General features: G+C 41.6%; 2 protein-coding genes across 6 annotated transcripts; both read right to left on the bottom strand.

Annotated features, from left to right (window-relative positions):
• Window positions 1-24655: 24655 nt before the first annotated feature.
• DCLK3 (doublecortin like kinase 3) lies at window positions 24656-55396 on the bottom strand. Of its 2 annotated transcripts, none has more exons than XM_074841703.1 (5): window positions 55258-55396; window positions 39537-41425; window positions 31997-32129; window positions 30898-31065; window positions 24656-30043 (listed from the first exon to the last, which is right to left on the bottom strand). In XM_074841703.1, the coding sequence occupies exons 1-5, from the start codon at window positions 55325-55327 to the stop codon at window positions 29847-29849; spliced, it is 2457 nt and encodes an 818-aa protein (XP_074697804.1). In that variant the 5' UTR covers window positions 55328-55396; the 3' UTR covers window positions 24656-29846. The 2 variants fall into 2 exon arrangements, with proteins under 2 accessions (XP_074697804.1, XP_074697813.1); XM_074841712.1 differs by having other exon boundaries at window positions 24656-30040.
• A 23202-nt stretch (window positions 55397-78598) lies between these two features.
• On the bottom strand, window positions 78599-139836 carry TRANK1 (tetratricopeptide repeat and ankyrin repeat containing 1). Of its 4 annotated transcripts, none has more exons than XM_074841734.1 (25): window positions 139816-139836; window positions 126443-126520; window positions 125420-125555; window positions 123733-123856; window positions 122213-122363; window positions 121090-121208; window positions 118510-118593; window positions 114951-115089; window positions 114228-114359; window positions 111546-111713; window positions 108633-108791; window positions 108007-108258; window positions 106971-107147; window positions 102314-105193; window positions 101545-101744; window positions 100940-101077; window positions 97098-97238; window positions 96254-96410; window positions 94992-95080; window positions 90841-90944; window positions 89086-89218; window positions 88047-88192; window positions 82719-85795; window positions 80725-80826; window positions 78599-79501 (listed from the first exon to the last, which is right to left on the bottom strand). In XM_074841734.1, the coding sequence occupies exons 3-25, from the start codon at window positions 125551-125553 to the stop codon at window positions 79389-79391; spliced, it is 8919 nt and encodes a 2972-aa protein (XP_074697835.1). In that variant the 5' UTR covers window positions 125554-125555; window positions 126443-126520; window positions 139816-139836; the 3' UTR covers window positions 78599-79388. The 4 variants fall into 4 exon arrangements, with proteins under 4 accessions (XP_074697835.1, XP_074697825.1, XP_074697844.1 ...); XM_074841724.1 differs by lacking the exon at window positions 139816-139836 and adding an exon at window positions 139233-139310; XM_074841743.1 differs by lacking the exon at window positions 139816-139836 and adding an exon at window positions 127231-127251.
• Between the last annotated feature and the right edge of the window lie 4343 nt (window positions 139837-144179).

Below are 144179 nucleotides of genomic sequence, written 5' to 3'. Positions count from 1 at the left end.
CCCCCCTCCCACACAGACTGCAGGGCGGTGCCAGCCCCTTCCCACTCACGGTTTTCAGGATAACATACCATCACTACCTTCCACAGGGCAAACCTTTACTCTCAGAACTGGAGAATAAGGTAGGGAAAAACTACAGAAACTAAACACAAACTCTGATGGTCAAGGGTTGGACCAGCCCTCAGACTTGTCCCAGTGGTTTTACTGTCTTTGTCCATTCAGATGTGTCTAGCAGAGCCAAGAGCCGCCAAGGAAACACAGGGCTGGACAAACACTAGCAAGGAAGCAATGACTGGAAATTTTCCCAAACATCAACAGAAATGCTTTGGCTTCTTAGGGAGAGAGACTTTGTTGCTCTGCAACCCATGAAGTAAATATGATTTTGCTGTTTAACACATGTGTAGACAGCTTGCTGAGAGCAGCACCTCTTTTGCTAGGCGTGAATTAGGTCCTTCCAGAGTTTTTCTTTGTAATGTTTTGTGTTCGTTCAAATAATGAAAAAGGTTATAGCCTTCATAATAATTACCTCAAACAGAGGCATTAATGAATCATTCATCAAATGAAAGGGAACAAGTGTTATATAAAATGCTTTAGAAAACTTGCCTTTGTTCCAGTAATTCAGCAGCTGGCAGCTGCCTCATCTTCACGCACACACACACACAGGGATTAAAACAACAAGAGAAAAATTGGGCTTAAAACTACCACGGCCAAAGGCTAGAGGGTAAAATTTTCAAAAGACTCAGTGTGGTTTATGTATTCATATCCTACCCCAGAGCACAAGTTTTAAATTTCCATGACACTTCTCCTCTTGCAAAACCATCATGCTGAAATCCAGTTCTCCTGCTGACGCTGCAGCCCCAAGGCACAAAGACAAATGCACATCGCCACCCACAACCATACCACACTGACACCTAGATGTGCTCCCCAGAAGGCTGGGCTCTTCTCAGGGACTGGTCTCTAGAGACATAAACCAGTATGACCAGAACAAAAGCACTGTTACACCCCATGCCCACTGCTGCTTCTCCAGGCTGAGGGTGGGAGCCCTCTTTTGCACACTCCAATCAAATACTGCAGCTGAATTGTTCCTTCTGCCGAAGGGTCAAACCTGCCCACTTGGGCAGTCATATCTGCTTGCTTAATACATGTGCTTTATCATATTTAGCTGCTTAAACAGAAGACAGATGGCTGCCACTGGGCAGGTTTGGGGATTTTCCATTTCCCTCCTTAGTGTGATGGGTAGCGTGTTATTGAATAAACAGACAAGACAGATCCTGGGAAAGGTCAGGATTCATTATGAGTAAGAGGAAACAACTTACCCCCACATGCATATAATTGGGCCTGATTTCCATTAACACGAGGCAAACAGGCAGCTTCCGACTGGGCATCTCAAGGGACTGTTATAAAAATAGCTGCAGGCTCAACCAAGTTTAGCCAGATGGGAGTGAAGACTAACACAGTAGCCAACAGGGAACCACAAAGGAGATTAGAAAGAGACGCAGGTGACTACTTATGCCCCCAGACAAGTATTTTGCTCCATTCATTGTGAAGCTCCCCAAGTTAGTCTGGAAGGGACAAAACACGGAGCCTTTCCAAGTATTTTCACTGCATCTTTTGTGGAGATCTGATACTAAAGCAGCCCTTCTTCTTCTGGCTAATACTCACATGTTTTTGATGTTATTCTTTCCCTGCTGTTAGCTTTCAGCCAGACAGAATCTAACTCAGTAGTCATTATCTCAGGAGGATCGGCTGGTTGGATACCTGTTGGCTTTAGGAAGACAGGAGTATCAGCACGGTTGATGCTACAGCCAACCTTCCACTCTGGTCAGATTGAATGCAATTGTAACCAATGTGTCCAAAAAGTTAACTGAAGTCCCGTGACAACCATAGAGAAGAAAGACAAGAGCACTGTTTCACCAGCATGTTTCTACTTTGAACTGAGACAACATACAGAGAAACTCAGGCACAAACTGCCACAGAGAGCCTGCACTGACGTGCCCAAATCTGGTTCAGATCAGGCTAATTGCACTGTTGTAACTCCCAGGATAAACAGCTGCCCCTGTTTAAGCTGGTTAATTTAAGTTTGCTCAGCAGATGTTTCAACACAGTGCAAGCACTCGGCGTAGGTCTTTGCACACAACCTGGCTTTGCAGCAACGCATCAGAACCGTTCTCGCACACAGAAGGTGGATTCAGTACGTCAGGCAGTACAACCTGCCAGCCTTACTCTGTTGCTTCAGGAGCCACCGCCAAGTGCTTGAAAACCAGATAAGCAACCACCTCCTGTGCACAGCCACACTGGGCAGCCAAGGTGCCTTCACCTCCCGGCAGCCACAGGGGCGGGGAAACCCAACTAAGCATCTGTCACCTCTCTGCACTTACTGGATGGAGCTATCTTTTGCCTTAAATTGTCCTGAGATGTAGCTATCTTCAGTTTGTATCACCACATTTTTAAAAAGTAGATCACACGTTTCAGTGAAGTCCCACTCCCAGATTTACTCACATCTGTGTAGTTTTTCATCCCTGTGCGAGGTAGAGGCTAGAAGCTAGAGACTGACTTCTTCAGAAAAAAATTAAAAAAACCTAAAATGTATGCAGTTTCACAAGATTCCACTTAAGAAAAAAGTGGAAGACAGACATGCTTAATGAAAAAACTCTAAACTCATTTCAGATGAGATGAATAAATAGAAATCAGTACTGAATGTAAAAAAAACAATGGCATTGCAGAGCAAGAAGTGGAAGTTCAACCCACACTTGAATGGGGCACAGTGCAATTTTCAGATACATAGAGGTTGCATCCCTCATTCAAACCTCACAAGGTATGAGACCCTCCTGTCTTGCAAAATTAATGTTGTAATCTTCAACCATAACACCGTTACTCTGAAAGAGGGTGTACGAAAATAGAGGCTCTTTGGAATATAGGTATATGATAATACACAATATTTCTCAGCCTAATTTATCCCAAATCTTAAGTGAGGCAACTGCAGGGTTAAAGCCCAGTAGACTCACTCTTTCTTTTTTTTTTCTCATGTACTCATTTTTTTCTTTTTTTTTTGCCACCCCAGGAGAGTTCAAATTTTTAGAACTTGATCTGATGAGTCTGCAGATAACTGTCCCAAGTTTCAGCAATCCACATCTAACTGGATGAATAGCAATGCAAAGCAATATAATTGCTGTAAGCTGCCTGTGTTGGACAGTGAAGAATCTGCCTGAAAAAATTAAAAACTGCAGTAGTCACTCCCTTTGCTGACAGCAAGAATTTTTCAGATGGAAAATGCTTCCTTTTTGCTATTCCATACCCCTGAAATTATCATAACCTATTAATATAAAAGCAGAAAATGACACCATTCAGGAATGCATGCTTGTTACATAAAGTGCCATAAATACACCATTAAAGTTAGGCTGTGCTTAAGTCTCATCTGTTTCAGAGTAGATTTGGGTGCTCTTTTGAATGGACACCTAAATACACTGTAAGTTTTGCAGAACACCTGTGTCCCCAGAGGAGCTCCGAGCTGGCTGGAAAAGCACAGCCTTCCTGCAGAGGAGCGGCTGCTTTCTCTCTTAGCCTGCACACACTCTCGGGATGCTGCAGAGATGACCCACGGGTCCAGCCTCAGCTGCCCGAGCCAGAATGCTCCATTAGGTACTAAACCACAGGCATCTGAGCAAGCCTGGCTTGTAGAGCCATGACACCAGGAAAGAGCACAGCAGGCCAAATATCAGTGTGGTTAATGAGGACGGCATGCAGATGCTCTCCACCGGTGGAAGGGGATGGAAATGGCAGCAACGTGTGACAAGGAAAATTAAAAGCTGCCTTTGATACATGATCATTAACTAGCACCTCCATGCAAGGTGCTAGTATTTGACTTCCCTCCCAGGCATGTTACAAAGAAATTAAGGAGAAAGTGCTACTGGTGCCTTGTGCTCCCAGGCACTGCTGTCATTTATGGGAGGACAGGGGAACTCAGCGTCAAAGGCCTGGGCTTTTGCTGGCATCCTCCAAGGTTCTACCTCTCCGTTGGCTTAATTTGGACAACGACAAATGAAGAAGGTTGGCTTTTACTCTGTGTGGGTCAGAGGCACTGCAGCCATCATGGGATATTGTGGGATATTGTGGGAATTGCAGGTACTCCGAGCCTACCTGCTTCCCTGAGCGTAGATATGGCACCAAGGGAGAGCAGAGGCACTAATTAACTGGCAAGACTGGTTTGATAAAATGAGTGTTAAAATGATGGAACTAAAGAACATCACTAGGAGTACTAGCACTTGTAACTGAGGTGAGCAAGGTCTTCCTAAATGATGATGGGTATGACTAGTCTGGTTTGGACAGGGAGGAAACATCATTTGCTCATTAAAGGGATTTCTGTATCTTTTCTCTAGTTCCTTGTGAACAGTGTTGCTAATGTTTTCAAATGGACAGGAACACCCCTGAAACACAGTAAAACTGACTGTTGGCTTAGCTACTACAGGGAAGGTTCTCAACACCGAGAAACCCAGGTAAGAGTTTCCTGCAGGTCTCTCACTGACAACAAAACTGGTAGGAAAAAAAAATATATATATATATATACATATATATCTGTCTTGCAAAACTATCATAAGAAATGCAACACAGTATTTTGCCAATGACAATTGATTAGAGACATTGCTATACCCTCCAAAACACTTTGGCAACTTTCCCAAAAGAGATGTGATTTATTTTTTTTAATCTTTAATGACTCTCAAGTCATGTAACAGGCAGTTCACGTAATTCATTAAGCTACATTGCTGTTTTCCTTGCCAGCAGCAAGCAGAAAAGCACAGACTTGCCCTTGCACCATTTCTGTGCCTATCGATTATATCATTAGGTAAGCAAATTGGTTACCTCACTTCAGACTCAGTGCTAAATTACAGTCACTAAGGTTTGTCATCACCTTAATAGCGTATCGACTGCCATGAAAAGAATATGTTGAAAATCTCTGTATCCCAAGAGAAGCAATCATGAAGGAACATTCCCAGCTCAGATATAGTCTCAAGCATGACACACATTGTAATAAATTCTAATTTATAGCAAGGTCAAAATCCAAGCCATTGTATGTGCTGCAGGCACTCATTTTAACAGATCATATAGGCTACCCATCAAACACAGATTTCCCTAATAGTTAAATTGCTTTGTCAATGGACAGCAAACTGTCCTCCCTGCAGACAGGATGTGTTAATGATGGCTGAACTTCTTAGGGAACAGAAATGGGGCAGATTTACAGGATCCTCCCATGGCAGGGATGCTCATCTGGTCCTGCGGGTCCAACTCCTGCATTTTATCTCTGGCTCTGCCACTCCCTTTACTGAGGACTTTGGGCTCTGCTCACCTCTGTCCCGGTGAGAAAAGGAGATTGTACTGCATCTACCCACCTGCAAAACAGTCCAGATGAGGGGAAAAAATGGTCAAAGAAGTGATGAAACCTCACCAGATACAGGAGTAGCCTAAGCCCTTGTCTGACTCTTCTTACTCACAGAGTGCATGCTTTGAACAGGAACTACAGCCAGCAAATAATCTCGTCTTGTCTGCTCTCAGACCCACTTTTCACCTTATAGCACAGATACAGCGAGAGCATTTTTTTTCTAGGCAGGTCAGCTTAAAATCCTCTAAGACCCTCAGAAGGATATAGCAGGATATATATCAGGGTCGACAGCACATCCTGACTTCAGCTGCAGGGAAAGCACGTTATCACCGCTCTGCAAAATGCCCCAGCCTGCATTAAAGGGGTAAAGTCAGAAGGCAAGTTTGTTTATGTCCTGAAAGCAGAAAGATGGTCAGATATGGCTCTTGTTGTGGTCAGGGAAGATACCAGACGCCCCAGTGATAAGGTCTCCATCCCGCAGCAGCCCATGAAAACACAGACCCTATTTCATCTGGGCTACTGACAAGTGAAAAAGCAGATAGAGTCTTCTGGAAGGACCCGCTCTGTTAGTCACAGAAAATGTTCATTGATTTTCATCAGCTTTTAGATTAGGCTCTTAATTACTATTAATTTAGGCTGGGGGTTGCAAAGTAACTTAGCAGCAAAAAGGCTGGCAAATACCTGAACTGCTCAGTCACTCTTCCAAACACCTCACTTCAGGTTTGGGGTGGACCTACAGGTTCTCACCTACTTAATCTAGAGAAAACAGTCTGCCTGGTTTTTGGTTTTATTCTGTAGCTCACACATATCAGTATTCCTTCTGCACATCCATGTACACTTTTCATGGGGTTTTGCTAGAAAAGAGAGTTAGCCAGCAAGTTATTTGTATCTCCTAAGAATCATCATTAACAGTATGTGACAACCCTGCCTGCAGCGGTGTGATTAAAGTGCACCCCAGAAAGCTACGTAAGCAGATCACACAACACGAACCCCACAGCGGAAGGAGAGCAAGACACAGGGGGAAAGGACGAGATAGAGAAGGATTCTGCACTGCTGCAGTGCTAGGGTCAGAGGAAAACAGCCCCTTTGCCATTCACTAGGATCTCAGCTGTCATTTTACCTAAGAAATAAGTAGAGTTCTGCATTTTCCTCTGCAATGGAAAAAAATGGTGGAGGACAAAGCACAGGAACTCCTGTCATGGGAGAGGCCACGGGTCCAAGTCAGGACAATGAATCATTGAGACCAGGGAAGTTTCTCATCCCCTGTAGCTTCCCTCTGAGCTCTGAACAGACATTATGAGAAACCATCATTAAGAAGGGCCTTATCACACCTACATAACACCCATATAGTGCCAGAACAGTTCATCGCAGGATAAATATAGCTTTGGTGTACAGCTCTCTGGACCACAGCAGCTGGATGATTTTAGATAGGTTTCTTTGTAAAGATATTAAGGAAGCTTATCATCATCTCAGGCATTGAATTCAAAGAAAGATTCACTCAAGCACACACAAAAGTCTAAGCAGTTCCGAGGAAAATAGATAACTTGGAAGGCCTGACCTGTACCACAGGAATTAAAGTTTGAGGCACATTTATTCATGAAATATATACTCCCTTAAGAACAGCCTGGTGTTTATTGAACTGGGGTCTAAACAGCTTTATCAATACTGGGTCTATTTCATGGGTATCTTTTATGATTTCTCTAGAGCAGAAACATTAGGCTTCCATGCAAGGACCCATGGATACTCTGAGAGAACAATTCTGTCTCTGGCAAGGTGACAATTCCCTGTCCTTTGAAATTGAAAGGAAATTCAGTTTTCATGCTACTCATTTTTTTTCCTTCCATATTCCCAAGAAGTTGAAAAGTTCGGTGCTTTTTCTGGCAGGGCTTCCTCACCCCAGAGCCGGAAGAGCCTCCTGCACTCTCTTTAAAAATGAAAATGCAAACAAGCACACCTGCACAGGCAATCTGTAAACACTAACTCACTAACTTCTCTCTCAAAAATACACCAGGAGAGAGAAATTGTAAGAACAGCGTGGCTGCCTGGCGACCTGATTATTTCTCAGGGTTCAGTAACACCTGCATGCCTGAGCACGTGGTTTTTTAAGGAAGCCATCTAACTCACAGGTCTTTGCTGCATTGGAGTCGATGTAAGGACAGTCGATCCACTAACTGGGCACCAGCACAAGGAATTGATCCCAGCTGGGACATGGGCCAAGGCTCCTCCCTGTGCCTCCTGAAAGGCCAGCAGTTTCCACGAGACATAGCTTGCAGCGAGACATCTCCTTCCCCAGCTCCAGCCACAGGACAATGCACATGGACACTATATAACTCTGCTAACCCAAAACCAGCAGCAGAAGGAGCAGTGATCTGGCCATGCTCAGCTGTTCATCTTCTGAGGGGAACATACCTTTTCAGACCCTATTGTAGGATGCTCTAGGATCCCATGTGTAGTACAGACGGATGGATGGTCCTCTAGCTGAGACTATAAAACCTGAAACTGCACACTCTGCACATACACTGGAGAGCTCACAGCATTTTTCACTCAAGGTGCTCTTTGCTGCAAGGGTCCTTAGAAAAATCATAATGCACAGTTTTTCAATAGTACCTTGGGAACCTCAGTCCCAGTTTCACAAAGTGACATGATTTGGTGTGTCTAAGCCATTCAGGTGCTTTAAAATACTCCATCAACAGATTTTTTTTACTTCCAATTCCAGGAAGAAGCAGAACTTACAGCAACATAGGGGTACCTGCACCTGGATAACAAGGGATGGTGTGAGAGGGATGCAGGAGTCAACAGTGCTTACAAATAAATACCTGAGACATCTGTGCTGAGAGGGTGCCTGTCCCAAAACTCACCTTGCCAAAAGGAAATTAACAATGACAAAGTTAGCCTAAGACAGCAATTAGATGGATTAAACAGAAACAGGTGGGGAATGCCCAAGAGACTTGAGAAAAGGCATCAGCTTGGAAACAAGTGTGAAAGTTGCATGAAAATTTGAAGCAGTGGGGAGAAAAGTGGTAAGAGCAGCAAGGCAAACCCCAGTCCAGCACTGCCATAAGGTTAGGAAGGTTGGTTATAAGAGGGAATTTAGGCATTTATAGGCATTAATTAACATCTTGGATCTAGTCCCATGGTTTATTGCTAATACTGATAAAACTGATATACAGTGCAACGATTGCCTGTTTATTAGATGCCCATAATGAATCAACAAAGTGCTTTGATCCTGATTTGATTTAAACCATGCTAGTCAAGAAGTTTTTCCCTGCAACACACCAGAAATTTTCCTGGCTGCAGGGGAGAACATAAGAGGAGGATCAGGCTTATGGGTCCAAATCCCAAATCCTTCACTCACCTCTGAAAACATGACTCACCCAGCAGTAATGGTCCCCGTCATCTGGAAGTTTAGAGCACCATTTCAGTGCTTCACGGAGTGCTTTGAGATACAAGATGCTATATAAAAATATTTTATGTTTAACACTTTTGCAGGTGTGACATTCCATCTCATAAAGGATAATCAGAGATATATACGGGATAACACATTACAATTTTATCTTATGAATCAACCCCAGCAGAGCTTAAGTGCTTATCCAGCAAATCAGAGAGAGAAAAACCAGAAACCACACCGAGGATTATTTTTTTAAACGTTATATTTGATTCCCTTTCAAACCCATTTTGTTTTATTATTTTAAGAGCTGAAAGAAGTCAGATTAGATATTTAAACTCAGGTGCCTTTTCAAATGGGAACAGATAAACTCAGAGCTCAACATTTAAAGTCTACATAAACCTTAGGGGTTTCTGTAGCTTCAAGCAGAACCATATTGCCATTTATGCTCCATTCAAGGCAAGACAGATGCAGTCCCTAACCTAAATATGCCTGGATAATAAAGACTGTTATAAGCCAGGCATTTTCTGAACTTGTGCGATCAACTGATTCTCCAACAGATACTACTTGGCAGCCTTTTTTTGCCCCCCACAAGAGTTTTATATATACAGATTAAAGGACCCAATCCTGAGTTTTTATTCCTGTGAATTTGTGAGTATGGCTGATTTCAACCCTCATAATTATGTGCTGAGATTTTTTTCCCTTTAGTAAGTTTCTTACACCCACTGGTTTTCTTCCAGGGGATTTATAAAGCTAACATTAAAAAAAAGCCCAGAAAGAGAGAAATTTGTACACATAGGCCAGTGTATCAACTGAGTATCAACCAAGATTTGAAATATGATAGGAATCAGTAACATTTGGTTGGTTTTCTTCTACATAGGAAATAAACTGCAGGAAAAACCTAGCTCAAAGCAGTGCCTGTGGCACAGGAACAGGGAGAGAGGAAGCAGAGTCATTTCTGGTTTATCTTATGAAACTTCTCCATGTTCTCCAGCAAAATTTGTTTATTCCCAAGATTAGGCTAAGGAAAACTGTATAAGCCCCAAAGCTCCTCAGTCTTGGAGGCACTTGTATAAAAAAAAGTGCCTCTCCAAAAGGCTTCTCTCCAAAATGTACTCCTTGTAAGCAGCTCAGTGCTGCACGTGGTCTATAAAACTGGCTGCTCGTGGCTTGGATGGGCACACGCTTCGCTGGGTAAAAAACTGGCTGGATGGCCGGGCACAAAGAGTTGTGGTGAACGGGGTTAAATCCAGTTGGTGCCGGTCATGAGTGGTGTCCCCCAGGGCTTGGTTTTGGGGCCACTCCTGTTTAACATCTTTATTGATGATCTAGATGAGGGGATCGAGTGCACCCTCAGTAAGTTTGCAGATGACACCAAGTTGGGTGGGAGTGTTGATCTGCTCGAGGGTAGGGAGGCTCTGCAGAGAGATCTGGACAGGCTGGAGCGATGGGCTAAGGCCAACTGGAGGAGTTTCAATAAGGCCAAACGCCGGGTGCTGCACTTGGGCCACAACAACCCCCAGCAGCGCTACAGGCTTGGGGAGGAGTGGCTGGAGAGCTGCCAGTCAGAGAGGGACCTGGGGGTGTTGATTGACAGACGGCTGAACAGGAGCCAGCAGTGTGCCCAGGTGGCCAAGAAGGCCAACAGTATCCTGGCTTGTATCAGCAATAGCGTGGCCAGCAGGGACAGGGAAGGGATCTTACCCCTGTACTCGGCACTGGTGAGGCCGCACCTCGATGACTGGGTTCAGTTTTGGGCCCCTCACTACAAAAAGGACATTGAATGACTCGAGCGTGTCCAGAGAAGGGCAACGAAGCTGGTGCAGGGTCTGGAGCACAGGTCTGATGGGGAGCGGCTGAGGGAACTGGGGGCGTTTAGTCTGGAGAAGAGGAGGCTGAGGGGAGACCTCATTGCCCTCTACAACTCCCTGAAAGGAGGGTGCAGAGAGCTGGGGATGAGTCTCTTGAACCAAGTAACAAGCGATAGGACAAGAGGGAATGGCCTCAAGCTGCACCAGGGAAGGTTTAGACTGGATATTAGGAAGTATTTCTTTCCAGAAGGGGTTTTTAGGCATTGGAATGGGCTGCCCAGGGCAGTGGTGGAGTTCCCATCCCTGGAGGTGTTTAAGAATAGGGTCAACAACGCTGAGGGATCTGGTGTAGTTGAGGTTAATGGTTGGACTGGATGATCTTCAAGGTCTTTTCCAACCTAGACTATTTTGTGATTCTGTGATTCTATCAAATCCACCTTTCAGTGGCCAACAAAAGGAGCAGACCACCTACTGCTCACAGATGTTGTATGCACATAGATGCTCAACAAATTCCTATTTTTTTATACAAAATCAAAACCCTGTGCCTTGTCCCTGAAACCTCAGCCCTGTCACAGGGACATGTCCAACACCTGGCAGCTACTAATGAACTTTCAGGTGCTGCAGTGACCTACTTTTAAATAAAATCTGCACAGCGGGTCTAGGAAATTCACCCTCATCATTCTCTTGGCCTGAACATCCAAGACCAGGTAGCAACTGCCTGTAGCACAGATATTTTCTTCATGGTTTCATAGCGTTCTGGCCACTTTCGCCTCAAGGTGTGCAAAGTAAATTCCATTTCATATGTAGCTTTTTTCCTTAAGCTCTGCATGTGAACAGCTCCTGTAACTCCTTCAAGAGCATCAGCAGAACATCAGTTCTTATTAAAAGTATGTTCTAGACAGGAAATTTCTTTTAAAGCAAACTACTTACTAATGACTTGAATCAGCCCCTTTAGTTTCCAGGCCATCAAATCAATGCAGTTATGATTCTCTTCAGTACCCGAATGTCCTTTTACTTACGCCAGTACTACACTGATGTTCCCCTCACCTGTGCTCATGTAGGTTCATGTCTCCAGAGACATATTTTAATGCCCACCACAGGGTTTCTCAACCAACACCCTATTTAGAAACCCCAAGACATAAATCTTGTGCCTTTTACCAAGAAACAGCCAGCAATGACAAGGAGACAGACAAGATGCTGTAGGACTCACACTAGGGAAGAGAAAGCAGTGCTAGCCCTGAGCAAACCCCCCTACCAGCTCAATGCCCACCTCCAGTGGGGGAAGCAGGGCCACCCCAAGGGCCTGGGGTGTGAGCCCTCCCCAGTGTTACATTCACAGAATGTTGTCTCCCCTTGTTTACATCTTATTTTTGTGATGAGCATTTTTACAAGAACAAGGACTACCTGTGAGGAGTTCATCAAGCCTTACGGCTCATGGTCCACCTCAGGTCACAAATCCCCACCTCTGACTTCATCATTCCCACAATAGCCCTGTGCAGAGTCTCCACCAGAAATGCTGATGGTTCAGGTTCTTGGGTCCTGCTTTTGGGCACATGCTACGACTAGTAGCAAAGTACAAGGCAGAGATGCACAGAAAGAGCAAGAAGTATATGCAGAACTGTTTACAACCCAAACTATTTTCAGCTGCCATGGAGCCAGCAACAGTGTCATTTTTGTAGTTCAAGTTTCTAGGAATAAGGCAAATATTTAAAATTAATTTTTTCAGTTGCAACTGAACAGTACATTCAGTCTCAAGAACTGGAAAGTCTTGATCTATTAGAAGAAGGAGAGGGTCTACTAGATCCCACAACATATTTCCTTTCTAAGCATGATCACTAATTTAATTTGATTTTAAAGTTTAAAAATTCTAATATACGTTGCTAAAAGAGATTGTGTATGAAAACATATTCCGTCTCACTCTGGTACCATTTTAAGTATTCAAAACATTAAAAAAAAAAAAAAAAAATCTGCTGAGGGCCTCCCTCATAGCTGGGCTATTTATTAGTAAATTCAGCTTGCTCGAGCTTTGGAAGATGACAGAGAGACCTCTTGTGAAAGAATGATGTACTGCAAGCACACATATCACACCACCTTCTTGGTACCTTCCTTCGTCTTTTCCCTCTTTCCATACTAATGGGCTCTTTAGTGAATATACCCATTTCCTCTTCCCCATCGATTTCATCTCAGCCACCAGCATCGTGGTGGGAAGAATACTCCCAGGTCCCGCAGCTGACCCGCAGGCCCTCTGCATCTTTGGGAAACCCAGAACGGTTTGGACTGTGACCAATGTTCTGTGCTCAAATAACAGAGGGCCCCTCACCCTCAGAGAACTTGCTCCTCCCTGTCCTGCCCATTCGGTAGGACAGTCCTAGAGGTGGGTCAGTCTAACCCAAGAGGGAGAATGAATTTTCATGCATCATAAAAATTCCCATTTATTTCAACAGACTTGAAATCAGACCCATATACCTTTACAAAGTGCTTTACAAGCGCCTGAAAGTTTATCTCTTCTATTTTCTGGCTCTTAAAAAAGGAAGGATGTAAGAATATAAGAAAGTCAGAGCCAGCGGAGGAAAACAAATCTGTTGTGACAAGTAATAGACACCAAAAAAACCAAAGATGACGGATGGAAACTCGTTTTCTCTAAAATGAGAAGTCTTTCTGCATCTTATGGAGATTTGTCTGCATTTGGTTGGTTGCAGAGCTGCATGTATTACACGCTAGCAGTAAAAGTGGTAGACACAGAGTGCAAGTATATGTGTAAATCTGGCTTCAGTGAGGGATCTCTACACACACATCGTTAGTAAACAGAATACTGTGATAGCATCAGGTGAGGTACCTGCCTATCAGTGCTCAAAGAGCTTGTGTAGCCTAACTCAGCTCTAAGAACAGCTTCATTGTCATCACAGCCTTCCTCATCAGAAAGCTTTTTATACAGCACAAGGGTAATTCAACAAGCCTTACAAAACAAACGCACTCCACCGAGCTCAGTGATGGCCCTTTCTTCCACAGGCTCAAACCCCAGAGTCAAGCACATACCCCTCACAGTCAGTGTGGGACAGGGACCTGCAGTCAGTACCTCAGTGCTGCCTTGCTGATGGCAGCAGCAGTGGGATGGCTTATATCCATGACTTGAGAGATCAAGTCTCAAAACATGGGCAAAAAACCACCCAGCAGAATACCTGGCATGGACCAAAGAATCAGGAACCAGAGGTGGCTGCAATTGTTTTACTGGCCATTGCAGGGGAAATAGAAATAGCTGAGGCTCCCCAAGTACAGTCTGAAAATAAAGGAAGAATAAATTGGCTGTCAGACACTGGCTGTTTGTCAGTTAAGGGCAGTGATGAACCATTAAAAGTTGACTGCACACAGGCACTCCAGTGTTTTCTTCTGGTGTCTGTTCATTTTTAACATAATCTGCTACAACAATAGCACCAGTGGTCAATGTTTTCTATATCAGGGCAGCTGCTTCCAGGCTGTAATTTGGAAATGAAAGCTAGTGACCACGTACAGGGCTGCCGATTCCTGCAGTGGGGACAGAATTACTCACCAGCACCTCAAAGGCCTTTTCTCTGCCAGGTGCCTCATCTTCTCGTGACAAGGCTGGAGGCGGGGGGCGGGGGGGGGGGGGGGGGAAGCTGAGTGCAGGAACTTCAAGGAGCAGAGTGCAATAAAATCAAGTATTTGCTTCTAGAAGAAGAAAAACATCAGGAAAAAAAGCTGGGGAAAGGGAGGTTGTTGAGATCCTAAGTCCCCCTCTGAGACCCTGCCTGGTGATAAACTCCACCCCTTTCAGCTGCCTCCTGCCTATCCCAGCAGTTTCAGCTGCTTGGAAATGGCTGGTCCAGGACCACAGTGTCTAAGCTCCAGCAGCCCAGGTCAGCCTTAGCACAGCACAGGGACAAAGCTCCTCAGCTCTGACTCAGAGGAAAGAAAACAGCCCACAGAGCGTAGTAAGATACAGAACAAAATAACACATTTTATCTCCAGCATCTCCATCCACCCTCAAACTATTTATCCCTCAGGGACAAGACTTATAAGACCATCCCCTGTTCACCTTTGTCTGGATCCTCCTTGGTATCTGATGGTGTCAGATGGCATGTCACTGACAACTTCTCTGCTCATCTCTGAAACAGGCACAAATCTTGGTGTTTACCTCCAAAACAGACAAGCTGAACGCAATGTGAGGGCAAAACAGTGGCCAAAACGGTCAAGCCTTCCAATTGTAAAAAAAAAAACCCAAACCACAAGGTGTTCTTTGCTGCTGAAGGGCATTTGCTACAGGTACCATTTGCACCAGTGAAACAACGCCAGGAAAAAACAGAGTGTAAGCTTTCCCTCTGGGGAAAGCTCAAGGGTTATCAGTGGGAGAAGGAGAGAAGACTGCCTTTGCAACCACCTTCAAGGTGTCAGCCATGTTCCCACAGGGACAGCCAAGGGGTCTAACTGGGTGCTGACACACGCTGCTGGGATGGCTGGGACATCCCTCCTGGGACCTTCTTATGGGGACAGGCACTGTGTGATCTCCACCGGGGCAGTCCCTCCGGGCCAGCAACATGAGGGAGGCTTCCCAGGGAAGCAGGAAGAGGGAAGGTGCCTCCTCAGCATGTTTCCCTGGGGAGATTCAGAATAAAAATACCAGATTTCCTCACCTGCTGCCCACGGCAGCTATGACGCATGTCCCAAAAGCTACACCAGTTCACCCAGTCATCTCTCGTGCAGAAGCAGGGACATCATCAGATCTGTCCTCTGGATCACACTCCCTGCCGAGGGGTTGTCAAGAAGATTCCCATTTTAAAAACAGTCTTTTTGTTCCTCTCTGGAGACACTGTGAGAAGATGGCTATATTTAAAATGCTTTTTCTGGACTTATTTCAAAGTCGGGGGACTTTTCTGCACCCTGGAGAGAAACAGCTGTTCGTGTCAAAGTTCATTTGCAAATTATTGCAGCAGCCAAACCAAAACCTCTATGTGGGTCCAATTCCCCTGCAGAGAGGAGCACCCTGCAGTGCCCGAGTCTCCCCGTTTCTGTGCCAAGAGCACCACCCGGTGGCCTCCTCGGCCACATCTCTCTCTCTCTCAGAAACTGTAATAAAACTAAAACATTTGAAGGGGAAGGAAAATCGGAACCCTGCGGTTATGCAAAGAATTGTATGGATAAGATGGGCAAAACCCCTGTGTGTTTATTCTATGAAACCCAGCCAGTACATGAGCAATGAACAAAGTCCTGTATTATGGACATCTTGTGGAAGAGGGAAGTCGCAAGGATGAGTCTTGCTGGGACCAGCTGAATGTGGAAAGCTGCAGAAGCTTTGAGAGAGCAAGCTCTGATCCCACTCATGGCAGGCACTTGCCTCTTCCTCCTCCGGCACCTCACCTCCCAGGAAAGCAGCTCTGCTGCTTGTGGGGGACAAGTACCACCATCCCAGAGGTGCTGCATCGCACAGCAGCGTGCCCCTGCTCCATTGCACAGCTCCCCAGGCCATCAGCGAGCCGAGGCAGGTCCAGTACCACTGGCCTGGGCACTCATTTCCCCTTTTCTACCCACCCTTTACTATCAGTCAGTTCACCTCTACACAGGGTGTTTCACAGGCTTACTGCATGTTTCTTGGAAGCTTTGAAGATCTTGGGACCTAAAACTGAGCATTTAACATGTGCTCATCAGTAGTTTTTCACATATGGCTCCCAGGCTGTGCCCGGAGTTGGGCACTCATTGGGTTCCCTGGGGCACGCTCACGAGAGAAGACCTTCCTGAGCATGATGGGGTTTCTGTGTGTATCCTCCAGCTGCCCGAAGCAGAAATACATTAAATAATTCAGTGCTGGCAAGGGAGACAGCCCTGTGGGAAATAATTTATACAAGTGTTTTTGTCTGTTAATTGAAATTGTCGGGAAGAAAAAGAAAATTCACACTTCTATTAAGATGAAAAAGGAGAGTCTCCACCTACCAAATAATTTCCAGTGGCTATGCCTCAAGACCCATGTGCAAAAGATAAGAAAGCTCCAGTACTTTTAGTATACTGCTCTGAGGAGGTTTTTATAAGAGCTGAATGGATCCAAGGGAAAATTGAAACAGGTGCAAGAAAGCCATGCTCTGCCTGGCACAGGAGACCTTATCAAGCAGGCAAGTGAACTCACCAGTTACCTGAAATACTAATAAATAAAAAGACCTCAAAACAGTATGAGCTTGAAGGAGGAAAGGGTCAGGCAGGTCTAATTTGGGAGCGAGCAGCCTACACCAAACACCCGCAAGCTCAGCCTGGCAGCAGGGCACTGGCTGACGTGCAAGCTTGGGTCGCCTGACGCACCTTTAGCGCACTAGGTCGTGGCAACCATGGCAAAAGCACTCAGTCAGCTTATGTAGTTCTTCACCTCTCTTTTCTCCTCTCATTTCTCTTTCCTTTCCTGTCCTTTCCACTTTCATTTTCCTGGTGAGTTGAGAAAGAAAGGTTTCTATCATCTGTAAACAGACCAGCTGGCAGGTCATGCAGCCCTAGCTGTGACAAATACTACCAATGTGTGATAAATATATTCAGCATGTACTTCTCATGTTTATTTTCTGGATGTCACTTTGCCTAAATACAGCCACATCATGAGAGGCGTTTTTTTGCTAAAATACCAGAAGTGCTTTAGTAAAGATAGAATTACCTAAAAGGCTCTTCACTTCAAGAGACGCTTCAAGACACCGCAGCGCTGTAAACCTTTATCATTTTAGTTAATAGAAATATTCTCTCAAGTGTTTTGTACTGTGAGCGGTATCATTTCTGGGACAAGTCAGCATCACTGGAGAAAATAAGTACGAACACATGCAATCATTAGAGTCAACACGCACATGCATGTGCACGTTGTGAAACAAAATGTAGTGTCAAGCTTTAGATTCTTAAAATAGCAAGGCCCAATTTTATAGGGAGACACTGAAAAGATAAGCCCACACTAATTCAAAACAGGTAATATTACCTGAGTATGTGCTTTTTCCAGGTGTTAGCAGCCATTTGATGAACATCATCATGGATATTTCATCAGAATACAAAAAAAAATAAGGAAGAACTCAAAATTATGTCTCACGCTTAAAGCTCTTTGAGAATTTATTCAGATTTTTGTTTTAAGCCACCATTCCTTTGTTCATAAGAAACGGGTGATCACAAAAGCGTTTGCTTTTAAACCACAGTAATATTATTGGATTTTACTTTGACATAAATATTCTCGATGTCACAATATGTAAAGCAACATTTTCAACAGGTTAATACAGTTTCCTAAGCTGTATCCTTTCTTAAACAAACTTTTTCATTTCATGCTGTAACACTTGTCAGCTTGAATCTACAGAGCCATCTATTTTTCAAAGCCAAGTTTGCAGATTCTCACAAAGGATGCAGGTGAGAAGATGGTTTCTCTGCAGCAACTGCAAAAATTTTACTTGCCGCTTACATTCACTGTGAATTTCCACAAGGATTGTTTTCAGTAGAGAAATTTTAAAGAAAGGCATTGGATTGGTTTTGTTTGTAAGCTGCTGTTTACACCCAGCTTGTACCTCCCCTAGCATTAGAAGAGTCCACCCTGGAGGGTCTCTGGATGCTGTCCCACAGAAGGTATTCTAAATAGTCTTTGTAGACCTCCTTTTTCTTAAAGCTCATAGTACTGATCTAAGTACTTAAAATCTCATATAAAGTGCCACTAAATCTCAGTTCTCAGAAGTATTTCTCCAGCAGCAATGTCCCACGTTATAGAGGTTTGTATGTGCTGCAGCCGCACATAAAGGAATGAGACTGGTGCAAAGGGGGATGTGCAGGACCCGACCTGGAAAGTGCTTGTATCTTACACACAGCACTGAAATGAGGTGTAGACAGTGAAGTAAGATGAAACATGCACTTGAGCTTAGATATTGATCCCACTGTAGGGGGATCAGCTCAAGCCATTGTTAATAACTGAGAAAATGACAGTAAGCCTGAACGCTTATGTCAAAAATTTTACCCATCTCCCAAGTATTTTCTAGTTGAAAGCATGAGCCAGCTCCGTCACATCTCTAGAGAGCTGACTGTGGAGGGAACAACCTTCAGGTGCAGAAGAAGGGAGTAACCTGTTCTCCAAACCCATTCTGGCTGTGAGCAGAAGCAATGAGCTAAGGTTTGGCAAGAGAGACTCACTTGGCAAGAGAGGAATTAGGAAACACTTTCTGACAGTAAGAAGAGCAAAATACTATTACAGATTGCCTGAAAAGCATACGGGATCATCATCTTCAAGCTTGGGATCTTTTTCTTCAAGCTTCTAAAGAACAGACTAGCCAGTGCCCATCAGGAATGCCACAGGCATCTTACCTTGGAAGTAAATGAAGTGGTGACCTTCTGAAACGCCTTCTAGTCCCCTGAGAGTCACAAAAAATGTCTAGGGGAAACCACAGCAGATAAGCAGCTCTTAGCTACCCCTTTGAGCCTGGGGTTTTGCCTTGGCCAAACTTGTCAGCTCAGGTCTCCCGTTTGTGACCTTTTTCCCCTTCTCCACATCTCCATGGCAGACAGCCTGGACCTGTGGCACAGGGGCTCACAGCTCACAGCTCTGCCTTGTGCGAGCATGCGGTGTAAAGCCCAGGCTGCGGGAAGTGCAAAGGAGGGAGCTGAGTACACGAGTCCCGCGCTTGTTGCACAAAGTCTGGTGGATGTGTTCGGTAAAGTCTTCTGATCCGAGCTCACCACTATACCTGGCTGGCTAGGAAAAGTGAGTAATTTTATCTGTTCATTGTATCCATCATAGGCATAATGCTTATAATATGCATTATTATATGTGGTTATAATTAAAAATTGCCGCTTATTGTTCAATCTCCAGCTGCCCTTAAACTCATGTGTCCCAGACAGAAAACATTACATCTTTTGAGTACCACCTACTGGCACTTTAGATACAAACTACCATTCAACACCGCAGTAAGAAATGTTTATGCTGGCGCATGTCAGCCTCATGCAGGTTACGTGCTGGCCTCCTGCAAGATGTGAAGTGAAGCTGTCATTCTCTAGCAAAACAAAAGTCCAGATGAGAGAGTCTGCACAGAGCAGCCTCCCTCAGTCCCTTGCTGCTCTCCTTGCTGCTACTACAGCTCCTTGCTATTACTAGGGATTTTCTCTTTGCATTTCTCTTGTTGAAACAAACCCAGCTGCAAAACCTGACTTTTTAACTCCAGGTTCATTTAATCCTCTTTGAAGATACTTTGCAGCGATGACAGAATAGCTTCTGTCTCCCTGGCTGCTTTTAAAACCACCACCAACAGCTGCCCTTGATGTTCCTTGACAGAGGATTTCCTCTTGCACTCTGTTTTTCTCCACTGCATAATTCCCCTCCTCAGGCTAACCTTTTTTAAACTGAACTTACTTGGGGGAACCCACCCAATTAGATGTTTAAGTCAATTAGGCTGATTGACAGCAGAATTATGTCTAGCATATTCTTAATTGTGAATGCAAACACTCAGTTGGAATAAATACCTACCTCATAAGGACTTGCTGAGGCTTAATTAGTTAATGTTTGAGAAGAGCTTTGAACACATGAAGCGCTGTACAAGCACTAAATGCTATTCTCACCGTTCCTAGTAGCAGAGGCTTCAAAGTTGGACATGGCAAAGTTGAAGTGGAAGGATTTCAAGGACAGAAAGTGACCCTGACCCAAGGTCGCTGGGGACCACAGCTGCAGGAGTGGGAAGACAGACTGAAGTCAGGCAAGGCTTTGCTCTAACTAAACGTCGCTGCTGTTCCGTGCTCATGAAGCCTCTCTTGTTCCACAGCAGGATGGCAGCAGCCCCTGAGCTCCAGATCTCCACACCAGAACCTGCCCGGGATCAGTTCAGCTGTCAGGGCAGGTGTGCATCCTGGATCCCAGCTGTCCTGCACCCTGTGTTCCAGCATTCCTCCCGGGAAGGAATTCAGGTTACTGTGCTCTTATAGAAGGCTTATTGCAAAGCCATTCACTGAGGCATCAAGACACTAATGCCTAATAAACAAACAAGAGTTAAAGTTCATTAAGGCCTTTGAGGATCCCCAGAAGCATCACTGTTATTATTACTAGGTAATACAGATGTAGGAAAACTTCATGTTAACAAAAAACATCCACACACCTCAGCAATGCAAAGGATCTCTTTCCAAAGAACCATATATAAAGTAAGCGCCACCTTGAAACCCTGAATATAGATGCTGTTTTGCAAGTTGTATTTTTCACCAAAAAAAGACCACACCTGAGAAGCAGTAAAATAAGTATAATAGCTAATATACCAATGAAAATCATGAACGCTTTTTCAGCCCACACAGAACTGTCCTACTCAAAATCACAAATGCGTATGCACATGTGAACTGAAAAGCTTCTAGTTTGGGAGTCACAAAATATAGTTTGGACTGGCATAAAAAAAATCTCCCCAGAATTCAAACCATTGTAGCCTGCCAATAAGGAGGCTTCCACTTAAAAACCAAAGCTGTCCTATCCTTACCCTTCCTCTATCAGTCCATTTGACACCGAAAACAAATCGAATGACGGCAAATCTGGGTTCCTTGCCAGAAGCTGCTGAATTCTTTGTCTATTCTCTTCCCAGAATCCCTCATACAGGATCTGTCCAAGAGCTTACCAGGAGGATACTTTGGATAAAGGTTGTTTAGTTGTTGGTAAAATTCATAGCAGTCCCATCACTGATTCATTAAAATAATGATCTGATAACATTATATTTGATAGTACATTTTGAATAACATATTTTTTTTCTGCTACATGGAAAAGTAGTAACACTAGCAGATAGCTCCAAGAACTAACGCTACAGAAGAGCCAGCACAGAATATAACATTTATATTGTTAAAACACGTGCACGGAAGCTGCTAAGTGGAAAAGCCTCAAGCAATAGGTTTGTGCAAATAAGGGGCAAGACTCTCCATCAGTGTATACCAGCTCAAAACCATTGAAACACACAGAAACATCAGCAGATCTTTTAATTTCAAGATATACATTTTGGAAACTGATCATGAAGGAATCTCCGCTGATGGCAAGTACATAGGAGCCAAGTTTAATGTCATAAAAATCTGTTTCAATTTTCCTTAAAAACTGGATTAATAACCGGAAGAAAATATTTTAAATGGAGGATGGAATTTTCAAAGCTAATTACTGCAAAAGCATAAATCACAGAATCACAGAATTGTCTAGGTTGGAAAAGACCTTGAAGGTCATCCAGTCCAACCATCAACCCAACATTAACAGTTCCCAACTACACCAGATCCCTCAGCGCTAAGTCGACCCTACTAAATCTTACCATTATTTCACAGAAAGGGACAATATAAAACCCTTCTTGGTGGTTTTTAAGATACCACCCTCAGAACTTAAATATTTCATCATAAAAGAAATACAGGATCATTTTCAGTGACCATCACATTCAGTGGTCTGCTTTGGCAATTAGAGAACCAGTTTATTTTCCTGGTTGTTAAGAGTCTTATCTGCATATCTTTGATCAAGTTTTCCTCATATTTCCTGCAACTGTTCCCCAGGTGAACTGTGTACCTAAACACAGGTTTTGAAATATTCTAATTTTACAACCTTACCAGTCATTTGCCATTAATTTATGTGAGGCTTCATCTGTCAGGCGGGGTTTATTATTGTCACATTCTAACACCCAGCTCTGACTATTTGTCCCTTGAACATTAATTGCCTGAGTTATGAAAGCATTTAAAAGTAAGCTTCCATAAAATTGTGTGGCTGAATAATTGTTCAGAGTTATTTACATGGTGGAGAAGTTCTGCTTTTATTTCTTTTAAGGGATTCTCTTCCTGCCCCATTGTTAGGGAATTACTGTCCAGCTAGGGGTTGTTATAGTGTCTGTTTGGAATCAGTTATCCCCAGACACACAGAAATAACTGGGGAACCATCACAGGAATGTTGGTCACCAGCAAGGGAAAAGACATTTTTTATTTCACTCATAAAGCTTTGTTAGACTTGTCCAAAGCATTGATTAAGAAAATAAAGCATTTTGAAAAAAATTAGATTTTTCTTCAGCTTTTTCTCCTCTTGTTTTTCCCCGCTTTTTTTTTTTTTTTCATAATCTTTTTTCTTTCAAATGGTGAGGGGCTACTTTACATTGTGTCTCTCTCTGTTTAAAGCACATAGAAATAATACCTTACCAGGACATGTGCTGGCCTTTAGCCAAACACCCAACATGCTCGCATTTTTAAGGACACAACATTACACTTCCATTCGAAATACTGGTCAGCAACACACCTTTCAACTCATCAATCATTCTGTGACTGTTATTTTGGCCAGTATGTTATCAGCCATGGTGAAATGCATAAAATGTATTTGAACCATTTAGTTCCATCCAACAATAGGCACACAGGTTTCTTCTGAGCCTGTTGAATAATAAGTTCATATGCTGAAGCATTACAATGTCATTAAAACTGTCAACATTGCAAGCTGGGTAGTTGCAGATGCTTAGGATCACAAAATTGCACTCTTTTTGAAAATCCAGCAATAAGGTTTGCTTGACAACTTACCACGGTAGTTAATGACCATACGCTTCCGTTTTTTAGAAAACCAGCCTTCACTGCTGAAATCCTTGACATTAAACATTATCTAAAATGTTTTACACTGAAATTCTTCATGAGAAATGCCTTCTTACAACACCGTGGTTGTCACTGAAACCTTGAAAGCTTTACCAACTAACACAGCAACAATGATGCAGGAATCACCTTTTGTTTATGATGCACCACATTTTTCCAGTGATTAGAAGGAACACCCCTTATTCAGTCCTGCATCCTTTATCCAATAACACAATCGCAAACACTTTCTGAAGTTGACTGTTGTAGCACCTGCTTATCCCTAGCAAGGTACTGCATGGCTCAGTGTTCTCACAAGGTCAAATATTCTAATTGCTTGAATTGCTGAAACACTTACTATAGGAATAATCCTGCATTCCTCTAAATTTTTTGATGGTCCCATCTCTGTTTCAGTTTCTGAATTCAGAAAACAAAATACATTTCCAGTGACAATTTAAGGTTATTAGCTTGACTTTTTCTGGTTTTCCAATTGCTATGATTATCAAAACAGCTCTAATTTCAAAAGATAAAATTCTGCAAGAATACATCATCTGTTTATCACTCAAGGCAACAGAATGAATCAGTAAATTGCATGATATAAGGGGTCATCTCTTCTTTCCAAAGAAATAGCATGTAGCAGTGACAACTTTAATGGCCCATTTAAAAAAAAAAAAAAAAAAAAAATATTGCTGGACTCTGACTTCAACTCCTAGTGACATGGGAAACACAATTAAATCCCACTCCTAACAGCAAATCATTAAATCAGATTTAATTAACTACCTATACATACCATTAAAACGTAGTGCAATAAATATGTGTGATTATCATAAAAGTCATTCATTCCTAACAGTCTACACTTAGAATAAGAGCAGTGAGGAGGCTGTAGTCTCTAAGTACCAATATGTAATAAATGAGAGCCTGTACTGATTCTCACTGGCAGCCACTTTATCACATATGCTCACACCCAGAGAATCTAGCTCCTTCGAAAACACCATCAATATTAGATGCATTTTTATTTCCACTGCTTCAGCTGATACTGCAGGCCTGCAGGAAAATACCATTTTTAATAACAGAACTGAAATATACACAAGCTACTAAGAAAATGTGTCCTTTGAAAAAGCCACTTTTGCAATCAACTCAACTTCAACTAGAATGCCTGTTTCCACAAACAAAGCAAGTCTTTTTCTAAACAAACTTGAATTATACAGAATAAGAATTAATGATGGGAGAATTCACTTCTGTGTGCATTAAGCTTCCATGAAGCTAGCTCTGCTTGTCATGATCACTCTAACATCATAGTAGACATGATTAATGCAGTACAGGAACAAAAATGGTGTTTGAATCTCAGCTCCAGTTTTGCAATGAATTGTGTTGGTTTTGATGGGATTACGTATAGCAGCAAAGAAAAACACATCTGTAAGCAAAGGATTGCAGCATTAGAATGGGTCCTTCTAAGTGTAAATGAAGGTGCACACAATACTTAATGAAATTGCAAACCTTTTAAAACGATCATTTTCCAAATAGAGAAACTGTCAGAAGAAAAAAAAAAAATCTCAAAATACTTGGCCACACAATTGTTTCCCAATTTATTGGAAAGAATATTGAAATATAACATCCACTATAGAGTTAACCTTTATTGCAGGGGGAGGTGGGTGGGGAGTAACAAGAAGTCTAGAATGTATTTTAATTTAGAAAATTACACCTTCAGCCTAGTTGCAAATAAACCATATTGTAAAACAAACAGTGCCAATATACACTGTCAGCCCAGTTAAAGTGTCCATATTCCTTTTAGGAGCAAGAATGTCAACAGTAGAGAATTGTACAGGTGGACTCAGAGAACACAGAAAAATGCATGCCCAGCAACATAAAAAGCATTTTCCATATGTTGCTTAAATTAAGAGAAATCTAGGTGACAGAAGAAATGGTAGGAGAAAGATTTCAAATTGATACTTGCTTGTTTTTAGGAAGATCAGTTTATAAGCAAATTTACTATATCCTCAAGCAGACTGAGTATCACCCCAAATCTGGTACTTGCAGAAAAGCAAGCAGTCAACTCCAAAAATTTCACATTCACAATAGGACCATAACCCAAAAGGCCCAAGCTCAGAAAACAACATCCCACTATCCCTCTTTTCACCCCACAGACAAAAATTGCAGTAACAGAGAGATGGCAAATCGACCTATAATACCAGTCAGAACAGAGATGGCAGATTTAATGGGGTTTGAGTTCAGCTATTCCACAGAGTAGCTAAATAATCTTAGATGAAGAAGAGGGGTCCCTGAATAAAAGAAGTTAAAGTGTCTGTGTCTCAGAGGAAACAGAGTCTCTGCTGTACTGCCAAGCTTCAATCACAAGTCTCTTGGTCACACATTTTTAAATGTTAGGTGACTAAAGATACGAGCACGGACCAAATTCCCACTGCTCACTTTAAGGCAGATATGCACTATGCAATGTGAAATGCTAGTATCTTTTGCATACTTTCAGATGCCTAAATACTTTCAAACATTTTTGCTCAGTTCTTGCACTGGCCCCATTCCTATTTCCCATTTCTAAGGCCAGAATTTCCTAAAGAGATACATATTAATATGTGAAAATTTCATCATCTTTCAGTAATGGGAGTCATCTGAGGGGAGAAGAGAAGTTAGATGACAGTAGGCAGATAATAGGTGATAGAAAATAGGGAGGTGAGGTCTAGGATCAATGAAATGTAATAGCATACATGAAAGTGAAGAAGTTGACCTTGGTGGACAAAAGGAGGGGGATATCCAGGGACCACTTCATCTTAGACAGTGGAAAGCGTACCACTGGAGAGTTCCTACTTAGTTTGTCAGCCACAGGCAGTCACTAAAAGCTTGGACTTAAGTGTTCAGAAACACCTAACAATCACAAAGCTAATAGCACTGGCTTTCAAGGATGCTCAAAATGGATGATCAAAATGCTCAGTAGGACTCCAGCTGATCTCTGGGAGAAGCACATCCTTACATAGACCCCTAACTATCCTACAGTGACCACTTCTGTCACTACTGTAGTTGAAAGTCTTGACTGTGATTTTAAGTGCTGACCCAGTAATAAAATAAAATTAAAAAAATCCAGCTCTGACTATGAGGCATGTGTGTCACTAGGAAATGAAATATTGATGACCCAATTCTATATGTTTGGTGCCTCAAAAATCTGAGAAGTCTTACAGTTAGGGCATGAAAATCTGAGAGTGTGCTTAAAAACTGTAACCAGCTAGAGAATAGCCAAGTTTATGGTTAAAGATAACAGAGAATCAGGGTCTCTGATTTCTAAAGAGAGAAAAAATCTGGAATAGTCAATACCAGATACTAATGAAATAACCCTGGGATAACTAGAACCCGGTCAGGATCTCTGGTTGTAAGATAGGAATCAACCAACACCTTTAAGAGGCATGAAAGGATTCCTACTCAGCTGATTTGCAAAAACTTGCAGGAAACAAACAAGTTCTTCCCTTCTCTTGCCTCAGACCTAGCAAATCCAATGTAAGTAGATCTTTCCTATTGAGGTCTGCAATATGAATTTCACACTTTGCACTTAGCTTTGGGGGGGTGGGGGGTGTTTTTCTTGGTGGTATATTCTGACTTTCTTCATTGTTAGTATCTAAAGAGCTAGGAACACTATAACTTGTTTTAATTTCAGTGGAATATAAGGCCATATGAGAGTCTAAATCACAAAGATTTAATGAAGGGCAGGGAGGGATATTTCTTCTTGCTAGCAAATCAGCAAGAACCTGCTCTCTGTGAGACTTTAATCATCCACAGCTTTCAGCTTCCTCAGACCTCCTGTAGACAATGGAACCAATCAAGAAATGCAAGCATAAGGGGAAGATGACTCCAGAACCCAAGGAGACAGTAATCACTAGAAAAATCTCAGGAAAGGAAGTAAGAACAGCAAAAATCCTCACCCCTAGAGTATGAATTTGGTTTATGTATTAGAAACTGCTTAGAGGATAAAGATCAGGTTTGCATTGGAATATCATACAGTGGGAGGAAAAAAGATTGAGAAAAGACAGTAGGAGATGAGGGGAGATCTTTGAGACCAATAAGGGATTTTCACCATTTTTTTTGTCCGAGTCCTCTCTAATCTTACTAACTTTCAACATCAGCATCAATGCTTGAGGCTGAGCTCTCCAGAATTGTATGTGTTCTCATTGCTTCAAGCAACTTAAACCATAAGGACTAGAGACATGGACCCCTTAGAGCAGCATGGAGGCAGAGCAAGAACACTGGAAGCAATGGGAGAAAAGAAGGAATATCTAAAATAGGAGAGAGAAAGAAAGAGGCAAAAACCCTGAGAAGCACCTGGAAGCTTTCACAGCCTCCAACCTGAAGGAGGGCATAATGCCACATGTCTATTAGCAACACCAACAAACCAGTCCCTCAGTGCTGCCACAGCAGTGTCTGTACTTACAGATGCAATGCGGTGACAGTACACAGCACAGGCCATGTTTAGTCTGTCTGGGACCCAGAGAACTTGAGAGAAAAACAAAATATTTGAAAAAAAATTACATTTATATTCATTACAAGCAAATTCTCTATCTTCTGCACTATGAATAAGGCTGTAGACAGGTTCTTAAATGTGAAAAAGGCAACTTGTAGCACAATCTCCAAACTGTCAGATTCATTGCTGATAAAATATTCTTTTTATCACTTCAAACTTTATTCCTAAACGACTATATTAAAAATAAAATAATTACAAAATATAATATTGCAAGTCAGAAGCTATTTTTCCACAGTTTCCTATCCAAAATAGACTTAAATTAACAGAGAAGTTATTACTAGTACTCAAAGACCACGTAATGCTTTTAGAATATTAGGTTACACATAGCCTTAACTCAGGAAAGCACTTAAAAAGGGAAAAGGGAAAGTCTTCCTGACTCAGGGCCTCTAAAGCAGAGGTATGACATATCATATAGCTACTACTTGGGCATACAGTAAAGATTTGACTGGTTTGTTTCACAAATTCTTGAACTCCACAGAAAGTCTTATTCCAATATGTATTAAAAATAAGCCAGTTCAATTGAGAGTGCAATTCTTCTTTAAAAGCCAAGTTGTCTCTACTTTCATACATCATTCTTGCAGCAAAACAGTCACAAGTTGAAACAGAAACATGATGACAATACTCCATACTTTTTGGTAATTCAGAAAGTTCACACAAAATACTAGCACTCACCAAAAATAATATTCTGGTTCATATAGTGATTAAAATGTTCTACTGATTCTGAAATGCTTCTGACATTTCTCATTATGAAATACACAGGCAGAGCAGTAGCTCTGCAATTTAAAATACCCTCATTCATTTCTACAAGCTATGAATTCAATGCTAATACCACTGATGTTTTAACATCAATATTATTTGCTAGTACATGGAACTCATGAACAAAGCATTATAAAACAGACAACTCAAGTGCTTTCTGGATTTGGTTAGTTAACCAAAAATTCTGAGATTCAAAAGTTGTTCTAGGTTATGGCCCTTCTCAGGACTGTATTTTTTCCCCCCCAGGATTTCTTTAAAACTGCATCCAATCAAATTATAAAAAAACACGCAATGAAGCATCTGACACTTCCCCTGGGAGACCTTTCATAGCAAACAAGTTGTTTTTCCCCAAGTTGAATTTTAATGTAATTTCATCCCATTGCCCATTCTCATGGAAACAAGGAGAAAGAGTCCCCAGGGAAGGCAACAGGGAAAAAAACCAAACAATTGTTAAACTACACTGCAAAAGTGTATAAAAGCAATTGAAGATAAGGGTTAACTGAAGTCACAAAAGCAGCCTCCCAGCTTTCTATTTTCCATCAGCATGGAAGAGTCACAGATGCATGTGGATGGCTTCTAAGAAAAAATCAGTATGAAAAAAAGCTTGAGTTATCATTCCATAAATACACCTTTGGGAAAAGAACTGATGTTCCCTTAGAATTGCTTAACTTCTACTTCCCAGAGTAGGAAGAAAAGCTCTTTGAAAGTTATTATTAGTCTTGAAAAGATATCAGCCATGATATTTTCCCACTTCTTCTCATAAACAAATGAAACTACCATACTACACAGCACCACCCTAGTTTAACAGAAACATTGTACCATCTACTACCCCCTCCCTGAAAACATCAAATGAAAGATGTTGCCAAGGGAGATATCATAAAATATCTGATTTAGTCTATAAGAATTTTTCTTCCCTCACAACTTAATAAATAGTATCTTGCTGCTTAACATATCCTACAGCTAAAGAATATATCTACTTTTTTTTATTCTTTCACCTTCTCCATTGGTAGCAGGAATTGGTGAAAAAACAGTTTAGAGAATTAGTGCAGGATGTGTATGCAGACAGCTATTTTGAAAACATTATAAATACAAAACATTATAAACAAAAAACTCCTGGAAGATATCATACAAAACAAGACAAGAGTCATCACTAGTGTCAGCCACAGAAGCAAACATTTGTCATCTAAAACAGATATATGTTTTGTAATGTAAAAATCCAAATCAGTATTTAAAGAAAAATAATAGATACCCTCCAGGAAATATCTAGTCCCCACTGCTGTCAACAGAGAGACTCCTAAGCAACATCAGAGGGAAGTGGATATGAATTTAATCTCTGTCCTTCAGAATCTCAGAATCAAAAAAAAAGGCATGGCGATAGCCAGCAACAGCTATACACTAAAGGACCAATTCATTTGGAAAAGAAAACATAAATTTTGTTAAACAAGAAAAAGAGGACTAAACGAGCTCGAAGAGATTTCATGTGCCCTCATCAGCCACTTCCTTTCGGCGCTGAGCCCGGAAATGACGCTCAATATTTATTGTCACTTCTCTCTGCAAATTTCTGCTGTTAGTTTTTCCAGCTGTTCTGATCCAAGGGTGCTGAAGTACTTGTCGTGCTGTGTAGCGCTTCTGGGGATCCACTATCAACAGCCTGGTTATGAGGTCTTTTGCTGCTATTATAAAAGAAAGAAAAGGAGAGAGGGGAAAAGAACAGTGACGTGATGCTGCTAACAGTTATACCTACACAAAATGTCCTTCTTATTTTTTTCTTATTAGTTTTACCATAATGACTTTTGTGACAATCCCCAGGAGATATTCTAACAACTGGATTTAGAACTAGTGATAGGAGATATTAAATCTCCAAGCATATCTTTTACTGATACCATTCTCCCATTCAGAAAGAGAGAAGAAAGCGAAGGGAATTTTATCTTGAAAGCAGGCTGAAGGCATCAGGCTAGGTGTGCAGATTCACAGGAATTAGCATTGAGTATCTCATGCCTCAAGGAGCATAGAAGTCATAGAATGTTGTTGAGCATGTTCTTTAAAAGACTGTATAAGGAGAGAGAGGTTTTAGGATTTCTGATTTTGAAGAGTGCACAAAAGACACTGTACTAGTCTGTGAGAAGGAAAAAACTACCCGGTGCAGACCCCATCTGCGTTCTGCAGAGCAAAGATTTCATTCTCAGCTTTTGAGATTTTTGCGTACATCTTTACCATCTAACATAACCCTGGAGATTATTTTGGTACCTTTTTCTACAGAGGTAATTCATATAAGCAAGGTAAAGAAAACCTTGCTCTTCCCTCAGAAAGGAAGCAGCCAATTAAATCAATCGGACCTAATATGCAGATTCACAGCCATCGATGCTACCAGAGGACTAAATTCACATTTAAAGAAAACACAGGATCAGACAAAAAAAAAAATATCTGTAAGTTCATTGAGCTCACTGTCCCAAACAAAATGGAGTTCCTCCCACTCCAGGGAAGAAGTCTGTCACTTCTCAGATCTGCCACACATACTGAATCTTACCTGCAGAAATATTATCCCAGTATGGGGAAAGGAATTCATAGTGACCCAGCTGTATGATCTGAAACAGTTCTTCTTGATCACGTTCCTGACTGCGAAAAGGGGGAAAACCGCAGAGCAGAATGTAAAGGATCACACCGGCTGCCCACATATCTACTTCAAGCCCATAGCCTAAGGAAGAAAAGACAAACCAAAAGTCCTGTTTTAGAAAGAAAACTCACAACTGATAAGGAACTGTTTGGGGTTTTTTCATTCTATTTTCCGAGAAACACAGAAGCTCTGCTCAGTTTCTCAAAAAGTTGAGGTCAGCAGAAGAATACGTGGCTGGTACACCACACTTCGAAGCCGAGCTGCTCTGCCTGTTAATAACTACAGCTCTCACAAAGTGCCTCTCTTCTTCAACATGTTTCACAAATACTGTCTCACAAGGCCAGCGTCAATTGGAGACTAATTGAGAAAACACAGCATATATTTCTAAAATAGTTCTCCTCAGATTCCCTTCAAAAAAGCACTAAGAGAGTGCCAAGTTTCCATTGAAATTAGATATAACTGGAGATGTGCAACCCAGCTCCACAGAACAAAAACCAGAAATAGCTTTGCTTGAGTCATCAACAGAACTGACTCCTTTCCAGGTCTGAATCTTTTTGGATATGAAATCTCTAAAATTTCTTCTGATGGAAAACTTGTTTTGGCTTGTTATATAAGTTTAACACACATGTTTACAATGTTTTTGCATTGTTAGGGGCCTTGGAAAGTTGTTTGGGTTACAGTCATGAAATGGGGCTGACTACCCTCAGGTTGTCACATGAACTTTTGCTCATTTCTCCACTTTAACAGTTACCATCTATGATATTTTATGGCTTGTCTGCTTGGAAATCAGTGTTCTATTACCATAGACATTAATAATGCAGACATGATGGATGTCATGCTTGTGTTTGTCAAAAGCTTAAAGGTTTCCTTTCCTTTCACAGATTACACTGCTAGCCAACCTCCTACCCTGCAAAGACATATCAGTAGGTTGAAACATTCTGGAATATTTCCATGATTAGAAAGTTCAGGGTAATTGTATGATTTATGACAAATTATAAATATATACACTCACCCTTCTCAGCAAGTATTTCAGGGGCAACATACGTTGGTGTTCCACACACAGTAAATATGGGTTTCGTAACCTGCTTTGCAAGGCCAAAATCTGCTAGCTTCAGTGTAGTAGATTTATCTGCATTATGCTGAACCTATACTCAATGAAAAATACATATGTTTAGTCCTGATGCATTTTAAGAGAGCAAAACATAAAGGAAGTATTTAATAATAAACAGGAAAAAGTTCTAATAATAGTGCCTTCAAGTAAAGCAACATCAAATGGAAACAGTATTTTGATAAACAGTATTCAGAAAGTGTTTTTTCCCCACATATACTAAGAGAGTGCAGATATTTAAGAGGACAAGCAATAACAGAAAAATAAAACTTTGTTGTACAAACTCTGGTACACTGTACTTTCCAAGAAATGAAAAGGAGGAAGAAAAAAATAACCAAGAGTCAATGAAATATTATTTCCTCTTGGCAAAGTAAACTCTTCTTTTCCCCTAGGAAAGCAAAGAATGCTGTGGGTGCCTTTATGCTTAAATGCAATATTCCCAGATAAACTACTGACTTTACAGCATTACTTGAAAAGCACATCTCCATCGTACTGGCCTAATAACAAAAACAAACCAACCAACCAACCGCTTTACTTCCTTTGCAAATCACTTTGCTACTCTACCTGTTGCCCTGAAAATAAATGAGTCACAGTCATAACATAGTAAGAGTTAGAGAAATGGATCCATGCAGAATGTCCTCCTAAATGGGTCTTTTCAGCAGTTCTCATCTCCTACATCCACCTGGCAACTAATTAAATCACTTCTTCCCATTCTAATTTTGTAAGCATGGGTCTGCATTTGTCGGGAAACATTATTTTAAGAAACAAAATATGTCAATGCCATAGACAGTGGGATCAAGTGCACCCTCAGCAAGTTTGCAGACAACACGACGCTGAGTGGTGCAGTTGAGACACCTGAGCTATGGGATGTCATCCCAAGGGACCTGGATAATCTCTAGAAGTGGGCCCATGTGAACCTTCTGAGGTTCAACAAGGCCAAGTGCAAGGTTGTGCACATGGGTCAGGGCAATCCCCAGTATCAATACAGACTGGGGGATGAAGGGATTGAGAGCAGCCCTGAGGAGAGGGACCTGGGGATACTGGTGGACAAAAAATTGGATATGACCTGACAATGTGTACTTCTAACCCAGAAAGCCAACCATATCCCAGGCTGCATAAAAAGAAGTGTGGTCAGAAGGTCAAAGGAGGCGATTCTGCCCCTCTGCTCTCATGAGACCCCACCTGCAGTGCTGTGTCCAGCTCTGGGATCCTCAGTTCAGGAAAGACATGGGCCTGTTGGAGCAGATCCAGAGGAGAAACACAAAAAATGATCAGAGGGATGGAACACCTCTTCTATGAGAAAAGGCTGAGAGAGTTAAGGTTGTTCAGACTGGAGAAGAGAAGGCTCTGGGGAGACCTTAACTGCAGCCTTTCAATACTTAAAGGGGCTTATAAGAAAGATGGGGACAGGCTTTTTAGTAGGGCCTGTACCGACAAGACAAGGGGTAATGGTTTTAAACTGAAGGAGGGTAGATTCAGACTAGATATAAGGAAGAAATTTTTTATGATGAGGCTTGTGAAACACTGGAACAGGTTTCCCAGAGAGGTGGTAGATGCCCCATCCCTGGAAACATTCAAGGCCAGGTTAGACAGGGCTCTGAGCAACCTGATCTAGTTGAAGATGTTCCTGCTCATTTCAAGGGGGGTTGGACTAGATGATGTTTAAAGATCCTTTTTCAACCCAAACTAGTGTATGATTCTATATTCAAAGGCTAAATCATGAAGAATGTAGTATTCTTAATACTGGTGACTCATATTCAAATATTCTTTAAGAGGTAAAAAAAGTCATGAATTTGCTTTAGATGAAAAATGGTCTGTCTCTGGAACTATGGGGAACGCATCAGTGGCTAAAATGTCTACAAGAATGCCAAGGAAATCTGGACTCCAGTTTTCAATGGACAAACTGGAGTATAATGGGACAGGTATACTCCATCTTTAACACCTCATACTTTGCCATCAGACAGTGCTTGAGAAAGCCAAATTTAAGATGGTCTCTCTTACAAGACAACTAAGGGCACAGAGGGGACAAAATTTGCTCTCACATTATAGCTGACTAATCCCTGTTTATCATCTTTATGGAAACTATAAGCACTCACACAATTTTGATTAAGCAAAAAGGTTTTGGTTATTTTATTTTTTTTAAGAAAAAAATTACATTACAAAATAATACATTATAACCTGCTAATCCATTTTTATCTTCTTTATAGAAAATATAAGCACTTGTCTAGTTTTGATTAAGTAATACATTTTGGGTTTTTTTCTGTCTTCCTAAGAAAAAAAAATTTTTAGTATGAACCTGAAAATAAAGTTTACTACAACCATGCAGTCAAAACTTCTGCAGAAGAAAGCTGAAATGCCTTAGCTATTTTCTCTATTACATTAGTCAACCTCATGATGGTTTTTTGCCATGATGCACTGTGGACACAGCTGACGAAACTGAAAAATAAATTACAAAGGCAACAGTTACATTCTAGAGCTGCATCTATCCACAGGATTTATATTCTAACAATAGGAGTAATAGTGGTAGAATGCTACAAAAACTCACAACTGAAATATTCAATTTTATACCTACTATGAAAATATGAGCAGGAGCTTCTAAAATCATATAAGAAATTTATGTCATGTGGAATTTCAACTAATATTTTTCATGCTACTGTACTAAGACAAATAATACTGAACTGTCTATATAAATTTTTAGAAACCAGCAGGGGGGTGGGGAGGGTGGAGAACACACTGGTCTTAATCCCAATCCCCAAATCAGCAGGAAACGTCTTGCTTTGTAAAATACACTGTTGTACATTTGCTTTTATCAGGACACCAGACTCCTAATCTCTCATCACAGCACAAGGTGGCAACACTGCACCATCTGTTCTTCCAGGACAAAACCACTGAGTCTTCATTTTACTTAACAACGGAACAGGTAGGAACAGCATGCACTATGTGTATATTTTGACAGCTTTGTGACAGTCATTTCAAAGACAGCATGTAACCTGTCAGCATGCCTAAAAACCTCAGCATCTTCACTAACACTATGCTCAGAACAACTCAGTCAGCTTGGGCAGAGAGCATTCCCTGCATCGCCAAATTTGTACTCTCCAGTCTACCTTCCGTCACCTGGTATCACCCTGAGCATGCAAATATGCTTCACTGTAGAAACAAAAGCTTCTCGGGTTGCTTTTATTCCTTCCTGAGGCCAGACTACTCACAGCAGTATCACAGAAATGTATAACCTGTTCAAGAGAAACCTAGCCTCTGACATCTACAGTATGTCCTCTGTGAAACGGTGAGAACAAAGCAAAAATGGTAACGTTAAATTAACATATTAACCTTACTGTGACACCTAAGAGACAGCTATTACTGTTTCTGCATTTAAGACTACAAAGAATGGTTCCAAAAGTCCATTTAAAAGTGTTGCCTTGTCTTACCTGCCTATAGAGTTGAGATAAGGAAGACCAGTATTCAGTACACTTTCTATAGACAGACATTTTAGGCCATACAACTACTTTGGTAGTTCAACTGCAAGGGAAGCCAGTATCTAGCAGTCTTCAACTAAAGATAGCCAGAATTGCTCACTACTCTCTCAAATACAGATGCCATAGCAGGATATTAGAATATTGTCTGGAGATTTCTAGGTATCCCAGCCATACATCCAGAAGATTATAATACACAAATACAAAGCCAAGTTCATCTTCAAAGAAGGGATAAATTGATCTTTTCCTTTTCTCCTGTCTGTTGATGACTCCCAGTAGTTCATGCTCTTGTTTGTTTTCGTATCTATTCATACCTACCTTGTGAAATCCATCAGTGTGTTTAAGATGATGATTTATAGCATAAGTATTTCTCTGTATGCTCTACATGGTAGCAGAGATTTTTCTTATAGACATCATGAAAGCAAGCTACCCCATGGGACATTTTGTATGTTAGAAATAGAGGTAAAGAAAAAGTACTGCTTACATGTTTGAGTTTCAGACAACCCTCGCTGCTAGCTAGAAGAATCTCTATGAAAAAATCTTACAGAAAATTCCCTATGTAGGTTTATCATACTGAAAGCTCTAGACAACTAACTGGTGAAACAGGATTTTAGCTCAAATGCACTCCAAAACCTCTGACAGTGCTTTGTGTATATGTAAATAGTGTCACAAAAGCAAAGTTAAAGGACAGAAAGGCTATACTTGAAGTTCTCATATATATGAAAACTTGAGAGAGAAAGAGGGCAGGAAAAAAGGAAAAAAGCTCAAATGCATAAGAAGCTATAACACTTCTATTATTTATGAAGCTGAATGCTAAATAATTACCCTATTAGTATGTTTGGGAAGCATACAAGGAGGTAAGTGTACAATCAGAAATACAACCCTCCCTCTTCCTTCCCCCTAAAAGAGGGCAAGGAGGTGACTTTGTGTCTTTTACAGCTATAACCTGGAAAAACACCACTACACCTTGAAATTAATTTCTCTCTCACAAGTCAAGAAATGCCAGCACCTGTAGAATTAAACAGTCCCTTAGCTAAAAACCTTGCCAGGAAATTCTGCTGGTAGCATTAAAGAAGTGACTGACTTCTTTTGTGGGACCAAACACACCATATTGCTCATCCTTGGTAGCAAAGGTTTTCTTGCTGAACACCTAGTCCTAAATGAGGTGATTCTGTTAGCAGATGGGAGGGAGTCAGAGCAGCTGTCTTCACACCAGCTGTCAAACAGATTTTGTTTCTGTAGTGCAAGTCACCACCCTTCTGCCTCACAGCTATGCTGCAAGGAGTCTGATCACTGTGGGCACACACAGTAGTGAAAGAGGGAGGGGGAAACAGAAAAGGATGATGGTGAACTGCTACAGAAGCTTATAACTAGAGGACAGTTCCATAAGAGGAACAGTTGTGCGGTGAACTAATAATTAAACCAGGTTTCCTACTCTCTCCTGTGTCAATAATTTTAAAATTCACTAGACATCAAAGTGTATTTCCACCTTTTCCTCTGTAAGGACAGAAACAGCTTTCCTTTTTTCCCCAGCTGCTTATTTTCGTGAAACATGGAAATATTTTTTTCCCCAGTTTGCTGCTTCTCTGTCAACTCTGATGGAAATTAGCCAGTACATTCAAAAGTCATTAGGAACAGGGTTAGATTCTCGCACAAAGCAGGTTTACAGTAAATAAACGCATTTCCTTTGTAAAACAGACCAAGGATCTTTTCTCTTCCATCTCCCATTTGCTGAAAAGGGTTAGAGAAAAAAAACTGTTGACAAGAAAGGACAAGATTCACCTGACCAAAAGAAGACCCCAAAGTAGGACAAACAAGTCAACATCTAAAAGTACATACCTATTTCTGTCCTCTATGTACAAAGTCTAAGGAGACTAAATCAGACTTAAACACCCACTGTGCAGGAATCTGAAGTGAAGCAAGATGTATCCCACAACCAAGGACATCCTTGCAGGATGCCAGCACTTCCAGCACTATGCATCCTCTCCAGAAGGCTTCCCCCAGCCCCTGACCCACCAAATTTGCTTCAATCCTGTTTGTTACTGTTCAGCACTGACTGATGTTAAGAGGAGTGGTAGCTCTCCTTCCTACTCGGCTGCTACTGCTCCAGTCACTCTGAGGAGGCAGACTCAGCACATTAAAAAGTCAGAAAAGCCAGAATCTTGCTCAAATGGCCTGTATTTATAGGGTTGCTTATTAGATAGCACATGAGCTATCCAACACTATCAAGAGCTTACAAACTCATTTGGTTTGTTGAACAGACTTAACTTTTCAACAGGATGCTTTATGTAAACGATATCTAATACAGGTGTTCACAGCCAATTAGCAGCAAGGTGAAAATGGAACAGGTACAATTTGCTTTCCCATAGCATTTGGGTAACACTGATCTCATATGACAAAATACCTACAAGCTGGGAGCCAGTCTGTCCTTGAAAAATATTTTCTCTCAGAAGGGGCAACATGATTATTTCAGTGCTACACAACTTTGTCACTGCCCAGCAATCTCTGTTTTGCAGTGCTGTGAACTAAATGTGGAAACAACCTGAAGAGACCTGTGTCTTGCCTCTCTTTACTTACCTGCACCACTGCGATGATTACATAGGAAATGAAGCATCTGGTCTCAGGTGTTTCACATGCACTAGCTTATTTTCAACAAATAAGAAGGAGCAGAGCCTGGTTCATAATGGAAAACCAGCTTCTGGAAAACGCCCTGCAGTTCTAAGTGGAGTTTTGTTCTAATGGCAAAACGAGGCATGAAGGCAGGGCCTGCAAGCCTACTTCTTCCTGCAAACAAGCCACTTGCACTCACCATCTTCTATTTACACACAGACCACATACCAAGTGTTTTCATCAGACCGAGCAGGATGCATAGCAAGACCCAGTATAGATGTTCTTGGTTAGTCAAAAGGTTTGGGAGCAAACTGTTCAGGCCCAGCCTTGTTCAACCTCTGCATGTCCTACAGGCTACACCTGATGCTTTTCTCCAGAAATACACACTGATTTCTTCCCAAAATTAATTCCCTTAAAGAACTGAATGGCACATAGGACTAAATCATCTACTACCTTTTTTTCTGATTAACTATGATCTTCCACCAGCAGATCAAATCTGATTTGTTAGAGACTGGCAAATATTTGGTATCTCTCTATCAGGATATTTGGAACCTTAGTACAAGAGTAACAGACGATTAGCAAGGGAGAGTTGCTTACTGTTACTGTTCTACAACGGGTGTCTTGTCAAGTGTCAATACTGCAAACATTTCTATGCACATTCACACATGTGAGTAACTCTATTGACTTCAGTGCTGGATGCAAAGAATGTAGCCTCAGAAATGTGATGGAAAAAAGAACTTTTCTCTTCGGCATGAAGTTAGTATTTGAGCTGACTTCAGAGCTGTATTTCACCAAAACACTCACATTTTACTGTCAGATTATTTCAAACAACTGCATCATACTTCTGCTCCTAAGAAAATAAATTGTCACAAGATAGAAATCACTACAGTAGAGGACTAGCACAGCATTCTGCAGGATGTGTGACTGCAGTGGACAAAAATTCCACTAAACAAATAAGCTAAATTAGCAATTTTAATAAATTTTGGTCTGCAGGAGAGATGCTTCTCGATTCAGTGCATTCTTCTTGCAAAAAAATTCATCCTTGCATACCTAAAAGTCAGATGCTAAGTAACAGACCTGATTTCCAGAAAAATACAAATGCTCACTACCCAAAGTGACCAAATGTCAGGTCATTTTTATTTGAATTTCTATCTGCAAGCACTGCTATCTGCAACGCACAGCTGATCTACGTGAAGTAAACTCTAATGTTAATTTCACTTCAAAATCGTACCCATTTTTCCAAACAGTCCTGCCACAGTGCATTATCTCTGCATAATATTTGTTTAAAAATATTCAAGGATCAATAACTAAAAGGAAAATAAACTCAACTCCTGCACATATGCAATGCGTTTGCCCATACTTACCAAAAGATTCTCTGGTTTGAGGTCCCTGTGGACAATGTTCTTGCTGTGGATATAAACCAGTGCTTCACACAGGTCAGTGATCATGACAGCAGCATCGTGCTCCGTGAACTTCACACTTTCTATGATTGCATCAAATAAGTCCCCTCCTGGGACATACTCTAGGATAAGGTAGATCTCAGCTTCTGTCTCGTACACTTCAATTAAGCTTACTATATTGGGATGAGAGAGACTCCTGATGATCAGAATTTCACTTTCCATCATGTCCTCTTTCCCCTTCAGCTTGGATTTATCAACAATTTTCATGGCATAGATCTGATTGGTATCACAGTGGCGACATTCCTTCACCACTGCAAAGTTCCCATCCCCAATAGTTCTGCCAATCTCATAGTGTTTTTCCACATCAGTCCTGTTTTTAATGGCATACCTCCGACTTGTGTTTTCCAATCCCTGAGCCTTGTTTTCTTCTTTATTCACTCTGCGCTCCCCTGTTTTTTCTCGTCGCGCCATGTCACTCTCTCTACATGTGATATTCCCCTCTCTTCTGGCACCCTCTTCTTTAGACCTTTGCCCCTCTCTGCCCTCCCTATGTGTTTTAGATGGTTTCTCAGCATCCCTTGGAGTGTCCTTCTTTAGCCAACCACTTTGGTTCATTACACAGCTACTTCCATTCTCTTCCTTTGCTTCATGAGTCAGCTGCAGCCCTTCTACAGCATTCTTCTTGATTTTTATTACTTCCTTCCCATGGTTTTCATGTTTCTCCACATCTCTTTCCTTCTCAATGCTCCTTTTTTGCTTCTCCAGCCCTTCATTAACATTCCTATGTAGGGGCTTCCACGTCCTCCTACAGCCACTATCTTTCCAACCAACTTCCTCACCTTCCAGACAAGTTTCTGAAGGTTTTCGGCAATTCCTGATTTTTGCATTTCTTTCTACATGGTACCTCTGACATGCGCCTGAGTTCAGATCTCTGTTCTCAAATGAAGCCTCAGCCTGCCTTTCCCTTTGTAACTTTTGCCTGGCCTGCCTTTCCTGTTCACACTTCTCACACCTCACCACCTCCTCTGAACTCTCTTCTAATCCCTCCTCAGAACTCCTCTCGTGGTTAAGGTATCTCTCGCTTTCTCGGGTTTTTCTAGAAGGCTTCACTCCTTGCTCACTACCCCAGCTCTCTCTAGTCCACTTTTTTTTGGTTCTCATTTTTTCCTCTTGCTTTGTCTTGGCTTGACTTTTTCCTTCATGTCCAGCTACCAGTTTGGGAGACATGCTATTGCTGCAGTTCTTGGTAATTTCAGTCTCATCAAAGCCACTGTCCACTTTTGAAGCCTTGTCATACAGCCTGCTCTTCAGTTTTTGGGACTGCTCCTCATTCTGCTGAATGGCAGCACTGGCAGCGTAAGGATTTTCAGGATAAAGTTCCTGTAATACCACTTCCAGGTTCTTCAAAGTGAGGGGCTCCTTCCCCATAGCTATGAATGCATCACCTTCCCTGAAGAAGTCAGAGACACTTCGGATTTCTCTGCCTCTCAGATTGTAAAGCTTTCTCACGCGGTCATTCTTCCAGCGTGGAAATCCCAGAGCTTCTGAAATGTCAGCCATCAGCTGTTCAAAGGTCTGGACCGATCTCCTGTTGAGAAGCAAGGTTATCCTTCTGAGTGTGCGCCCGCCAGGTTTCACCACTGTAATAATCCTTGGCTTCACAGGACTGTGCTCTGAATGTATCGTGTGAAAACCATTACGGGGATTAAAAAATGGGGACCTATGACTGCTTTCACTCAAACATGGTTTTCCATAGCTTCCATGACCAACAGGAGGACAAGTCCCTTGTAGCTTCCTCTCTTTTACTTTTGAGCTTGCATTGTGTGATGAATGGTCAAACAAGCCTCGGCATCCTAAGGCAAACAAAGAGCAGGCATATTACTAATTTTGCACCATCAGGTCTTTCTAAGCAATAGTTTTTCTACATGTCAGTGTATGTAAGGGTAGGTCAGTTCAATGCTTATAAAGAACTCTACCTGCCACCAAAGAAGTAACTTCACATACACACAACTACAAACATTTTCAAGTTTGTGAGAAAATGTAAATGCACTTTGTGACAGAGAAATGCTTTTTAAAAAGGAAAAATATTGGAAACAGATCCTTCTCCTAAATTCTCTCATCTCCAAAAAGCCTCAAAAAAATGGGGTTACTTCTGCCAGGATTGCATCCAGATTGCTTAGCGTTCTCTTATGTACCTGCCATGAACTCACTCAATTCCCTTCTGAACCCAATTACAATTTTGGCCTCTGTAAACCCTGTGGCAACAAGTTCCACAATTACATTGTATAAAGTAAAAGAAACTAATTACTTCTGTTTCAAAATTGCTACCAGATGGCTATGTGTGCATAACCTTATATTCTTATAATTACCTCCTCTTCACTTTCCCTGGACCATTCATTTAGTTTCTAGACTTCTATAATAAATTAAATAAATGAGATTCTTTTTTAAAAGCATTACTTTTGCTATAATTTTACAGCAATTTTATAGTACATTTATTAGTAATGTAGTTTAAATTTTTCCCTTAAAGAAAGGCCATCTTAGTTTTGTTTGATAATTGCAGTCCTGGTTTTCCAGTATTTTGGTTTGACTTTTTTATTCCAAAAATTATATAAAATCACACAAAGTTCTGAATATCCTCTAGGGACATTAACAGTTTTTCCTCTGATACTTCATCTTAGAAGACCAGCCAAAGAAAACAGCACCACTCATTACATGTAACTCTGAAAAGGAAGAACTGAAAGCATAACACATGGTTATGGACAAACCAACCTAGAACATAATTCACTGTCTATAAACACAACAATAAGCTAAGTATAAAAAAGTCCACTTAAAGTACTCTGATTTCTTGTACTTATTAAGATTAAAACTTGATTACAATGCAATTCTTTTCAGCCTCAAGAAATAAACTTTCAGAATGAGATCATAGAGTGCTTCCAACGCCATTTAATAGTCTTGCATTTCAATTGGAAACAAACATTCAATATGTATGAAATAACAAGACCAAGCCAAAAGAAAGCAGCCAGAATGATTACTGAACCACTACAAGGAAACTCCCATACACAAATGGCTTATCTCCCAGAGAATCACAACCATTTTCATCCATTAGTATGGTGATATGGTCACAGTGCAGTGGGCAAATCCACAAAGGAAGATCTGCGCATATGAGCGTTCCTCTTGGTGTCATGGTTCACACACATGTGTTCAAGAGTTCTGGCAAGCTTAAGCCTACTACATTTTGGTTTTCAACTGCTGAAAAGCCATTTTCAGTATCTCAAGCTATGTATTTTTATTTGTCCTTTTCATCAAGGCATAATAGAGTGAAGAGGAAATACGCCTCCTCACCTAGAACAACAAACAAAAGGGAAAATACAACAACTGCTGCAGCATTGATTTGCTCTGCCTCAAAAATAGCACATTCAAAAGGCTGGGGTTTGAGTAGGGAAAGCACACGAGGAGGCACTGCCACAGACCTCTCCTCCACTGTCGGCTTTGTTCGATGTACGATAACGGACACTGCTTAGTTGTTAATACTCTCACCGGCTCAGCGCTGCGTGCCCCCCAGCATGCCCCTTAACTCTTGGCTTCATTTTCTTCCTCTGCCAAATGAGACAGATCCTTCTTCTCCAAATAAATATCACAAAGAAGCCCAGCTGCCAGCACGCTGGTTGAAGACGTAAGCATTATATAAGAGCTACGTGTGACTAATGCTTGGTGGTTGTACAAGTTATTTCTGTCTTCATTCTGCTTTTTAAGGATGATCTCTTGTTATCAAGAGATGACTACATATGTGCTAGTGATTTTTCAGCAATCAGATATTTACATTCTACCCAGAATAAAGCCTACTGTGAATGGGGAAAAAACAAAACAAAACAAAAAATTCAGATGTAATAATAGTTCTCTGAAATCTAAATCAACTCCAGAAGATGTTGGTTACCAGGAACTGCCAAAGCTCTGAATTTAATCAACATTTCCAGATTCTTACATACCCACTGTCATCAAAGCATTATCTTGCTTATGGGAACAGTGCATGACATTTTTCCTGTTTATAATCTTGGTACAACATTAAAAAAATGCTGCACTAATAATGACTTTTCCCACAGATTATGTTTCTCCCAGCTAAGCCGCTATTATCACACCTTTCTATAAACCATTCATTTCAAGTGCCTGGCTGCACTGTTGATTGTTTCAATTACCCAAACATCAATTATGTTTCCTTTCTTCACTAAATCAGCTAAGCTTTAAACAGAAACCAAGTTTCCTTTTTCATTCTATAACTAATGGAATAAGAGCAGTTTTATGTAATTATTAAGAACAATCCAGGAATGTGTTTTTGTGCTTTTTAAACTGGCAATAATATTGCATATTTTTCTAAGGTGAAAAAGGAAGTTACATGAATGCTTAAATCAATGCATAAAGGAATCTCCTAATGTTTCCTGAGAAAAAGGAAAGTGTCAAATTTTGTTAAAGTGGTGGTCACAATGACTATATATTACATAAAATAAAAAATTAATTTCAGTAGCCTGTTACCACTATTTCAGTCATAGTTTCTGTTATTTTCCAGTTATGCTATATTTATTTTAACTGATACATATGAAGCAAGCCTCAATCTGTCAGGAAAGTGCACACACTTAAAGCAGCATTTCTAGAAAGCCTTCAAAGGTCACACACATACACAAATCCTATAGCTAGAATTTATATTGCTTCAAAACCTTGTTTCCATATTTATATACAAGTGGGAGAGGGAGGAAGAGGGAGGTGGGATCAGAAACACTTCAATGAGTCTGAGTACTGGCAAATTATACATCAGAGAATAAAATGTGTTTTTTCTTTTACTGTCTTACTGAGAGCTAATGATTATCAAATATACATATTTCTTATAAATGTTAGTATGGATGGATGTATGCATGTATCTGTCTATTTTTATCCATATACACATCTATCTATACCTGCCTGTGTATCACAAGTATCAATACATAGGATGATGCAAAAGATTAAGAAGGCAGAAGAGTGTAGGGGAGCAGCATGGCTGAGGACCGTTGCTGTGGAAGGGCAGGGATAATGCAGCATGGCTGGTGAAGGGCACCATGCGTGCCACCTAAGCCGTGCACGTGGGCACAGAAGAAAGAAAACTGGGACTCGCAGAGTGATACAGAGCTCCAGATGATGAAGACATGATGGTCTTGTAGGGTTAACGATCACACCAAGTCTCTAGAGAAGCAAGGAGGATGGGACACAGAAATTTGAGGACTCAAACAGGTAGCAGGAACAAGAAGTTTAGCACCTACTGATCAGAGCACAAGTGCTCCCTGGAGAAAAAATGCTTGCTGCAGGGAGCACAGCTTCTGTGGTTCATTTTTAAAAGCCAATTTGCAAACCATTTGTGATGGTCACAGTCAATCCCACTGAGCAGGAGGGAAGGCATGGGGGGAAACTGCGAAAATTCCTCTAGGAGACCTTTCCTTGTAGGGTTTTGACTCATACTCTGGACCTGGAGTAAAATAAAGCAAATTCAGAAGACTTAAGCTCTGAATAAGGTGTGTATACAGAGCTTCAACCAATCTTATCTCAAGGAATTGCCTGGCTACACCCTCTACAACAGCAGAGTAATGGGGTTTGCCAGAGGTCACCTATTCTTGCAATTAAAAATGCACCGCTGCCATTTGTCCTTCAAAACTTATCTCTTCCCTTGACCCGTCTATAAGTTTTTGTTCGTTAATTAAAAAAATGCCACTCATCTTGCATTCCTTCTTGGTTCTCCTGCTTGAGATCACAGTTTCAGTAATTAACTGAATGGTTTACTCAGCAGCTAATTCTGCTACCAAGTCACAGGTTGAAGTGGAATTAAAGTTTTACAAAGAGTATTACAACACAATTTAAAACAGAAGGCAACACTGAAATAGGATCTAGTTATGGCATTGCTTTCTGTGAATAAAATGATGTTATTTAAGCCCTGCAGTTTCTTTAGAGGGCCTTGGATAAATGTGAAAGCCTCCACTTTCCATGAAAACTCCCATGAAAACATTAGCAGCATTCTTCATGCAAGTAAAGTTGTACATGACAGAAATTGTGTATCTAGGAGTTATTTCAATATATTAGTCCAAATATATCATAAACAAAATACTGTTTCAAACAGGATGGGAAAGAATATCACTAAAAAGGTCTTCCTGCTGAGCGCATGCAAAACAAAGACCATAGGAAAAAAAAAATTATCTTAATTGGAACCCAAAACATTTAATTCATGTCAAAGCATCAACAAGTATCTTAAAGTACTTAAGGGTGAAGAATGCTCTAGTCTTTAACTCAGAGCAGCCAAGTATGTAGTTCACACAGGTTACCAGTGTGCATCAGCAGTCAGCTCCAGGATGCAGTCTGAGTCCTCTAGAAGTATGTCAATCTTGATCTCCTCTTCCTGCTGTAAATTATTAAATGTTGCAACTTTCAGGGCTAGGGCACATTGTTAGTGCCCAAGACTGAAGTAGTAGTGTGACAAGACTCAGTGTACTAAATTAGTTACACGGAAACAAAATATGATCACAGGCATCCTTTTACAGCAAGTAAATTTTACATGGGCATTATTTACATTCCTACTGTTGGAAACACTACAGGTGAATTTTTCTCTAAAGAGCCATAGCTGTAGCACCCTCTCTTTCTTTCCCTCCCTGCCATGCATTTTAGGGCAGAGATTTTGTTTGAGGCAGGACTGATGGTTATTTCAGCAGCAAGGAAAGGCAGTCACACCGTGTCAGTTTTGTCCAGATAAAATCCTGAGTAGAAAAAGAAAGTCAAATTTCACAAGGACTGGATTGAGACAGTGCCAAACGTAGCAGGACAGTCCCTGCTAGTTCCAGCCTGAGCAAGCTCCAAAGGCTCACAAAGCTCAGAGGTATGGCAGACCTTGAGGACCCCAGCATGCTTCAAGCCAAGCTTCAAAATGTCTCTTCCACTGTAATAGCTACTTTAGTAACTGCTAGAGGAGGGTCAAGCACCAGAACTAAGACGACAGTTTGTGTCTCCGTCTTCTTGGCAATCCCAGAGTGCTCCTCTGTGTAGAGACTGTTTAATTCAGACAAGAGTAGACAGAGCAGATCATGAAGGAAGGGAAAATCTGAAAATGGGGCATTCAGAGGTATTATGCAAGCCATTTCAGTGGGAGGTCAGTGTCTGGCTGCTTTCAAAAACCCCACCAGCTGTCAGGACGAGACAGTGAAGTTAGTAAGAAAAAGTGGAAGGTGAGCAGTTGAATCAAAAGTCTGGGATTCAGTAAAGGCAGCTAGGCTTCTCACACGGAGACTGAGAGTCCCTAACAGGAACAGAGGAGATTGGAAATGGCTTGTCAGAAGGGAGACTGGAAGAAAACATGGAACACAGGGATTTTGCTAACAAAGGAAACATGTACACAGAGCCAAACAATCAGGGGATTGGGAGAAGGGGGTCACTCTGTCTTCCCATGTGTTATGGAAGACAAATTGGCCCAGCAAAGAGACAGAATTAGAAATTTCTTATAAAACAGGGTACAGCAAAGGGATTAAAAATGGAAGTTGATTGGGGAAATGCCAAGGAGAGACACAATACAGTAGGAGCTAGGAGAGGGAGCTGGAAATTGCAGGGGGAGAAGAGGAGGGCTGGGAATAGGAGAGGGAACTGAAAGGGGTATTGCTTTCCTGGTATCACCGTCCAGAATCCAACCAGCACATAGCAGGGCCAGACACTAACACTGAAAAAGGAAACCCAGTGAAGAATTCACAGAATCACAGAATTGTCTAGGTTGGAAAAGACCCTGATGATCATTCAGTCCAACCACCAACCCAACATTAACAGTTCCCAACTACACCAGATCCCTCAGCGCTATGTCAACCCGACTCTTAAACCCCCCCAGGGATGGGGACTCTACCACTGCCCTGGGCAGCCCATTCCAACGCCTAACAACCCGTTCTGGAAAGAAATGCTTCCTAATATCTAGTCTAAACCTTCCCTGGCGCAACTTGAGGCCATTACCTCTTGTCCTATCACTTATTACTTGGTTAAAGAGACTCATCCCCAGCTCTCTGCAACCTCCTTTCAGGTAGTTGTAGAGGGCAATGAGGTCTCCCCTCAGCCTCCTCTTCTCCAGACTAAACAACCTGGGAGGGTAAGAGAAAAGAAGTTATAAGAGGGTCTGGGACAGACTGCAGGAAATGGAGCAAATAGGCCCATAGTTAGACACTGTCTGACAGCAATTCCTATGAACTTTGATACTGGCTGATAGCAATTTCTACGAACTCTGCTGACACAGTGGCAGCAGATGGAGACTGTAATAGGGTAGCAGTAAAATGTGAGGGTGAGAATAAGAGCAGGTTGGGAAGTCAGGTTGGATGCTGAACTTGGGCAAAGGGATGGGATTGAGAGCCAGCAACAGAACTGTCCTCACATGGTCTGCTCCCTTGCAGCTCTTCGTAAGGACATCTACCTGATTTTGCTGTCACTTACCATATTAGTTCACCTTGATTTTTCACAGGAAAAACTACATGCACAAACAGGTGACTACATTACAAGAACATTACCAAGGTCATCATTAAGACAAGACAAAATTAAAGTTATCAGCATGACTTGAATTCACTTCCTCCTTGCATACAAGATCAGAAAAACTGCATGCACTTCTAAACTGTGTCTACTCCAGGGTACAGTAGATCCTCTTTTACAGATAAACTGGAATCAGGACTGTGCCGTAAAAAAATCTGTAATTAGAAGAGCTGAAAAGTGTGTAGTGAAAGAACACAGGAAGAAGAATAGTTTCTCTGAGTAAGGCAGTGCAGCCCTGAAGAAGTGGATTTTCTCTCAACCAATTCTATAGAGTTTCAAAGCAATCGATTTAATCTAGATTTCTCAGAGAGGATTACATTCTGGTGGCCAAAATAATATCCTGAGACCTGATCCGCAAACCTGCTCAGTGCTCACAGCTGCAAGAGAATATACTGGAAGAGGTACTTCAGACACAAGGTAATATAACACAACACATAGAAAATGCTAGGTCATCCCAAAATTCAGGACCTGGGCACCTCAAGTTGCATTCTTCGCCAAATTTTAAAGTACTTTTGACTTTAGTTTTTTTCACCTTCATGGGGGGAGCTGGACAAGAGAGGGCCAGGGCAGGCTGCAAAGGGGTATGCAGTTCATGCCCTCCCTTTACAGGTGTCACAGAGATGCTAATCCATGTTTGTTGCTGTAGCAATAACCATGATGGAAAAGCCCACAAGTTAATAAGCCTGCATTAACAGCAGGGTTCAAAAAGCATGCAGTGAAAGGCACGAACAGCCAGGGTAAAGAGTAAGTAGATGCTCATTAGGTAAACTGTGTCCATCGTATGCACTGATGGAGCCACCACAGACCCTGGGGGGAAAAAAGCAGCATTTGACAGTGTAATTAATGTTTATATCTTAATGCACAGGAACACAGACTGGGGGGACAGCACTGCTAATAAATAGTCATAAAGGCTTGACTTTGTAACCTGAATAATGTTAGATTATAAGTACCTGGCCTCGTAGAAATACATTTTTTTTATACATTGAACAGATACATTGAACAAATCATGTGTTCAGAATACATTTGATGGCAAGGCAGTAAATGGTATTATAAACATGGTTTACTAAACAAAATAAGTACAGTCTAAGTATTTTTAGAAGACCAAAGTGTATTTTATCCAATTACATTAAAAAAAACCAACTCATCATGGTATTTACACTAATTCTTATCTGCATTAGCTACTGGTGCAGAAGAAAAACAAAACCATGTTCAATATTACAAATACTGTTTATCAGCTTAAATCTTCCAAGAACAGTTTTAATACTGTCACAATGAACAAAAAAAAAAAATTTAAAAAAAGATTATTAATTTCTATAACATCATTTCTGCTACCCTAATGGGTATCTCCAGTCATACTTATGCCAGCACATCCCATGTCCAATTTGCACTAGTGTAATGAAGATCAATCGCTGACCCAACCTAACCCAATTTGTAGAAACTAAAAATCACTCAGCAGCTTAGGCAGTATTCTAAGTTCACCAAAGAAAACCAAATTTGGGCTCATCTACCAAAAGGGAAAAAAACCACCACAATAATATCTCTATCTCATAAATGTACAGTTTTAGCCCTAAAAGATCCTATAAAATTAGTATGACAGGTTTCCAAGTTCATTATCTTTCACAATTTCACATCAAGCATGCTTAAATTTGCATGCAATATTATTTTTCCTTTAACTGTCAGTCCTGCAAACTCAGCTGTGTGTCAAGTTGGGTTCCTTCTGTCCCACACGTCACTAACAGAACTAAAGTTTCTCCCGGCCAAATATGTCTGGTACCATTAAGTAAGTGCCAAAGCGTCAGCTGCGAGGAAAGAAAACGTCCTTAGTGGCTTGTCCTAGACTACAAGAGTACGGGAGATGCACACCTTTGTACCCACTCCCTGACTTCATAAGGACAGGCAAGATGACTTCAAAACTTTGCATCATGCACCATATCTTCAACATCTATGCTTTTTATTTTAAGAGTAAAAGCTTTTTATTTTAAGAATAAACATCCATTATGTCATGCAAACTGGAAACTAAAGATCTCCAACTCTTTCAATCCCATAAATGCCTATTCTCATTCTTCCCCAGTCTTTCACTCTAGAAAGAAAGAAGGGACTCTACTTCCTTTTCCCTGCCCATTTCTCTCACTCGCTTTTCACTGTCGGTTTTGGGACACAGACCTCTGAGTTTGTGGGAGATCCTAGAAGGCAAAGAGTACCAGAGCAGCTAAAAAGCAAGGAGATGTAATAGCAAAGGTGTTCCCAAGATGGGGAGGGCTGTCTGAAGGGAGAGCCTGGGTAGAAAACCGTGTAGCTGGCCGGACTTCAGCAGAGGGAGGGAGCCTGAGGGGTGCCCTCACTGGATCCCTCACTATGGCTAGATAAGCTCTGGATTTTTCCATTCTGAGGATGGGTGGTGCCTCTGTGTCACCTCCAGCCCCACTGTGGGTGCCATCCTGCAGTGAAATGCATGTAGGAGGCTCAGCATGCAGCAACATGTGACCATATTTACTGTATGAGAACCACAAGGGATAAATAACATTTATCAGCCACCTTTCCTTCTTTCTCCTCAAAGAAGATAAACTCAAGGTTTTCCTTGCTTCTCTCCCACTCCCCTCTCCACTTTACTAAGTGTTCAGAGCCCCTTTGCAGCCTGCCCTGGCCCTTTCTTGTCCAGCTCCCCCCATGAAGGAGCAGCAAGGTCCAGACTGCTGCAGGGCAGCCTGGTTTGCTCTCTGAGTGTTATGTTCCCTTTTCCAACCTTGCAACAGTGGTTGGACAAAAGTTACCTTCCCAGGCGCTCACCTCCTTCCCTTGCAGGCCCACGGCCACCCCACTGTATAGTTAAGGATTTTCTAAATCAAGCCATTTGTAATAAAAAAAATAAAATATTTACAGCAAACACAGATGGCTATTGCCATGTGTTAGTGTTAAACTGAGCTGAATCACCCCCAGAGCAGCAGATGAAGGTAAAGATTTCATGTAGTCTGGTAATGAGTCACAAGTGCCATAAATTATTTTTTTTTAATTTTTTTTTTTTGAGCAGAACCCCACTTTCATTATCTGCTTTCTGACATTTTAAGGGTAGCAAATTAAAAAGCGAGCATAAAGAAAGCCCTTTAAAGAAGTATACAGATGCATAATCTCTAAAGACTAAGTGAAATGTAAGACTGCACGTGAAATGAATCAGTGCCTTTGGAGGTGTGAGGCTCAGTTTAAGTTGTTACCCTGCATAAAACCAAAAAAAGAATATTATGAAACTGCTCATTTATTTGATTTCTTTCAAAAGATGACAGGCTGTGTATTTTATTGGGAACAGCCATGGCTGTGTTATGCAGTTTGACAGCTTTAGGGTCTGCCCCAGAAACCAGGGAAGTGAGCTCTGCAGTCCAGAACCTTCCATCAAGAATCTTTCAGGAGAGGGACAGAACTGACAGAGGGAAACAAAAACATCTTACACAACTGTGATATTTGCCAGGATCCATCTGGCAAAGCCCTCCATGTGTTTCTCAGTGCTCAGTGTACAGGGAGTTTCACTTCCACGTTGATGCTCTTGACTCCTGAACTACCATATTTTTCAAATTAATTATTCATGTTTCATCACAAAGTAAGCTTTCACTGCTTTTTAATCCTGTTAGCCAACATTGCCTCAGTCAAAGGAGCAGGACTGTGTTTCTTCTTGTGGGAGATTTTATTTGCATTGCTTCCTAAAATCTCAACTTGATGACTAATCAGTTGCAACTGAGCAAACCCAGTGAAAATAAGAGAGCTTGCAGAGGTGTCACTGAGGGTTTAATTAGGCTTCTAGATCCTTTATTACCAATAACCTTGTTGCATAACCAAAGCAAAGACCCAGCCAGAGTCTGATTCTCCATCTGGTTTGCAAAAGGGTCAATTACCCAGAAGTTTTCTTTGGAAATTTGGCACATTTAAGAGAGGTTAACTTGCATAAAAATGTAGGATTCCAAACCCCATTATTATAGAACCACTTTTTCAGAAGAGACTCATGTATTAAAGTGAACATTGCAAAATAAAATGTTTTGCAGAACTTATAAAAGAAAATGGGTTTCTCAGGGAAAACTCTAAGCTAATGCTAATTAGACTTAAAAGCATGATGACAAGCAGAAAGATCAGGATTTTCACAACACCAGACAGTTCTCAGCATTTCCATTAACTATATTACTTGGGGTGACAAGAAAACTAAAAAAATGGAGTATATGTGCAGGCTAGCAATACTGATTGAGTGGGAGATGGTGTTTTCAGAATGATTACCGAGAGTTTCTTCTAAGAATATATGACATAAATAATTGTTTTGCATTCTTACAATAATTTGACTGAGTAAACTAGACTAACAACAAAGGGAAGATGGTAAACATGCCTGACTTTCATTTGCGGTGAAGGCAAACTACTGCTAGGTAAGATGAACAATTTGCAAGCATTATCAAAACTCTAAATTTACATTAGACCAAATCAAGGCACTAGCTCCCCCTCCTTTTTTCATTCTTTCTTGTATCTGGTGAAGACTCCAGAAGGACAGACCCAGTACCCTGAAAATTAGAAAAACCTGGAAAACAGTATACTGTTAAGAAGGGAAACATCACATTCACCTCTTTCAACCACTACATTTTCAGCTCTGATCCAAGTTGCACTGCAGCTAATTAAAAGATTCACATTACCTTCGGTGAGATCTGGATCAGACCTAACTGGGGCTTTAAAGTCACCATAATGTTCTGATGCTAATTATATTTACAATAAAATCTATATAATGCTGATTTCAAATGTTGTTAAATGTTTAGGAAAGCCAAAGGAAAAGAGGAAAACCATTGACAGATACCAACTCAATTTGACCTAGAGCTGTTGGAAAAGAAGGAAGGATCACCAGCTTCCCTGATAACTACAAAACTATAGATCTTTCTGCAGAAAACAAAGCTAAGTAATCTTAGAAATGGGGAAATGAATCCCACACAACTTCCCTTAGTCACCACATGCTGAAAGTCCCGCAGATGCCAAAATTGTGAAACTCTGCAGATCATGACTAGAAAAAGCAGCAGTGCAGACAGATACAAAGCATATAGTGACACTACCAGGTAAAGATACATTCAAAACTCAGGTTAGCATGCCCAAGGTAATTAACTTGAGTATAAAAAAAAAAAAACAAACAATGAAGACACAGTAACTTTAGCACAGCTCAAATTCAGAGGCTTGAACAGCTGCCAATATCTTGAATTAAAACCAAGTTATCTTATCTTTGCTGACAGTTTAAGTCCAATTAACCAATTCAGGTTAATGAACCACAGATGGAGATTTACCAGAAGCTAGCTCTCAGCTAATGTCGCCCAACATCCTACAAAAATTTTCATGGAAAGAGTCGTGCCATTTCAGGAGATCCACGCCCGTTACACTGCAAGAAAGAGATTCTAACTTTGCAGGATCAGTTTTATCCAGAGAACCACAGGATGGCTTCCCGAGATATAAAATGCAGCCACCTCTTGAGAAGAGCATGACAGAGTTGCTATAATAACTGTATTTCTACTACATAAATAATATGTTTTCTAAACTTGGTTTCACCTACTGACTGTTTTGGGACTCTGCTGGTTCTCAACATTTCAGAGTCAAGACTGCATTTAGACCATATTAAAAACACAAGAAGTGTCAAGAAGAAAAGGGGGGGGGCTAAAGAAAAAGTAGACAAGGAGGTGAGAAGACAAAGTTGCATGCAAACATGCATATACATACATTTTCATTTCTATATAAAGCCAAGAGCAAAAGCATGCATGATGATTTGGTTTGGTGATAAACTCTTAGGTTATCCCCTCAAACAATATAGGTTGCAATCCAAATGCTCAGAGGAAGAAGCCAGAACTTTCTTATACTGTTGCGAGGGTTTTTTTTAAAAAAAATGAAGTGTTTCAGTACACAGCATAGCAAAAGTTTCAGTTTACCGGGTTGTTTTCAAACACCGTGTCTCACAACATGAAAACTGGTCCATTGGCTCAAATCAGTGGCCCGGCCAGCCCTGCTGACATTGTGTACTGAATGCACCCGAGGAAGGCAGAAAATAACGCTGTGCAGTGAAAAGTTATGGAGCAGTTTTCCTATAAATATCTGTTCTGTTATTAAATAGGAGCAAACATAACTGATGTAACTACAGAAGTCAGGGGAGACAAGGGCACAACCGGCATTCTTCCCCCGGGAGGTTTGGCTACCGCATGTCACAGCACCCCCATCCGACACCACAGCCCTCCCCACCCATTGAGCCTGTAACCCGCGTAGCTCCAGCTGTAGTAATTTCCCAGCCGAGGGAAAATTCACCACCCTTAAAGTGTGTTTGAACACGCAGCTGTGCAACAGCTTAAAAAAAAAATCGCCACATCGCGTGTTATTTACTTTTTTTTTTTTTGCAGAGCATCGGTGCTCTCTGAGCAGCCCACGAGCGTTCACCCCAAGCGAGCGGCACCCACACCGGCTACCAAGAGCGCAAGTTACTTCCAATCTTCAATTTTTATGGGAGCGCGGGGTAACGCCGCGGAACAGCAAGCGCCGGCTCCACGCTCGGACCTCGAGGCTGGCTCCTGCCCCTCGCACGGCTGCTGGGGGGTGTCTCGGCCTGGCAAAGGGAGCACAGAGACCCTGTGTCCCCCCCCCCCCATAGCGCCCCGCTGGGAAGCAGCAGGGACCCTCTCCCCGGCTGGCAGCAGCCTCTCGTTCCGCTTCCCACGGGCTGCGCGACGAATCCATTTCATTAGTTTCCACCACGATACAAAGCGGAGCGTTTGTGTCTTCTCTTTAATCAAAAATACAAGTGATTGAAGGAGCGCGGTGGACTAACCAACCCCAGCTTCGCACCTTCGGGGACCCCCTTTTTTAAAAGCCTTCCTTCCCTCCCAAAGCCTCCGTCCCACCGTCCTACGGGCACCGCTCCTTGCTCCGTCCCTCCCAAGCCGCCCCATCTCACGCCCCAACGCCACCGACAGCTCCCCCCGCTCAGCGCAGCCCCGCAAGGACCCGCGGAGGAAGTTTCGCCGCCGGAGCCGCCCTCACCCCCTCCCCGGAGCCGGGGCGCGGCGCCCCCGGCTCTCCCCCATCCTCCCCGGGGCAGGGGGGTGCCCCCCGGGAAGCGGGGTCGAGGGAAGGGGACACTCACCCGCGCAGTGGCCGTAGGGGCAGCAGGAGCCCGCGGCGGGGTGAAGCGGGGGCGGCGCGGCGGCCGGCATGGCGCGGGGGCTCGGCCCGGCCCGGGGGTTGCCCGCTCCGCTCCGCACCGCGCCCCACCGCACGGGCGGTCTCTCCGCGCCGCCTCCCAGCTGTGAGGGCAGAGGGCGGGAGGGAAGGAGGGGACCCGGCGGGGAGGCGGCGCCGCGCAACGGCCACACCAGCGGTCACACCTCCCCAGCCCGCCCTCCCGGGGCAGCCCCGCGCCTCCCCGCCGCCATCTCCTCAGGCGGCAGCCCGCGCCCGCTCTTCTCCCGCCTCCCCCGGCGCCGCAGCCGCTCCCCGCCTTTCCCCGGGGACGCCCTTCTGTCAGGGCGCGGCTACCGGGGAGTCCTCGTTTCCCCCCTCAGCCGGACGCCCACCCGCCCGGCACGGGAGTTGGTTGTGCCGTGGGGCTTCACCCGTCCCCGCGGGTGTTCCCCGGGTGGCGGGACGCGAGGCGCGGCTGCAAGGCCCCCCCGAGTGCAGACAACGTCTGTTGTAGCCCCTTACATGCCAGGCAGGCTTGGTAAATCATCCAATTTGGCCTGGATTAAAAAAGACAAGTGTTAAGCGATGTAAAGGGTCTGGAGCACAGGTCTGATGATGAGCAGCTGAGGGAACTGGGGGGGTTTAGTCTGGAGAAGAGGAGGCTGAGGGGAGACCTCATCGCCCTCTACAGCTACCTGAAAGGAGGGTGCAGAGAGCTGGGGATGAGTCTCTTGAACCAAGGAACAAGCGATAGGACAAGAGGGAATGGCCTCAAGCTGCGCCAGGGCAGGGTCAGACTGGATATTAGGAAGCATTTCTTTCCAGAAGGGGTTGTTGGGCGTTGGAATGGGCTGCCCAGGGCAGGGGTGGAGTCCCCATCCCTGGAGGGGTTGAAGAGTCGGTTGACCCAGCGCTGAGGGATCTGGTGGAGTTGAGAATGGTCAGTGTGAGGTTAATGGTTGGACTAGGTGATCTTCAAGGTCTTTTCCAACCTAGATGATTCTGTGATTCTGTAAATAAAGTGTATGTTGGACACATCAACAAACTGGTTGCCCAACGTCTTCGTAAAGTATGAGGAGGTGAGGAGGAACACAGAGTTAGTTTCATCTCCCCGTGCCGCAGCATCCAGGCTGCCCATGGGATGCCGGCTACGCATCTGGCACACGTAGTTGTTTGGAAACTATGTGAAGTGGCAAGCCACAAAGCTGTTCTAAGGATTGTATGAAAAGAAGTCAGACCATTTGCCATACTAAGAAGGAGACGCAATTTGATAACAGCACCTACATACCTTCATAGGGGAAAATACCAGGAATTAAAAGGCCCTTTATCCTTGCAGAGGAAAACAATAATATAGAGTCGACGTCTGGAAGCTGAAGTTGGGCAAATTCAAATTAGAAATGTTATCAATGGGCATGAGTAATTGTTGGCACAAATTACAGAAGGAAGCTGTGTTTTCTTCTCTGAAAATCTCCAAATAAAACAGGATGTCTCTGTGGAAAATATACTCTATCCCCATAGAAGTAGTTGGACTTGCCACAGGTGTAATTGGATAAAATTTATTGGCCAGGGCTATCTAGTAGGTCAGACTAAAAGATTTAGTGTTCCATCATTCTGGCCTCAAACTGTATAAACAGGACAAAGCAGAACATGCTAAACATATCCCTTAGACTCTGATTTCTGTCATTTATTGAAAGTTTTGTCCAGCTGCCCCATTCTATTTTACTTCCGGAATAGTTCATCATTTCTGAGGCAACGCAGTTTGACACAAACACCTTTGTAAATGTAGATCTTGATCAATATTTATCCTGAAATGTATTTCACTGTGCTCTTTAACAGCTGAGTGAAAAGACATGGACAGAAAGCTCAAACACATTTTCTGGCTCTTTGACACAGAGCATTTATATTTTGCTAGACTATCTGGTGAATGAAACCATGTAAAATAAAAGCGTAGACAAAAACTGTCGTGTAAACTAGTCAAACCCCAGGTTGTCAAAACCTGCAACACATATAATACTAAGTTAGCAAGTTGCTAACTAAAAATTTAGCATAATTTCACTTTCGTTTGAAATCTTCCAGGCTGTTTAAAATTTTAAAAACTCTCTAATTCCATTTTTCTTATTTTTCCCTTACACCCTTGTCTAGAGCTTGTTAATCCTACAGTCAGTCATCATTATCTGTTTGCCCTGAGTAACAAAGTTATTTTCAAATAATAGATCTTTAGGAATACCACTGCCTGGAGGAACATAACTAAAGTGTTGCTTTTAAGTAATTTTTCACATGTGCAGCTTGTATGGTGCAACAGGCTACCTCTTCTATCACACTCAATACCCATGGAAATCTTGGCTTCACTAAAGTCAGTGGGAGGAGTCTTCTGCTATTCCTCATCTTTCACATGGTTCTTTAAACAGTGCTACAACTCATTTCTGCAGTTCTTGGCATCTCAATGACTTAACACTCTCTTAAGAATCCAGGATCTGTGTTCAGTTCCTGGCTTTGGGAGTCCTCCGACAGGTTATTCCACATTTCTGTGTGTGACCTTTTCCACCTGTAAAATGTGCATGACACCAGTTAAAGGGATCTGCTGTCTATAGATGCAAAATCCTTAGAAGAGCTAAGTATCAATCCTAATTATCTAGTATTACTCCCTGCAGTTGGTTTCTGAAATAAGAATGTAACATGACTCAAAAGTTATTACTAAATCAGTAATACTCACATCTCTTAATGTAGAATGAAAAACAGATGAAGAGTGAATACAGACTTCTAAAGACATCTCTTTCCTACTTGCCTCTGGAAATGTGTCACCTCTCCCTTCAACAGTGAAGCTGATTTCCCTTCAATCCACTTTTTAACCAGCCAGTGATCTCACCCATCCCACTCCTCTACTAAACCATTTTCAACTTCCTTACTATTTCCTGATAAGCACAAACAAGAATCACAAGATTTGCTTCTCAATAATGCCCTTTTAACCTGTAAGAATGCATAACTGAAATGCACTGAAATTGCAGGCTAATGACCATTTGGCAGAAAGTTGTCAAGTACACATCGCCACGAGTTGCACACCCAGGTCATACACAGCATCTACATATGCCTATGACTGATAACAGGTATGTTGGTACACCCTTGTAAATGGATGTTCTGTCTCTTTTAGAAAGAAATCCTGCTTTCTTTTGACCTTGTCCTAAACTCAACAATTTCCTTCTGCCTTAGAAATCACCTGTTCTTTCTCTCCCTTTCCCCCTCCTTTGAGACATGGAATTCTGCTAGCTCCTGTTCTGTTTCGGGGGCTGTAATTAAAGGAGATCTGTAAAGCAAAAGATCCTACTGATCCTCTTGAAGAATTATTCTCTCTAGATGATCTTGCTCAGAGATTCCCTTTTGTGTGTTTCTCGTCACATTCTTATCATTAAAACAAAATCTACATTTTTTCATGGTGGATTTATTAAGTTGTACCCCAGATACGATCATCCCTTCCGATACCACAACACATTGTTTTGAAAATGATAAATCACCTGTACAAAATTACCGTATCAAGTGAAGAAAAAGTAGCAAGAGCAGAGGAACAACTGAACTATATACATTTATTTGCCTCTAGTTTACGTAAGCTAAAAGACATTACAATTGCCCGTCGACAAGAAAAAAAAACAGCTACTTTAAGCTTAATCAGTTTATTAACAAAGTCTGATGAGAGCTGTCTTGCTAATGTCCAGAAATCTAATCTAGCATATTGAAGAAATCCGCATAAAAGTAGCAGTTTCATAATGTGGTTTCGATAATAAAAATGTTAACTTGTCATTTATATGTGAAAGTCATTCATACACATTGGTTTTCCAGCTTGCTAATAGTCCTTGAGGAGGCAAATTAGGTTTGAAGCCTCGAAGCCCAGCGCTATAACGTAATCTGTCCTTAGTCTATAAAAAAAAGTGTGCGTATCCTTTTCAGATGAATCTGAATACCCCACGGCGCTGGGATATTCCAAACACTCTGGAGCTGATGGTTGCTTTGGGTACGTTAAACTTTGTCACATCATGTGGCATAGAGTAGCTCTTGCTGACACAGAGCCTGAAATACAGACATGTGCGACAGGCATCCTGACACTGCTGCTACTGGCAGAACTAACAGGGATGATTTCATATTTTCAAAAATATCTATATTGTAAGTAAGACAGCAGTTAATATGACCCCCTTTAAAAAAAGAAACCCAATGCATTTAATATAAAAATAAAACCAAAAATCTGACCTTTACAGAGGACTAAAAATAAGACAGTTCTCTTCAAACCATGTTTCTATCTCATGTTCTATGGCTTGAGTATAGGAAATAAAAAGGGCAAAAGATGAAGGAATTAATCTGATTAAAGGTGATGGTACCTAACATCAGCTGCTGTTAGAACTCCAGAAGGAAATTTTTCAGATCTCCTCAATAAGAAATCAAAAGCCATCAGCAAAATAATAAAAATGGCAGGCATTATTCAAACAACAAAAAATAAATGCCAAACTGTATGTGAACAATACAGGTTGACATTACCCGCCACCCTCAAAAATAAATTAAAAAAGTAAAAATCAAAGAATTTACATCCATGCTACTCCTTAGATGTATGCTATATGTAATGAAGAAAATAACTCCCAATAGAAACCAAGTCCTAACACCTGAGTGGAACCACGACAACATTTTGCCATAACAGTGATATTACAGTCATTTACACAACAACAGCACTGAACAAGTTCATAGGATCAAGATAAAAGATCAGGATCCAAAGCTTCCTCAGCCCCAGTCAACAGACCAGCAGATACTCAAAGAAAAAAACAGACTTTGGCAACTTATTACCTAACCAAGAATAATGATAATGAACATAATTATGTACTTCTTTCCAGAATTAACTTTTTGTTTAAAGGGCATATTGAGAAAAAAAAAAAAAAGCACCGTAGTTTCACCAAAGTAATTTGTGTTATCTTTGTCTAGCATATTGCCTTATTTCAGTTTCTAAGTCATGAATATGCTTAATCAGTGTCAAATTCAGATAATTAAAAGCTGCAATGCAAAAGGACATTGATAATAGGTGTATTATAAATGGCAGTGTTTTGATGATGTGGGATAATTCTCAATGACTTGTTTTAGAAACTGTTAATGTATTATTTTAGGAGAGGCTCATTGGTATCGAATGAGTAGAAATTGTGACCACCTGACGTACCCTGACACTCCAGATCTGTGCTTTACCTGTGCTAAACCAATACATATAGGCTTATGACTCTTGCCTTCCAGGAAGACTCACAGAATGGCATGTTCATCATTAAGACACTTCTCAAAGGAGACACTTTATATACTAATAATGCCTTTCATTCAGGTATCTCAAAGCTCATCAACATTCAGCGAAACCTCAGACAATGATGTAAGGAACATAGGAACTTCATTAATAGGTGACCTGATCAAAATCTAGAGCTGAAGAAAACCAGGTAAGGTACATAAACTTTATTTTATGTTATTATCTTAAATTAATATTAGAAGTGAGAAGATTGAGTCACAAAGACTCAGTGAGGGCACACAGCAAATCACAGGAATAGAAACAAAACCCAAACTGCCTGTCTTTGTGTGCCTCAATATTTACCATTATTATTACAATATTTGATGCTGGATGAGTTTCTTGAAAGTACCCTAAGCATTTAGATACCTACAAACACACATAAGCTCCTTATGGATTTGTAAGAAGCCAGATTCCCTGGTTGACAGCATAGCTTTAAATACGCGCTCACTTCCTTGCTTAAAAGTTTTGGACATTCTCCCTGCTGTGAATACCTCTACTTACTACATATCAGCTTGTTTCATGCCTCATGTAAAGTGAAAAGGAACCTTGGCTTAGGGGGAGACACTGATTTTCATCACCACTAATGGCTCAGGCAACAGAGAATTTAGCTGCAAACAGTGTGAGACAGTGTTTGTACAGATACATTTTTAAATGACACAACTCATAGTGTTTGGAAGCAGACAGTTTATACTTACTAATCATGTCTATATTCTTACTGTAGAAATGGAATACTACCAGAAAAATAAAGATGGATGGGAAACACAGGTCAGTAAACCAGAAATAACAGTGCCAGTCTGACACTGTTTTTTAGCTCAAGGTCATTTAATCTAACACAGGTCAGTACTGATGAACACATCCAACTTCTGAGTGCCGCCAGAGCAAGGCAGCTGCTCCTGACAAGGCAAGAGAGGCATCACTGATTTTCTGGGTGGCTCTTCAGGTAACTTGACGTATGTTTCTCTCCTCATGTTTAGCAGCTGGGCTTGATGAGTAAACTCAATTCCTTCTGCATTGAATGAAAAGGCTGGAACAAGGAAAGTGTTTCTGTTTCCAGGAGTGGGTTGAACAGGACTCAAATTGCCCAACTTCTGCTGCGTCTTTGGGAAACGTGGCCACAGCCTGCCGTGTTCATACATGCCAAAGGGAGGGACTCACTGGGGTACTGGTCAGTCTTTTGTGTAATACAGCTGTAGATCTTTCTTAAATGAATTCTCACTTAAGGCTTATCTTTTGAAATAAGGACTTGTCACACAAACAGTGCCCTCTCCTATGGTTGGTGGGAAAAGCAAGAATTGGAAAACTGCAGTTCCAATCTGAGAAACCTCCCAAAATATACAAAATGTGGAGTTTAGCATCATGATAAGAAACATCCCATCTTCTGTGCCTTCATTAAGAACACTGGAAAACTGTCTTTTGCACAAGGTCCAGTCTAACTACTAATGCTTATGATTCTTAAGAAAGATAGATAAGGAATCCATATTTTCCTCCTCACTCTTGAATACATCCCACAGCAGTTAAAATTCAGACAGAAAACAGGGCACTATGACTGTTGCTTTCTGCCTGCTTGCAATATCACTTTTCCCTTTCTTTCCCAGGACAGAACTTGTTGCTTCCCCATGCTTTTGCAGTGCCGACCACGGCGGAGTTCCTGGTGGCCTTCTCAATCTCTGTGTAAGAAGCAGGCGTGACATGGAGGGAAGTCAGGCACACGGGGATTCAGCATTTCGCCACCTCTCCCCAAGGAGACTTCGTGGGGTAAGCCTACACAGGCGGTGATCTCTTGGACACAGACCTCAGTGGGACTCCTCGGCAATCGTGTCAGGATGGGTCAAGCCACCTGGGGAGACAGACTATGGGACCAGCCTGCTCTTACTCTGTCCTCATGAGAGCTGAAAAGAGCCAGAAATACAGAAATAGAAAGCCCCTGCAACAGGAGGTAATCTGTTGCTTGGTACCCAACAGGGAGGAGGATTCAGAGCATGTAACTTACCTTCATTTGTAGTACCCTAACCCCCAAAAGATTGCCCTGCAATCCCAGTTATTCAATCCATTATCATAGTACAGTAATATTGAGAGGCGATGATGTGAAGTGGCATATCTTTGCACTCGGAATTACACGAATGCATTGTGACACACAGGTCTAACAGTCTGATGAGCTGGGTCCAAAATTGCACTTTAATTAGTCGTGGTTTGTCAGTTCTAATAGGAAAAAAGGACAAGGTTAAACCATGTGGAATACGAATGTTTCTAATGGATTACAACCCACACAAGGAAAAGTTAACATATTTTTGTTTGTATGACTCATAACCCCTTTCATATCCACAGGAACCTGCGTTTAGCTATTTAGTTCAGAAGAATAGGGATATAAAGATCATTTGTGATCCAAGTCAGTAACAAAGAAAGAAAAGTCCTACATGGGAGAAAAGTATTTTAAAGAAAAGGATGTGGTGGGGGAAAATACTGCATCACTTTGACAAGGCCAAGAGACAAGACAAGCCTGTGCATGGTAAATGCATGGAGTGTTCACGCATCTATGCTAAAGATAATGTAAACACAAATATACTTAATGGGAATATAATTCTCATGAGAGGTCACAGCAGCATGACAATTCATGAGTGTCTGAAAAGCACGTGATGAAGCAGAATCCTTGAAATCAAATTACTTTTTTTCCCCGTTTTTTTCCCCTTGTCTCAATAAATATTTTAACAACCTTGCATAAAAGTGAATGAATACTGCTCAGCTGTATCCCAAGACACAGTGTATTTCAAGTGTTTTGCACAGTTTTCTATATTTATTAAGTATTTATAATGTTCCCTCAAAACTTTGAGTTTTGTAACACCATATTAAAAATGCAACATTTTATTTGGGACCTTGTGATGCAGTAGCGGAGTCCAGGGAAGAGATTCCGATGGGGAGGTAGGAGGCTGAGCTCTATTCTCAGCACAGACAACACTGATCTGCTCTGGAGCCAGGCGCAAGTCACCTCATTTTGTGGTGCCTGTCTTTCCTCTTCCACTCTTTGCCTAATTAGCTATGATATTTTGGTGGAAAGGGATAGAGGGGAACTAGGGACAGGATTATCTCCTACAACACGTAGATACAAAAAATAGTACCTTCAGGCTCCACTTTCAGCTAAGACCTCTTGGTATTTCTGAAGTATAGATAATAATATTACATTGCAAAGCACTCTCTAATATTTAAAGGAAAATGGTGTATAAAAACAGTCACCAGCTGTTCCTTTTCCACATTCGCAGGACAGCTGGTGCCACTCCATAACTTTTGGGAGCCCTGGTTAGAATTAGCTATTTATACTGGACTTTGATGGACAAGACACGAAATCAGCGAGAGAACAAAAACAGGAGAACCTGTTCTGGAAATTTTTCTTTTTAAATTAATCTCACAATATAACAATGATTTTTTGAAGCCTCAGCTACAGTTATATGAGAATTTGCATTACCAAAAAAAATGCTCAGCCTTCCTGATTGAGAAAGAGTATCTTGAAAATATCAACCTTACAGGCTGAAGAAGGAGCAGACAAATACACAATACTGGCATTAACTGTTTCAAATCTGAATTCCCAAGGAAGGAAGACCTTTGAGGTTGTGATTTTCTCTCCAGTTTCTTATTTGTCACTTTCCCTCTCCTTGCCCAATAATTTTGAAACCAAATTTCTACCAAAATTGATGAGAGGGTAGACATCTGAAATATAACTGTATACACTTTGTGGAAGCTTAAAGCTGACTAGCATGCAACAAGCCAAATTATTTTCCCTCATGAGGGCAAAGCAACTAGGACGTAGCTGCTCTTACATATGCAACTGCTGACAACCAACTGGCAGTCGAACATGGGTAATCATCCATGGGTAGCTTCACATTAGCCCTGGCCCTGTTTTTCAGGGCTGGCATCAACAGCTGCTGCATCAACAGCACATGGTGGAGAGCTGACATATTCAAACTGGAAGAAAAAGCATAAGGGGGGAGATAAAAGACTGGAGGAGAAGGACAATTCACAGGAAACCAGGATTGCTTAGTCCCACTGCTCACAGAACAACTCACTGGTTTTAAGATAGGGACCACAACACAGACACTCTGTCAGTTTAAGAAGAACACTGTAAAATGAGCACATGACATTAATTTTGACCCCTCGAAGAAGCACTTTAAAAGTCTTGCCACCTTTTTTTGATAGAACTTTCCTTTGCTTCCTGTGCCAATATGCAGTATTACATTATTTACAAGCTTTTGAGCTCTTTATGCATTAATTTAATTGTTTTCCTGATTTAGCCTTGCAAAACAAGAGTGCAAGAGATGCACATAACTGGAGAAGGTGAAAAATCATGAGAAATTGTGTGGTTGTTCACTGGCCCTAATGAACTTTGCTCAACCCCAGAGAACACAGGGGAGGCTGAAGTACTGGAAGTGCTTCTATACAGCTGCCAATCTACCCACACCCAAGTAAAGGAGAAAGATGTAAAAGGCAAGAGCAGGCAGTTAAGTGCTTTATTAGGATTCTGATGAGAGATGGTGTTTTAGCACACAGACACATGGCAGCAAGCCATTTTTTTCTGGTTTTGCCCTTCTCCTCATGGCGCAGTGAAAGAAAGTGGAGAAAAAGTTGAGGGACATCCCAAACCATGGCTACTCAGCCAAGAGGACTGTGCCTAGTATAGCCTTTCCTCTACCATGTGTCCTTCAGCCATAGTAATAAAATCCTTTAGAGGGAGAGGGAAACAATCTCCTTTTCCTGCTTCTACCCATACATGTTACACACCAAATGGTATAGGCACAATCCCTCATCTCCCCATCCTAGCTCAGTTAGATCACAGCTGCCCCTATCTCAGAGACACCTTATTGGAACAGAACTTGGCATAATATACTCTGGTTAAGAAGTTTTCTGTCCCTCCTTCCCTGGTGCAGATCTGTGGTCCCAACTAATTCTCTAGTGCTTTATTCAATGCTATTTGCAAGGTCTTGTTTTCACAGGAAGCTCAAACTGCAACAGCTAATGTAGGTGCACTGTTGCAGAGATATCTGTTACAGGGTTAAACTAGCAGTTCTGCAAGAGATGAAGAACATCTTTCTACCAGATTTCCACTCAAATTTCATTCCTAAACAGCCATGCTAAGCTTTTAAACTACTTTGAACTAAGAGACCTAAGACTAGACCCATTTTCTTCCTGCTGAAAGGGATGACATTTTTCTGTACGTGCTGAATAATGAGGAATAGTGCATTGACGTAAATGCTTTTTCAGTCTCCTCAGGCAGAAGACATGGACGAAGTATTAAGTTTACAGGCAATGCTATTTATTGTTACAGCTACAGATGGCTACAACCTTTTATTTATACTTTTCTCATTTGTCAGCGTTCCTCACAGTCTCTGTCTAAACCTAGGAAAACTAGACTTGACATTTCAATGGTGAAAAGGTGAGAAAAGAAAAACAGGTGGCGATTTCCTTCCCTCCAAGCAAACTCAGACAGTCTCTTCAAAGCCATCTTAAATCCATTGCAGATCACTTCACAAAACCCCATGTGGCCCCTCACTTCACACAAAGGCATCACAAAGCAGTCCAGCTGCCTGTGTCACTTCACCTGGTCAAGCAGTAGTTTGCCTAGAAAATACAAAGTCACCCAAAAATTTAAGTTCACTTCAGAAATGTCCCCTGCAAACACCACTTTTCTCTCCCTTAAATGATCCATAAATCTCTCTCAAGTAAGGAAGCAGGAATGAAACAGTTCAAAGTAAGCAAATGGTTTCTAATCTGTCTATACTTGTTAGGAACGGGCCTGAGGTGGAGTATTTGCTCACAGCCTGGGAGCCTGGGGACGATATTTTGCTACCCAGGCAACTTATTCACATCATCAGCAAAGCCCTGTGGATAGTGTCTGCAAACTAATCTGAATGAAAAATCCTGCATCTCACCAGCTATGTCTTTTATCTACTTAACAAGATACAAACACAACATCTGTCTGATATTTTTTGTAAAGAAAGGAGTGAAATTTAGAATGAAAACTTGATTGGAGTTGTTAGCCAGTGATTTATCCTCCCATGCCTGTGCTGAAGAACACCATAAAACTGTCAAACACACTCCAAGGATGCATTTGCCTTATGTGAAGCTGGTGCTGAAATGTGGCATATCTTAGACCTTTGTGTGAAACTGAAGATGTGATTCAAAACACCGTCTTTATATCAGAGAGTAATTAGAATTATCTGTTGAGTTTTGCCATCAAAGATGAATACAAGAGTGAGTCAGCTTTAACTAAAGATGTAAAAACTCCTAGTCCATTTGCTAAAACCAAGCAGATAAGATGCTTTTATGGATAGCTTTGCGCATTTTAGGGACAAAAAGTAGAGACTCTACTCTTTAAAGAGAAAATGGACATTCTCTGTATAAATTTTACCTACTTCAAGTAATTGATAGAAGCTATCTGGAGTTTCAGGTATTTTTAAATACTGAATGTATTAAATACATAGGTCGTACATGTGCCAATGCACACGGTCATATGTCAATACTGTCCAGTGTGTGACAAATTCCCAAGAATCAGAGCTGAGAAAATTAATTCAGTCTGTGCAGAACTGTCTTTAACATGTTCTGGAAAGAGTGCAGGCTAGCTTTTCTCCTGACTTTTCCACTGGAAGATTTAGGGAGGCTACACCCATTATTCCACTCCACTCAGTGCTTCATGCCCTGTGGTGAGTGTGAACTGCACTTGGAAAAATCAAGACTTGCCTCTCCAGCAAGTTGATAAGGGAAAGAGCAGCAACATGTGAACAAATTATTGCTTTATGTTTTAAACTTTTTTTTTTTTTTTAAGGCAGGAATGGGAATTCATATATTTTAGACATTTAAAAAAATAAATGTTTCAATCAAATTTCTGTGTTATAGTAATACATACACCTATATTGCAATATCTGGAGGCAAGATTACCAGCTTGTCAGTTTTGAATGTTCGGTGAGTGCTTCAAAGGAGGACAATTTAGAGAGAATCATGCTGTGGTAAATACTGAAAGTTTTCAATAAGAATTCTTTCAGAATAGAGTCTATCTGCACCTGGGTTTTTTTATGACTACTTTTCCAGGTAAGAATTTAAAGGAAAGCTAGATCTCTCTGTTATAAAGTCAATGAGTGGGTGCTGTTAATAACTCCAGTAGGATGGGGATGATTGCACATGACTTACAGCTTTGTTTATTCACTGCATTTTTTTTAATGACATGGCAAAATTCCAAAGGGAAACAATTAGTATCCATGTGCTGAGAAACAAAGCAGTGCTGGCTCTTTTACTCCTAAACTCTCAGAGGAATGACCAAGAGCTAAGATTTAAGAAAGACCTGAAAGTCACAGAAGTGAGACTTAAGTTCACCAAACCAAAATCACATTCTCTAGGCATGTCCCCTTCCCCTTAGCAACCTCTAAATGCTCTCAGCACCTTCATTTTATCCAGAAGCTGTTTAGTGTAAAATGCATAACCACTGAGAGGTGAGCAGGCTTCACCACTGAGTGACCTCAGCACTAGGCTGCAAGGTCTTGGTCCCTGTACCCCCTCCGTTTCTCACTCAGTAAGTCTCTTAATGACTGTTTGCATGAAAGGGCCAGGTCCAAGAAGGAACCTTGACTCCAGCATGGCTTTGTGTCATGGTCTCAAGGTGGGAAGTCTTGGTCTGCATATTCTGGGTGAGGAAGAGGCTGACTGTGCTCCCATTTTGTGTCCAAATGCTCCCACCATTTCAGTGTTGTCTTCAGGATGGAGCTTCAGGAGACGCTTTAGAGAGATGGCTCCCATGTAGACACCAGGGCACCTCAGACAGACTTGAGGCAGCTGTACATTTTAGCTGATCTCATAAATCAGCATAACGGCTGCACTGGATCATATCCTGAAGAGTTTTATTCTCTACATGAACTGCATATATTTCCGAACAGAGGATTTGGGATTTCATTGTGGAGCCAAGCACCTAGTATTTGAGTGCCTAACACATTCACTGGACACATTGGCATTAATGTGCTTTCACTAAATAGACGAGAGAAAGATATACATTTGAGGTCACCACATCATTTGAGGTCATCTATTAATTGTTCATTACTCAACCGATACCAGAAAGAAAACCTAAAAAAAAATGAAATTCACAAATGCAGCTATCATCAAATGCACACAAAGCCTACAAGAGCTCAAAGAGAAAGGTAACATATGGGTAAGGCTGAAAAAGCTAATTTTAACATGGTGTAGTTCAGCAAAGAACACATCCTGATTCAAAATGTGGCTTTATTCTTATCTCACATTTGTTATACTTAGTTATTTTTCTGAAGATTGATTCTCACTTTTAGCAATTATTAAGACATGCTGTTTTGCAAGTAAGTGAGGTGTTTTTACTAAATCTGGTACTTTTTCTTGGGTAAATAGAAGAATGTATAATTAGGTAACTTAATTTTTAGATTGTATTCTATTACAAAAAAGCAGATAATGCTTCTTACTTCTAAGGGGATTCCTTTTTACTCATGATTTGAGTTTAGCTAATTTGGATGGAAATTTAAATTACATATAAAAAGGCAAAAACTTGACATGCTTTAATCAATTAAATATAATTACATGGGATACTATAAATATTAATATCTGTGGAATTATATTTTGAAGTTAAAACTATTTGAATAAGGAATTCTTTGTGGCCGTCTGTCCTTCAAGATATGTAGAAGCAGAGGAGGTTAGCTCCTCCTCTTTGAGGTTTTGTCATTAGCTTGTAAATTGTCTTCTCCCAGGTTTCAACTCCCAATCAAATTGTCAAGTTGTAATGGTCCTTGTATTGAATTTAGTTTTTCATGCAGCAAAAAGTAAGAGTATCTACATATAATTTATTACTTCAGCAAATTTTATGCACAAAAGCACTAGAGGTGATTTCACCTATTTCATTGACTGAACTTTTGTGACTGGCAACAAATACAGACTTTTTCTAGGTGTAATTTATAAGGATTTCATAAATAAATCTAATCCGCAACATACGTTTTCACGGCAATATTCAGATCATAAGCTGTAAAAACATTTTAGCAGAAAATATTCATGACTGTGGGCACAGGGTTTTTGGAAGCCACCATTGTTTTATTCTGTCTTTTCACACAAAGGCAGAAAAACAAACCACCAAACTTGCATTTTAGTTTCTTTGTTAATCTACTCCTAAGTTAGTCTGAAAATGGGTCAGTTAATGCCCTTTTATTCTGCTTAAGATATTTTTCTAATAAATGAAGCAAAAGAATTCCTTATCTTTGTTTATAAAACTGGTTTTGCTCAAGGCTCTTTATCTCTTCATATCAATCAGCCAAGACTAATATGTGTGGCAGAAAGTAGGACAGAGATCCCCAAAGAGGGACAAAAAAATGAAATGACAAATAAGCTGGAAAAGATTCAGGGTCATTTCCCTTCCAGTTTCAGTGAAATACCTCGCTTTATGAGTCAGCATTGAAGACACAAATAGTTTGCAATTATAAAAATAGTAAGATGATGAACGCCAGACATTTGCAGAACATATTTTGCTACCCCAGTTTAGCAAGGCAGAAACAAACAGGACTGATTGGTCTGAGATACCACAGCTAAAAAGTATAAACTCAGGAGATGAATCTATGTTTCGGATACTTAATCAAGCAACCAGAGCACCAGGCCCTTGTGCAACGCATGCAGAATCACCTCACAAAGAAAAACAGCCAAGTCGTCTAACATTTCAGAAACTTAGCTTAAGAAATCCTCATCTGCACAGAGACACACTCTCCTAGCCACAGAAATAAACACTTCCAGAACCTGCAAAAGAGCAAGAGGCTTGTTGCCCTGTAGCCTTCACCAGCAGCTCAAAACTATCGACGTCCAGTCGAACTGCCAAGAGAACATCCCATTTTTGATTTCTGACTGGATGAACGGGTCAGAGTAGTTCAGAAGGTCCACCTCAGCTTGTACACTGAGACCTGACTGCCCTTCAGTAAGACTTGAAGAATCTGACTCTGGTTTTGCTTGTTTTCCTTTTATACCAATGAAATTAATCTGATTTTTACCAGATTTACTCCATTTTTCCATAAGTATAAATAAGATTAAAATGTGCCTGGAAGAATTTGAGCTGGGTGCAAATATTCTCATAGTTACTTTCCAATGCATGGACAGCAGAACTTGCAGATCTCTTTGAGCTCATGTTTAAACATTTCACCCAAATACATATCTTCACATAATTGTGATTTTGACCTTGCCATAAAACAGCAGCCCTTTTCTGAGGAAATGTAGAAAGCTAATTAATTCATATTGCAACAAATCATCAGAGATTAATTTTTTCCCATTTAAAACAAATGTTGAGGAGGAATAAGTAAGATTTTGCAGGTGGAAACAGTACAGATATTCTCACTTAGTGATTCTCTCCCTGCCATTCTCAGATGAGAAATTTTGTTTTCCAGGAGAGCTTTAAAGTCATCAGTTCTAATGAATGTGACAGGTAAATTAAGCCTGATCGAGGAAAATAAATGACAGCATACTTCAGCGGAAGGCTGGGTCAGGCACATACAGAATTGTCCATGTTAATGCCAGGCAGCTAGTCTAAGTCTGAACAACATATATAGGGAGAGAGGTCCTGTACTGGGAGCAGAACATGCTAGCAGCATGAGGTCCAGCCCTACAAATCAATATTCTTGTACACCTAAAGCTTGTCATATACTCCCTGTTCCTGAATTTCTCCATCTCTAAATAGGAATGATCGATACATGTCCACTGGGATATCACAAAGCTCAGCTGCCTAATATTTGTAAAGCGTTTTGACAGTCCCAGATGGAGGCTGCTCCATGGACAGTTGCCTCTACCTCCTTGATGCTGCTGCACTTTTTAATCCACCCTTTTATCAACTGGTATTTCATGCACCCCCCCTTGCAGCCAAAGCAGTGAGCGAATAGAAATGACAAAGTGCGCTTCCAAACTTCCCTCCCACTCACCTCTCCTCCATCTGTTGGAGAGAGAGATTTTATTTGCTGCAGAAGTGATGTCTGGCTAAAAATGTGAGCACTTTTTACAGCATGATCCCACTCTCTCCTCCACACACACCCACTGCCCAAGTGCTTCATTTTGAAATATGACATCGCTTCTTAGCTAACACCCTGTGTAAGAAGAGGCTTCTACAGCACATTTTATTAGGTGCTGACTAGAAAGTTGCTATAAAATCCCACATGGTGTTCACTGCTGATCATCTCCACCCTACCTCTTGGGAACAGAAAGGAACAGAGGATATCCGACAATAAAAAATATTTTTCGTTCTCTTTTCCCTGTCACAAACAGTCCAATTCAGTCACTTGCCTCACTATTTCTAAATTTTGAGGTTTAATCCTGAGTCTCATGATCAATTGGTATTTTTTTTTAATACCTGGCTCCTGGAAGGAAGTGCTTACTTCAGATTTTCTGTTTCTTTGAAAGAAAGCAGTAAGTCGAGCACGCCTGGCTGGGGAGGAAAATGAGATTTGGCTGAAGACACTGTAAAAGATTCATGAAATAAAGGTATATAGAAAGCATAAAAATTCATTAAAATTATAATGCAGCCCTTTGGTTTTACGCCAGTGTGCAACACTTCTAAATCTGTGGAACTGGCACTGTGAGAAGTGGGGAAAGCTTGTGGTCATGATGCAAGATTGTCCACCACGTGTAACTACAGGGAATGTAAAAACCTGTGCTCAGACAGTATTCTAGTCCAGGTCTCGAACTCTGCACTTGAGATACTGTTTAAAGAGAAACCACAAGAGTAATTAGATGAAAAAAGGAGACATTGCCTCATTTATCACTGAGGTAAAACCTCCCAACTTCATTCTTATTCTGAATATTGCAGCCTTTGTAAAGAGAAAGGTTTGTACAGTTTGGGACATTTTTGAGTTTGAATGGGCAGAGGAAGTATCTTTCCCAAGTATGTACAGTGGTCTGTACCAATTGAACTAGGTAGATAGATAATTTTATTCCATATTTTCAGCTAATTTTTTAGCAATCTTTGCAGAATGAGTACAAAATGGGGATAGTTGGAAGACAAGCATTAGACAAGAATTGGCATTTTCTCTTCTCTCTCACCCCAATTTTGTTTAGCGGGAATACGGAGATAGAGGTCCATACTACAGCTCTGAACCAGGAAAGACTGTGTCCTTTCTTCCATAAGGATGCAACTTCTTCAGATGTGCTCTAGCAATTCCTATCAAAAGGCTTCAACCAGAAAAGCAGATGCATCACTGATGCCAATTAAAGGCCCGGGCTGTATTACCAGGTGATTACAGTTCATATTAAAAGCTCATTATACCTAGAAGGAAACGTTTTCTGGTTGAGGAATGGTGACCGGTCCCAAGTGGTGACCCCAGACTTGGACAAGCTTCAGACAATCCTGACAGCTGCTCAAGAGTGTTATAGCTCCTCCTGGCCAAAAGTCCCCAAAATACTTATGAGTCATAAGCCACAAGAGCTTCAAAAAGCTCCTCCAGCAAAAATAGCTGGAGATAGCAATTTCTGAACTAGACAAAACAAAATGGACAAGGTGAGGGGATGAAGAAGGACCTATGTCCTTAGGGCTGGTGGTGTATATAGGCAAAATTCTCCTCTCCACACCCATATTCACAATTCAGTAACAAACAGTGATCTAATTTTAATTCTCAACACAAAAAATATTCCACACAACAACTTAAGTCTTTTCTTTCCCCTACAAGACTGTTGCAGAGCACAGAGCTATAAATACCTCAGCTCACAGGTACAGTTCATTGTACTACAAATTGATTCGGTTTTTAAACATCAGACTCCTCCAGCCACAGTAAAGAGTGGTTAGAAACTGTGAATGTAACATTGGGAAATTCCTTCCTATTAGTTGGTGTTTAATCTGAACAGCGTCAGATTGAACAGCAGACACATTCAAAGTGACAGGGTCAAGAAGAAGTGAGAGTTGCCCAGGCATGTTATTTACAGAGACAAGCAGAGTGACTTGGAAGCTGACAGTTCTTTTCGTTACTTACTTCTTCACTTCATCTTGATCCCTCTGTTCTTTATGCAGGTCTCCAGCCAAGAGTTCCTTGTTAACTGCTCAAACTGCATCTTTAAGGAAACTTGACCATGTTTTATTTAGGAACTATGGAAAATGTGGTTCTGCATGATTTGTTAAAACAAAATATTTAAATGCTTTATATCTGCCTGGTTATCATGGTTTAAATAAATACCAGCAGTTTTCAGTGAAAAATTATCATATAAGATTCCAAAGCACCAGTTGTTCTAAAATGTCCAAAGTCTAAAAATTGATGGACTTATGTAAGCAATACTAATATCTGCATTTAATGGACACAAGGGCAGGAGTAGCCTCATCAGTATGGGGATGGCCTGTGAAACACCATTCCTTGCCTTGAAGGTAATGTCACTTTGAACTTGACCCTCTAAAGGAGCAGACTGACTGGGGGAAGGGAAAGGGCTTCAGAAGAACATGGGTGGGATTAGCAATTGGCCAATACCAAAACCAAGATATTGGGCTTTACCAACCTTGATCTGACCCAGTGCATCCATTATACACCCAGAACTGCTGTATTTTGACAAGGTTGAGCAGCTCAACATGTTACTACCTGCAAGTCCAACCACGATCCAGAAAACAGGCAGCTCTTTCTCATCTTCTACCTTAGTCCAGGAAAGTACTTCTCAAGGTTCTTGCACACTGTGGGCATCCCCATAAAACACAGAATGGTCACTATTGACTAGATTCTCAATCAGAGTGTTCTCACAGGAGATCAGGTTTAACTCTGCATCACCTATAGCTTAGCAGAGCACAAGCCTGGCTACCGGGCTGCCGGCATTTCCACCTCTCCTGCTGAAGCTGTTTCACTGTGCAATGAATTCAGAGAAAGGGGAGGCTCAACCAAGCACCACTAACACTGGAGCTACAGGTCCTCTTCCAAGGGCTGCTTTTTTTTTTCATGTGTAGGACTACTAGTGTTGACAACTGCAACTGCAATCCATGTCTTTCCTTCCGGAATGGGTCCCTCTTCCACCCACTCTCTGGCCTCAAAAAATCCTGAATTAAGTCATCTTCAGCAGCAGCTGCAGTGAATGCTCCTCTAGCACATCAGCACATGGCTCAAAGCATCCGCCTGGGAGGGCCAAGTTTGAAACCTGGCTGTCTCAGCAGTATAGAGAAGTACTCAGCCACTCAGCTGTCACATAGGTACTCATCCTAGTAGGTCCTCCTCCTCCTTGGAGGTCCTCCTCCAAGTAAACTTTTTTCTGGCTGTCTCCTGGTGAAAATAAAGAATTCAGATTTGTTCTTTTGACAGAGACCACTGAAGGTTTCCATGCTGCACACTTCAGACACTCTCCTACTCCCAGACTCCCCCAGTGAAATCTCCAATGATACAGAGGGTCTGAAACTCACCTGTATCCAACATTTTCCTTTCTGCATGCCTTTTGACATCTGAAACACAACTTCAGATCACCAGTACCTCTCAGCTCAGTGCTCTTTTGCTCCATATCCCATACTGAGGTACCCAGCTTTCTCCATAGGAAATAAGCACCTCATCCACTTCTGCTTCAGTCCTTTTAAGCAACTCCATGTTCAAGGGCTCTTCTACTTTTGGGGACCCTGCCCAAAAGTACTAAAAATGTAAACTTCCTGAGAGAAAGGCTGTATAATGCATCTAGAGTGCCCCAAACTACATAGATGCTGACTTTGACTGGGGCATCAGTAATACTGGAGTAATTCAAACCTCAGGATATCTAAGCTGACAAGGTGAGTCACCAGCAGATCTGCTTGTAGTGTTTCACTCTAACCTGTCTATTTAGGGAAGCAGCCAACTTTTAAACAGCTCGAATGTTCTATACCTGATTGTTCTTAGGTAGAAAACTCATCCCATGATTTCATAAAGCATGTCTAGCACAAGACAAGCAAATTTTACAATGAATAGTTCACAGAGAGGCATATACACACTGAACTAGTGTAACATAGCTTCAGTAAAGTCCTACTCACCCCTTCACAAAAGGGAATTACAAAGATTAACTTCTGCAAGGTTTAATGAAAACTACTTTCTGGCATCACTATTATTTATTTGCCCGCAGAATGTCTTAGAGGTAACCTAATTCTGTCATTTGTTTCCTAAAATTTCAGCACTGGTTTACACAGGACAATTTAGAAGTTTATCAGAAGCCCAATGAAAGTAACTTATAAATGTCTGGAGTATTGATATTATTTAAATCACTAGAAATTGCATCTTTAAACCATGAAACTTTGTGTGCAGACTAAACACAAGATGGGCTGTACGTAGGCAAGAGTATTCTACCAATCTTTTTCCAAACACCATTTCCACAGATCAAGCAGCACAGAATGATCATAACAGACTTCAAAGACACTGCAACCCATCCTCCTGCAACAAGGCAGGATCAACACAGCAAAGAATGACAATATGCATACACACCACCTATGCACATACACAGACCATGCTCAGATCACAGGCTGAAAACAGCATCAGAAGTCCACATCAGAAAACTGAAATACATGCTCTAATTCTCACAGCGTATTTGTTTGTAATGGCTATTAATCTGAAAACTCAACTGCTTTGGTGTTTATCTAACCCTAAGTGTTTCACATTGACTTTGAGTATGTATACAGTCAGAAATCTTGGCATATGAATGTAGTCATGAAAACTACAAAATAAAATATGTAAACTCTTCCACTCCCCACCACACCAGCTCTTATAAGTGGGCATTAGGGAAGACACTCAAAATTTCTGACACCTACTACACCAAGACAAACATGTAAAGAGGATGGGTGTTGCCTGGTACTTTGCTAATACATTTCTAAGTTACATGTTAACTGAAAGCCTGAGTGATAGATATGCCATAAATCTAATACACAGCAAGACCCTGAGACACTTTAGTAAGTGCAGGTGTGAAGGTGTTAATGAAAACTGAATGCTCACAACAAAGGTAGAAGCTCAGCAGCAATGTCTGTGGTCCCCTTTCATATAAGAAAGGGTGCTTTGTAATTGGTTTTCAGCAAATAATGTCATGGGGATTGCTGGCAGGAAAACCTTTACTTTTAGTTACACCGAGATAAGGCAATTTCTTCCCTCCTACGTTTTCAGTGAGCATAAAGGCAAAAGGCTTCCCTTTAGAAATGAAAGCAAATACTTAAAAAATAGCAAGTGTTTAAATGTCTTGCGAAGTCAAAGTTTGTAACAGCTAATCGTTAGGAAACTGTTTTGGAATAAAACTGTGGGCAATATTATGAAACAATGCTTTTAAGAGGAATAAAGGAAAAAGGTGGTAAGTACCCATCACTTACCACACAGTCCTTCATATTAATATGAGATTCAAGAAAGCAAGAGATTTTTTTGTTGAGGAGTTTGGAATTTGGAGAATTCTTATCTTTTAGACCACTTCCCTGTCTTCCAACTACAATAAACATTTCTTCTTTTTCAATTAGGTGTCATTTTTGTATCACCAGAGAAAGAGATTTTAAGTCACCAATTTCTGTGCTTTTGAAGTCTTTTCTAAATTCTTTTCAACTCAACATGGCTTAGACAGGCAGAAGTGGGTGGATTAGCTTGACAGCCTGCATCCACTACTCGGTTCCAAGGTTTCAGTGCAATATGTATCTCACACGTACCAAGGCGCCTGTCATGGCTCTGAAGCCCTTTGAGTCAAAGGCATTACTGGTGCCAGAACACTGGAGCTTCCACCAAGGGTGAGAAAGATTTTTTAAATAAACAAAAAAACCCACCAATGGTATATCTGGACAACCCCTTTTTGCTAATTAAACATTCAAATAGGATTAATGCACACAAATCATTATTATCTGAAGAGACTCGCATGGAAAAGAAAGGTTTATATTTATTTATGCATACCATCATAGGGGAAAAAACCCTTTGAGAACTGATATTGGACTGGAGATCCAACTAGATTTCCCATCTCCACTTGAACATTAACTGAAATCTTGGCCTAATACAGCTCTGAAACCATAAGCCCTAAAATTAGAATTGCAGTTAATTTTGACTAGCTGTCAGTATTTCACATGCTATTGAAATAAGTTCCACCTGGGAGTGCTGAATCAAAGTCAGAGAATGACCAGTGGTTCGTATGGAACCATACCAAGGATCACAGGTCTCTGCAGCTAGGAAATGTACCTGAGATGGAAGTTCTTGATGCAATATAACTTCTGTTTCTCCCTTCTCCTTCTTTGTTTTCCCTTTGCTTGGTGTTTTGCAATAATGTTTTTAAAGCTTCATTTTTCCCATAAAGAGAAACTATGATCACTAGATCCTTAAACAGCCAGCAAGGATTTTTAAATTGTAGTTGTCCTTAAAAAGTCTAGGTAGCATTTACTGCCACAAATGTAAATACTCAAGCCAAGAAACTAATCAGGAAAGTTTCTTGGAGTAATCTCAAATGCAAAACACACATCGTTATAGAAAACAGAGCCAAAGAAGTTACATTAATGATCCAACTTTCTGAATTCTTCATTTCTATACAGTGCAAGAGACTAGCATTACATTTCATCAATGTATGTTTTTAAACTATCTTCTAGACGCTTGCTTAAGCAGTAAGGCTTCTTTAAGAAGAAGCACTTAGTAACGAGTCTTCTGGCAGACAACAGCAATTACAGTGCAATAGATAACTATTACTGCTGCCCACGTTGCTCTATTCTACAGTAGCATTTCATTTTCACTCATGCAAAATGTCGCACTTCCATGTCACTGAGCATAATAACAAGTTATTAAGTTTTGGGCAAAAGGTTAATTATTGAAACAATTTGTTATGTACACAAAGTGGCTTCCATTTCAAGACAAAATATTTCAACAACTAAATAATACTCTAACTAATTATGTTTAACATGCAAATGCATTAATTTTAAATGCTGTTAAAGGAGACTACAGTATGTTGGAGACATTGAAATCACAGAAGTAAAACAGTGTCAGTGTGAACTGATACTCTGGACCCAATTTGCAAATCTCACTCATGCAGCCAGTCACATACAGCTTCCAGAAAGCATTCAAAGAATAAGACAAAATCGAGAGACTTTAAAAATCTTACAGGTTTTATAAAAATGTTATTATACATTACAAAAAGCCTTTTATCAATTAAAACTTACAAAACACTTAAAATGTGTAATGGTCTTTTAAAGAAAGATTATCTATATTTCAATATGTACAGGTAACAGTTTATATCAAAACTTGATCAAATAGAAGATAATCTATCACTTTCATACCTATCTAATTAGAACTATGTACATTGTCAAAAATATGTTTAGAAATTACTGTTCTTGTCTATAAAAATAGAAAAGAGATATACTGTAAGTATCTTACCTGAAGACTCAAAAATTTCCAAATATAGCAAGACTCAAAACACAGCAGGTTTACAATGGTAACATAAAACACTGATTAAAACCTCTTAAAATCAGAGAAACTATCCTGTTTTTCTGAGTATTCCAGCTCAGAAGAATGATGATGTAAATTAACAGGGAAGAAGAAAAGAAGACTGAGTAGAAAAATACCCCTGAGATAAGGCAGAAACATTATTATTTTTTTCTACTTGTGTTTTTCTTTGGCTTTTTATTACTTTCAAGCTACCACATAGGTTTGAAAGGAAATTTGTTGTGTCATAGGTTTTAACAATTACACCATCACCACATAGATAATTATTTCAACACAATACAAGTGATAAAAAACCAATAGCCTAAGTTGCTCTTTTATCTTCAGACTCTTCCCATTTCTGACCCCATCCCTTTATTTTTCTTTTTAACATTTTTTTTATTCTAAAATTAGATTGTTAAGAGGATAGAATAGCCACCTGCATATTTTTTCTAATTACCATTTCCCACATCTTCCTTTTTTTCTTGAGGGTTTTTTATAGACAAGTTCTTCAAAAGCCATGCTTTCATCTTCCACTTCTTTTTCCAAGTCTCTATCATGCACAAAGCCTATATTAAAAACAAGAAATCAATGCAGAATGGAAAACCCCAACATCTTTTCCTCCTAATAGTATGACAAGCTATGTCAGTGCTATTTCATGTATCAGCAATATACCTTCATATGTATATAATCATGTTTAAGAAGTATTGGGCTTAATATGACAATATGCTTAAGAGCTCTGCTAGGAAGCAGAGGCTGCTAAGCCACTTGCACTAGTAATTAATTTTTACACTGAAAATCTGTTTCTGTTGTATCACTTTTGACTTTTTAAAGGAGTATGTCTCTCTCCTCTCAAGGTTCAGTTTCAGCAGATGATACATTTGCTTACTGACTTCAAAGACAGACTATAATGTTGCTTGTGAGACTGTAAGAGCACTCCCACATAGTCTTATTAACTATACCTTTCTTGCAATAGGAAGGTGTAACACAAGGCTTTATCACAATCAAATTTTCTAAAATAGAGCTACTTTAATGCTTTACATATAGTGCAATTTGTAAGCCTGATCACTTCATTGCTGCCTTTTAATGCAATCGTTGCAATCCCACAACCTAAATTTGTGCTTAAACCTAAAGATACAGGTAGGTACAATGAAGTCTTAAACTTGTCCTCGGAGTTCTGTGATGCAATAGACTGTATCAGTGTATGTTACCTCTGGTGTGAAACCAAGTGAAATGGAAGTGAAAACAAAAGCAAACCAACTGCATACAATATTTTTCCACAGAACTCTTAAAAGCAAGCTAAGGATTAGTTAGGAAGTTGGTTTCCAAGAACTTGGATCCACACTGCCCATAAATGCACTGCTGCAGCAGAATTAAGAAACAGCACTATCTTACTGGTGAAGATGAAGATAGCTTCTCTTCTGTTGCCCCTATCCTGAAGACTGCGCTTGAACCACAGTTACACGTGCATCTGCGTGCGCCTGTGTGCACAAACACACGCACACTTTATGCAGGCTGGGACCCACTGAGGGCCAGGGGAGGAGGCTTGCTCCGTTCTGCCCACCCTGTAACCTGCTGCGAGGCTCATGCTCTGGATGAAAGAGTCACTGAGGAAAGACCAGTTAACTCATGTTTTCCAGAGTGCCCCTATGGGGGTGCCCATTTCTTGTTGCCTAGAGGGTAACTGAGTATCTGCAGCACTGCTGACTTGGAGACTAAAGTGATGCTAAGAGACCATTACCAAACTGTGTCCTTGAGGGGGCACAGAAACCTGTGTAATTTGAAAACATACCTTCTTCTTTTATCCTATGAGAGTCCATTTTCTTCAGCCACTTATGAGCCTCGTCAATGGTGACAACCAATTTGTTGGCATGTTTAGTTATTATTTCTTCAGCTGAAATGGAGCACAATTAACATTCTGTAAGAACACTAGTGAGAGATGGACAGCAGCTAAAAGCCAAGCACAAAATGAAGTTACACAGAGCTGTGTTGTATGACGATGCTGCAAAGCAAGAAGCCTCAGCCACCAGTGATCTCATGAGCAGGCAAATTCACTACTGGGACAAGGATGCTGTATGTATGTATTACTCTCCATTCCAATCAACATTACTAGAATTATCAGAGAAGCTCTCCATCCTTGCACTGTCCCTTTTAGGGTATACCTGAAGCTCCTGGAAACAGTCTGGTTTATCTGTTTTGTGGTATTAAAGTTCCTAGCTTTCATTATCCCTCTGAAATTATACAAGACAAAGTAAAACATAGACCTGAGATGTTGCAGTGCTTCCTTAACTGCACCATTAAGGACTTGAAAAATGCTTGTTATAAAGTGAGGGAAAAGTAATCTCAAACGCAAATAACTCCCGTAAATATGTTTTCAGAGAGTGAAGAACAATGTAACATTCATCAAGCAACTGTCATAAAAAAATCAACTATTACTTAATTAAGCCTACTACACCTATCATATTCATCACTATCATGGTTCATTGAGCAGAAAGCCAACTAAATAATAAGCAAAACTTTATGAATTTCATCCATATGTAAAAGCTTTCCACTAAGAGTAAAGATAAAGCTTACACATGAAGACCACAATCTAACATTTAGTTACAAATTTAACATATTTCACTGATCAGAGCTGATGAACATATCAAATATTACAGTTTTTCATTACTGTCAGATATCACAGGCAGAGTGACAACTTGACAGGGTTGGTGGATTTCTACAACTAAAGCCAGTAACAATGTTTTGATTTAAGATGTCACTTTCCTGCAGCAAGTACCCCAAACAATTTCACTCCTAGGCCATTCATTCAGTAATTCTGATTTTTGCAAGCAAAACTGAATAGAATAATGCTTTAAGCATTTGAGGGAAGAAAAAAAAAATCAGATATCAAAATACATATCACTTAAGTACCATATTTTACTTGTCTTTATAATACCAGGGTTGCCTTTGATTGCCTGACACCCCACAGTTCTGTAGTTAAGTATCCACTTTTGTTCAGTCCTAGCAAAATTACAAGTTCAAGGGCAGACTAGTCAGAGATATCCTTAACCAAAGACCCAAGTACTCCTAACACTCTACACTACATATCCAAACTACTATGGCTGGCAGAACTAAATAAGTAGGAAACAGGAGAAAAACTAGTAAAGATCACCTGGTCTAATGTAACAGACTGCTGTAAGACTGTATAAATTCAGAGAACACAGCACATCTGATCATGTAGTTAAAATTCATAATCACAGAATGATTTGGGCTGGAAGGGACCTTAAAGATCACCTAGTTCCAACCCCCCTGCCACGGGCAGGGACACCTTCCACTAGACCAGGTTGCTCAAAGCCCCATCCAACCTGGCCTTCAACACTGCCAGGGAGGGGGCAGCCACAGCTTCTCTGGGCAACATGTTCCTGTGTCTCACCACCCTCACTGTGAAGAACTTCTTCCTCATATCTAATCTAAATCTGCCCTCTTTCAGTTTAAAACAATTACCCCTTGTCCTGTTACTACACTCCCTGATAAAGAGTCCCTCCTTATTCACTTTACTGTTCACCACTATAAACTCACCACTATTCACTTTACCTGTACTTTGTATAACTTTGTGTTTGGAAGAGGTGAGAAGACATATTTTAATATTTTAACTGTCTCAGTTCTTTTCCTCAGCTACCTGAAATACCTGGAAATACCTTTCTCTTGACCACATTAAGATTTTCAAATGGAGCTTTGACAGGTCTAGAGAAGTGTGGCCACAAATGACATATTAAATTGTTTAAAAGAAAACTGGAAAGGTCCTACCTTTAGCCCAGGCTTTTGTCTCATAGATTTCCTCTACTGCATCTGAAATCTTCTTAATATTCTCTTTGATTTTTCTCTGGCGTAAGTTGGAACCTTCTTTATATGCTAAATGGTCTTGGGCGTAAGTTCTCTCTATAATGGCCTCCACTACTTTCAGTCCATCATATATTATTGGATCTATCTTTCTTCTGAAAAAGTCGGCATAGTATTTGTAGGCAGCATTATTATTTTTGTGTTCATCTGTGTTTCTGTGCTCTATGTAAGCCTCACTGGCCACAGAAATTGCATTTTGTTCTGCATGTAACTTTTCTTCCCCACTGATCTCTGTTGGTGTCACAGCTTCAGAAGTGTCTGCCTCCATGCTTTCTGACCGGCTGAAATAGCTCTCAGAGCTCTGGATAAATCTAACTCCACAGAGGTCACACTGAGTTTGGTCAATATCTGCTTTTTTGAAGATCTCTGATAAAAATTCCTCTCCTTCCATTGCAACCGGCTCAGCTTTGGAGCAGGCCTTCCTTTTCCACTTCATGCACAGAAAAACAAAATAGAAGACACGACGCAGGTGGCGTTGAGCAGATGCTTTCTGCTCTTGCTTCTGTTGCTTGCTGAGAGCAATGACTTCCAGGGGATCCTTTTGGTCCTCTAAGCAATGAACCCTTTCAAGTTCCTTTTCTAGCTCATCAGTGTATTCTGTCTTATCCAAAGAAGCCGTAAACCTGTCAAGATTTATGGTTTCATACAGGATGCCCCGTATGGGTGGATGCCCCTGAGTGTACACAGAGTCCCACTTCCATCGGCAGTCAACCAAGTACTCTGCATCTCGCTCTGTCAGCAGCTCTTGCAGGCCCACAACAATTTCTCTTATATACGTAGCATCACCCACTTGTTCCACAACCCTTAGCAATCTTTCAGGCACTTTAGAGGGAGAGTCTTTTCTTATCGATTTCAGCATTGCCTTCATTTCAGGAAAGTGGTGGCATAAAAGGGATTTATATTTAGAATTCTGCACCTGGTCAGCATTCAGTAACATCACTAAGCACAGCACAACACTCCGCTCAGCCTCCCCTGAAGTTATGCAGTCAGGATCCCCAAAAGCATCCAGAAGGACATTGAACCTTCCATGAACTCCACACAAAACTTCTGCTAGGTAACAGAGATGAAATCTGAAATTCTGTACAGCTACATATGGGTCCTTTGGTCTATACTCCTGTATAATAGAAAATGTGTCTTTAAGTTCTTTGCTATGGTCCTTGCTTCTGAACAAAAACTCCCAGTAATGGAGGAGGGCAATGTAACTCTTTGGAAAGCAGAGAGTAATGTTCTTGGAGAGACGCATCAGGACAGCACAACAGAGAATATACTGGAATTCCAACAACATTACCGTATTTCCTATGCTTGGAATCAGGTACCTCGTGCATTTCTTGACCAGAACATTCATAAAACGGAAAAAAAACCTTTTACAGTTTTCCGGGTTCTTATGAACATAGAATTGCTCAAGTGAATTTTCGAGAAGCCGAATGAAGCACAAGTGCGTTCTTCCTGCATTTTCGGCATTTTTATCAGGTAGCAACATACCATGTCTGCCCTCTATTCCTTTGGCCTTTCCTCCTTGGCCTTTACTCTTTGGGGAGTTTTTTGCCTTTGACAAAGCAAAGTTTAATTCTTTGTTATAATCATCCTCTTCCTTAAAAAGAAGTTTCTCAAATTCTTCAGGATATCCTGAAGATAAAATGGAAACTTGCATGGCACTTAGCCACAAGTCAGTTGATTCTCTTCTGGCTGCAGTGTCTTCATTTTTAAACTTAAATGCGATATACTCCTTCAACACCGCTCTACAGGGCTTGGAAATAATGTTACTGAATTCCAGTATTTCTTTGCATGCCTTTGGGTTCTCAGACAGTATTCTCAAATGAAAATGATTAGGAAAAAACATTCCTAGGAGAGCTCTACACGATGCATATTTGTCAGCAGTCAAAATGTCATTAAAGCTTTTGCACTGACTCAGTAGCTCTTTAGGGAAAGTGCGTGTGGCTTCCAACAGCAGTCCATTTATTGCCACCAGATGCATTTTACACTGAAATACTGTCTTTGCCTCATGGCGCAACAAGGGCTTGTGGTAATCCTTACAGGTTTTATCTTCACAGTTCAAACCAACAATGAACTTCATACAAATATCAGGGTAATGTTTGTTCAGTAACTCATTGGTGATAGAGCACAACCTGCTTAACAAGTGCTGCTTCAAAGCTGATTTTACCTCCTCTGTGCTTACTGAGAAATCACCTTTGGTCTTCCTCTCTTTTAGACTTGGTTTCTCTGACAAAAACTTGAGAATGGGTTCAGCTTCATTTTGAGACACCTGGCAACTGTCACCTGTTGGGACAATCCCAAAATAGGCAAAGCATGACTTCACCATATCTTTCTCTGCATTGGTGGCTGCTTTCTTCAAACCCCTAACCAGACTCATAAGAGCCATTAAGCCACGTATTGCCATAAAGAGGATGTTCTGGCTAGGAGTGTTGCAGCGAGATAATGCAAAGAGAGCTTCGACTGCACCCGCAGAATGATTCAGAGATAGGAACTGACAGTATGCACTGCTCAGCTTTGCAAAGTCTCCCTTCAGAACTCCCTGCAAAAACATAGCCTCAGCAATGCCAGATTTCTGCTTGGTTTGTTCACAAAGTTCAAGGGCTTCTCTCAGGATGACCTCCATGTCCACCAGGTCCGATTCTGAACAGCGAGTCACATCGGCACGTGCTGCAGCAAGCAAACATGATGCACGGAACTCTTTTATAGCTGTGAGGTTGGCTGCTTCCAAAGCAAACCCATGTTGTTTCATTAACTTTGCAGCTTCTTCCTCTCTACCTTCCCTTTTCAGTAAGTCTGCTGTTTGGCGCAAGCATCCACGAGACTTCAGAAACTCAAGCTGATCCTCTATATCAAGTTTTGAGAGGACTTGCACCATTTCCTCAGTTCTGTTCGTACTCAGGTACTTTGCAGCTGCTTCCAAATACAACTGATTTGCTGTACATGAAAGTTTGGCAACCATTTGCCCTTTTGCTTTTAACATCTCTTCATATCTGAAATAATAGATACATGAATTTACTACCATAGATGACTAACCTAGCAAAAATCATCTTAAAAGATTGTCCTGGTTTCAGCTGGGATAGAGCCAATTTTTCTTCTTAGTAGCTAGAATAACGCTGTGTTTTGCATTCAGTATGGAATTTGATATGAGAAGAATGTTGATAACACACTGATGGTTTTAGTTGTTGCTAAGAAATCAAGGACTTTTCAACTTCCCATGTCCTGCCAGTGTGCAGGTGCACAAGAAGCTGGGAGGGAGCACGGCCAGAGCAACAGACCCAAACTGGCCAAAGGGATATTCCATACCATAGAGCGTCATGCTCAGTATATAAACTGGGGACAGTTGGCCGGGAGAGGCGGATCGCTGCTCGGGCATCGGTCAGCAGGTGGTGAGCAACTGCACTGTGTGTCACTTGTCTTGTCTTGGGTTTTATTTCTCTCTCTTTTTGTTATATTACTTTTCATTACAGTTACAATTATTATTATTGTTACATTTTATTCTATTTTAGTTATTAAACTGTTCTTATCTCAACCCGTGAGTTTTACTTTTTTTTCATTTCCCCTCCCCATCCCACTGGGAGCGGGGAGGAGTGAGCGAGCAGCTGCGTGGTGCTTAGTTGCTGCCTGGGGTTAAACCACAACAAAGATCTACAGAAAGATTTTAGTTACGACGTCAGACTGTCTGAAGCAAGATCATTAAAATTTCTGGTACAAATAAGATCACAAGGTTTACAGCATTGATGAATCTTTCTCCATGCTGTCAAATCACTGTGCAAACGATTTTAATCACATTTTGCCAGTGACAATCTTCTCTTTATTAAAGTAAACCTCAATACAGAATGGTTGTTTATGTGAACAGAAGTCAGAATGAAATAAATGCAAATTTCAATGAATTCTCCACATGCCAATATAGATAATATTCTGTAAAATTTACATAAACCAATCAGTTTAGAGAACTCTTTCAATTCTGTTTTATGTGCCTACATATATTTTGCTGCTTATTGAGAGCCTGAGCAAAGTACCTGGTTGCATCTTTCAAAACACACACTTTAAACACTCAGTTATTAATTATTATTGTCTGATGTGAAATTATTAAGATATCCCCTAAGCCAGTCCCGCAAAAGTATTCCCTCCTGCATGCTGAGAATGAGTAATTTTTTCCTGATGGGTGAGTAAATTATCATTAGCCTTTCATTATCATCTTTTTCATTATAAACGTGGGAGTGCAGATTTTTGTACCTATGCCGATGAATTTGCATGAATGATTTGGGGAGGCTGATTTAAAAAATTGTTAGCTGGTAAGGTGACTTTAATGCTTGAACTTTTTGATCAAACTATCTCTACATATTAAACAAGCTTTAGTCCTTCAAAAAACAGTTGCCATTATTAAAGATGCATCACAAAGGATTTCAGAGAAGGTGTGTAGCTGTAGGCCTTGCTAGAATTCTAGTTGGTGTATATATTCTTTAAAAGTCATCAATTTAGGTGAAAGGTGTGGCAAATAATTGAACTGTTTATGCAAGAATGGGCTGATGAGGTCACAGGGATGGTGCCAGATGTAAATTTCTGCCGAAAAGATACTAATAAAATCAGTTTATCAAACACAGTGTTCGACAGTTCTTAACTGCCCTGAGCCAGCACAGGGGAGAGATGGTATCTCATAGATATAGATATCATCATAGATATCTCATAGATATCTCATCTCATAGACTGGGACCAAGCATCTGTCAGAGAGGCAGCATAAGCTGCTCATTTAAATTACTATTCTTTGCTCTTAAGTTAGAGATTTTGAGAGACAGATAGTTCATTTGCCACAACGACCACTTCATTATATACCATACATCTAATGGTTATACTCCTACAGAAGTCAGTGACTAAGTGGCTAAATCCATTACTATTTCACTCTTTGAAGTATTTAATATTTCTGTTAAATGTTTTTGTCATATTTACCATAAGAACCTAGTTCAGAGGACTGGCTGAAGGAGAAGTTGCGTGACTAGTAATACTGGAAAAAAATTCCCAGGAAAATGAAGCTAGTCACTGCTCCAGTTCTGAAAGCAGTAGAATGCTTTCACCGTGTTATCATTACCCAAGTGAGAATTTGGACAAAGTTAATTTAACTTCGTAGAAAACAAAGTCACCAGCCAAAACTCTTGTGCAAATTTTATGGTGAGCCAGCTGTATTACGTTAAATTTGGAAATGGAAATGAGAATTATATTCCAATACCATCTTGGAATACATACCTTTCAACTGCCTTTGCTGCTTCTTCATAGAGTTCTTCCTGACAATACATTTTAATTGCCAGATCAAACTCCTCAATTTGTTCATAACATTCAGATGCTTCTTTGTAGCACTGGCTTTTCTGATAGTAAACTGCAGCATCTTTCATCTGCAATGCAGAAGTCAGTAATGAAACTGAAGTGCTCTAAACAGTCAAAACTACATGAATAGAATAAATTTAGTAATTCCATCATGTAGGTGGTCTTATAGAGAAGCACACTTTAATAAAATGTAATTAAAGTATCTGAATGTAATCAAATACGTATTAAAGTAATCATCATTAAAACAGAACGTATTTTAAAAAAACCTTGTGTCCAAAAAACTAGAATGTAAAATTAAAGTTATTATACAGGATTTCCAAAGTACTTTTTATTCACCCAGCTATGCCTGTTGTTAAAAAACACAACACACACTTCTGTTGACTTGGAAATTTCTCAGAATCAACAGGATTAAATTAAAAGAGTTATGGATACAGAATGGGAACCCTAACCTTGTATCTTAAACTTTAAATATTTGGGAACAATTACTTTACATTCTTTTAGTGGAAATGCACTAAAAATAAGAATTGTTAAATATCCTCATACACTTAGAAAATTATTGTTAGTAGATTACTTAACCCTTACAAGTTTCAAGGTTCCATTTAGATGGCTGTAATAAGTGAAGCTTCAGTATCATCAGAGTATTCAATGAATTAACAGCCTAAGTTTCATGAAATCAGTCATTAATTAGCTTTTGACTGCAAAGCAGAAATGACTGATGGTGGCATTTGAGGAAAGCCAAAGAAATAAACCTAGACTGCATAATTGCATCATTGTCCTCTTCATTTTTCTTCTGGCTATTCTGTGACAAATGCTTCCTCTTGAACGGCCCAGCTTAAAGAGCTGTTTTAGTTCAGCTGTTACCATGTCACAGAAAAATACTATTACCATATGAGTAATAGGGGAAAAAAAGCTGTAGGAAAAGGAAAGTGATAAGGACAGGATAGTTTAGAAGATTTAATACCTTTCCTAACTTTTTACACAGTTCTGCACAGAGTCGGAACTCCTTTGATTGGAACAGACATTTTAGTGCTAATTTTGGCTCTCCGCATTCCAAGTAAGTTTTAGCCAATGTCATATATTCCATTTGTTTCTCCCTGTAGAAAGTAAGAGAAAATTACAGCTTACGTACAAATTAAGTTTAAGATCACATGATCTGTCACTGAATCCAACCGATATTGGCATCATGTGTTCTTCTTCATACATAACCTGATGAGGTGTTACCTTACAATTAGTTATATTTTGGGCTGACATTGTTCTGTCCAGAAGTATGTTCCAGAATCTCACTGCTCTGGCAGTAAAAAGCTTTTATTTAAATAAAAAAAAATTCTCAAACTAAAGTATACTAGTGTGATTTTGTGCTGCTTCTCTTTTCTAGCTTAACTTGCTCCTTCTTCCTTTCTACTGTTTAGCCCCAATGCCATTAAAGACAACAATCAGATTTGTTTTCAGCCTTTGTTCTGTATAACTAAACAAGCCCAGCCTTTCTGGTAGCATGTCTACTTTCTTCCCAGACCTAGTCTTGAATTCACCATTCTTGAGCCTGGAGGATCAGAATCATACAGAGCATTTCATATTATAGAGCACACAGGAGTCTTACTTATGCTTTCTACACCAGTATTAATACCTCTACGAAAAAACAATTGCCACTTTCACAGCTTCATTATTACATATGTTCTGTCAGCTTAACATATACCCAATGTCTTCTTAATATACCAAATTCCTTCTCCTCGAATTTTATCCAGTTGACAAGCACCCCAGCTTACAGCCAAGTGAAAAAAAGTTTTTTCAGTCCCATCAACAAATTCTCTCTGATCACAAAATTTTATGAGTTTATGTCAGGGCCACTAATACAAAACAGGTAATTAAAAAAGGCAAAACCTTGATTAACTCCAGTAATAACATTTCTCCAGACCTTCCCCCTTCTCCCCTCAGTGCTAGCTTCCTCTGCGCTAGTCATTCCTTACCCACTCTGCTATCACTGCTAGTTTTCGGCCTCCCCACCAAGAACAGGAATTAATTCATTTAGGTCTTGAGTCCTTCCCATGAAGCTTTTTCTTCTCTTATTTGAGACAAGTCCCAAACAGTTTTTCAGCCTCTTCAGGAAACAGCAAACTTCCTCCCCTGTCAAACCCTTAAGCTATTTTGCCCAGCTGACAGTATGAACTAAATGATTAAACTCAAAATCTGTCCCTTTAACACTGTCCTTTGGCTCAGACCTAGTTCTGCTTGTTTAGTTTAGATTGACTCCAACACTAATTTTACCTCAAAGCTCACTTTTTGTAAGCAGCTTTTCTTCCCCAAGGTACACCATTCCTTCTTCTTGGTTAAGTGAATATGCAGTGGGATTAACTGGAGTTGAGTACTGCTGATGGCATATGCTCTTCTATCATATCTAAGAATATAAAGCCTCTTGAGGTATTGCAAATCTTGTTACTTTTCTCTCACATAACCAGTAAGCCCTTTCAAGGGCCACATTTAGTTTGGACAGTCTACAGCTTTCGCTACTCCCCAAAGGGAGCAGTGCCCCAGATCCTGTTGGAGCTGTGCTAGACTTCCCAATTTCTTAAATCTCTTTTGTCACCCACAGACAAAGATGTGAAAACACCTCACCTGGGTCTCCAGTCTCGTCCCACAGCTGTGGTGGGAATCTCCCTCTGCACTCACCCCTGAGGTCTGGCACCACAGAATGACACTTGCTCATCTGCATTCACATTACCTGGGGCTGCTTTTCTTTGAGTGCACTTTGAGAACGGCATCGTGTGCCAGTGCCAGTTTTGACTTCTCAGCTGCTCCTCCCTTTTGGTAACATTTGGCTGCCACCTGGGGTGAAATCATACACAGCATTCACACATGTGCCTCCAGCCCTTGGCTTATCACATAAAACCAATACTTAATTTTACAGTCACTCTAATGGAAAACAGAAAGATTGGCAGGGTTCCTGGAAGAAGGAAAAGGTAAAACATTGCAGTATATTTTTAGGACAAAAAGAAAAGCTTTAAAGTCAGTCTACATGTGACTATCACAATTAGAATTTTAATTACAATGTTTTACATGGAAGTAGTGAAAGCAAAATTCCTGGTAGGCTGATAAAACAAACAGCACATGCAATTTGAGTGATGGCCTAAACCATTAATCGGTTAGTCACTAGGCATCTACCACAAATTCCATTAATAGAAGTTAGGAAAACCAATGTGTGCAAAGTCAAATTGAAAAGCATGGAACCAGGCCCTTTCTGTGATAAGCTAAAGAGAAACAGCGGGAGTTACCATGCTCCTAGCAAGGTTTGTTTCATAATCACCTCACTCATTCTGCAACACCATTATTTCTTTATTCTATCCATTAATTTAGTATTTGCTTCTGTTTGGAAATTGCACATTGCAAACCACTCTTAGAACTGCCAAATTCACCAGATAATTTCTTCTTAATTTAGCAATGATAAGCAAAGATCAGGGTTACAAAGAAAACAGAATAGCAGATAATATAGCTAATACATTTCAGATTTCAAGATTAATTTTTTTCAGCTGTGTGTTTTTTATCTAAACACTTTTCTGTCCATTTAGGAAATTGCCTTTTTTTTTTTTTTTTCAAGGGGAGATAAAGACTGTCTGCATAGTGGCAGCTGATTATTTTGATTTTTGCCTTGTTATAAATATCTGTTTTCCATACACAAAATTACATGTTGCTGTCATCAAAAAATAGCAGCTTTCCTTTGCCATGATCAAAACAAAGTATCCAAAACTTTATTTCGCAGAATATCTCAAGTTGGAAGGGACTCATAGGGATCACTGAGTCCAACTCCCTGCTCCTTGCAGGACTAAATAAAACTAAACCATATGACTAAAAGCATTGTCCAGACACTCCTTGAACTCTGACAGGCTTGGTGTCGTGACCACTTCCCTGGGGAGCCTATTCCAATGACCAACCACCCTCTTAGTGAAGAACCTTTACCTAACGTCCCATCTGAACTTTCTCTGATGCAGCTTCATTCCATTTCCTCATGCCCTATCACTGCCACCAGAGAGAGGAGATCAGCACCTCCCCTTCTGCTGTCTGCCTTGAGGAAGTTGTAGACTGTGATGAGGTCATCCCTCTTTGCCTCCTCTTCTCCAAGCCGAACAAGCCAAGTGACCTCAGCCGCTCCTCTTAAGTCTTGCCCTTGAGGCCTTTCACCACCTTGGTCACCCTCCTCTGGACACACTCTAATAGTCTGATGTCATTCTTACATTGAGGCACCCAAAATTGCACACAGTACTCGAGGTGGGGCCACACCAGTGCAGTGTAGAGTGGGACAATCATCACCCTCAACTGGTTATCTATGCTGTGCTTGATGCACCCCAGGACACAGTTGGCCCTTTTTGCTGCCAGGGTACACTGTTGACTCATGTTCAACTTGCAATCAACCCAAACCCCCAGATCTCTTTCCACGGGGCTGCTCTCCAGCCTCTTGTCCCCCAATTTGTACGTATAACCAGGACTACCCCACCTCAAGTGCAGAATCCAGCACTTACTCTTGTTAAATTTCATACTGTTGGTGATTGCCCAGCTCTCTGGTCTGTCTCTCTGTAAGGCCTCTCTACCCTTGAGAGAGTCCACAGCTCCTCCTAGTTTAGTATTGTCAGCAAACTTACTAAATGTATGTTCAACTCCTGCATCCAGATCATTTATAAAAACACTAAAGAGCACTGGACCTAGAATTGAGCCCTGGGGAACCCCACTGATATAATCCCATTTACTATAACTTTTTGAGCCCAACCTGTCAGCCAATTGCTCACCCAACATATTGAGGACTTGTCTAGCTGTGTGCTGGACATTTTATTCAGAAGGATACTGTGAGAGACAGTATCAAAAGCTCTGCTAAAATCCAAAACCACCACATCTACTGGCTTCCCTTGGTGAACTAGATGGGTAACCTTGTCATAAAAGGAAATTAAGTTGATTAAGCAGGACTCTCCCCTCATGAACCTGTGCTGGCTATGCCCAGTGACTGCATCATCTCAAGTGTGTTTCAAAAATTCCCAGAAGAACCTTCTCCATAATTCTACCAGGCACTGAAGTGAGACTAAAAGGCATGTAATTAGCAGGGTCTTCCTTTGTACCCTTCTTGAAAACTGGGACAACACTTGGCAGCTTCCAGTCAACTGGGACCTCTGCACACTCCCAAGACCGTTGAAAAATAATGGAGAGAGGTCCCGCAATAAAATCAGTCATCTCTTTCAGCACCCTGGAATGAATCCCATCGGGCCTCACAGACTTACATACATCCAGCTGGAGTGGCAAGTCTCAAACAAGTTCAGAGTCAGCTGAGAGTTTATCATCCCCGCAGTCACAGTCTCCCAACACAGGGCTCCAGGGTCCATCATCAATATTAAAGACGGAGGCGAAGAAGGCATTAAACATCTCTGCTTTGTCTACATCCCTATTTGTGAGGTGACTGACCTCATCAAGTAGTGGACTGATGTTATCTCTGATCCTCCTTTTGCTTTAACGTATTTAATAAAGCTTTTTTTTGTTGTCCTTCACAGTGTTAGCCAGCTTGAACTATAATCAAGCTTTGGCAACACAAATTTTCTCCCTACAGTGGCAAACAGCATCTCTGTAGTCCTTCCGTGTCACCTGTCCTTGCTTTCAACATCCATATACTTTCCTTTTCTGCCTATGTTCTAGAAGATCCCTGCTCAGCCAAGCGAACCTTCTGCCCCACTTGCTTGACTTCTGACACTTTGGAATTGCCTGCTCCTGTGCTCTTAAGAGATTAAGAGGCTCTTAAAAAGTGACCAGCATTCACGGACCCCAAGATCCTCAAAAGCAGATTCCCAGGGGACTAACTAGCTCCTTCAGCAGCCCAAAGTCTGCTCTCCCCACTTCCAGGGTCAAAGTGTTGCTGGCAGTTATTCTCTTATTGCTAACAATTTGAAACTCAACTACTTTGTGGTCACTGTGACCAAGACAGCCACCAATCACCACTTTGCCCACGAGTTCCTCTCTGCTTACAAACAACAAATCTAGGAGGGCACCTTTCCTAGTCAGCTCCCTTCGTACATGTACCAAGAAGTTACCTTCAATGCACTCCATAAATTTCCTGGACCTGTTTGTGTCTGCTGTATGATATTCCCAGTTGATGTCTGGGAAGTTAAAATCACCTGTCAGGACAAGGGCAGTTGATCTAGAGATAGCCCTTAATTCCTTGAGAATAATTCATTGGTTTTGTCATCTGGCTGGGTTTTGCTTCCATTCTGTTAACTGTCATATCATATCTGAATTGTATTAACTATCAATTTAGAAAATAGAAGTGTAAAATCTCCATGTTCTTTAAATAGGAAGGGAACGAAACCATCATTTTGCTACTCTTTCTGCAGTTTTATTAGTGCTCCCTTGGTTCTTACATGCTGTTCCTTAATGTGCATTTTGTATCCACCCCTTATTACTGTCCAAAAAAACCATAAAAGGACTCTGAGATCATCATCCAAATCAATATACTTCCAAGAAATGTTTTCATTTTCCTACAGTAATATGTAATATCGTCAAGCACGTGGTTTAGATTCACTAATTCCAGTCAATTCCAGTTGTGCTAATTATTGTTTTTTTCCAACCACCTTTTGTTTGTGCGCATTAAAATGTTTTTCCCTCACTGGATTGCAAATTTCTAAGTAGTGAATTTAAGATTACAGACAATAGACTTGCTCTCCCTGCTTACTTCTTTCAAGTCATTTACAAGTAGTCTGTAGACACCTACACAACTACAAACCACAAACAAAGATAGACTGCTTTAGTGCAACTGGAGATTTACAGATAATTTTATAGATGCAAAGAAAAAAAATGTTTCAGAATACACAAGAATCCTTATTTCAGATATACACATGCTCCTACCTCCCAGAACTGATGTTTAGCATAGTAGTCTCCCTGTGCAATCCATTCTTCTGGAGTTGAAGTTTTAGCAAACATGCTGTCATCTAAGTCTAGAAGGTCAGGGGTAATCATTTTATGTTAGATCGGATAAACCACAGAAACCACTTATCATGTACAAAAACTAAGCATTAACATTTCACAATGTTCCAAACTCTTTATGATTTGTGCTCATACTAGTAATAATAACTATTGAGTTAAATACATTTCATCCCTCTTAATCAGCACTGAAAATCAACATGTTGGGTTTGGTTTTGGATGACCTTTACAAATCGTGCTTGGTTTTTGGACAAAACTTTGAGTAAATCCACTGTCTTTACAGAAACCAAATTCTTTCATTTGATAAATCTCTTTTAGCTGTGATGATTTTCCATGAACAGCCTTCACTATGGTGCAGGTGTGACCAATGCATTCCTCCTGTTTGAATTAACTGAACTTTGGTCCAGGCAGATGTTCAGCAAGTAGGCCTAACCAAAGTTAATCCTATTGTGGGAGGCTATCAATGAGAACACAGTACCAAACCCAAAAAACTAGATTGGCTGGAGACTGGGCTGGTAAGTGGCTGAAACTGTATAAACACAGCAGAAAATCTGACTACAAATCAACCACTTTACTCTATAAATATCTGCAGCCATCAGGGTCCGTTGAGCTCTCCCTCCATAGCAGCTGGCTGAGCACTGGAGATCTCCCCTTGAGTAGGGACACCTCTCAAGGTTACCCTTCAAGGCTGAGAGATCCCTTACCTGACACAAGACATCGATGGGTTGGTAAGTGACATTTTTGCATGCATGTAACATTTAAGACATGTATAGTAAGCTTAAGCAATTATCTTTGCATCCCATACTAACTTTAAGTGTAGTAAATAGTAGAGTATTGACCACCAATCCATTTGTAATTATTAAATAAATATTTAATACCTAAATCTACTGGTTGGAACTCAATAAACTAACTACTAGATCAGCTCTGTCTGAGTGTTCTCTGACTCTTTTCCTGCAATAGCAGGAAAACTTATACTAATGAATTAGCAATGAAGTTATGAATTAACATATACAACTGATCTTTAGAGCCGAAAGAAATAAGACTCACTGAAATCAGTGGAAATTTGCAAAGGCATACTGTTACAGGGAAGGAATTTAACCTTCTTTATTACACAGCCTAAAAGTAAGAAAGCATGAGTAGGCTGTCCTGTTTGACAGTCTTTTAAGAAAGTTTTAGGATAACTTTACCTTTCTTTTCATCTGCTTTGACAACCTGAACAAATTCTCTTTTGATGAAATACTTAAAAGCTGGAGCCCGTTTGTCACTGTCTTCATCGAAGATCCAAAGATTGACTCTGGCTCTTGTAACGGCAGTATACAGTTGCTTTAGTTCTCCATTCAGCATCTGGAGCAGAACGAAAAACAAAAAAAAAAAAGCAACACACCAAAATAAAATAAATGAAGTGCCAGATGAGCTACACTGTTAGAAAGAAACATACTTTGCAGTTAGAAGAAAACAGCAAATATATACAGCATGAATAACAAATCTTTAAGCAAGTCTAAATATTAAGTATGTGGGTTTTTTCAATTACATGAGCCATTGTTTAGCTAATTTGCATGCAACCACTGCTACAAATCTAGCAGCTGCAGGTGTGACAGTCCATTCTCCTTCTAATCACTTGCACATATAATTATTCATTTTTACCATACAATCCAAAAATATCTGACTCGCTAGATTCTAAGAAGTTTCCTTCATTTTAAGGCAGTGACACTGATCTGAAACCAAACTAAAGTAGTAATAAATATTGACAAGCTGATTTGCTATTTGCTTTAACCACAGCTGTTCTGAAAATATACTTAAAAGTCTGTAACACGTAGTTTTTGTTCTCTTATCAAATTACACTCGCAAAAAACCTCTTATCTTTCAAAATCAAGATTATATTATACAAATGTGAACGACTACCAAAAAGATAAAGCAACCTCAATAGACATGGAACTACAGGATGAAAGGATTTCCTGAAGAAATTTCCCTACTTATAAGATTTAAGAATTTAGTTTATCCTTTCTATTCCCAATGTTACAAAAAACTCACCTTATACATTTCTACATTAAAAGGAGTTTTTCTCTGCATACCAGTAGCATCCTCTAAAGGCATTTCTATTAGCAGCTTGCTTCCTACTTGCACATCCAAATCAGGAGTATAAGAAGAAATTATCTTCCATTCTTTGCTAGCCTAAAATGTCAAAAGAATGAGTTTTACTTGTACACAGCAATCACTACTACCCACATATGCAAAAGATAAGGTCATATGCTGTGATCGACCAATGCACCCCCACAACTCAAGAAGGTTCAGAGGAGATGAGTGTGAAAAATTATCTCAGGGAAGAATGTAAAGAATAGCCACCAATTTTCATCAAGAAAGCTGAACTTCATCTTAACACAAGTGGGTCTGGAGGGTAATCATTGTTTGAGACTGATGTCTCTAACCAGGCAGTCATCAAGCCAAATAAACAACTTTCCCTAAAATAACTAGTAGAGAGTAATGTCCACCTGAGCTGCCCAGACCAGCATGGGGGAAAGTGAATACATGGCTTAGCCCAACAGTGTGTAAAAACTGAGCAAACAAAAAAACCAAACCTGGAAGAGTGCAACTGGCTTGAGCTGGCTTCAAGCTACATATTACTTCCTGGGGACTGGGGATGCCCAGCCTCATGATGGTGGAGCATATAGGGACCACTAATGGGAAACACATTTGTATTGTGATTCCACTGTATATTGCCATTGTTATATTATGGTTGTCTTGTGATTTCAGGATACTGCTGTATCACTCTTCTAAACCAAAATCGTATGCAATGCCTAATATATCAAATAAGTAAATTTGATATTAAACATGAAAACCTCCTTGGGTGGACTACAAATTTTCAGCTAAACTTGAGGATACACCCCTACAATGGATGGCCCATCTATGGGGAAAAGGAGGAAATCAGGTTACCTTCACCATGGACAAGGCTCAAGGTTTAGTCCTAAGGCTGGGGATTCTCCTACAAACCCCAATACTGCAACAGGCAGACTCACTGTGGGGGTTTGCTGACTGTTGGGCAAGGCAGCTCCCTGCCAGCTTGGAGCAGGGTGAAACGTAAATAAATGGTAGTGGGATAATGCTCACGAGTTGCAGTCTGTCATGCTAAAATCTGCTATCTAAGACATGCTGGATAGATCTTGGCCTGCAGGTCAGGATGGGCAACTGCCAAGTCTCCTTGACACTGCAAATCTGACAAGCTCAGCGAGTTGCAGATCAGCTGATCCACAACTCACCAACTTTCTTGTCACTGTAGCATCAAGGAGACTTGGAGCAAGGAGGATCCAGACAAACAGAGGGAAGTGATTGCTGTCCTTTGGCTGGTGCCTCGACCAGGCAGTTCTCCAAACAGGGACCAGATCATTCACCTTGTCAGGAAAAGGCAGTGGATTAACAAGAGGGAAATTTGGGACATCATCTTTGGCATGTGAGTCATCACCAGTGCTTGTGTAAACCATGACGTGGTGGAGCCCATGGACAAAACAAAAGGGTTGAAGCCATGGAAATGGACCCACCAGTATTCCATACAGGCACATAGTCTCATTCTCATGGTGCCCAGGCAAGGGGGCTGGTCATTCATGCAATGAATGTGTTAAACTCTCTATGCAACACCAGTAATTACTAGTGCTGGTCTGAGACAGGGAGTGGAATGGCATCTGCCAACACACCCCCTCAGAAGAAGGCTCAGAGATGAGTAAAGTAACATTCATGGGGAATATCTAAAAAAGCCTGGTCAGAGAATATTGGACTCTGACATAGGGGCATGTGAGAAATGTCTACAAATGTGCACAGACATGCTTAAATATATGTTAAGTGTGGCAGCAGATTGGTGGTGTGCACTCTCGTGCCGTGTAACAAATGCCAACTTCTGATCACGCCATTCTGCAGGATCCTGAACCCTCACAAAACTAGTAACCCAGAAAATCGTAAGCATATTTGAAATGGTTATGTTAGTTTTTTCTCCTTTTTGGTATTTAATGAAAAGCTGATTACATAGTGCCAAGTTTCTGGCACAAAATAAGGCTGAAACAGCTTTTTTTAAATCTATATAGTTGAGAGCTTTAAGCCACCTGATACAGGTTAACTGCCTTCCTATGGGGGAAAAATATAAAGAACCATTCTTGCAAATTACATTTTGAAGTTAAGATTGCAATAAATCTTGAATCAAAACACTCCTAAGCCTGTCATGGATTACAAACTGACAATCAGCTAATAGTATCAGTTTGGTCAACAGCTTGCTGGGTTTTGGGGGTTTGGTTTTTTTTTTCCCTTTTTGATTCTTCATTCAAATCTGCTTCTTGAAACAAGACTCATTTCAAATCTCCTTTTCAAGACCAATAAAAAGAAAACCCAACCCAGTACAAACAGCACACAGCCACATTCGCTGTGTTTACAACAGTTCACAGACTCAGCTTTTCAAAACTAGAAAACCTCAGGGTAAGCTGCTTTCTTGCCTGCTTGTTTAACTGCTCAAGTCAACTCAACTACTCATGACTTGCAGGAAAATGGAAGAATTGTATTGAAACTGTTCTCCAGACTTGACATACATTAGTCTAAGTTAAAATGCTTTACACAACTCCCTTAAACTGATTCTGCTAAATTCTGATAAATGGTTTGTTGTTTTTCTGAGTACAACTTGCATCACCAAAACCAAATCAGCTTTGAGAAATCTACCATGACAGCCAGTATTGTACTGTCCTTGAATCTCAGTAAGCCAGATACAAGTCTTTTTACCTCAAGCTCCTTCCTTCCTTCTGCTCTCACCATACAATGTCCACTAAGCTCTACGAAGAGCCACCAGTAAGCTGCCCTCAGTTTTCCTGTGGTTTTCATCTGCTGAAAACCACATCTGAGACACTGTTTTGAGGGCTGGAGGCAGAGGACATCTGCAACAGAGATGTTCACACTGAATGTTTAATTGCAGAGCAACTCAGTCGTGGGCATTCTCGAGTCTCTGCAGGCATGTTCAATAAGGATCCTGCCTACTGCCTGTCTGGGGGTGGCGGGGGGCTCAGTAATGCTCCAGCAAGAACAGCGAGGCTGCTGTGGTTGATAGCTCTTTACAAGGAGCCTCGAGGACTGCACCCCTGCCAGGTCTGGAGTTACAGGAAACCCTGGAGAGACAGGGTCTAAGCTCCCCAGAGAACCACAAAGGGGGAAAAGGGAGTACATAAGAAATACAAAACAGAACGCCTCCAGGAAAGAAAGTTTTCTTTATCCGAGGCCATTCTATGGGCAATGGTTTCTTCTATTGACTGTGAGACCTTCTCAAGCTTCCTGACAACTCCTGAGCTAGACCAGAATAAGTGTTCTGGAGCTAAGCTGTGGATAGGTACAGGGTATGCTCGTCCCCTCCCCTTCCCACCCAAACACATACACACACTATTTGACTCCAAACACAATTGTTTTACGATTTTGTGGTGATGCAAAGCAGGGGGTCTAAGGTGCTCTTTTGGGACCCAGAACTCCAGTGTAAGGTAAAGACTATGAGAGGGTGATAGTGTCCCATCACCAACTGCTCTGACCTGAGCAGGGAGCAGCCAGGAGGGACACGCTGTCAGCTAGTGAAGTAGTCTTGGTCTGCAGCAGAAGTGTGTGTGTGTGTGTGCATGTACATGCACTGTTGTGTGAACCCAAGGCTCTCTCTTAAATTGCAACAGCCAACCTGACGGAAAATGCAGCACTAAGGGAAGACAGTCTCAATTCATAAACCTGTGAGCCCTGTTTTCTACTGTGATGAAACCCCCCATCTTCAGAGGAAACAGGGAATCCCTCCCCAGCTAGAAAGCTAATTAGACCACACGTAAAATCAAGACTTAAGAAAAAAATGCAGAAAATGGATAAGAATTAAATACCTCTGAATCTGTGAAAAAGTTGTAAAGGAGCACGTCATCAAATTCCAAGCCCTTTGCTTCATAAACTGTCAATACAAGTGCTAAACTAAGTTCCTCAGGTATCTTCTCCTTTGCAGTTTCATTTGCCACTAATACCACCTGTCATAAAACACATTAATGAAAAGAACATATTAGGAAGAACAAAAAAAAGGTAACAGCTGCATAGAGAAAGCATACAAACATGTCACAATAATGCAAGAGCCTTTTCAAAACCAGACGTTTAACACACACATTCCAGCACACTCCAGAAAAAAGATCACGAAGCTGCCACTAGAAGACTGACAAATGTGTGGTATGTGCAGACAGTTGTAGATCTGATATAAGAAAATTTAGAGTTCAAAAGGAATGGGACAGGCAGCACCTGATGCTAAAAAGAACAGAAAGAGTCAGACATGTATTAAGAAACAGAAACCAAGACAATAAAGGTTTCTAAATTTAAAAAGCATAATTTATCAGTGAGACACAAAGACTTAAAAAAGAAAGTTGTGGGCAGTCTGTATAAAATGGCTATTTAGCAACAGAGCTGAAAGAATTTGCAAAAAGCTTTATACCTAAGAAAAACGAACCTGATGTGCTCCAAATTCAATGGGTTGTGTTTTCCTTTTGTTGCCCCTCAGCAGAATTGCTAGATCACTAACACTGCAGGACTCCAAGACTGTAGGTTTTGGTCCATCAAAGAGACCGCAGTCCTTAGGAAGCCGATCAAAAGATTCTGGGAAATAATGCTGAAGCAAATCAACCACTCCAGACGCTAAACGGAGAATACCTGCAATAAGCAGAATAGAGATTTTAAATTTCAGTCTGTCCCATACTCTCTCGCAAACACACTTTTAAAAGAAAACATGACAAAAACATGAGTCAGAGAACAGAAAAGCCGTAAGGTCCACTTAATGTTTTTGCCATTTTGAGTGGGACTCATTTTTGAGCCTGTAAAAATCAGAAAGCATGCTACAAAGACTTAGCAGCATCCTCACCAAATTAAGGTCATAAATGAAAAACAAGTACGAGAAGCAGAAGTAGCACACCGATGCTGCGAACTCTAGTGATTTGGGGATGGGACAACAGAAATGGGTATGATTATTTGTTAAGTTTTCCATCAAAGAAACACATTCAAAACATGCAGTAAGCAAAACCAACAACTTAAAAAATGTTCATTCTTGGTTTTCTAGTTGAGATGTCAAAATACACAATTTGCATGTCAGAAAAAGCTGACCATCTGATCTCTTAAAAAAACAGGCCACTTAAAGATGCTTTGAATTGGCCAGTAGAAAACTTCAATCATTAGTGACATCTGGAGAGCACAGGCTCAGATCATAAATAAATTTGTTACTGTACCTGAATGGGACCTGTAGTTCTGGTACAACTGATATATCCTTTTTGGTTTTCTAACACGCTGCTTCTTGTTCATGGAGTTCTTGCTTGCATAATGAAACAGTGACCTCAGATCACTAAAACGAAAAGCAACTCCTTTCATTATGCTCTGGGCAGTGTCACCAGTTAGAAACATGGCATTAGGGTCATTGATGCATTTCATTAACAGTGCTAGCTCAGCTTGGGTGAAATCCTGTATCTCATCACCATAAAACTCATGGATGGACCACGGCAGCTCCCTGAGCTTTGAGAGTCTTTGAGATAAATTATACAGCAAATCTTCTTCATCGAAGTAACCTCTCTGTGATCGTATCTGCTGATAAAGGCAAAAGAGGTGATAGATTTCACTCCTGTCTTCTGTGAAGTTTGGTGATCTCTTTCGGCCTAGCTTTTTGTACTGCTCCTCAGTAAGTTTACCCCCAAAGCAACTCAGTGCCTCAAAAGAGCCTTTCAGAAATGATTTTATTTCTTTCCAAACCAGTGCTGGATTGTACAAGCTTTTACCTTTTACCATTTTTGGCCACATTTCATTTGCAAATACATCATAAGTCACAAAAGTCCGAGGATCGCTTTCTCTAGAGTACGCATCTGCAGCTCCTTCATCATCATCATGTTCTGCTTCAATGTTACCTTCTTCCTCCTCATCTTGCCAATTTGGTACAACCAAGTCTTCCTGGGGACTCCAACCAACAATGATTCTTTTAAGACTTCCATCCTCATTTCTTGGAAAAAATGGGTCAGGCACGGATGCATCCAGTAACAGCAACAACTGCTTGGAGGTGACAAACAGCGGAAAATTTTCATCTTTAATGTCTTGTAGCTTGTGAACATTTGGCTCCAGAGGCTTGAAGTGACCAGTTACCTTGGAAGACTTGCTAAGTTCAATGAAATTCTTCTGAACTTCTTGGCACAAGACAGGATTTTTTGTCACAAAGATCTGATGCAGGTGCTCCAGCCTGTTCGATGCTTCTGCACTACACATTTGGTGCTCTTCATGGTCATCACATGAATTCATTTCTGCACCAGCTATGCCTGCAGGAACATTTTCATCCTCGCTGTCCTGGTCTTGCTCATCACTCACCTGCTCCTCACTCGATTCATCACTGTCCTGTTTTAGTTCATTCTCTTCCTTCTCTAACCTTGCTTTTTCAACCTCACTGCACTGTCTTTGCTGCCATGTTTGCCTCTCTAGCAGAGGACCATTTGCCAAGGTGGATTTTTCCCAGTATGAATAGAATTTCTTCCAAAGCCTATACAAGCAGCAAGTCGTCTTTCCTGTCCCACTTCGCCCAATTAAAATGATTGGTTCCATGGGCTTTGGATTGAGATCAATTACTGCGTACTCCAACTCCCCAACTCGGAAAGGGTATTCAACAGAAGAATGTACATCGTTTATAATGTTAAGCGCCATGTTAGTACTGAAGCTGTGAAATTTCATTATATTGTATTCTAATTCTGCTGCACTGGCTGGAGGGAAATACTCTGGTATGGTATGTTCTTTTGTTTTTTCTGCCTCTGGGTCTTCAACATAACAACGTGGAACGCGCTTCTGTGTTGTCACACTGTGGTTTTGATGTCCTTCATTTATGCCCTTGAGCTTTTTCCTCAAGATGCAGGATAAACCACGATTGTAGGAAATACATATATTATTTAAGACACGGTTCAGCTTGCAGTGGTCGAGAACAATGGCCCAAATTCTGATTATTTCTGTGTAAACTCTACCTGATTTTTCTGAAAGACTTTTTGTCTGTTCTGTCTCCATGATCTTTTCCGCACTCTCGCTGCAACGAGGAGAAAAGTCAATTGCAAGTTCCCATAGCATTCTTGCACCTTTGCCCAACTTAGCTTCATACAGCTGGATATTAGCTTTCAAGTGTTTCAGTGGCTTCTGAAGGCCCCTAGTCCATTCCCCATTGCCAAGCTGCTTAATTGTCATTATAGTTTTAGTTTTCAGATAATGAGGCACAGCTTTGCTGCCCAACGTCTTCAGCATTTCAGGAGTGCACTCTATTTCCCAGGTCATGTTATCAAACTCCTGCACATACGCTTCAATATCCAGAATCTTCTCCTTCTCTTCCGCTGGTTCTTCCTTCTCTTCATTAGGCAGGGCCATACTAAATTCCCCTGCTCCCTTCTTTTTCTCCCAATCATCTTCTTTTCCTGCAGGATAAGATATGCTTCCACAAGGTTGCGAGGACTTACTTCTTTCCTCTTCCAAATTAGTCTGGGCTGAAGATGGCTTTTGTACCAGAAGATGATCCTTTCTCAGAGGGTCACCCAATTTCAATTGCTGAATTAAAGCCGTGATTGCCTGCACTAGGCTTTCCTGGAGCGTTAAGGGGCTATTTATTCTTTCTGTTTCCTGCTTTGCCAACTGATCTTTTTTTGTCTTTACAGAACACGAGGTTTTTAAATCATTATGCACTGTGTTGCCAGATGGTGCCTTTAATGAGGACCCAGATGAAGAACGCCCTGTGCTCTTTGGCTGTGAAATTTCAGAGGCTGGAAGGGGCTTAGATGTTTTAACTGACTGCCCTGCTGTATCCTGCCGATACTTCTTCTTCTCCAGCACAGCATTATTCCAGGCAAGTAGCAGTGGGTCATTTTTTTTAATTCTATGCCTCACATCTCTTCCCAATTTGTTTTTTATATTAAAGTTAACATCAAATTTTGCCAGTGATTCCATTATTCTCTTAGACTGCTTTGAAAATCCTTTCTGAAAAACAACATGCATCACTGTATTTCCATTCTCATCTTGTGTGTTTGGATTAAGATACGGAAAGTCAGAAGGCCTTGAAGCAAAGAGATCAAGTAGATAGTTCAGGATGTTTAAGCCAGTGCCATCTGAAAACAAGAGAACAAATGAAAAAAAAAAAATCACTTGCTTTACAAGGCTGCTTTGTAGGCCAACAATTTTTAATACTTTTTTTTCTGCAGCTATTAAATGAAAATAATTTGTTTTTCAAAAGAAAAAAAAAGTAAAATCTACATTTCATGTTTGTAAAACATGCTTATTTGAAATGGCTCAAAACTAAGCTTTCCTAATATTCAGGGAAAACAATACAATGGCAGCAAAGCTTTAGAAATCCCTGGTGCTGCAATTGTTCCTGTAGCATCAGACAATTTAATTCTTTTTTAACATCTGGGTGCAGATTTGTTTGTCTTCCAACATCAGCCCTGGCTGGTACCCAAAGTAGGCTGGTGACTGGTCATCTGAACAAGCAACAACTCTTGAGTACTGCTCTGGGGTCATTTGGTTCACTTTAATATGCCACCCAGAAGTAATCTGCTGCAAATAACTTCAGTTTACTAAAATAACCTGTAGCAAATCCCAATTATTTCCCAATATCTGAGGTCCCTAGAGCAACTTCCTACAAGATAAGATTAGACGGATACCTCCCTGGGGAGAAAAAAAGAAAGATACTCTACAGATTTCTGGATTTAATACAGATAATATATGTCATTTAAACCAGATAATATATGTGAAACAGCTCTTCCCTAACTCTAAAATAGTGACACACCAAAATCATTGTAAAGAAATTCCACCTCAAAAACTTTACGCAGTGAAAAATACTTAAGAGATGGTATTGTCATTGGACTTCTTAATCTTTTGATTTAAAATTTACAACTGGCAGTATATATGCTTTTAATCCCTCTAAAGCTATTAAATGAAATGTTTGTGCTTCAAAAATGAATACATTCAGTACTTTTAGTTAGTTTAATCCTCCAACTCAAAAATGCATTTTTTCTTCATTTAAAATCAAACCTGACTTTAGGGCTTAATTTGATAGTTTATTTCTTACATTTTTATGTAAACCCTACAGCCCTTTCACTCACTCCTCCTCTGAACAAAACTTTGCTTGATTTATGACTGAACAAAAACTAGGAAACAGATTTCAGATGTCACTGTAGGATTTCCTTCAAAGTCTACTACCATTGCTCTGCCTTTACCTTTGTTTCTTCCTAGATCCTTCCTGTTAACTTCATTCTCAGCTAGTACACACTTTACAGCATTTCAAAGAATCACAGAATCACAGAATTATCTAGGTTGGAAAAGACCTTGAAGATCATCCAGTCCAACCATTAACCTAATACTGACCGTTCTCAGCTCCACCACATCCCTCAGCACTGGGTCAACCCGACTCTTCAACCCCTCCAGGGATGGGGACTCCACCACCGCCCTGGGCAGCCCATTCCAACGCCCAACAACCCCTTCTGGAAAGAAATGCTTCCTAATATCTAGTCTCGCCTTCCTTTCTAAATCAGCTGGATTAAACAAGAATACATTCATAAAACAGTAGCTGACAGAGACATTAGTTTCTTGATTCCCCCTGGTCACCTGAGCTGCATTAACTCTCTTCATAGTCCCAGACACTGCAACCAGAAAGCAGAACACATCAGCTTAACAAAGACGGTGGGTATCCTCTGGCCTGCAAACTCTGGGGGCTGAGATACAGTCAGATATCCCGATCTGCTATCACATCAGTAAACAGCAGCAGAAGGAGCAGTGGGCTGGACAGGTAAGAATTGGTGATGTTTTCAACAGCTGATGTGAAAATGAACAGTGCACATCTGCTAGAGCTCTTTGTGTCCCCCAGGCCTGGACACACAAAAGCCTTACCTCTGCTATTTAAACAGATGGAAACTGCAGCATGCAAAGGAGTATCTCCTTGTGCAATGGAGACGTTTTGAGGATCTGCACCTTTGGTCAGCAGCAAATAGACCAGTTCAAAATAATTCTTTCTGAGGCATATTTGCAGTGGTATTTCAGAGTGGGTTCCAATCCCATCTGGCAGAGCTGGTGTGAAGGACATGAAAATAGCAGGGATTAAACCTGATACACCAGATCTGCAAACTACAGAAAGTTCTAAACAGATGAAGGTATATGCTGATTCCTGAGCAGGTGACATTTTTTTTTGGTCAGCTTTTTACATGTATCTGTTAAAGAGTTTTTGACTAAGAAAATTTTCAGAATCTCCTCTTATCTCCCATTAAGCTGAGCAACCAGTCCTCCTGTTGTGATAGGAAGACAGAAAGGCCAGAACATATCTTCTTCAAGTAAGTCAGTCACTGACAGAAACAAGCCTCCTTGCACCTCTGGCACTCACAAGGCTGCAGCAGGACTGTGTGCCCATAATTTATAGCTAACATCAAGTTATAAGACGAAATGCCAGAGTAATCCCAGGAATAAACCCCATGCAAAACAAGAAAAATGATGATGTCTACACTAGCTAAAAAAAGAAAGACATCTGGTCATGCCTTTGAAATCACTGAAGTAGTCAATTACTTGTAACATAACAACAGACTGAACCCAAAGACTGTGGCTTACAGTTTCTATCAGGATAATACTGTGGCTGAAGACAAGAGAAATTAAAAACCGAAGAAACTACAAGCAAAGGAGCAACAATAATCTTTGGCCTTTTACCAACCCTGACAGCCAAATTTCATTTGAAAAACATCTTTCATCCCATGTAGCCTTACTAGCTTTCCCATGGTCGCACACAGCAGATGCAGCCAATGGACTGCACTCCAACAAGCTGCTGCACTTATACAGAGCTACCAAAACCATGTGTTGGTATTTCTGAAGCTATGTTGCTCCAAACATGCCAAATAAAATACCGTATCTTTTATAATACATTAATATTGCAGTTTTTCACCTCCTCGTTCAATCAAGCATCTTATGAGGTGCACTTGCTTATCCGATCTGTCACACTGTTGGATAACGTTGCCAATGTCAACATCTGAAAGACTGCAGTTTTTGAAGAGTCCTCCACCTGATGGCTCTTCCCCACTGGCTTTCCCTGTTAGCAGCAGCAAAACTTTATGCCACATTTGCTTCTCCAGCAACTGTTTTATGAAGCTGTTAGCACAGGCATGGGAGATGTTACAAACCACCCCTTCAGGGATTTCTGCAAAACAGTCAAGACAACATAACTCACTCAAAGTCACATAATAAAATCCATCTCACTGTAAACTAATTTCAGAATAATGAACTCATTAAATTCAAAGTACAGAACAGCAAAATGCAACACTTGCATCTTTCGGTCCTTATGCTGACAGCCAAGTAAGTTTGAACAATTTTTCATCATACTGAATTTTTGTGCATATTCCGGTGGTTCTAAGTGCAAAACACAACAGTAAAATTAAGTAAAAGCACATTGTTCCAGTAATATCAGTTGCAGAAACAGGGAAAAGAAAGGGTAAAAGTGCAAAAACTGTATGTTAGCATCAAACACATTTTTTACAGCAATTAAGTAAGGGGAGAAATGGGAACTCACTGTACCATGCATAGAAGACAGCAGTTTCAGAAACTGCTTAACTGCATCTTCCTTCAACACATTTTTAAGGTGTGCTCCATTTTCAAGCCTGTAGAACTGGACAAACTGTTCAAGAACATCCAGGAAAGAATCTGTATCAGCTATGGCTCTGCTTTCACTCCCTCCTGCAAAACATTACAGAAATTGAAAATTCAGTTCCTTCCTGGCATGTGTTCAGGGCAGGACTGTAATACGTCACATCTCAGGGCTCTAAGAATCGCGTAGTGGCAGGTTAAAATCAGATGGCTGAAACTCTTACTGCCAAAGCCGGCACTGTGATGGATTTCGTATTCCAAAGTATATTTGATACACTCATCACAAACACTCTTTAGCATAATACACTAGATTGAAAATGGTATAGTTCACAAGTTGATCTGCATGCAGTCAGGACACTGCTGCTTCACAGTGATATCGTTGTCCAGAGCTTTTAGAGTAGATGACTAAAACCAGTAATGCTTTCAGCATACAGTTTTAATCAGATGTCCTGAGCTTGTCTGATTCCTCAGTGCTAAGATATACAGCCATAAAATTAATTTGCCCTCTTAAAAGAAAAAAACAAAACCAAAAAAACCCCACCACATCAAAATGACACCTACAAGTTTAAGAGACACTTAAGTAATGGCAATGGAAGACCTTAAATTATGTCCCAATAAATGCCCTTAAATGAAAACTGAAAGACTTGGCCTGACTTTCCTAAAAGCTTGAGGAATTCAAGTACATCAAAGACCAAACAAAACAGTAGCTTTACCCTTTAGGACAAAGAGACAGACAGGTTGGTCATCTTTTTAGCAATGAGGACTAACCTCAAACTGTTACCTGTAAAGCAGTGGCTTATTCTCCAGCCTCTCATTTTGCACTAAGACTAGAAAACTCTTGTGGGCTGTGCATTGCCAATAAAAATAATAATAATAATAAAAAAAAAAAAGACCACAAAAGACAGGCTTAGCTACCTCCAACACCAGCCAAAGAGATTACCACCACAGGGGTATTGGTGTTAACCTCCTAACTGAGAACCACTGGGCTAAGACCTTCTCCAGAGCAGAGGTTTCTACAGTAAAGGAGAAACTGTGGGAATCTGCTTGCCCAGAGCCATAAGATAAAAGTGCAATGAAACCCAGTGCTTTCCAGTAAACTCACATGCAATACACACATGAAAACAGAGATGTAGCCCAAAAACTTTGCTTTTTTGCCAATTTGATCTGCCTGTGTAGTCTTCTGCTGCATCTGTGCTTTGAGATTTGCACAAGACGATCAAATCCTGGTTTGAAAAGGTTATGCTTTGGGCTGATAGAGTACTACTGCTAATACAGGTGTTACCTTAAAGTTCTGGTTGGTTAGTGCCAGGGAAAACAAGCAGATCAGGCATCAAGCCATTTCAGGAAGACTGTACTGAAGAAATGCTTTCAAGATGATCAATGTCCATGCTTGGGACTTATTTTTAAACAGCAGTCTAAACCATGGCTTGAAAAGAGCAGCTGCAGGATCTACCTCATCAGTTTCTGAACCTCAAAGTCCTGCAGAAACATCTTGCCTCACCAGCCAATCCATCAGTTCTCATGCAGATACTCACAAGAACTTTTCTGAATGGCCTCCTACAACTGGATCCTCTGCTGGAAGTGGCCCACTACAGTCTCTTTCAGAGCTAGGATGTGAGTAGCAACCAAGCTGTAGCATCGTGCTGCCAAGAAGGTGCATCCTGCAGGGACCCTCCAGTCCTGAGGGTAGACAGCTCCCCGTTCCTGCCCCAACTAGCATCTCTCTGACCACGCTGCAGTACCGGCAGCTCAGGCGTGCTCCATTGGTTAGGGCAGACAAGAAACTATGTTGGGGTTAGCCAGTCTTGATATTACCACACTGGGGTGTTATTGTACAATTTTTATGTTTTCTCATTCTCATCTATTGGCGTGGAAGGGGAAATTCCCATTGTTTGGGCAATCGCACTTGATACATTAGTTTCCAGAATGGAAAATTATAAAGAAACCAGACAAGTCAGAATCCTTTTCAGATCTGGCAGGCTATTATAACAAGGCAGACTGGAAACCAGTTTATCACCCCACTTCATGAAATTTCATATCAGCACTGGGACAATTAAGATTTATGTCTTTCTGTAAGACAAAGCTCCTCTGCAAACTGCCTAGAAGTATCATTAATAATTTTGAAAATGCACTTTGAAGTTTCCCCATACTTCAAGTGCATAACTAGATTTTAGCTCCCCTGTTTTGGTTATGGGAGGCTCTCATAGTTTTAGTTCGATAGTCTGCTCTGTTACTTTTGTCCCTTAACGTGTGCAGAAGGTAAAAACTTTTCCAAGTAATACAGTTTTAGCTGCATATCACTGACATAGATCAAAGATGGCTAAAACTTTGTGAACAAAGAGCTCTTACTAAAATGTTATTCTCTTTTCAAAAATACTAGCAACTTTTCACTCACATTTTCATCATTTCAGGACTTCTCTTTTTTTGTCAATATTTTTTTGTTATTAAAAGCCTTTTAAATATGCCACCAATTTTATAATAAAACATTTAATTTTCAAAAAAATAAAGTGAAGGTAAGAGGTTAAAATCGAAAGAGCATCAAAAAGAAGAAGCTTATATGGCAGGGGGAGCCTCATGTTAAGGATGAGGAAAAAAAAACAGTGGCTTATAGTAACTTAGAGCAATTTGTAGTTACCTATTGAATGATATACTAAGAACATCAGCTGTACAGCAGCCACCTTCAGGCACAGACAAACATTCATTATTGATTGATAGAAGATCAGGGTGACAACTCATAGGAAAAGTTACATAAAAACCACCTGCTATTACCAATTACAAATAAAACAATTTTGTATCTAAAGGATGTGATTTTAAAACAGGAAATACACACAGTCTATGTAGTACCTGTCCGTTTCTGAGAGGAAGCATGTTTCTCAATGTGATTGCTGACTGCTTTTACAGCATCAAAGTTTTTGTTCTTTTTCAATATATCTATGACATATCTTGACCGTGCATCTGGAACAGTGGGATCGACCCCAGAATTCAGGAGCATGATCACATCTTCTGTCTGGCCTAAAACATTACATGAATAAACATTAGAGGAAGAATAATTCTCATAGTTCAGGGGTTTTGTTCTGTTTCCCTTTGTACGTTTAATTTCCTGGAACAATTTCTAGCATAAATTTAATTTAAAAAGAAAAAAATCTAAATTTTTCCAGTGTCATAAGAATGAGGTATTGTTAGGTATTTTTCTCCAAAAGAAACCCCTTCAAAAAAATTAAAACTCTATCTTCATTATTATTAATTGGGAAATGGGAGCACAGAAACACAAAGTGACTGGGTGCCTCATGAGCATCTCACCAGCCAGAGGCAGTATGTGGAATTCACCTCCTCCCTTATGCCCCAACCCTGTTCTCCGGGCTCTAGGCAAACTGCTCTGTACATAAAGGAAAAAACAAAACAAGGGAATTTGCTACTGTTTGGAAGGTGACTCAATAAACCAGAATATTTCACATATTCAGGCATGAATATACACAGCTAGGCACTGAGTTTCTTTCCTATGCAACATAAAACACATGATTTTCTTGGTAATAAGCCCTATAACAAAGATGTCTAGTTTGACTAACGGTAGGTGCCATCGCTTTCGACAGGAACTATCATCCTCTACAGTATCTCACAACAAGTATTACAGATTACACATAAACACAATAAATGTAATGGTGATTTAAAGCCTCAACACAGCATCTAATATTCTGGAAGATGACATGCTCACTTCTTAGTAGGTCACACGGCACTACCAGGGGGACCTTTACAGCCCTGCAAGCAGCTGCCTGTACTCCTCTTGCCTCAAAGAGGCACATTTGCTATAAGCCATGTCCTCAGAACAGCTGGGAGAATGCAGGAGCACCAAACCACCGAGTTGCACAGGAGAAGACTGAGCGATGGTGAGCAAATAAGTGTTAGACCACCACATGCCCCCTAGGCACACCACCACAGCACACAGCCTCTGTTACTGCACGTGCCAAAGGCAAAATCTAGATGAGGAAAAATAATGCAGGCTAACACAAATGTCTTGCTTTGTTTGTCTAAGCCTTATCATTCAAGCTACTTAAGCGATTATTTTTTGTTAACAGATGGGTGCAAGGGTTTATTCTTATATGTATATTTATATATATTTATAAATATGCTCTCTATATAATATACATAGAATCATAGGATGGTTTGGGTTGGAAGAGGCCTTAAAAATCATCTAGTTCCAACCCCCTGCCATGGACAGGGTCACTTTCCACTAGCCCAGGTTGCTCAAAGCCCCGTCCAACCTGCCAGGCAGGGGGCATCCACAGCTTCTCTGGGCAACCTGTGCCAGTGAATATATCATATATGTTTAGATATATGTATACACACTATATAAAAACATAAACTTTAATAAATAAATACATATACACTCTATAGATAATGTATATAGTATATAAATATAAAGAAATAAACTTTAATAAATAAATAAATGGCCTCTTCTGGAAATGCAGGAGTCATTTAGCAACAGATGGAACTGCTGCAAAAGATGTGTTACACCTTTCCGGAAAATTGAATTCTTCAGATATAGGTTGTGCATATTTCATTCATATTAAAGAGAACCAAGAGAACATCAAGGCATTTAATGACTGTGGTGGTTTAGGCCCTGCTGGGATCTGAGACCATGCTGCCGCTGCTCCACCCTCAGACCAGACAGGGCAGGGAGTGAAATACAAACCCCGGGGTTGAGATAAAGAGAGCTTCAATACAACAGTGTAACAACAACAAACCGAACAACGACAAGAACAATAACAGTAATAACAATGAACAGAGCAAGAGATATACTGATACAGCAGTGAGGGAAAGTGACCGCACAAAGGGGCGTCTACCAATCTTCCCGCACTTGGGCGCCCAGAGGTGAAGTCAGCATGGTATTGAATAACCCGGCTAGAGCTCCCTCCTCACTGCTGGGGAAACTTAACCCTATCCTAGCTGAACCAGGACAATGACCTAAAGTCTGGTGTTATCTTGGCGTTGATGCTTATTTCCTGTTGCCACCTAGTGGGCAGAGTAAGATATACAAGAAAAAAAGCCAGGTCAAGTTAACATAAAAGAAATCCCATAGAAAACATGAAGGAAAGCATCTCATTTTCCTCCTCTGACAAGGTATACTACTACTTAGGTTTTAAATCTTCACCTATTTAAAAGGACAGGATAGGTCTCCCGGTGGTCCAATATGATTTTAAGGGCACATCAAACTTTAAAAGATAATTTCTATGATTCTGAAAACTGAGGTATACTTGTGGGAATATCATAACCGGTCAAACCAAAGAGCAAAGAAAATGCTCATGAATCAGGTATACAAATATAGAAGGGAATTGTTGAAATGTTTAAATATTAGCTACCCTTACAAAGTCTACATTCAGATAAAAGGACTTTCTCATTTTCATTTTCTTACTTAGCATGAAACAGTAAACACCAGGGTCTGAAGTTTTCTTCCATTGTTCATTTTTCCATATGAAAACAAAACACCATACACACACACACACACACACACAAAAAAAAAGTATTTACTGCGTTTCTGGGAATATTCACTGGAAGATGCCACAATATGCAGGAGGGTGCATCCATCTCTGTCTTGCTGGTTGATCCTATCCTTCAAGTCTGGCCTCTGAGTCAGTAACCACCTGAAGAGATGGTTCTTTCCTGGAATGATAAAAAAATCCCACTTGTTATAAATGGTAAACAGAGATACAACTGAAACAGATCCTGGTTTTTTCCCCCCATGGAGTGGGGCAAGATGCATCTATATGAAACCTTTTCTCAAAGATGGGGAGTAAGAGAGGGATGAAATATGTGAAAGAAAATAATGGTAAGAGCCAGCTGCATTGTGGGAGACATGATGCCACATTCTCACTGACTCGCATCAAGTGCAAATCTGAGGTTGACTCATGACTCTTTAGCACGTACAGAAATTGTTGCTCCACACTGAGGTGGCAGGAAGAAATACTGTATTTTCATCAAAGCTGATATATTCAGGTTATGAAAGACCCACATCAATCACACTTTTGCTTCAAACCACAGAGAAGAACAAATATGTTAGGTTTGTACCACTATCAGGCAGAGATGATCAGAGAGTCTTTACAACATTTTTAAAACAGTGCCTTACTGGCACATGCAAGGTTATACCTAGACGATCTGACCTCATTACTTTACAAAAAAATTTTAAAAAGCTCTAGCTGTAAGTTCTCTGATGAAGGTCACCATTGTTTTATTTTAGCTGCAGATGTCACTCACTTGCTTTGATACACAGTCTGATAACAGCATGAAGCAGATACACTCCAATGGTTTCAACTTTCGCCCCAATGGAAATTAGCCACTTGACTAACTCCGCTACGTCTTGCATCTTCTCACCATGCCCATACAACTCAGAAGTCTGATAACAAAGAGAATTACAACACATTATTTTTACATACCCAAAAGGTGTTTCCTTCTTTAATCCTACTTCCATGGTTTTTATTATAAGAATCAGTGGAACAATAACAATCAAGCCCTATCCACTGCAAAATGAAGCATTTATTATACATGTAACAATTCCAGTAGAAGCTCAAAACAAATACTCTTCTCGTGCAAGATGTTCATGAATCTTAAAAAGAATCTTGTCCTGCTCTGAACAGCACTGAACCTAAAGTCTGTTTTATAATATGTATTTCTATAGTTCTCTGTAATTGACTGCAACTTTCTGCCTTACACTTGTCTATTAAATGTTACTGTATCTCAGTGCACATATTGCTGTAACTGGATATTGCGTCTTTTAAGCTTGCATGAGGCAGTTTATGCAGGCAGTTACCCCAAAGCAAGAAAAGGCTGGAGAAATACTTGAAACTGAGAAAAGGGAGACTAGAAGGAGGTTTGCGGAACTCTGACAACCAGTCTTTTTAAAGCTCAGGAGCCCCATGGATGTAGAGCAGGGCAAAGTCTTACTCTCATCCAGCTCAGGAAGCATCTGGCACTATTAAGACAACAATGATAATATGACTGCTCACTCAAAGAGAGCACAGCAGATAGAATTTTGGCCAGATAAATTCTTAGAAGGTGATCTGATAAAAGTATGGAATTTAAAGGGAAGTTTACAAACCAAGAACTAAAGGAAAGCACATAGCCTGAGCAGAAGGCAGCTGAACTGAAAAAGGATGTTCTAGCAAAGACTTAATGAACATGAAGCACAGTCTACAAGGGGTACAGTAATATGGGGATCTCTGGAGGTGGGTAGAGGAAGCTCAGACAGAAATTGAGACAATATGCCAGAAGGATCAGGACATGAGGGGGTGGTCGGAAACAGTGTTCAGACATAATTTCTCCATTTGTGCCAGTCATCTTTTTAAATAGCAGTCTTCACACATGCTTCCAACATCCACAAATAAATCTTTTTTTCTAACACCTCATGACAAATTTTGACTGGCAAGAATTACTGTTTGCGCACAGTTACAAAATCAAAATACAACAAATTACAGGGAGAATGTAGTGGCAGCAGGGGAAGTTTGAGTTGTCAGAAAGCCATATTTTCTAATTTCTGCAAAAGAGAAGCAGTGCTTAGGGATCTTTCATCTTGATTCTTTCAGTCTTCCACATGTACAACAAACCCACTACAACAGCTAAGACTGATGGGGCCAATTCAATAATGAAGGCCATCCTATTTTGCAAATGCAACCCACTTTTATCCTCCTCTCTCAATGAAGCATTTTGATTTGCTTGCCTAGAAAGGAAGATTTTTTGCTAAGACACCCTATATGTGTCTTCTACTGTGTTGCCACGCTTTACCATCAGTGTGAGGAGCACATTCACCCCTTGCAGGACCACTTTGCTGCTGTGCCCCAGGACAGGGTGCTGCTAAGAGCTGCAAACCACGGCAGTGACAGTGGGCACCTTCTCTTGGGAGCTGCTTTAAGCTGAGGCTCTCATGCCTTTGGCCCCACCACAGCCATGCTGCTGCCTGGCCATGGGCCTGGCTGATCCAGGACCGAACCCTGACCCACCCTCCCTTCCCACAAAAATCCAAGCAAACACACGAGGGATGATAGCGGGTAGCTAAAGTCCCATATGGGCTACTCTGCGGGCACTAACACAGCGTACCTGCCTAATGATAGCTAACCAAGGCATGCTTGCATATATTCATCCACTAATTCCTCTGCTATCATTATAAACAAGCCTATGAATAGATGTCAACTTGTTTTCTTTGCATTACCCTTCTTCATCAGAATTATTCCCGCTCACTCTGTCAGGCACCTAACTGAAATGCATTTATGGAAAAAGCCTCAACTTGAAATTATTATGACAAAAGCAACAGCCAAATGGCAAATTCTGGTATATTCGACCAATATGCCCTGAACTGTTTATTTGCCAGCCAGTAAATATCAAGCAAAGGTACTGTGTCGCCTACAGTTAACATCTTCTAAAGCTTCCATCAGGAAAACCACAGTGCTGTAAGAAATCTAGCATACTTCAGCATAAAGCCTAATGGAATTTCTCAATGAATGTGTAACCATATCTTTTAGAAGTAGGTTACATACAGCCGAACTATAGTTAATTAACTTATACACACAAAGAAATGGAAGAATAAAACCAAAAGAAATGGATACAGAGAATTTTTTAGTGTTCCGTAAGAAATGTTTTACCTAACTGCAGTTGCAACAGGCTGGGCATCCACTGTGTGGTAACAGACACACACATTATGAGATGCCTTTAGAAAGTTGGTATGTTACTGCTATGGACACCAGCTGTTCCCGAGTTGCAGAGCTGGTGAACTCCCAGCAGCTCCTGCCTCACAGTCAGCCTCCAGCTACACCCTGTTTCCCAAGGGGCCAGAAGCAGTGGCTGCACACCCTTTCATGCATCGAAGTGCTTTGGCATGACACCCATGGCCAAAGGCAGGGGCAAGCAGCAGCGAGCCCTACAAGGCCACCTGGCTCACATGGTGATGTGGGCAGAGCCCCTGGGGTGTACCAGTGTGCCTGGCACGGCACATGCACCAGGCAGGCACAGCCAACCAGCAGCAAAGTATGTGTGAGCACGGCAATCCTGCCAGCATAGAAAGTTATGGAGGTTCCCAAATGCTACACAACATGAGGAATCACAAAATAAAGAAAAGAATGAGTTTCAGAAGAACAACATAAAGACCAAATTCTGCTGTCTGCAGATGCCATCATCTCAGTGAAAGGCATTAGGAATTGTGACTCCTTGGTCTATGATGACATGTTTCCATCTTGCCAAAATCCTCTAAGTCATTTGGAAAGTGTCAAAGCCTTTAGGGAGAAAGTTTAGCAGTTGTTGCCTAGGTATAAAGCAACCTACCAAAAATTTGGGGCATTGAGGGAAGGGAAAATTCCAACACTGCACCCAGGTTCAACTCCCTGTAATCATACTCAGCACTGTGAAGCAGTCCAGAGACAGGCTAGCAAAGTATAAAAATACCCTAACCCACGTATATCATAAGTTCTCCTAGTTGGAAAATATATCCAACTTAACTGATGTCAGACATTTTTCAGCATTAAATTGTCAGGTTACCAGCTTGACATGAATAGCTTGCTATACTTGAGAGGAAGAGGTCTTCTTTTGATCAAATTAAAGGAAATATTAAATTACATACAGAAATTATGCAAATTAGGGATTTTAAAAAATTTTCACATGAAAAGGCACAAAATAGATGATTTAACATAATCATACAAAGTCCATATATTATTTTCCATTTTATTTCTCTTTGATCTATCTTAGCCTTGCACACAATATGGAAAATCTCTCACTAATGTGAACAGGAAGAAGAAATAGACACAAGAAGAAAAAAAGGACGCTACTTAACCTCAAAGAGATTCTTCAGTGATAACTGGTTGACTCTGAGATTGGTGGGCAACTCTTTCTTCTCGGACAACAACAACAGACAAGACTGGAAAAAAAAAATTAGAGATCTTATAAGCACACTTAGAAACTTTGTCTTTCACTGCCTCATCAGATCTTGTAGGAAAGCAAATGAGGGACAACAACATTTCAGATCTTTTTTAAAGATTGTAACAGATTACTGAATCTACCTTTCCATTGGTCAACTGAATTAATGTAATATACAGTGGACTGTGGGAAGTTATGACCAATGAAAGTTTCCTCAGAAATAAAAAACATGTAGAAAGGTCAGGCCCTAAAAGTCTCTCCAATACCCCTTGGAAGTGATCCTTCGCTTTAGGAATGGACCTTTACATTCATGGGCATGAGACTCCCCAGCTACACCAACATCCTGAGCAGAAAGCAAGAAATGCATGCTGCATCTTTTTCCATTTTCTGTTTCCCTAAAAACTTGAACTTGCTCCTTGAAAACCCACCTAGCTTCACCAGAGGACAAGGGAAGAAATATGGATGTCATCTACCTGGACTTCTGTAAGGTCTTTGATACAACCCACCATAACATTCTTAGCTCTAAATTGGAGAGATATGGGTTTGATGGATGGACTATTAGACAGATAACAAATTGGTTAGATGGCTGCATCCAGAGAGTTATAGTCAATGGCTCAGTGTCCAAGTGGAAACCAGTAATGAATGGTGTCCCTCAAGGGTCCATACTGGGACCCGTACTATATAATATCTTCATCAGTGACATGGATAGTGGGATTGCATGGTGCACTCAATCACTCAGCAAGTCTGCAGATGGCACCAAGCTGAGCGATGCAGTTGATACGCTTGAGGGACAGGATGCCACCCATAGGGACCTTGACAGGCTTGAGGAGCAGGCCCATGTGAACCTCAAGAAGTTCAACAAGGCCAAGTGCAAAGTCCTGCACATGGGTCAGGGCAATCCCCAGTATCGATACAGACTGGGAGATAAAGGGATTGAGAGCAGCCCCATGGAGAAGGACCTGGGGATACTAGTGGATGAAAAATCGGATATGAGCTGGCAATGTGCACTTTTAGCCCAGAAAGTCAAGCATATTCTAGGCTGCATAAAAAGAGGTGACGCTCTCCCTCTACTCTGCTCTGGTGAGACCCCACCTGCAGTGCTGTGTCCAGCTCTGGGGTTCTCAGCACAGGAAAGACATGGACCTGTTGGAGCAAGTCCCGAGGAGGGCCACAAAAATGATCAGAGGGATGGAACACCTCCTCTATGAGGACAGGCTGAGAGAGATGGGGTTGTTCAGCCTGGAGAAGAGAAGGTTCCAGGGAGACTTTTTTGCAATAAGGCCTTTCAATATATAAAGAAGGTTTATAAGAAAGGCTTTTTAACAGGGCCTGTAGTGATAGGACAAGAGGCAATGGTTTTAACCTGAAAGAAGGTAGGTTTAAACTGGACATAAGGAAGAAATTTTTTATGATACGTGTGGTGATACACTGGAACAGGTTGCCTAGAGAAGATGTGGATGCCCCATCACTGGAGGCGTTCAAGGGCAGGTTGGACGGGGCTTTAAAGAACTTGATCTAGTGAAAGATGTCCCTGCCCACAGTACGGGAGTTGGATGGGGAATGTGGGGCTGTGGTCAGTCCATAGCAATCCCTCTCTGTCATTCTCTCCTCCAGTGTGGGTCCTTCACGGGCTGTGGTTCCTGTCAGGAACCTGCTCCTGCACAGTCTCTCCGCTGGCTGCAAGAGAACTCCTGCTCTGGGCCTGGAGCACCTCCTCCACCTCCTTCCTCTTCTCCGACCCTGGTGTTCACAGGGCTGTTTCTGTTATTTTTGTCCCCTCACTCTGCCAGGCAGGGTTTTACCCTTTTTAAAAACACACTTTTGCACCACTATCATGGCTGAGGGGCTCAGCCGTGCCCTGTGGTGGGGCCACTGGAGCTGGCTGGAACCGGCCATGTCCAGCACGGGGCAGCCCGACCTCTCCTCCCAGAGGCCCCTGCAGACCCCACTGCCACCACCTCACCACCAACATCCAATACAGGTGTAATCGTGACAATGATCCTTTTTTTTTTTTTTTAAAAAAAGTCACTATAGAGAAGAGGATTAAAATATTTTCTGGTGATTCACTTTCTGATTTTTCTAAATGATCTGGTTTTGTTCAACAGCCATGTACTTCCACTGGGATACTCCTTTATTCCTGGGTCTTTCACAGACAGCTTCAAAAATCCAGCTTGTCATACAGAAGGAAAAAGGACCACAAATAAACATGTATTTTCTTCCCTCTGATTTCTTTCAAAAATAATGACTCTAGATGGCACCATAACTGTAACAGAGACAATAGCAAGAGAGAAGTGAGATTTCAAGGTCATTGCATTCCTTCAAGAAATGAATATCAGAAATTATTTATCACTAAAAGTATTTTTCAAGTCTTAAAAAATCAAGACATATGAACCAGGGAACAATAAACATTCACTAGTTTAGATTTTAAAGGCAAAACAAGCTTACCCTGAAGAGGTAAGAACATAAGCAGCAGCAGGTAACACAGCAACAGACTTACCCGCCACTTCCCTTTCTGGGCCAACCTTTCTATCACTGCTTGCCAAATCAGTGCATCAAACCTTGCGCTGAAAATATAATCATATGCAGGGGGAAAAGTTGGTGGAAAGACTCGTTCATCTGCAAGAATAGGCAATCAATAAAATTCTTTAGTATACACAGCACTTTTAAAGTTGGGGCTCTCCAACTAAATTACTTATTGCACAGTGACAATTTTAGCACTGATTAAAACCCAGGAGAATGCCAAATGAGGGCTTAAATATCCCTGGCCACCCAACTGATATGGCACTGTTATTAGCGGCCAGTCTTCATTAAACAAGGGAAAAAAAAATTACGCCCTGCCCTCAAGAAACACATCTACACCCCAAGACTTTGTGACCCTCGTAGCAGTTCTTCCACTTGTGGGTGAGACCACCTATGGACGCTGCTAAAGCTAATCAAGATCCTTAACACAGGGCTACAAGTTTAAGTAAATGCAGCAGGGACACAACCCAAAATCTCCTGGCACGCCTACAGGCCCCATCAGACAAAGCCTGTGAACCAGACAAAAAAGTAGAGGAGAGAGAGGCTGAGGAGAGGGCAGGGAGACACAGCGTGGACATTGCTCAGAAAAACCCACACTATGCCACAGAAAGGCCAAATTCCGTCTTTTTATTGCTGCTCATTACTAGCTGAGGGAAAGTGCCCCACACTGGAATACACGGCACTGTAAACTCAAGATTAAGCTGAGTATCTTCTAATTATTTTCAAATCTACCTAGCTAAAAGAAAAGCAGAGTAGTATGGACAAAAACCACTAAAGCCTTCGGAGTTGGGAGCTCCAAATGTTCAGCCTTGTCTCCCTGACTGACCTTTGACGTTTTCCAACTGTTCCACAATTGACATGTTCTTGTGAGACAGCACACTCCCCTGCACAGTGTTTTGGGATTGTTGGCATCTGCTGTATACAAACTGGATCAAGTTCACCACATCCTTTTGATTAGGCCACTCAACATATTCATAATCCTCAAAGAGACCTGAGGCACTAAGGACCAAATGAACGATCTCATGAAGGATGCCCTACCAAGGACTTGTATTGTCATCACTACTGAAAGGCTCTTAGAAAAATAAAGCTCTTGAGTTTACCATTCACACTTATGAAGATTCCTGCTACAAAATCAGCAACTTGAGTTCGATCTGCAGAAGCACTCAGGAGAATCAAACCTTTATGAAACATAGAAATCGCCTGATAAGAGTCTGATAACATGATCAATGAGTGGCCAGCTCTATAGTAAGCCTGAGAAAAAAGAACAAAAAAGACCATCGTTGGGAAAATATTCAGAGATCTTTACTACAAAACAAAATGTTATCATTTTTTCCTAAATTCTCCAATTATGCTATAAAAATGACATGCAGTACTGTTTTTACAGCTTCTCACACACACATCCAAAAAAAGTGCAATAGACACCCCTTGAAATTCACAATAAGCTACTGATGTCAACCCAGATACTAAGAGTGATAAATCCTGGAATACAAGACTTGGAAAATAACTACAGGATGAAAGATATACTTTTAGCAACTAACTATATTTTAACCTCCTCTGGACAGGATTTTTTTTGTGTCACAAGGTCCAGAATATATGTTTATGTCCCCATGTCACTGCATTTTGCAGTATTTACCACAACGCATATATTCTTCAGCCAATGGCACCTGAACTTGTTAAATTCACCACCAAACTAGGTTGTACTGGCTCAGAGTCACAGTGGAGTCAATTTGTTCAAAACAGATAGCTGGCATGCTGCAATGCAGCGCAAGTTAAATTGGTATTTGCATGCAATTTTACCATATTTAAATCAAGTATCTTCTACTACAGTCTCTGGGAGTCTGTGGTGGTTAGTCCAGAAGACTATTTATTGTACATAAAAGCCGATCCAAGTGTATGCCTCTGTATCAGAAATACTGTACGACCGCTACTTATTCCTAACAGATGAGTATTTGAGTCAATGTGCATTTAATCAATGTGTACTTAATCACAAGCGTATCTGTAGTGTATTGTTCTGTCCGCTGAAAATAAAATATGACCTTGAGCACCACGTACTGTTCCCAGGAACACTTAAAGAATATTAGGGCACACTGCCCAAGGGAGCCTTCAAAGCTAAGTCCCCATCCCAGACCTGACTGCTGTCAGTGACTGACGGATCTGTACTGTGAGCCAGGCTCTGTAAGACCACAAGTGAACACAGAGCTGGTGAACCTCACCACAGATGGGATCTGCACAGCATGCCGTGGCCCGGCCAGAGACCTGCCCAGTGCTGCATCACCCCAGGGTCTCCAGTATTACAAGGGCACATAAGATTTTATTACTTGCTATCACCCTGTCTGGGATAATAATAAATCAGTTATCTTTCTTGAAAGCATTGGTGCCTCTCTTGTTGGGACCCAGACAGAACCAGCACCTCCTGGTGCAAAAGTGAGCTGCTTCATTTTATTAAAAGTACTATTATAATAGTGATTCTGATGCTTATGTAGAGTTAGACACTGATTCTGAAATGTTATGCTGTATTTGTTTATCACACCTCAAGAACAAAACACAATAAAAAGCAGATATTGACACTTGTTTTACAAAGTAAGGCATGCAAAAACTGTCAGCTTTAACATCTGAATACCTTAACATACTCCGGATCCCAGTGTAAGCTCTGGTAGGCTGAAAACACTGCTTCTCTCCATTTACCAAGACTGTACAAGGCAGTTGATTTGTTGCAGTGTAACACAGCTATGTCCCTGGAACACCTAAAAATATATTTTTAGTATAACTGTTTATTCGTTTGAAAAAAGATGCATCGTACTTCATAGTTAGCAACAAGAAAAGAAGTCTACAGATCACCCACCTAACAAAATTAGAGGTAAAAATGGAGCTGTAGAAAATAAAGATAATTTGAACATCAGCTATAAAATCTCTTAGTGACATCCTAAATGATACCTTCGTGATATCCTGGTCTCTTCTGAAGCAGAAAGCCAACCCACTGGAATAATGCAGTATGAGGATTTATAGAGTTTAGACCATCTCGACACACCTAGATATGGCTCAGTGAAAGCCAGTGGCCAAGAACGGGTGAAAACAGACACATGAATGGAAGCTGCTAGATGCTAAACACATTTTGGTCACCAAAAAACAACCTAAAGGCATTTTACTGTATCACCAGTTGATTAAGTCAACAGAATTATCCACATTTACACCAGCTAAGAAATAAAGAAATGTATTTTACAGAGAGAATAAAGTATATAAAGCATCTGCTGGATCCAAGAGTTTCTGGAAAGAGCTGCTCACAAATTACAGGACTACAGCCCACGGGGTACTGGGGAGCCTGTAAAGCCTGTCTTGCCTGTGCTCAAATAGTATGTGCCACACAGATGCATCCTTCATCTTATTCCTACTTACTAATTTACACTCTCTTAAGGTTGTTTCAACTACACTGAACGTGTTCAGAGCACACTCTTGCATGCAAGGAAATCCTGACGAGGCCACCTCTGGCAAGGGGAAAGGAGACACTCGGCAGTGGATCCCTGCAGTATGATGAAGCCCCACTGCCTGTGAGGGGCAGGCACTGGAGGTAGCCTGCTCGCCTCTGTCCTTGCCCAGCCCTACTCCCTGCATATGCTCCAGGCTTAGTTTACTACTTAGTCTAAATGGCCAATAGTCAAAATAAAGGAATAGCTGGTGTTAAATCAGGTTAACAGCAGTGTTAATACAAGTTAATAATGAGTATTTAATAGTTAACATAATACTCAACTATTCAATCATTAATAGCATGAGCAACTGATGTTAACTGATGAAAACAAGGACCTAACATTTGGAAAGAAATACCCAAAGAAGTCTTCTGCTGAAAAATTATTTTTTAACAAATCTGAGAATACTAAGACCAAATAACAAGAACAAAGTAACCTGCATGAATTATTTTAAAGATAATTAGATGACCCAAGTAAAAACAGGTCATAGACATGACCCAGTATGTGGCAGAATCACAACGAGATTACTCCACAGTATGTCAACTAAGAAACAGAAGTAATTTAACATAAACCAACATGGTTTATGGAAAATTAATTTGAGATTTAATTACACTTATTTATAATTGATGCTTATATAAAAATACTCAGATTACAGTAACTAATCTCCCACATATGTCAGGAACAGCAATTCCTCTTTAATTATAAAACTGGTACACTAAAGAGTGTGACAAAAGATACAAGAAAACCAGATGTCAGGGCAGGAAATACAGTTCTGAGTTAACTGTAGTACTGTACAAATTTCAGATTTGTCTTACGGTTTACATCTTGTAACTCAAGAATACTTACTGGACCCATTGCATTAAACAACCGAGCATATGTAGAGCTTGATCATACTTTCTGATGGCCAAAGAGTAATTTCCATTTTTAAAATCCTGGTTCCCTTCTTGTCTCATAACCTGTGCATATTCCATGGCATCCATTGCTAATTAAGAGGAAAAAAAAAAATCAAACAAAAGCACGATTTATGAGACACTTCTTTCCCTAAAATTCACTTAAATTTTCACCTTAGCTTTTGCATATTTGAAAAGGAGGACAAAAGAGCATATCTTTTTTGTTTGCTGCAGTTGGAATAGTAAAATATAACTCAGGTGATAGCCTCATCTTTGCTGTTGATGCCTCAGCTTGTCATTTATTTTTTAATCAACTTCAGCTAACCAGATGTACCACTGGTATGCATTTTTTCCAGTTTTCCTCCTCAAGTCTTAAACCATATTTTTAAAATTAAGATTCCAAATTATTTAAATGTGAGTACGCATACTAAATGGGAGGAAATATCCAAGAGAACAAACAGAGTTCATATGCTTAAGAAATACATGAATCTATACATCTCAATTACTTAAACACAAAACTCGTTTACTTGCTCTTTATTTATCCTTATGACTTTTTTCTCCAGCCTCTCTGGCCAGACATTCAATAATCCAATGTATATAAAACTGCATTGAAACTTGATTACTCCAAGAAAATACTGTAACGTAAGTATATTAATAGTGCATAAGGACCTTGAATCAGTTTTAAAACAGTTATTAAAATGATTATAGAAAGGAGCTAAAGAAAATAAAGGTTGAAACAGGCATCAACTGCAACTGACTGAAAAAATATTTCATCATTAAAATTGTAAATTCAGGTTCATTACATAAAACTAATCACATGGTCAGGCAGGTAGATAAAGGAAACAAACACAAGAGGAAAAACAGCTACATGTATGTTGAGAAACAGCACATCAAAGTCACAGACAAGAGAAAAATCCAGTGCTGAAGCCTGAATCGTTCTTCACAGATTAATTTTACGATTAAAAGCCATTTCCATTACCTGCAAAAACCTGTTGTTGTGGTTTGGGCCCAGCTGGCAACTAAGCACCACACAGCTGCTCACTCAATCCTTCCTGCCCTGGTGGGATGGAAGGGAGAATCAGAAGAAAAACATAAAAAACTCATAGGCTGAGAAAAAGACAGTTTAATAGGACAACACAAGGGGAAAAGAAATAATAATGACATTAACACTAATAAAAGAATATAGGAAGCGAGTGATACACAATGCAATTGCTCACTACCCAGGAACCCGATGCCCAGCCCATTCCTGAGCAGCAGCCCCCCATCAGGCTTCCACCTAGTTTACATGCTGAGCATGACGCCACATGGTATGGAATATCCCTGTGGTCAGTTGGCATCACCGGTCCTGGCTGTGTCCCCTCCCAGCTTCTTGTGCCCCTCCAGCCTCCTCGCTGGTGGGGAGGGGTGAGAAGCTGAAAAGCCCTTGACTGAGCATAAACACTGCTTAGCAACAACTAAGACATCAGCGTGTTATCAACATTATTCTCATCTTAAATCCAAAACACAGCCCTGTACCAGCTACTAGAAAGAAAATTAACTCTATCCCAGCCAAAACCAGGACACACAATCTGCAAGATCTCTTCACAACAGAGCAAGCGGATATTTTTAAGTATATGAACCTACAGACAAACCAAGAAATACAAACAATGTATTTTCTCTATAGTATTCCTCATGATGAACCTGAAACGTTGAGAATCAGTGCTGTATTGCAAATACAGAGGTATGAAGAGGCAACGCTATGGATGGCACGGCGCCTCCCTCACTCACCCAAGCGCAAGAGGTGCTCGGAAGGATGACACCTGCACTAAGCAGAGGAGAGCCCACAACCCTGGAGAGGCAAGAGCTGAAGAACCAGGTGCAACTGCAAAGCTCAGATCCAGGCTGCTTCAGGCTGGCTGCGAAAAGGCCTGTCAGATGTTATGTCTTATTTAATTAAACAAATAAACACTCTGTGATGATGTCTGCGATCCAAACATCACCTCGCTAATTCCAGGGAAGGACCAAGAACAGATGAAATTCCCAGCTATAAACTAAGCTGAAGAAAAATAGGTCTCATCTTCATGGGGAGGTATGATGACCAGTCACACTAGAGGAGCAATAACATTTACCCTAGGCAAATTAAATCACCACTTAATTTTAAAATATATACTCTACATTTTTCAAATACTACTTATCCAGACAGTGAATCAAGTGCACTCATAGCATAAGCGGCACTTTTTTACGCTGCATGGTATAAGCACTGTCAAGGTGAAGAAAAGGAAAAAAAATAGAGCATCAGTGCAAAGAATAAAAAGCAAATGGTAAATGATTGTTCTACCTCATATTTTTGTAATTCTTTCAGCTTTCAACTTTTTAGCATCAGAAGGTTAGATAAATTATTTTCACTGAGAATAATACCAAAACAGTTCAACTACACAGGAGCTTCTTCATGCAGGAATACACGTGAACCCGTGGTTTTCTAAATCATAGTTGAATTTCAAGCTTTTTCTTTTTTTTTAAGAAGGCTATGCTTCTACTTAGGGTGTAATTTTTATCCAGAATTATATTTACCTTACTTTTCCTTGGAATCTACTTAAAGTACAATTACAAATAAAAGACATTTAGAGGATGCTTAAAGGATTATTCTTCCCAAAATACAGCAAAAGACCACCAATTGCAACACACATTTTTTAAGGACCTTCAAACGTGTCCTGTGCTGAGAAATTTTGGAAATAAGCTCCCTGTTTCAGATCAGGAGGCGGCATCCCCTCCCCACTCCAGGGGGCAGGATTTCCAGCAAAACACAAATTCCCATCATTTTCCAGTACTGGAGTTTCCCAGCCAAAACTCCAAACTGTAGCACATTTAAATAACCTGGATTCTGCTGCGGCTTTGGTACCGAAAGAGCCGGTCGAAGAAAACTCTCTAAAACTCAAAGTCAGAGTGTTAGAAAGCAGGCATTCTTTATTGTAGCGCTGTGTGCACGGGGGATCTCTCCACCTAACGTGCACACCTAAGCCAGTGAATCTACAACTTAAATGCAGGTATCTTATACATATTCATGAGGTTTCACAATACAAACATACATATTTATAACAAAGTGTAATTAGTTCTAAAGTTTTGTGTCAACAGTTCCTTCTCCTTCTCATCCGTTTGGGTCATAAACACATCAACATTCTCATGCTCTCTTCCACCTTATCTGAAACGTGATGCGATGCGCATCCTTGAGTGGGGAGTCATCCCTTTCAGTTCCCATGTTTGATATGCAATGCGCATCCTTGGCAATTATCCTTTTGGTTCCTGTGTTTGATATGCAATGTATACCCTCGAGTTGGGAGTCATCCTCTTGGATCACAGATGTCCTCCATCTCCGGGTGTCAGGGGCCGAGACCCACTTCATTGGGTCATAAAATGCCCGTATATCTCCTGTCACCATGGTGCTACATCCTCTGTCCTTGGGGCCTCTATCTTTGTTTATGTATGCTTGTTTTCTTTTGTTCTCACAGTTCAGAAATGCCTTGTTCCCACAGCTCAAAAAGGCTTTAATTTAAACAGACAACTCTCAAGCTTACTATTGCTAATCATTCTATAGTTATGTGCTTAATTTTCTTAACATTTCTACATCAGCTTTAGCAGCTGCTCCCAAGTTTGCAGATGCAAGAGATACACAGGCATGCAAATCTGACATCTCAGTTAACGATCCAAAAGAATCACTGTGCTGACTAGCATAGCATGTCTTGCTATTGCCTAACATCTTCCTGAAGCATAAACAATTTTAACTCAAAACCAGTGGATTAACTGAAGACCTATTACATAAAGTCTACTGAGCATGGCGAGCATTAAACAAAAATGTTGTCTATTACTCTGGTTAACTGGCACAGGTAAAGGTCACAACTGCATCTGAATATAACTAAAGAAAGATTTTGTAAGAGTGAGTGCTATGGGTTTACCCCAGTGGGCAGCTAAGCCCCTCACACACACCCCCAGTGGGATGGGGAAAGAGGAAAGGAAAAGTAAAAACAACAAAACTTGGGGGTCAAGATAAAAATTGTTTAATAAACAAAGGAGAAGTGGAAGGAGAAAGAAAAGAAGTGATACAAAGACAATCATCCATCACCCCCCACACGTAGACCAATGACTGCCACAGCCCAAAATGAGCCGTTTAGGACAGTCTCCCTCCCCTTGGGACCTACAACCAAGTTTGAGATACCCGTGGACTGAATTAAGGTGAAATGACACCAGCCAACCAGTTTAACAATTTATTAATACAAAGTACAGGGCAAGTGGTTAGATACAATAACTCAATGGCAACTATTCAACTGGATAACTTAACTGGACAAGCAAGTCCAGTGCTACATGTTTTTACTTGGATGTAGTTATAATTTGTTAAAGAGAAATAAAGGAGGGGGGGGGGGGAGGGAGGGAGGGAGGGAGGAAGGGAGAGGCAGAGGCAGAGGGAGATCTACCCATGGGTCCAGTGGCATCCCGTTGGTCCTCTTGATTCTCGGTGTCTTGGTGGTGGGGCTCCCCCCCTAGCTTCTGATGGTACCATTTTTATATAGCCTAAGTCCCAAAATCTCTGCCAGGCTCCAAGAAACTTCAGGCATATTCATGGTGGGCGTGGTGTCATGTGATGGTAGGCATGATCTAGTTTGATGCAGGCTTGGTGTGTCCCAGGTGGTCGCAGGGAGACTATTTCAGGGGTCGCATCATACAAGACCCTCCCCAAAGTCAACGACCTAGCACCCTACACCTGCACAGTTAGTTGTTGACAGGCATTAAACCCACACATTCTTGCCTAGTTCTAAACCACAGGATGTATCGTTCGGTCCTACCTCTGCCGGAAACCAATGTTTCGTTCTTGCTTGTGGTTTCCTCTGTACCAAGAAAAGTTTCAGACAAATGTCCACACATCTGTCCGCCACAACGCCCAGCCAGTTCCCAAGCTAGGGATGGCTAATCTCCCTAAGCCCCCTACTCTCCCTTTTTATTGCTGAGCGTGACTTTACATGGCATGGACTATCCCTTCGGTCAGTTCAGGTCATCTGCCCAGTGGTGTCCCTGTCCTGGTTTCAGCTGGGATAGAGTTAATTTTTCTTCTTAGTAGCTAGAGTAGTGCTATGTTTGCTCTTTTTCAGTTGGGAGTATAGCGGTTTTCTGATCCTCTGTATCCCCAACTCCAAAACCCCATGGATCGACCCTGAGTCTCCCCTGGTGCTCTCTGCCAGAGACTCCAGGTAGGGTCATTCTCCCCAGCTGCTGTGTAGAGCACATTTTTAACATCTTGTCCTGTCCAAACTGGCCCAAGGGCTACTGCATGAATTATTTTCTGTTTAATTTGTTCAAAGGCTTGTCATTGCTCAGGATCCCATATAAAATCATTCTTTTTCCGGGTCAATTGATAGAGAGGGCTTACAATCTGACTGTAATTTGGAATGTGCAGTCTCCAGAAGCCCACAACGCCTAAGGAAGCTTGTGTTTCCTTTCTGCTACTCAGTGGGTGTCCCGACCCAAATTGGAAGCCCAGAGTCGCAACCCTTCTGTGATCCCCTCGGGTTAAATTAAGGTGAAATGACACCAAACAACCAGTTAAAATGTTTTACTTGTGGTGGAAAACAATTTAAACTTGGAAAAGGATAATAAGCAATGTGGTCTCTTATAAATCTATAAGAAAGAAAAGAAAGGAAGGCAAAGAAAAAGAAAGGAGAGAAAGAAAGTCAAAGAAATACGGATCACCACCCCTGGATCCAGCGTTGTCTCAGGTCTGGTAATCCTGGGTGGTGGGTGCACACAGAGCAAAGTTTCTGTCACTTTTTAAGCTCATCTTACCATCTGATTAGCATACTAGACGAGGAGGGGCAGGTATTCCACGAACTCATTTCCATGAGAGATGAGGAAAAAGGTGGACCATGGGTTCCAACTGTGTCGGTGGTCATACTCACCCTACCCACCTTTGGTTTTTCTTGTTCCCAGAGATTTTTATTGACTTCATGCTCTTATCAAGTCATCCCAGAAATGCTCACCTCTTATCAGTTCTTGTTACCACTTCAATGGCGAAGGCCTGAAGTCATTAGCAAGGCAAGCATGGTGTCTGGCTTGCACAATAGAGCCACAAAGTATCGGGCTTAAACAATAAAGCCAGTGATTAGCGGTACTTGTGCTTGAGGGGAAACATTTGGTTTCACTCAGTCCAGTTTCCCTCCTCTGAGGCTTATCTAAGGAGTTTGTCAATGCAGCTGCAAGGGAGTGGGGGGTGCATTCTTCCATACACTCCTGCTTCCTTGGGTGACATTCCTTAGAGTAATCCAAAGGCCACAGCTTGTCCTTGAGGTTTTCTGTGTCAATCAATGTTTGAGGCATTACTTCCTTGAGTTCCTTACAGTGGGGACATAGCTGTTATTTCATTAATCACATTCATCAGAATCTGACGACGTCCATCTTGCCATTTGATTCCTAAAAACTGAATCTCCTGTGCAGGTCCCTTGACCTTTCCCTGCTTTATGGTAAAACTGGCTCTCAGAAGGATTTGGACTATTTTCTCCCCTTTCTCAAAAACTCTGTCTGCTGTATTACCCCATACATTAATGTCATCAATGTATTGCAGGTGTTCCGGGGCTTCACCCTGTTCCAACACAGTCTGGATCAGTCCATGGCAAATGGTGGGGCTGGGTTTCCGCCTCTGGGGCAGTTGATTCCAGGTGTATTGGACACCTCTCCAGGTGAAAGCTAAGCACAGCCAGCACTCTGATGCCAAAGGGATGAAGAATAACTCATTAGCAATATCAATCATGGCGTACTACTTTGACTCTAGTTCGTATGGAAGCTGTAGTGCATCCAGCACGGCAGCACTCAGCAGTGGCGTGAATTCATTCCGGGCACAATAGTCTACTGTCAATCTCCATTCTCCATTAGACTTTTGCACTGGCCATATGGGGCTGTTAAAGGGGGAGCGCGTCTTGCTGATCACTCCTTGGCTCTCCGGTCAATGAATCAGTTCATGGGTAAGAATTACAGGATCTTGGTTGGTGTAATATTGCTGTCGGTGCACTGTGGTAGTAACAATTGGCACCCATCGTTCTTCGACCCTCAGCAATCCCACAACAAGAAGGGTCCTCTGAGAGACCGGGCAACCCAGACAAGTGTTCAATTTTCTCTGTCTCCAAGGCAGCTATAACGAAAGCCCACGATACCCTTTTCAGTTCTTACAATACCCTCTCCAGAGGTAATCTATACCAAGAATGCATGGAGCTTTGGGCCAGTCACAATAGGGTGCTTTTGACACCCATTCACAGTAAGGCTCACCTCAGCCTCCAACACAGTCAGCTGTTGAGAACCCCCTGCCACTCCTGAAATACAAATGGGTTCTGCCCCTTTAAAATTTGATGGCATTAGGGTGCATTGAGCACCAGTGTCCACTAAAGCCTTATGGGGGTCAGATGTGCCAGCCCATCGAATCCACACAGTCCAATAAACTTGATTGCCTGTCCTCCACCTGGCTGGAGGCAGGGTCCCTCTAAAGTTGATCATAGTATCCGCTATTGATGAATGGGTCAGTGTGGTTTCAGAGAGGCTTTCAGTCTCATCTTGGTCACCCACTTCTTGTGAATACAAATCAGAAGTTTTTCTCATAGGATCAGGAGCAAAGTCAACCTTTCTGCTCTGTTTGGGCAACTGACTACTGGAAACCGGAGCAGCATTTCTCCTGGAAGAACCCCAGTTTATAGTTGTTCTTCCTTCCAACTCACGTACCTGCTCTTCTAGGATATAGATAGGTTTTCCATCCCGTTTTCTCATTTATTCTCCATGGTCACACAGGCGATACCATAGGTTCCCCTGTGGTGTGTACCAGATCTCTCAAGTAGGGAAACACTAGCTGAGATCCTAGTCCATGCAGGTGGGGACATATCCCAAGAATTCCAGCAATTCAAAGAGGATAGTTTTTCCAGAGCCTCAACGAGGAAGAGAGACTTTCTTCATATTGCTGGAGTCAGCAAGCCAATTCATCTACTGTTGGTCCCTCTTCATCTCTCCAGTCCATTAGTGCTAATGCATTGGCATATGATGATGGTGTGCTCTGTACAAACTTCCGCCACATGGGCCGGGTGCACTGGACTTCATCTGGATCTGTGGGTAGCTGTGCATTATCTGGGTCATAGTAAACCATCTCCCACACGGCTAGCTCCCTCAAGTATTGAATACCTCTCTCCATAGTGGTCCACTTACTTGGATGACATATAACATCTTCCTTGAAGGGATACCTCTCCCTCACACTTGGAGTCACCTCCAGAGACTGAGATTTTGTGTCTTCTTTCCAACTGCTTTGTCAATGCCCCCTTTCCTAGACAGGGATCCCAGCTGCCTGGCCTCCCTACCCTCTAATTCCACGCTACTGGCCCCACCATCCCAGCACCGGAGCAGCCAGGTAACGAGTTGCTCACCTGGATGGCGGCTGAAATCCTTTCACATGTCTCGCAACTCTCTCAGGGATAAGGATTCGGTGACTATCACTGGCTCTGCCTCCTCTTCCTGTTCTCGTGATGGGCCTGGTTCATCGTCACCCTGTACACTGCGAGGGGATTTTCTTGTGTATTTCTTCTTCTGTATGGGAGCAGCTGACACCGTCATGGGTTGGTCCTCTGGTTCAGCTGCAGCGCCTGTCCTTGGGGTCGTAGTGGCTGCAGTTTCTGTTGTGGACTTGGGAGTGGTTGCAATGTCTATTGTTTTATTACCAGATTCAGAGCCCTTCTCTTCGAGGGTAATGAATAGTGTTTAATAGCACTCGGTAAGCGTGGGCTATGCCCCAGCATGTTGCAGTGAGCTGTACCTCTCTGGAATTACCCAGGTGACAACATACTTTTTCCAAATATTTTACTAGTTCTTCAGGATTCTGCACTTGTTCGGGAGTGAAGTTCCAATACACCGGAGGTGCCCACTGTTCTAGGTACTTGCCCATGCTACTCCACAACCCCAACCACTCATAATTCTCCAACCTTGAGGTAGATCTCCAGGTGATACTCTTAAATAGTTACTTAACCCTGAACAAAGCCTGAACCACATGAAGGAACACACTGGCCTCTAGCAGGAGGATGACCATGTTAATGTCAACATTCCAAGGATATTTGAAATTCTCAAACCTAACTGTAAATAGCCCCAGGACTGATGACTGCATCATGTCATAGATCAGCATTACATAGTACAGCAAAAACAAAAACTTAACCTAACTCTCATGGGTGGTGAGCAGCAGCATGGGGACTACATACAGTAAAGGAGGTGATAAAATCTTAAGGAGCCAAGCAATAGACATTATGACCCTATCTGTCATTATCTCAATCCTCAGGCCCCACGTTGGGCACCAAAATGACTGCTGTGGTTTGAACTCAGCCAGTAGCCAATCACCATGCAAGCCAGTCACTTACTTTTTCCCCCCCTCCCCGGTGAAATAGGGGAGGGACAAAAAAAGGAGAATTCGTAGGTTGAATAAAAACCAGTTTAGTAATAGTAACAAAACAACAGTAACAATAGCAAGTCCAAAAGGGTAATACACAATGTGGTTGCCCATCACGCAGCGACCAGTACGCAGTCCGCCCCCAGAAGAGATCCCAACAGCACAAAAGATCCCGCCACACCAGAAGCCGAAATGAGCAAGTACCCGCCTCCTTTATATATTGAGCATGACGTCACATGATATGGAATACTCCACCTTTTTCCTTGTCTCTCATGGAAATGAGTTCATGGAATACCTGCCTCTCTTTGTCTAGCATGCAAATCAGCTGATAAGATGAGCTTAAAAGGCAACAAAGAACTCTGCTGTGTGTGCACCCACCACCGAAGAACTGAAGACTGAGGACCAACGGGATGATGCTGGATCCATGGTGGTGACTATTCTTGAGACTCTATTCCAGATGCTTGCTTGACTTCTGTCTTTTCCTTCCATTCTGTCCTATCGCTACCACTCTTCACTTTTAATAATAAAAACTGTTATGGGTGTACAGCATTTGACCTTGTTTGTGTCTTAATCTCGCTCTTGGGATCATATCAAAACCTGCCCCGACACTGGATTGGGACACACCCTGACCTGCTATATCAGAGGGACCCCTCCAGCCACATGCCCACCACTGGCACTATCCATCCACGCAGTCCTGCAGTCACCGAGCAAAAGGACACTTCATATAGGTCTTTCAAATGACACCTTCAGCACATCCTGGTACAGACGTATGTGAATATCAGGGCAGGCCCAAGTGGTGTGGTGTAACCCCAGGCAGCAACTAAGCACCATGCAGCCGCTCACTCACTCCTCCCTGCTCCCAGTGGGATGTGGAGGAGAATTGATAAAAAGTAAAACAGTAAAAAGTAAAACAAACAACCCTAAACACCACTTACAGAGTTTTGCTTCTCCAGACACCTTTCCCTCCTAAGTGTTCGGCCAGAACTAGCACTAGGGGAGCTCAGCCTACCTTTTCATAGCTCCACCAATGCAGCGCCACACTGAATCTGCACATCTTGCCAGCGCAAAGCACATCTCACTCTTGAGACAGGATTCATACCTGCATTGTGTCTAGCATGCAAGTACTATGTCTGTATTTTGAAAGTCAGCTGTGAGACTTCTCCGTCCTGGCTGTGCTTTCAAGAGATATTAAATGACTATTGGTGCACCAAGCAAGATGGAACATCCCAGGCTGCTCTTCATTTCATACCAACCTTTCCCCTGGAAACATGCTGTGTAGTAAACTGATGATTGTAAGGCACAGACATTGTCAGAAACAAGACATACATCCTTATCAACATTTGGCAAATGCACCCCAGGATACGATTAGCACTGACATCTCAGTGGCCTGTTAATACCTCAGATGCTATGTACAAACCAGATAAGGAAGAGATGTGTGCAAGGTCTGGATGAAACAAGGGGAGCAAGTGGAATACAAGCTCTAGCCGAGGACTCTTCTCTGGGCAGGGCTGGTCTAAATGACCTCCCAAGGTTCTCCTTCTCCAGATTACCACTGTACATTGGTTTCTATTTATGCAAACTGTTATAAAGCAGTTATCACTAAGCCCATCTGCCTGACATCTCCAACTAGCCACATACAAAACTCATGTAGCTGACACTGCTTAGCAGCTCAGTTCCTCTTCAGATGCATGACCAGCAAACAGGACCACAGAAACAGGACCCAAACTCAGCCAGAAGAACTGGGACAGCCCTGCTGACTCGCAGTCATCCAGGATGCTACTAATATGTTACAAATAAATCCTCTACAGTAGGGATTTGTGGTTGACTTACAAACAGGAAAGTTACTAGGCCAGGAAGCAACACGGCAAGGAAATGGAAATCAAAAGGACATCACCAAGAAGAAGATAACGCTTTCCACAAAACCAGATGGTTACACACACCCTAGGACATCAGTTCTGTACCCGCATTATACCATGAGCAGTCCCTGTGAAACCAGAGTTTTACATCCATGAACAAGGCAACAGAAACCTGACAGACTGGCTCCTACAGACCACTTGGGATGTCCTGAGCCTGTCCATAAGGTATCTTCACATCTTGTGGTTTAACCTGGCAGGCAGCTCATACCACACAGCCCTTTGCTCTCTGATGTCCAGCCCATTCCTGAGCAGCAGCCCCCCATCAGGCTTCCACCTAGTTTACATGCTGAGCATGACGCCACATGGTATGGAATATCCCTGTGGTCACTTGGCATCACCAGTCCTGGCTGTGTCCCCTCCCAGCTTCTTGTGCCCCTCCAGCCTCCTCGCTGGTGGGGAGGGGTGAGAAGCTGAAAAGCCCTTGACTGAGCATAAACACTGCTTAGCAACAACTAAGACATCAGTGTGTTATCAACATTATTCTCATCTTAAATCCAAAACACAGCCCTGTACCAGCTACTAGAAAGAAAATTAACTCTATCCCAGCCAAAACCAAGACATCATGTCATTGAAATTACATACCATCTTAGGAAGTGCCCTAGAAAAATGACAAGAAAAAATAACACTACTGAAAAACAAACAAAAAAAAAAATCACAGGTCTCTCAGTTTATAGGCAAGATGTCAGCGCATTGCTGATTAATTTGTTGACAAAGGTTTTAAGATGGCATCTCGGAACATCCTTCCTCCTTTCCTCGCAAGCTGAACTTAACGCCGAGCACATGTGGACTAGCTTTTGCTGAGGACTGCTTCACAGCTTGCACTGGTCACAGTTTGGCCTTATTCCTCAGAACATCTTGTTTTGCTAAGTGAAACAAAACAGGGGTTTTTTTGCTTTCAGTTTCAAATAATTCTCCCCTCTTTGTAACCTACTGGTAACAAGTTATACCTAAGAGAACATATGGTTAAGGCAAGTTGTGGAGTTGCATTTTCAAGAAAAACTGTGTATACATACATATGATTTCCTGTAAACTAAGACGGAACTTGCATCTCCCGTTTTATATACAGAAAAACTGATGGAAAAACAACTTCAATATTCTAGCTACACACTGTCACTACTGTTTTACAAAACAAAAAAACCCCTGCAAAACCCCACGAAACAGTGAAAAAGTTAACCCTGCTTCCTACTCTCTGAAACAACAACAATCTTGAAACCCCTGGTCTAGCTCAGCCATACAAGACCTAGCTCAGTCCAAGAGGGAGGTGTTTACACTGCTGCAGTTGTTTGCTCAGCCTAGCAATGTTCCTGTCATCAAACAGAGCTGACCGGATAAGAAAGCAATGGCAACAAACAGCCTCAATATTTCCTTTGTATAGATTAGCTCAAGATGGTATCGCATCTGGAATGAAAGAAAAACAAAACCAAAACAAACAAACCAAAAAACCAAACAACAAGATTCCCCTGACAGCACGGTTTTCAAGATTGTGCAGTTCACAGCCGATGCTCGGCAAGTTTAATTGCATGTTCGGAAAACACTAGTAGGAAACGCTCCCTCCTGCATGTTTTCCTAGGAAAGCAAAGCCTCTTCCCATTTGCAATAAACCTACGCTACCAACCTGAGCTTCATTTTCTGTAAACTGGGCAAAAGATACAAAGCCTGATGAGAAATCTTTTCGCTTTTTTTTTTTTTTCTTCTGAAGCTCACACGGTGCCCAAACTCTTTTCCCAAGGAAAAAGCCTGTTTTGTTAAGTGACCACTCCGCGACCTTGTACAAGAGTTTTGCTTTCCAGGGAAAGGATCCAAAACCACTGAAGACAATGCTTAGCTCAGGGCTGCGCCGAAGGCGCGCACCCCACCTCCCCCAGCTCCTCCGCGCGAGCCGTACCAGGCCCCCCCACACCCCCCAGGTGCCTGGCCGGGCAGGAATGCACTCCCCCCCTTTCCCTCCTGACATCACACCCCCCACCCCCCCCCGGTGCCTGGCAGGCTGCCCGCCCAGCCCAGCCCCCGCGGCTGCCCGCCACCCCGCGCCCCTCACCGGGGCAGCACCCCCCCACACCCGGCGGGAACCTCCCGCTCCATCTAGCCCACGGGGAGCTCACGGCGGCTCCGACCGGGCGGGCAGCGCTCCCCCCCCCCCCCCCCCGCAAAGGGACAATGGCTCCCGATCGGGGGGGGGGGGGGCCCAGGGAGCCGCGCGCTGCGCGCAGATCGGCGCAAGGCACGGGCGCGCCGAGCGGGCAGCGCGCGCTGCGGCGGGAAAGACCCCCCCGACCGCTGCTCCGCCAGGCGCACCCCCAAATCCGGCGGCGGAAGGGGGGGGGGGTGGAGGGGGGGGGGCGGCCGATGTCTCCGCTCCCCCGCGTACAAACCCCCCCGGGGTTGGGGGGGACCGAAGATGGCCGCTGCGCGCGCGCACACGCACCCACCTGCCTGCCCGCCGCCGCGCGCAGGGACCCCCGGAGCGCGCCGGCCGCCGCCCCTCACCGCGGGCACCCCGCGCCCCGCCCCCGACCCGCCCCCGCCGCCCACGTCACCTGGGGACGAAACGGAGCCCGTCCCGCCCCCGCGGGGGGTCCCCCCCCGTCCCCGTCCCCTTCCCGTCCCGTGTGTGTCTCCCCCCTCGCCGGGTTCCCGTATCGGGGGGGGGGGGCGGTTGGGTGGTAGCAGGGCACCATCTCCTCCCAGAGCACCCAGAAACCTGCGAGCCGGCAGCAGGGGGGTAAATGCCTATTTTGTTTGGTTTTTGAAATGACGTAGCAGCGTCTTCAGCAGACGTGGAAATGAGCGCGCGTCCCGCCTCAGACACCGCCGGTCCCGAGGCGCCTCGCCGCCACCGGTGATTTCCCCACGGTTCCCCGCGCTGTCGGGAAACCCAGGGAGCGGCGACGGCCTCTCCTGTTGGAACCCAACTGGTTCCCAAGGCATCGTTTCCCACTGCCTTTTCACACTGGGAATAGCGGATCAATAAGCCAAAGATTAATACTTTACAAGAGATCGCTCAATAACCACCTTTCTCGCCGGGTCTTTCTCCGTCACCGCCATTCCCATCTGACAATCTTTCTCGGCGCTGGGTCTGGCTGCGGTGGAGTTGGTCTCCCCGGAGCAGCCCCCGCGGCGCTGGGATTTGTGGCGGTAGCTGGAGAGGTGCTGCTCACACCCCAGCGTTCCCTCCCCACCACCAACATCCCCCCTCACCAGCACGCTGGGGTGGGCAACATCTCGGGAGGGGACACAGCCGGGACAGCTGACCCAACCTGACCAAAGGGACATTCCACACCATATGACATCTGCTCAGCAATAAAAAATAAGAGAAAGGGCAGGGGGACATTTTTTATTACGACGTTTGTCTTCCAGAGCAACAGCTATGCTACTAAAGCCCTACTGCCTGGGAAGCGGCTAAACATCGCCTGCTGATGGGAAATACAGAACAAATCTTTTGTTTTCCTTTGCTTCCACATGAGGCCTTTGCTTTTGATTTCCTAAACTGCCTTTATCTTGACCCACAAGGGGTTTTTTCCATCTTATTTTCTCCCCTCCCTGTCTTGCTGGCGAGGGGAGTGATAGAGTGGCTTGGTGGGCACCTGGCATCCAGCCAAGGTCAACCCACCCCATTCTGATACAAAAATGAATTTCTGCTAACCATCCATCTTCTGCACTGAGTTTTCACATAAATTATCCTGCTGCCCATTTAGGGACTGGAGAAACAAAGTAATGCTAACCTTTAGCATGGGTGTGTTTATCACTTCGCTCCAAGTGGCATGCATCAAAATAATGAGGCAAAGCCACTCTAAAAAAAAAAAAAAAAAAAAAAAAAAAAAGGCATCCAAAAGTACAACCACTGTTGTTGTTTTGGAGCTGCATGGATACAAGGTAGGAAAACTGCATGCTCACCAGTGTAATCTTGTTTGCTAAGTGACTTAAAGAAATCGAAGTCCATGGGTGGGATTCTGCAGTTCTTATTCAGGCAGAATTGCTTGTGTGAATCAACAGAATATAAATGTTGAGAGGAATGAGTGCAGACTAATGTATTTGGCATTTCATGTAACCTCTGAACTCCCTATTATTGTTATTTAGGGGTGTTTCACTTCAGCGCAGAGAAACCAAGGACCAACCCACCTCAGTCTCGGTGCAGAAAGTGGAAAACACAGCTTTTTGGCTTGGAAGGGACTCTGACCTAAACACTGGCACAGCGTTCAGTCTTTGCTACATCTGTTTGCAAGCCACGGGTGTGTTTGTCAAATCAGTCTTGAGACAGAAAACAAAACTCTTTTTTTATTTACAGCTGTAAAAATGAAACTTGGCAACTTGCAAGCCTTCCACGGGTGTGCAGTGGGGCGTTTCCTTCTCATGCAGAGCGAAATACTTCCAAAAGCTGCCACGCACACACATTGCCAGTGAATTACTGAGTCTGCAAATTATTGCATTTCCCGATTCTAAACGAGTGGAGAAGGAACAGAAACTGGAAAGGGCGGACCCACTTAGGGAGGCAGTGCCGCATGTCTGCGAGCACAGGCACTCAGAGAAGGAAGCAGGCGTACTGGCTGATACCGGCTGCTTCGGCCCAGAAGAAGAAGGAGCACTGGGAGAAGGTGCTCATAAAGTCCAGCAAGGCAGCATAAAATGATGTATAAAGCCCTTTCTGCCTAGCTCCTACACCCCTTCTGTTGCAACTGTAGAGGCAATGGTGTTGGGTACATTTCAAAGGGAAAATATTTCTTTGGGGTGGGAGTGTGAGTACAGATCCCTCCACTTCCTTGTCACTCCATTCAAGAACCTGTGCGTCAGAGCTCGTGATGGAGGTGCACCCACTGCACGGAAGGGATGGGCCTTGGCACAAGTCTGATGCTAGAAATCATGCTTTTTACCTCTGCTTCTTTTTTAATGATGGGAAAACCTCAGCTTGAGGGGAAGAACACCCTTTGTAACACATCCAGGAAAGAGAGTTGCAGCACGTGTCACAAGCCCTCAGCCATGCTGAGCTTGAGGGATCTACTGGGCCAACAGCTCTTGCTTTCCTGAGCAGCCAGCATCTCCTGGGAGTAGAGCACCGAGCCTGGGTCAGATGTTACTACATCTTACTACAGACCTGCATCTGGTGGGATGCAGACTCAGCTCCCAGCTGAAGGCATTGCAACTATTGTAGTGGCAACATACATCTGACACTGACAACCTGAATGGGTAAACGAACATTGTTCTCTCTCCCTCGAAGACCCAAGCAAACTATACTATACATCAGGGCCCTGGGGACACCAACCAGCCTTAAGGACCCTGACTAACCTCACCTGGGTCACCCCCCAGCCCATGGGCCTGGCAATCACGGTGCTGTGTCTGACCATGGTTCCCATCACCGGGCCTGATCCTGACACCCACCTTCAGGCTGACATCCCAGTCTGGCCTCAGCCTGTCCCCATCCCCATCCCCACAGAGCTGCCCAATGCCCTGGGCTGGGGGCTTCACCCAGCTGCCCTCCAGCCCGGCCAGCTCCCTCACTGGGGGCAGTGGGAGGGACCCTGGTTTGGGGAGCCCCTGCCTGACCAGTGCCCTGGGGATCCCCATGTCTCCCCAACCCTTGGAAGCAGCCAGCTGTTGCTGCTCCCTGACACCATACATGGAAAAATATATTTTTCCTGGTATAACTGCTCCACATGAGAGACTTAGTCAGCAAAAATACACTGACCATAAATGATGTCTCCAGCTATTACAGTGATATGGACAAAAGTTTGTGGTGTAGGTGTGATTTCGTGGAGGTACCCAAGCTACAGCTTCCATCAGGGTGATTATTTCAGGATGTTTGCTTGACTTTGAAAGCATATCTCCAAACTGACATAGTAATACTGGTGATGAACTTCTGTTCGCCCTAGTTTATTTCTGAGGTCAAGAAACTTGTCCCAGAGCAATCAGCTACTTCCGAATAATAGCTTTAAAAGAACTACTAATGGAATCTTAAGTACATAATAAGTAAAGGATAATGCAACACACCTAATGGTGAAGATCTGCCTATTTTATTATTTGTCTTCTAGTTTCCCTAATGCTGAAAAATTCCTTCACATCTCTCCTGTCTAATGTATCTTGCCTATTATCCTTTACTGTTACTCCTTTTCCATAAAGCCTGACTGCTTAACCTTGCAGTGTCAGCATCATATAGGCTAGTATACTTGTAAAACATCTGAATGTCTATTAAGGCATTGTATAGCCCTCCAAGAAGAGGTCTGTATCATTGTACAAGCAGTGGTCAGTGATCCACACACAATTATTGGTGCTCTTTGCAAAACAAGGGGTTTTGTACCTTCTGTAATTGCCACCAGCATAGTCCACAGCCATTTTCCGGTGTTATTCTTTATACACTTAAAACAGTTGTGGCACAGTATGTCCTGAGCTGGGACTGGAGTCCTGTGACAGCAAGCACTCTGTATCTTGTTAGTAAAGCAATATAATCTTTTATACCACAAGGCCTGTTGTGCATGGAAGGACTCCTTTAGGGATGTCTCTTAGCTAGACTTTAACCCAACTATTGATAGCAACATTGAAGCTGCAGAAGCGTAAAACTCATTCAAGTATCGCACAAATAGTTATCTTCCTTTACTATCTCCTTTTACTGCTGCTAAACAATTTGGAATAACCCAGAGAGTTCAGGACTGTTTACATGAAGTGTAGTCACTCCTGTGGGAGCAGTTCAAATAGTCTTAGAAGGGGCAGAAACTGAGCCAAGCCAGTGATGAAGAATGGGTAGGGACAGCAATAGGTGTGACCAGGGTAAAGATAAGTGCTCCTTCTGCACCTGTCATCTCAACCTATTTGCTCTGGAGGCAAAACAGCTGAGCAAGGGGGATGGGGGCAAAGGAGGAAAGAGAGAATGGTGGAGAACAGAGAAGAAGATGAAGGTTTTGGGAAAAGCACTCTCTGAGGCTCACTGATACAGGCTGGGACCGGTGAGTCTCCCCAACAGCAGTGCCTGAAGGAATCTGGAGAAAGGGCAACCAACAGCTGGCAGCAAGAGAACAAACCAAACCACGGGGCTTGTCGTCAGAGATGAGTCCTCCTGGGAGAAACCTGTAATCATAATAAAACCCAGATACATACTTTTGTACTCTTTCATTTTGAAATAAATCCATAAATTTGCCCCAGTTCTGGTTCAGGTAATGTTGAGCCAATAACTTCAGGTCCATGTCCCTGTGCTTCCATACCAGTATGTTCTAATGGGGCACTATGGATGGTGTGATATGGGAATGCCAAAGCCCCAAGATAACTATGACTGCATGAAGCCAATAATGAAAATAATAGTAGCAATAGGCCATTCACAGCTTTGGAGCATGAAGGTGAAGCCTTAATCAGCAAAGAACACGATCATACACACCAAGGACTGGATGGGATTT

This window comes from Strix aluco, chromosome 1 (assembly GCF_031877795.1).
Source record: "Strix aluco isolate bStrAlu1 chromosome 1, bStrAlu1.hap1, whole genome shotgun sequence".
NCBI lineage: Eukaryota > Metazoa > Chordata > Aves > Strigiformes > Strigidae > Strix > Strix aluco.
This window is presented reverse-complemented; position numbering and strand designations above follow the sequence as displayed.

Bases quoted from the DNA above. Each gene is read 5' to 3' on its own strand.
- DCLK3 (XM_074841703.1), bottom strand. From the start codon at position 55,327: ATGCCGGCCGCCGCGCCGCCCCCGCTTCACCCCGCCGCGGGCTCCTGC. The intron at 41,426-55,257 runs GTGAGTGTCCCC...TGTTTGCCTTAG, and splicing joins CCCCTACGGCCACTGCGCGG to GATGCCGAGGCTTGTTTGAC. The intron at 30,044-30,897 runs GTAAGATTCAGT...CTTTTATAATAG, and splicing joins CTGGGATAATATTTCTGCAG to CAGCAAAAGACCTCATAACC.
- TRANK1 (XM_074841752.1), bottom strand. From the start codon at position 133,651: ATGGAGAGAGGTATTCAATACTTGAGGGAGCTAGCCGTGTGGGAGATG. The intron at 125,556-133,503 runs CATATGCCAATG...CCTCTTAATTAG, and splicing joins TGTACAGAGCACACCATCAT to CAATGGATGCCATGGAATAT. The intron at 89,219-90,840 runs GTAATGTGAATG...TACTTTCTACAG, and splicing joins TCAAAGAAAAGCAGCCCCAG to GGAGAAACAAATGGAATATA.